The sequence below is a fragment of the Dendropsophus ebraccatus genome, chromosome 3, assembly GCF_027789765.1.
Source record: "Dendropsophus ebraccatus isolate aDenEbr1 chromosome 3, aDenEbr1.pat, whole genome shotgun sequence".
NCBI classification, from domain to species: Eukaryota; Metazoa; Chordata; class Amphibia; order Anura; family Hylidae; genus Dendropsophus; species Dendropsophus ebraccatus.
This window is the reverse complement of record NC_091456.1, coordinates 123147550-123275094: the sequence shown is the minus strand read 5'-3', so window position 1 is coordinate 123275094 and position 127545 is coordinate 123147550. Positions and strand designations below refer to the sequence as shown.

General features: G+C 41.4%; 1 protein-coding gene across 2 annotated transcripts; it reads left to right on the top strand.

Annotated features, from left to right (window-relative positions):
* Positions 1-17450: 17450 nt before the first annotated feature.
* MEGF10 (multiple EGF like domains 10) lies at positions 17451-114346 on the top strand. 2 transcript variants are annotated; one of them, XM_069962624.1, is made up of 25 exons: positions 17451-17665; positions 52940-53070; positions 54691-54792; positions 56041-56141; positions 62817-62909; positions 76970-77216; positions 78679-78799; positions 79977-80113; positions 80320-80532; positions 84811-84985; positions 87482-87602; positions 88384-88547; positions 89023-89125; positions 92195-92341; positions 92442-92576; positions 92720-92848; positions 96493-96621; positions 98227-98355; positions 98452-98580; positions 99000-99236; positions 100502-100629; positions 101562-101685; positions 102170-102376; positions 103013-103041; positions 109715-109803. In XM_069962624.1, exons 2-25 carry the CDS (start codon positions 52958-52960, stop codon positions 109724-109726), a joined length of 3225 nt encoding a protein of 1074 aa, XP_069818725.1. In that variant the 5' UTR covers positions 17451-17665; positions 52940-52957; the 3' UTR covers positions 109727-109803. The 2 variants fall into 2 exon arrangements, with proteins under 2 accessions (XP_069818725.1, XP_069818724.1); XM_069962623.1 differs by lacking the exon at positions 103013-103041 and having other exon boundaries at positions 109715-114346.
* Positions 114347-127545: the final 13199 nt, after the last annotated feature.

The window sequence follows — 127545 nt, the reverse complement described above, 5'->3', positions numbered from 1 at the left end:
TGATGAGACGGGCCCCGTAGCAGTAGTTACTCCGCCACTGGTCACCATATCTGCCTAGGTCCCTAGGTCTTACATTATAAAATAGTCAGATTTGTGATCGAGGAGTTAGAATCCATGGGAAAATGACAAATCGATCATGTTATTAACCCCTTAAGGACAGAGCAAATTTAAATTTTTGCGTTTTCGTTTTTATCTCCTTGTACTTAAAAGGCCATAGCACTTGTATTTTTTTACCTACAGACCCACATGAGCGCTTATTTTTTGCGCCACTAATTGTACTTTGCAATGACAGGCTTATTTTTTGCATAAAATACGCTGCGAAACCAGAAAAAAATATATGTGTGGTGAAATTGAAAATAAAACACAATTTTTTTTTATTTGGGGGAGTTTTGTGTTTACGCCGTTCGCCCTAGGGTAAAACTGACTTGTTATTCATGTTCCTCAAGTTAGTATGATTACAATGATATGTAACTTGTGTAACTTTTATTTTATTCGATGGCTTTTAAAAAATAAAAAAAAAATTTAAAAATAAATGTTCCTTAAATTCGCTCTATTCCCATCCTTATAACGCTTTTATCCTTTAGTCTATGGGGCTGTGTGAGGTACATTGATTGTGTATAGGTGACATTTTGATCACTTTTTATTACAATTTTTCTGGATTTGATGTGACAAAAATGCACAATTATGCACTTTGGTGGGTTTTTGCACTTACGCCGTTTACCGTGCGAGATTACGCAGCGATACCAAATATGTTTATTTATTTATAAAATGGGGAAAGCTAAAGCTACCTTGTTAGGCAGATAGGCACCTTGTAAGGCACCTTTCATGGTCGCGGGAAAGCAAGGAAACAAACCATGTGGTTGTGTAATAGAGATGGCTGAACATTAAATCTACCTAGATAAATACCTCTTGCTTCAGGCAGATTAGACTTTCAGGAAACCAGGAAAGCTAGGTAATTTGCACATCAGCTAACACTATATAAGTAGTGTATAGTGCCACAAGACTTGCCACAATTCATCATGTATATTCTATTGGCCTGAACCAAAACAAAGGTTAACATTCAGCCACCTGGGAAAGCAGGGTTACACTTCTTAGGACTGCATCGGATGCGACAATAAGTGTAAACTAACAGTTGCACCAATACTACACTGCTCAAAAAATAAAGGGAACACTCAAATAACCCATCCTAGATCTGAAGGAATGAAATATTCTTATTGAACCCTTTGTTCTGTACAAAGTTAATTGTGCTGACAACAAAATCACACAAAAATCATCAATGGAAATCACATTTAATAACCAATGGAGGCCTGGACTGGTCACACACAAAATTAAAGTGGAAAAACACACTACAGGTTGATCCAACTTTGATGTAATGTCATTAAAACAAGTCAAAATGAGGCTCATTATTGTGTGTGGCCTCAACGTGCCTGTATGACCTCTCTACAACGCCTGGGCATGCTCCTGATGAGGTTGCGGACGGTCTCCTGAGGAATCTCCTCCCAGACCTGGACTTAAAGGGGTACTCCGGTGGGGGTCATATTTTTCCTGACACCGGGGCGGGTCCCGCATTGCGGCGCTTTGGTCCCCGATTCCCGGGCACTTCCTGGTGTCTGACGTGGGCCCGAGACGATACGTCTAAGGTCTGCTCAGCCAGTCAGTGACAGAGGCGGGATCTGAGCGGACTTGAAACGGATCCCGCCTCCTTCACTGACTGGCTGAGCGGACCTAAGACGTCATGTCTCGGGCCCGCGTCAGACACCAGGAAGCGTCGGCGAACCGAGCGCCACGATGCGGGACCCAACGCTGGAATCGGGGAGGTGAGTGGACGTCATTTCCCTCAGCCACCTACTCCCCGGTGTCAGGAAAAAAATGCTACCCCTTTAAGCATCCACCAACTCCTGGATAGTCTGTGACCACAAAGTCCTGTTTTTTATTGGATTATTTTACTACTCATGTATATTCCTTTATGTCATTTATAAACCCCTATTCACACTATATGCGTGTTTGCACATAACCTCATTACTCAACCTCATTACCTATTTGCACATACACACCTCATTACTATCACAAATTGCCTGCCTGCTTGTGCATCTTTACCTTACACGATCACTCCATCATTATATCTCTTTTGCTGGTATTTTCTTATTCATTATGTCATTAATTATTTAGTGCATTCACGGTATTTCATTATTTTTTGTCATGTGTTCTGTTAGAATGTGCCTTATAGCTACCTATGTGTCCACCCCTAAACACACCTCCTGTATACCGTGCCATTGGCCCTCCTGATCTCCCCTTTTTCCCTCTTCCTTTACTAGTATCTATTTAAATGCATTTGTTATTCAAACCTTTATCTTGCTTGAAAGTAGACTGTCGCAAGTGTATCAGGTAATTTAACTTATCTATGGTTATTGAACAAGATAAAACTAACTTGATAACAAGATAAAACTAACTCTGCTTCTTGGTCTTATCAGTTGACACGCGCTACCCTGGAAAACACGCAAAATTTAAATTTTTGTACATTGGATCCATTCAGGAGCAGCGGTGAGCTGTGGCAGCCAAATCCCCGGACCCCCTCTGCTTCATTGTACCTACACCAGTGTTATGCCTGTACAATGCACAGCCCTGGAGTATTCTGGGGACCCCGACCTCTTTTTCTGTATGGGAGGTTATTGCTCTAGAAAGTGCTCCTTTTGCTTTGTTTTTCTATCCCGTGGATAGGGGACAAGTTAGTTTTATCTTGGAATACCCCTTTAAGGTCCCCATACACCTTCAATAACTGACGGACAAACCATTGTTCAGCTGTCAGTTATCTCTCCTGCACGCTGCTCATCCTCCTCATACCCAGGAATGTCTGGCATGGCTGACCATTCCTGTATTCTCTAGTCTATAGGGAAGGGTAAGCTGCAGCCCTGAATAATGTGTTGACAGTCGTTCTGGAGAGCCCCACACACCTTATATCAATGAAAGTCAGTAAAACAGCTGAAACTACAGACACCTATTGTAATTGCTGGGCACCTACTGTAATCGCACTGCACTGCACTGCAAAGTTTAAACGCAGTGGGCAAGACCTGCAAGAATAACTGGCATAGTGGGGTAAAACCTGCAGTGCATGTCACCTTGCACTGTGAGTTTTGGTTGGTTGCAGTTGCGAGTTTAACACATGTGGTATCTTTTTAGCCTGAATCTGGATTTTATGCGCCGGTCTTATCTAAAATTCTGCTCTCCCAGAGGTACACACCTGTCAGTAAATTCAGCACAGAAATCTGTGCCAGCTCAGTGCCTGTGTGCAGTTGTAAGTTGTAGTAAATCAATCAAACTGAGAGGCCACATCTCCTTTCCATCCAATTGGCTAGTGGGGGCACAGACCAGGGAAAAGTGACAAAATGTTCCTAGCCTTTGACATTTAGCTTTTATTGTGGACATAATAAAAAGATATGTATAAAAGCAGACTTTTCCATGCTTATCTCTGTAAGAAGCTTGTTCAGACAATACAGACTACCTTGAAAGATGATGCATGCTCTCTGCTAGCTGAGAATAAAAGTCATGTTTTTTTTTTGTTTGTTTGTTTTTTTTTTGGCTCATACTGGCTTAAAAGTGAAATATACTCTATAGTGTTAAAATGTTCAGGTTCAGCAATGTTATCCAAACTTGAACACTTAGCACTTGATTCCCCGTGGCTGCAATACTTGGATGGCACCCTAGGATTATCTGGAAAACATGGATACAGCCTGTGAGTGTTATCTATGTTTTCCAGAACACCCTAGGGTGGCATCCAACTTCTGCAGCTGTGGGGAATCAAACTGACCCAATTAATCCCTTAAAGCCGCCTGGGTCAGGGAAATGCCAATTACCAGTTTGGATTATTGTTGCAAACTATTGTCACACTATTTCTATTGTTCCAAACCCCTTCTTTTACCTTCACATCTTTTAAAAAGAATATTGTTACATTGGGAAGCCTGGCTGTAGAATCTTAATTTTTTGGTAATTTGTAAAACAAAAATAAACAAACATTTAATATAATGTGAGGTTCTAATGCCCCCCTTCCATTTTTCAGGTTTTGTTGACCCTTTGAACACCAGGGGGAGCAGTTTGACTGAAAATGACAAAACATATTAAGTTCATTGTGACCATGAATGGATCCTACAACATCTACTGTCATTTTACTTCTTCAGTCCAACAGTGCATCACATAAGCGCAAAGGTAAAGTTGTAGACTGTAAGCTATTATGAGAATTTTGGAAAGAAGGCCTGCCAAATCTAATAAAAAAATAGTATTAGGATGGATTTTTGCGTAAAATGGTTTATTATATTCCAATATTCATGTACATAAAGAAAGCTCTATAAAATTTTGCACCTTGCACACCTGTGTCCTTTGCAATTCTGATGTCATTGAATGACATAAAAAACATTTTTATTAGTAATAATACCAATTAAGGGTGCGTTCACATGTGCAGGATCCGCATCAAATCTGCTGCAGATCCAGTACGTGTGAATGCACCCTAAAAGAACATATTATGCAGCACTTTACAGGGGAAGCAGTACAAGCTTACAATAGTCGTTAGTTACAGTCATTACTAAGATCATTTACTCTATCTGATCCCAGCAGAAAAAGGAACGATGAGTACATACACAGAAGATTAGCGAATATTTAGCGAACGATTAACAGTCAGCATAAAAGATGCATTCAACGACACACCAATGATTTTTTGATTGTTGCCTAAATACAAATGGAACAATTTTTGTTTCAATTCAAATGATATAATGATTTTCCACACAATAATTGTCCAGTGTAATAGGGCCCTCACTATATTTGTAAAAGTTTGAACATCATAATTTTATAGGATCTACCGACTTTGTGATTTTCCTTTTAATTGTCAGTTCCTAGACTTGTCTGTTTTACTACACAACAATGAATTCAACCAAGAATACAATAAAGACTGGCCTTGATACTGGCCTAATGTGTTCTGGGTGTTGATATTCAAGAACATGTATAAGATGGGCTTATGCCAAATTAAGGCCTAATAGCAACTACATAATAATGCCAAAATCTATTTCTCTTTCTTGCTTACTGTTTAATGAGTGTTGGCGTCATTTTTCATACAGTGTGTCTGTACGGCATTACATCAGGCCTATAAGCTGTGATAGTACATCCTGGTGCTCTGATAAATGACTGTTGTCATGAAGATGATAAGTGGTGCACATAGTAAGGTAACTCCATTCCTCCCCCTAAATAATAGATGAGGTGGCAATACCTAGTGTGCGTACTTATTACTACCCCATCATTTCCTCAGGTGACTAATTGCTCCTACTTAGAGCATACATCAGTAATAATTTGCCATATGACGCACATACCAGTCATATACACTGGTTTGCGTAATAGCCCACAAATAAAGGAATATACTTAGAAAGAAATTCTATCACATTTGGGCCATTGAACTTGAGAAGAGAGTTCTTTTGGGCCATTGAACTTGATGGATCTGGGGAAGGCATGCACTGGTATAAATTGTCATACTGTTCTGCTGGTATGCTATATTACTAGTATAATTTTAGTTGTGAATATAGCCTTACAGGGATAGCTGAACACTGCACAGAATTGTGACCAAAAACTGGGAAAGGTATGAAATGAATAAGTATGCAGTCATATCTGGATGTGTCGCTGGTATGTTTGATGCATTAATAATCCCATTGATAGAGGGGAACTACCTTCAATATTGCCCCTGCTTGTACAGAACTGGAAGTATAAAACCCTGCACACTCTGGCACCATAACAACCCTGTTATAACCTGCTCATACCTGTGTGCAGCCAATTTGCCTAAACGTGCAATGTAGAAGTAACACCTTACCACAATCCCTGTTTGCAAAATTACGACCTTAAATTTCCTAACCATGCATACAAACATGGCACTGGTCAGATAGCTCTTCCTCCACAACTTCACACAATAGGGGGGATTTATTAACACCCAAAAAGTGTTATTTTTTTGGCTGCAAATGGCCAGATGCGAATAAATTTATTCAAAAATGGCTGTTTTGCATATACATTTTTGTATATACATTTTCTGCCTGTTGCCCTTGGGGGGGGGGCGGAGGTATTGAAACAGGGGCCACAGACTCTGGATCTGCAAACCATTGGCGCGGCAGGGACATTTGTAAGGCCGGCGCAAAATTTTTTCATCTTAATAACAGAAGATTAGATTAGATTACAGGAACGGGTAGACTTCAAACACACAGTTTTGGGACAATAAACTACAGATGTATAAACACATGCTGGTGGTTTAGTGTCCTAATGTGACAGGTTCCCTTCAGTATATTCAGTCTGCTCTGTATTTGATGATTTTCTAAACCAACCCTCACTGCTCCCTGTTTTCTTCCATATTATACTGTCATCACATTCATATGGTATTAGACTAAGAAACATTGAAATAGCACCAGTACGCAAACATTTAATGCTTGCTGCATATACTCTTGGTATCTAAACAACAAGTAAGTAACTATATCATGGGACCACCTAGGAGTCTGGTCAGGAATAGCTCTAAAAGTGAACATCACAGCTGTCAGCCGAAGGTTTGTTCAGTGGTTATCACTCCTGGCTCCAGTCTGGTCAGTCTGTTGTTGGTTGTAAAACATTGTGGTTCTGATCTTTAAGCCCCATTGTGGAACCCCTTTAAGAGGACCACACAACATTACATTGGCAAAATGGCTTTATAGTGGGACAAGTTTTGTAAAGTAAAAAAATTGGAAATAAAAAACTGAAAATTGTCACGGGCAAATGTATTTACTCGTTTTGCTTTAAAACCCCTAATTGGTGCAACCACTTTCCTTCAGAAATCACATGCCTAGTGAAATGAAGTCCCCCTCTGTACAATCTAAGCGTCATATGGTCTATCAGTATATACAAATCTTTTCTGAAAGGCCCCAGAGGCTTCAACACCATTAAGCAAGAGGCATCACTAACCAAAAACACGATGAAGATCTTCAAACAAATCAGGGACAAATCATGTTGTTGAGAAGAACAAGTAGGGGTTGGGTTATAAAAAAAATATTCAAATCCCTGATAATCCACTGGAGCACCACCAAATCCATTATCATCAAATGGAAGGAACATGGTACCACAACAAACCTGCCAAGAGAGGGTTGCCCAATGAATTCTGAGACCAGGCAAGGACGCCATTAATTAATTAGAGAGCCAGCACAGACACAAAATGTAGCCCTAAAGGAGCCGGAGAGTTCTGAAGCAGAGACTGGAGTATCCGTTCATACGGCCCCAATATACTGTACACTCCATAGAGCTAAGCTTTATGGAAGAGTGGTCAGATTAGATGAGACCAACATTGAACTTTTTAAGCCACCAAGAAAAAAGGATATGTCTGGCTCAAAACCAACATATCTCATCACTCCAAGAACACCATCCCCACAGTAAAACAGGGCAGCATCATTTTGGTCAAGAGGAAGATGATGCTAAATACAGGGATATTCGGTCTGTCGGGGATTTGAGACTGGGATGGATATTAACCTACCAACAGGAGGTAACGTAACTGTATGTCCTCAATCAGCAGAGCGTCTACAACACTGATCAATACTATGCCTATGGCATAGCAATAATCAGTGTATGCAATCAGATGATTGCATGTAAAAATCCCCCAGGGGGACTTAGAATGTGAAGAAAAAAAAAGTTGAAATGTTTTTAAAAAATACCCCAAAGCCCCTCCCTCAATAAAAATTTAAATCACCCCCTATCACATTTTATAAATAAAACATATACAAATAATTAAATAAATAAACATATTATATACTGTAGCCTGCATAATTGTCAGATCTATTAAAAATATAACAATCGTCATCACGAACGGCGAATGGCATAAACGAAAAAAGGGGAAAAAGTACCAGGAGTGTCATTTTTTTTTTTGTTACATTATATATAAAAAAAATTATAAAAAGTTAATAAAAATTAAACAAAACTTACGATCTACACAAATATGGTATTAAAAAAACTACAGATCGTGGCGCAATTACACCCCCCACAGCCCCGTAGGTGACAAACTAAAACTGTTATAAGAGTCACAATAGGGCCATTTTATTAATCATTGATTGCAAAAAAAAAAGGATTTCATAAAAAAAATATATATAACATTAGAGAATCTGTGTAAACCTGCATGTGGTTGTGTTCGGAGTAATGCTCTCATGTCACTTTTACTGTATAGTGCATTGCGTAGACACAGGAACCCCCCAAAAGTTACCATATTGCATTCTTTTTTTTACGATTTCCCCAATTTATATTTTCATAAATAATATTTTGGGGTTTTGTCATACATGTTATAGTAGAATTAAAGGCGCCATTTCAAAGTACAACTATTCCTGAAAAAAACAAGCCCTTGTATGGCCCTGTAGATAGAAAAATAAAAAGTGCTAGAGGAAAAAACAATGACGCTAAATTGAAAATTGGTGCGTTCCACTGGGTCATTTTGGGCTTGGTTCTCAAAGGGTTAAAACAACACTGGAGTAGAAACATGTACATGCATTGGAATGGCTTATCAAAAACCCAGATCTTAATCCAATTGAGAATCTGTGGTCAGATTTAAAGATTGATGTTCAAAAGCAGAAACCATCTAACTTGAAGGAGCTGGAACAGTTTTGCCTTGAGGCAGGGCTGGCTCCATGTTGTTGTGGACACTTGGGTGATTATGCCTGGTAGTTATCACCCCTCCCCCAGTAGGTAGTATCCTGTAGAGGTAATCCCTGCTAGCCCCCAATAGGTATGACCCCCCACCCCCACCCCCCATGTGGTTGGCAACTACCAATAAGTAATCCTCATTCTAGCCTTCCAATAGGTAGCATCCCCAGTAGGTAGTCAGTAGATGACCCCCTGTGTAGTCCCCCTTTAGTAGCTGTCCCCCCTGTTTAATCCCCATTTAGTAGGTGGTCCCCTGTGTAGTCCCCCTTTAATCCATGGCCATTAATGTGGTCCACCCCTTTAGTCAATGGTCCCAGTTTGGTTCCCCATTTACCATATGACCCCCATTCAGTATATGGCCCCCAATGTAGTCCCCATGTATCAGATGGCCCCCAATAAAGTCCCCCTTTAGTAGATGGTTCCCAGTCAGTTGATGGCCTTCATCGAGCCCCCCCCCCTCAGTGGATAGCCCCCAGTGTAGTCCCTATATCAGTATATGCCCCTAGTATATTCACCTTTTAGAAGATCGCCCCCAGTGTAGATAAACAGAATAGTGAAAAACAAAGCTCAACACGCTTTTTTGTGCGCTCATGGACGCTGCAGCTGCATATCACTTGGGGGCGTATGTATTGTCCAGTGTCCCAAGTAAGCCCTTTAAGGAAAAGGCTGCAAAAACAATCATCGAGCCATGCAATAGGCCCTGTAAGCAAGTGCTGATCTATCAGATCAATGCCCATCTACATGCAGCTCTGCTGACTTCTAGGATATGCCCCTTGTCATGCTCCCTTTTGAAGAAACTGATTGCAAAATGTAGGCTTGTTGGTACATTGACCACGTGCCAAAATTCCTGGCACACTCTTCAGCAGTTGTCCTTTTAAACCATGGCTTTGTTCCATGCAGGGCCAGACTGCCCATCTAGCAATTCAGGCAAATGCTAGATGGGCCGGTGTGCTAAGTGGGCCAGTACATGAACAGATTAACTGTTGGCTTTTTTCCCCAGCACAGCACCCTCATTAGACTTTGCAACATAGTAAGTCATTGGTTAAAGGAAGCTGTATAGTTCAGACAGCACCGTGCAGGAGAGGAGCCAGCCGTCAGATTCCTGTCCTGTATCTATCCAGCCCCATACCCTTCATCTACAAGTTCCCACCAGGCTCCACCTTCTTATGGTTGCTGCAGGTCTGACCTTTGAGGAAAAGCAGACTCTTTATCAGCACTGGTCCAGGCAGGGATGATTCAGAAGAGTTTAAAACCTAAAACTTAGTTAAAAACCCAAGGGCTTAATGCAAAGGGAGGAGGGATGTAGGAACAACAAAGGGGTGAGGCTGGAATACAGGTAGAGCTTAGTGGTGGACAGGAATCTTAGGTGCAGGGGTCCTGCCAGCTCATGACTGCCAATTAAAAGGTTCATCAGTCAATGACAACAAAAACAGGTAAGAATAGCAATGTGTTTGGCGGAGTGTTAGATGTATTGTCAGTAGTAAATGTCGTAGAACTCCTTAAGGCCATGTTCACACAACGTTGTGTATTAATCACGGCCGCTGTTGCCGATTTGCAACAATGGCCGTGAGTAATACGAAAGTTATGTGCACTGCAGTCTAAAGGAATCCCGACCCATAGTATACACTCAGGCCGGGATCCCTAGTGGCTGCAAGAAAAACTGACCTTTCAGTTTTGTGCAGCCGCTATTCAGGTCTCACAATTGAGAGTGCGGCTCTCTATTGTGTTCAATGGTGAATTGGGATGCGGCGCATCCGTGTGCACAAATTCAGCACAAATGAAGATCATCTTCACTGACACCAGCCGGGTGACAGAACAGCTGGTGTTCACGTAGTGTGAACCTGGCCTAAAACTGTGAGCCCTTCCTGGCAACCTTCCCTGCCCAGGCCCACCTCAGCCCCCTAACGCAGACCCTCCCGGCACCCTTTCTAGGCCAGCCCCCTAACATGGACCCTCCTGTCTCCTTTCCCAGCCCAAGCCTGCCCCAGCCCTCTAACGCAGCCCCTGACGGTGCTCTTCCCTGCCCAGACCCACTCCAGACCCCTAACGTGGACCCTCCTGGCGCCCTTTCCAGCCCAGGCCCACCAAAGCCCCCTAACACATATTATCCTGTCGCCAGGCTGAAAAGCCCTGGCTTGCCTCAGCCAGGGCCAGGGCCCAAGCCCCCTAACACAGACGTACTCGTTGCTGTTCCCATCCCAGGCCCGCCCCAGACCCCTAACGTGGACCCACTCGTCATCGTTCCCATCCCAGGCCCATCCCAGACCTCCCAGCCACCTTACCATCCCAGGCCTCCTAGTGGTTTTACACTGATGCTATTTCCTTACACATTATGGGCACACATAGGTATTATGGGGGAGATTTATAGCAGCCTTAAAGTAGGAATGTTGTTGCCCATAGCAACCAATCACAGCTCTGCTTTAATGATCATTTGAAAGCTGAGCTGTAATTGGTTGCTATGGCAAAAGAATATGTTCCCACTGTAAGACTTCTTAATAACCCTCCCACTATACTTTCTAATATTCAGTCCAGTGGCGGACATATCACTTGTTCAGCCTGTTGAGCTGCACAGGGGCCCATAGGGCTCGGACTCGGGCTAGGGGGGCTAGGGGGCCTCGGGCCCTATGACCCCACCACATAGGTGATATGTATTGTTCTGCCACTCTCAGCTCGCCAGCACCCAGATGCCAGCAGCTGTGGCCTGCCCCACATACAATCCTCTATTGGATACGTGAGTCATATCCGGCCGCAGGGGCGCCACGCTCCTATATGTCCACCTCTGCTTGCAGAATGAACTACATTTTCAATGTGCCAAGGACCTGCTGCTATCATGTTGGCATCAGATACTACTGGACTTCTTTAGAGGTCTTGTAGACTTCAAGAGTGTTTGGTACCTACACCATATTAGGCTGATATTTGTCTGATCAGTATATAATGCAATCACTGTTATACTTATGATGTATAAATGTGGTACCTTTTTGTAGCCCCATAGAGATGAATGGGAAAATCTATACAGTACATGTATATACAGGACCCCCTACTCCATCTATACAGTACATGTATACAGGACCCCCTACTCCAACTATACAGTACATGTATACAGGACTCCCTACTCCATCTATACAGTACATGTATCCAGGACCCCCTACTCCATCTATACAGTACATGTATACGGGACTCCCTACTTCATCTATACAGTACATGCATACGGGACTCCCTACTCCATCTATACAGTGCATGTATACAGGACCCCCTACTCCATCTATACAGTACATGTATAAAGGACCCCCTACTCCATCTATACAGTACATGTATATACAGGACCCCCTACTCCATCTATACAGTACATGTATACAGGACCCCCTACTCCAACTATACAGTACATGTATACAGGACCCCCTACTCCATCTATACAGTACATGTATACAGGACCCCTACTCCATCTATACAGTACATGTATATACAGGGCACTACAGGTATAGCAAACTGTGACTGGGTAACACTGCCACACCAGACCTGACCAATACCACCATACTGTGACTGGATAACACTGCCATACCAGACCTGACCAATACCGCCGTACTGTGCTGGATAACACTTTCATACCAGACCTGACCAATACCACCATACTGTGACTGGATGACACTGCCACACCAGACCTGACCATTAACACTATACTGTGACTGGATAACACTGCCATACCAGACCTGACCAATATCGCCACACTGTGACTGGATAACACCGCCATACCAGACCTGATCAATACTGCCATATACTGTGACTGGATAACACTGCCATACCAGACCTGACCAATACCGCCATACTGTGACTGGATAACACTGCCATACCAGACCTGACCAATACCGCTATACTGTGACTGGATAACACTGCCATACCAGACCTGACCAATACCACCAAACTGTGACTGGATAACACAGCTATAACACACCTGACCAATACCGCCATACTGTGATGGGATAACACTGCCAGACCTGACCAATACCGCCATACTGTGACTGGATAACACCATCATATCAGACCTGACCAATACCGCCATACTATGACTGGATAACACCGCTATAACACACCTGACCAATACTGCCATACTGTGATGGGATAACACTGCCATACCAGACCTGACCAATACCGCCATACTGTGACTGGATAACACTGCCATACCACACCTGACCAATACCACTATGCTGTGACTGGATAACACCACTATACCAGACCTGACCAATATCACCACACTGTGACTGGAGAACACCGCCACACCAGACCTGACCAATACCGACACACTGTGACTGAATAACACTGCCATACCAGACATGACCAATACCGACACACTGTGACTGAATAACACTGCCATACCAGACCTGACCAATACCGCCATACTGTGACTGGATAACACCGCCATACCAGACATGACCAATACCGACACACTGTGACTGAATAACACCGCTATACAAGACATGACCAAAGATTTTCTGGCAAGTCTGAATGGGAGGGTACTGGCCCTCTGCAAGGTCCTACCCTATGCACCAGACCATGGGTGCCTAATGGTAAATACGACCCTGCAGGTATACAGGACACTACAGGTATAAATGACCCCAAAACTATACACTACAAATGCACGGGACCTCCACCAACTATATACTACAGGTATACAGGACCCCAAACTTTACACTACAGGTATACAGGACCCCAAAACTATACACTACAGGACCTCCACCAACTATATACTTCAGGTATACAGGACCTCCACCAACTATATACTACAGGAATACAGGACCCCAAACTATACACTACATGTATACAGGACCCCAAAACTATACACTACAGGTATACAGGAACTCCACCAACTATATACTACAGGTATATAGGACCCCAAACTATACACTATAGGTATACAGGACCTCAAAACTATACACTACAGGTATACAGGACCTACACCAACTCTATACTACAGGTATACAGCACCTTCACCAACTCTTTACTACAGGTATACAGGACCCCAAAGCTATATACTACAGGTATACAGGAACTCCACCAACTATATACTACAGGTATACAGGACCCCAAACTACACTACAGGTATACAGGACCCCAAAGCTATATACTACAGGTATAGAGGAACTCCACCAACTATATACTACAGGTATATAGGACCCCAAACTATACACTACAGGTATACAGGACCTCCACCAACTCTATACTACAGTTATACAGGACCCTCAAACTATGCACTACAGGTATACAGGACCCCTGAACTATATACTATAGGTATACAAGACCTCCACCAATTATACACTACAGGTATCCAGGACCCTTAAACTATAAACTACAGGTATACAAGACCTCCACCAACTATACATTACAGGTATACAGCACCAACTATATACTACAGGTATACAGGACCCCCGAACTATACAGTACAGGTATACAGGACCTTCACCAACTGTACACTGCAGGTATACAGGACCTCCCTCAACTATACACTACAGGTATACAGCCCCCCCCAACTACACACTACAGGTATTCAGGACCCCCCCAACTATACACTATAGGTATACAGCCCCCCCAACTATGCACTACAGATATGCGAGACCCCTAAAAACTATACATTGTGGGTATACAGAACCCCTCCAACTATGCACTACAGGTATACACTAATTCCACTGATTAACTTAGATGAAACAATACCTTTAGCTTTGCCTCCTGGGCACCTTGGAACAAATCTAATTAACACACTGACACTTTATACCCGGGCAGCGCCGAGTACATTTTCTAGTCTATATCATAAAAATGAAAGTCTGTCTGTCTGTCCCAAATAGACTTCCAAACGCCTGAACAGTTTGACCCCAAATTTGGCACACAGATACATTGGGTGTCCGGGAAGGTTATTGCGAAGGTCCAGTCCCCGCCAGATGTACAGGAGGGGAGGGGGAGGGGAAAGAGCGCCCCATAGAGATGAATGGGAAAATCTCCAAACTACAAACACAGGTGATATAATTAGCTGCATGTCTCCAGCAGTAAACTGCAGTTGGAGCCTTAGCAACCAATAGGATTACTACTTTCTTTTTTACAGGGAGCAATGGTTGCTAGGGCCAGCTGCCTCACAACATCCACAGTAATAACTGGTAGACCCCCTACTCCATCTATACAGTACATGTATACAGGACCCCCTACTCCATCTATACAGTACATGTATACAGGACCCCCTACTCCATCTATACAGTACATGTATATACAGGGCCCCCTACTCCATCTATATAGTACATGTATATACAGGGCACTACAGGTATACCAAACTGTGACTGGGTAACACTGCCACACCAGACCTGACCAATACCGCCATACTGTGCTGGATAACACTGTCATACCAGACCTAACCAATACCGCCATACTGTGACTGGATAACACTGCCATACCAGACCTGACCAATACCGCCAAACTGTGACTGGGTAACACCGTCACACCAGACCTGACCAATACCGCCATACTGTGACTGGATAACACCATCATATAAGACCTGACAAATACCACCATACTGTGACTGGATAACACCGCTATAACACACCTGACCAATACCGCCATACTGTGATGGGATAACACCGCTATACCAGACCTGACCAATACCACCATACCGTGACTGGATAACACCGCCACACCAGACCTGACCAATAGTACCATACTGTGACTGGGTAACACTGTCATAACACACCTGACCAATACCACCATACTATGACTGGAAAAAACTGCTATACCCGACCTGACCAATACCGCCCTACTGTAACTGGATAACACTGTCATACCACACCTGACCAATACCGCCATACTGTGACTGGATAACACTGCCATACCAGACCTGACCAATACCGCCATACTGTGACTGGATAACACCACTATACCAGACCTGACCAATACCGCCACACTGTGACTGGAGAACACCGCCAGACCTGACCAATACCGCCATACTGTGACTGGATAACACCGCCATACCAGATCTGATCAATACCACCATACTGTGACTGGATAACACTGCCATACCAGACCTGACCAATACCGCCATACTGTGACTGGATAACACCACTATACCAGACCTGACCAATACCGCCATACTGTGATTGGATAACACTGCTATACCAGACCTGACCAATACCGCCATACCCCCCTCGAAAAGACACCAGATTTTCTGGCAAGTCTGAACGGAGGGTACTGCCCCTCTGCAAGGTGCTACCCTACGCACCAGACCATGGGTGCCTAATGGTAAATACGACCCTGCAGGTATACAGGACCCCAGAACTATACACTACAGGTGCACAGGACCTCCACCAACTATATACTACAGGTATACAGGACCCGAAACTTTAAACTACAGGTATACAGGACCCCAAAACTATACACTACAGGTATACAGGATCTCCACCAACTATATACTTCAGGTATAAAGGACCTCCACCAACTATATTCTACAGGTATACAGGACCCCAAACTATACACTACAGGTATACAGGACCTCAAAACTATACACTACAGGTATACAGGAACTCCACCAACTATATACTACAGGTATATAGGACCCCAAACTATACACTTCAGGTATACAGGACCTACACCAACTCTATACTACAGGTATACAGCACCTTCACCAACTCTATACTACAGGTATACAGGACCCCAAAGCTATATACTACAGGTATACAGGACCTCCACCAACTCTATACTACAGTTATACAGGACCCTCAAACTATGCACTACAGGTATACAGGACCCCCGAACTATATACTACAGGTATACAAGACCTCCACCAATTATACACTACAGGTATCCAGGACCCTCAAACTATAAACTTCAGGTATACAAGACCTCCACCAACTATACATTACAGGTATACAGCACCAATTATATACTACAGGTATACAGGATCCCCGAACTGTACAGTACAGGTATACAGGACCTTCACCAACTGTACACTGCAGGTATACAGGACCTCCCTCAACTATACACTACAGGTATACGCCCCCCCCAACTACACATTACAGGTATACAGGACCCCCCCAACTATACACTATAGGTATACAGCCCCCCCAACTATGCACTACAAATATGCAAGACTCCTAAAAACTATACATTGTGGGTATATAGAACCCCTCCAACTATGCACTACAGGTATACACTAATTCCACTGATGAACTCAGATGATACAATACCTTTAGCTTGGCCTCCTGGGCACCTTAAAACAAATCTAATTAACACACTGAGACTTTATACCTGGGCAGCTCTGGGTACATTTTCTAGTATATATATATATATATATATATATATATATATATATATATATATAGTGATAAACTATTTTAAACATAAGTAGGATTGTTACAGATCATGTATTTTACTCTGTAATATATATACATATATATATATATATATATATATATATATATATATATATATATTACACAGAGTAAAATATTCAAAATGTAGGTAAATGAAAATGTTAAAGAGTTCTGTAGCCTATGGCAAGTTATCCTTAGTAATTGCCCATAAACAAGTTAGCCTAGTTCCATGAGTTGCATGACTTCAGCCTTTCTGCTCTCTATGAAACTATAATGAAGCAAAGAAACTCCTTTGGTACTTTTCTCAGCAGATACAACAATAGGTCCATAAGAGGCAGCCAGTGAATGATGCCGGGCCTCCCCACCCCCTTCTCAACCTCACAGCCTCTCTGAATGGGACTGTGAAGAACAGTGACAACAGGCAGTGAGCTCTGAGCAATGCACTGAGGTCTGGAGACTGCTTCTCAGCACACAGATCATCACATCTCAGGACCCACAGGAGATTTCTCTCTGCAGAACTCACTTCTTGGGGGCTTCAAATTTCAACTTCTTCTATGTATTTTGTTCTTATGGCGGAAAGTTCATGAAAATTCTGAATATTACAGCAGGATCTCAATGATCCAGAGGTTTGAGGACTATCATCAAAGTCAGTAACTAAGGTAAGAAACACTGTAACCATACACTGCATGCTGGGATAAGCTTTCTATGCGCTTACTTTCCTGGTTTCCTAGCTTATCTCATGAATATGTATTTGTTCCTTATTCTCTGCCCTAACTTTTCACACACTATTAGGGATGAGAAAATGTATTCTCTCAAGTTGGGTTTCCTCCTTCCTAGTCTGGTCCGCTTAAAGGATGCATGGATGGCACTTTAATTACCTAATTTATTTGCCCTCTGTATTCTATATAAAGGCATTAAATATATATATTGTTTTCAGTGCAAAAATATTTATCAGATTGTGGATGTTGCCTATGTGTTTTTGTTCCCTATATGCAAAAACAAGAGTGATGTTATGTGGGGCAGCTTTGGTTCCTGCTGACGTATATTTTCTGCTAAAGTGATGCATTGATTGTTGTAAAAGTGATAGATGAAACTGTGGTCAGCACTTGGCTATAAATCTTATAACAGATCCATACAGTGGACAGAGGAGTTTAATTTAAACATCTCTGTCTCACATAGTATTTAGTGAGTCTGCAATACAATAACCCTATTTTTCATGGAGACAATTTTCCAAACTTATTTTTGCAAATATGGTAATTTTATAATTTCTTGTCATTGTATGATTGATTGGTACATAGCAAAATGAATTTTCCTAAACACTAACCCCCAATACATGGTTTGCTTAGATAATATCTTCCTGAAGCCTGTCCTAAAATGACAGACAATCCCGTTAAGAAAAAGTGCACCACACATGCATACAAATACAGTTAGTTGTGTTCTGTACTGCAGCTTTTCGGAGGATGAGCAGGTTCTTGCTTATCTTTTATATAAGCCTTAATATGCTTTTAGTGTATGATTCTGTTAGACAGTCCATTGACACTGAAGACCTGGGATCTAGTAACTCACCATTGTTTGTTTATGTTTACACCTGCTCGACGACAGCTGGAGATTCCGTCAAAGGAGCCACAGCCCACTGCCTATCCAGTAAGCTGTGGAAACACTTTTTTTTTTGGCAATAACATGTGTCTTGACCAAGGCATGGAAAGTGAATTAGAGACACCCGTTGTGTGGAAGCAGGTGTAAAAGACATTAGGCCTCTAGTTTTCTAATCTGAATAATGGCAGATTATTCAAAGGTACTATTAAAAAACATATTTTAGTACCAAAGGGGGTGAGGGTCATTTAATGGACATTACTACTACAAATATCTCTCTCTCTCTATATCTATCTATCTATCTATCTATCTATATAGAGAGAGAGAACCGGGGTACCACTGTGTGTGTATATATATATATATATATATATATATATATATATATATATACACACACACAGTGGTACCTTGGTTCTCAAACTGTTTGGAACTCAAACTGTGTTTTCAAGGAAAGTTTTATCAAACACTTTTTCGGCCTCCAGTCTTGAAGTACTTGGTATCTGAAGGTTTTTGCGAGTGTGGATGGTGGGTTGTACCTGGGGAGTTTAGCACTGGTGAGGCTTCACATACATTACAGTACTGTATAAGACTGCTGGAGTGCATATACAGTACAGTAGTAGTACAGTCAGTGCACCACCATCTCCCATACTTTACAGTACTGTATAAGACTGCTGGAGTGCATATACAGTACAGTAGTAGTACAGTCAGTGCACCACCATCTCCCATCCTGCACTGTATAAGACTGCTGGAGTGCATATACAGTACAGTAGTAGTACAGTCAGTACACTACCATCTCCCATCCTGTACTGTATAAGACTGCTGGAGTGCATATACAGTACAGTAGTAGTACAGTCAGTACACTACCATCTCCCATCCTGTACTGTATAAGACTGCTGGAGTGCATATACAGTACAGTAGTAGTACAGTCAGTGCACCACCATCTCCCATCCTGTAATGTATAAGACTGCTGGAGTGCATATACAATACAGTAGTAGTACAGTCAGTGCACCATCTCCTATCCTGTAATGTATAAGACTGCTGGAGTGCATATACAGTACAGTAGTAGTACAGTCAGTACACCACCATCTCCCATCCTGTACTGTATAAGATTGCTATTGTGCATATACAGTACAGTAGTAGTACAGTCAGTGCACCACCATCTCCCATCCTGTAATGTATAAGACTGCTGGAGTGCATATACAGTACAGTAGTAGTACAGTCAGTACACCACCATCTCCCATCCTGTAATGTATAAGACTGCTGGAGGGCATATACAATACAGTAGTAGTACAGTCAGTGCACCAACATCTCCCATCCATTAAAGTGCTGGGGTGGGGGGCACTATACAGTAAAGGAAGAGTGAGGAGTTAGTGACTACTGTACTATAATTGCTGGTTTTGCTGGTTAGTGCTGTTCTGTCCTGTACTGTAGGGATTATACTGGGCACTTATCAATGTAATGTAAGGGTACTGTAGGTGATTATTGGTGGGTGCTGGAACCAATTTAACACATTTACATTATTTCCTATGGGAGGACACTGCTCAGTTCTCAAACTGCCTTCCGGAACCAATTAAGTTCGAGAACCAAGGTACCACTGTACTATTTTTGTTTGTGACTCAAAGACCTTACTTTTGTGTCTAGCGAAGTAAATCTGGTTTGTACACACTTGACTTTGCTGCATTTGATTACCGGTGGCTAAAGAAATTCTATGTAACTCTAGGGAGTCCTGGAAAACATGGATACAGCCTATGGCCGTATCTATGTTTTCCAGACAGCCTGCATCCAACCTCTTCAGCCACTGGTAATGAAATGCTGCATGCTTGGACAAACCCAAGTATGCTCGAGGTTCACTCCTCTTTAGTAGTCACTAATAGACTAAGTTTGCCCCATTAAAGTCAATAGGCCTACTTTGGGTACACTGCTGTATACGTCAATATACCTTTTGTACTGATATACCATCTTGTACAACAGACATACCACACTTTACCAATGCAAACAAAGCCTTAATGCAAGCCAACATTTTTACTATTAGTTTGTGATATATGCTGACATGTTGGAGGGGATTGGACAATGAAGGATTGTGCTAAAAAGGTTGCCTTTGTAGATTCTGTCTCTGTAAAGAAAATGTGCCTTTTTTGTTACTGTTAAAGACATTTCTCTTAAAAGAAGGGAAAAAAATGTATACCCCACTTTTTTGTTATTTTTCTAGTGTATTGGTGTGTGTGTGTGTTTTTGTTGTATTCAGTTTTTTCTAGTGTTTTTCCTATAGGCTTTAGGATGTAAAAAACACATTGCTAGAGGAAACACATGTTATGAATTTAAAAAAAAAGGAAAAATGGATGCTATACAGAGGAAATACAAGTCACATACGGACACTTCCATTTTTTAATCCCTCTTCATAGACTTCAGTGGACATTTTAATCCAAAATAAAGAGATAGAGTAGTACACACTGCAGTTTTAGGCTTTGTTCACACAATGTAAGTTCAGTAGTAATCACGGCCGTTGTTGCTGATTTTCAACAACAGCCGTGATTACCACTGAACCTACATTGTGCTGCAGGCTAAGGGAATCCCGGCCGGAGTGTATACACATAGTATACACTTCGGCCGGGATCGCTAGGGGCGTCGAAAAAAACTGACGTCAGTTTTCTGCGGCTGCAGAAAACCTGTCAGTGCACACGCTGAATTGTGTGCAGCAGGGAATTGGGATACGGGTGCACACAAATTCATCAGAAGTGAACATCATCCGGCCGGTACTGCAGTACCGACTGGGATGATCTTCTTTGACCCCAGCCGTTCTGTGACCCGGCTGAAGTCTTACGCCATGTGAACATGGCCTTAAAATGCATGGTTATTTTTAACACCCAGGTAAATAGCAGTTTTTTGTAGCCTTTGCTTCAACCATAGTAACAACTTAATCATAAAGAAAGGTAAAAAATAAAGATATTCACTGAAACTGTATGTGTCCACTCCTGTGTTTCACTCTAATAACTTTTTATTTTGTTTTTACTTGGCATGCTGGTACAGTGCTTGTCTTGTACCAAATGAATTGGCCCCGAATATGAGTAATATTTAAGCATGAAGATATTGTATCCACATAGGTTTTAGGTTATGCATGTACCGTGCAAATGTTCAATCTAGATTTAAAAAGCTGATCATAGACATGATTATTAACATCTCATTCCGACCAATGGTGGTCATACTGCCATGGGTTCATTCCGACAAGGGGTTGTCCAATTGGGCCAGCCCCTTTACTCAATTGTTTGAAACACAGCTGTCATGTGAAATCCTCTTTAAGGCTATGTTCACACGTCGTATGAGACCGGCCGCTCTGTGACCCCGGGCGGGTCACTGAACGGCCGGTCTCTGCACGGATCATCCCAGCCGGTACTTATGTGATCTTATCGGACGCGGAGTTCTGATGCGGGCGCATCAGCACGCGCCTGCATCAGAGCTTCCCATAGCCCACAGTGAAGCAAGCGGCCGGAGCCATTTGCTTCACTGTGGGAACTGACAGGTCTTTTTGCGGCCGGAATTCACTGAATTCCGGCCGCAGAAAACTGGCATGTCAGTTTTTTCCGGCGCCACATGGGATCCCGGCTGGAGCGCATACGATGTGTGTACGCTCCGGCCGGGATCCCATTGAAAATAAGACTATGTTCCACCCCTCAAAACTACGGCCGTAGTTCTGCGGCAAGAACTACGGTCGTTGTTTTACGTAGTGTGAACATAGCCTAAAGGTGTTATCCAGGATTAGAAAAACATAGCTGTTTTTTCCAGAAACAGCAGCACACCTGTCTTCAGGTTGCATGTGATATTACAACTCAGCTTCATTCACTTCAATGGAATGGAGTTGCAAAACTCCACACAAACTGAGAAAAGTGTAGTATGGTTTCTGTATGAAAACCGCTATGTTTTTCTAATCTTGGATAACCCTTTAGAAGACTACCAATACTTTTAAAGTCAACCACAGTGAGTTTATGTTCATCTAGTGCAGTATTTCTCAACTCCAGTCCTCAAGACCCACCAACAGGTCATGTTTTGAGGATTTTCTTAGTATTGCACAGGTGATATAATTATACTCAGTGCATCCGGTATTATCACAGGTGTTCTCTGTATGGGATATCCTTAAAATATGACCTGTTGGTGGGTCTTAAGGACTGGGGTTGAGAAACACTGTTCTAGTGTAACAGATAACATCAGGGAAAGGGTTGCACAGCCACTCAGATATTATACAGAGGGAGAGAGAAACCCTGAAGGAAAGCTCACACAGGCACACAGGCAAATTTGTCCAATTTCTTAAATTTAGATGTAAGATGCAAAATTATGCCACTACTGTACATCAGTATGTTGTTGATTTAATTTTCCATGGGGATCTATTCATTGATGCCTTCTGTCTTAACTGCTGCACGTAATTTGCAGTTGTCAGGGAGGGGTGCTTTGTGGCTAAAGTTGCTAACGCTGATGCCTGGGAACTGTCCTAGAATGATTTCTAATCTACTTTGCTTTTTGACATGTTTATTTAGGGTTAGAAGTATGGGTCCTATTTCACGGGCCGATGGGGGCCCGATCAACGATGTAAACGAACGCCGATCTGCTAGATCACCGCTCGTTTACTGGGCCTATTCCATGGCCCGATGATCGATGAGCGAGGGCTGCAGGGACATCGTTACCAATGTCCTTGCAGCCCTTGCACCATACATTACCTGGCAGAACTTCTCCTCCGCTCTGTCTTCCTCCCCGGGTCCCGCAGCGCATCAGCAGCTCCGGAGCGGCCTGACTGAGCTGTCAGACTGCTCAGCCAATCACTGGCCGCGGTGGTCCTGGCCTGTGATAGGCTGAGCGGTCTGACAGCTCAGTCAGGCCGCTCTGGAGCTGCTGATGCTGCTCGCGCGACCCGGGGAGAAAGACGGAGCGGAGGAGAAGTCCTGCTAGGTAATGTATGCTGCTTCTCAAATTGTCTGTCGCCTGCCGCGCACCGCTATTCCACTGTATCGATGCGCGGTGGGGGACTAATGATTTTAGGTCTGGCCCTAAATAAACGATCAGCCGATGACACGATCATCAGCTGATCGTTTTCTCTATTCCACCTAGCGATAATCGGAGGAATCGGGCCGATTTGGCTGATTATCCCTCCTGTGGAATAGGCCCCTAAGTCTTATTCTATGGAGAGATTTCTGTTTTATGCTGCTTGGGTTGTATTTGGTCTCTGATGCTGCTATAATAATCATCCAACTCAAAGAGCGGTTTTTTTGCTCTCCTTTGAGTCAACACAGTATGGTTTCAAGAGCCCTCATTACAGGTTCCCCAGAACACGTGAACGGGAGGGTGCAGCTGTGGTGGGAGAGAAGATGGGTAAGAGGTTGAAAGAATGTTTAAACTAGGGAGTAGGGGGAAGGCAACTACAATATAGATGGTGAAGATAGAGTAGATGAAGAGCTGGGGTGTAGCGGTGGCAGGCGTTACAACAAATACTACAAGGAGGAAGGATGATCAGCTGACCACACCTGCACATATATCCCCTCCTGCTGGTGCACGGAGGTGTGAGCAATCACCACAAGGATAGTTCCAGCACCCAGTCGTCCAAATCCAATTCCTTTATTGTAGCATAGCAAAAAACAACAAACAGTAAAATCCTGACAATCGCTGTCAGGATTTTATTGTTTGTTGTTTTTTTTGCTATGCTACAATAAAGGAATTGGATTTGGAAGTCTGGGTGCTAGAACTATCCTTGCTGCTTACAACAAATACTAATCGTAAGAGGAAATGTATGTATACAAATGCTAGAAGCCTCACTAAGAAAGCTGAAGAATTAGAACCATTATAAGAGCCCTTGCACACTGAGTTAAAGAGGGTGAATATACGAGTGGAGTCCGCACACCAGATTCCACTTGAAATTTTGCCTGTCCTATTTCTTCAATGGGATTTCTCTTGTGCCTCTCCTCTCAACAAATGAACATGTTCATTCTCTGAGGCTCAAGAAAAATCTTATTGAAGAAATAGGACAGGCAGAATTTGGAGTGGAATCCGCCACGCAGACTCTGCTTGTAAATTCAGCCTCTTTTACTCAGTGTGCAAGGGCCCTAATGGTGAAAGAGGAGCATGACATAGTGGGGATAAACGAGAAATGGCTGATTAATAGGAATAATAATAAAATACTGATAGGAATGAGTTATAAGACTCCAAGTATAGTGGAAGAAGCAAAAATTAAGACAAATAGTTGGGGCAGCGAGGAGGGCACTTCTGGACCTAATTTTAACGAATAGGCCAGACATAATATCAATGATAGAGGTGTGTGTGTGTGACCACAGCATAATACGTTTTCATTTACTTTAATAAAATGCATAGTAGGGGGGCTACAAAAAAATTAAACTTCAGTAAGGTTGATTTTCAAAAACTATGAATGGACTTTGGTGATACAGACTGGGACAATGCCTTGAGCAGTAAAAGTACATAAGAGAAATGGGACATTTTTAAGAACATCCTAGGTAGATCTTGTGAACAACACATACCATATGGGAATGAACGTAGTAGAAATGGGAGAAAAACAATGTGGTTAACTACAGCTGTTATGGATGCAATAAATGATTAAAAAAACAAGCATTCAGACTACTAAAACACAAAGGTAGTCTGGAAGTATTGAACAATTACAGGTGGAAGAGTAAATTGTACAAAAAAACAAGTAAAACATAAAATTGCAACAGAAAGAATGATTCCACAGAAAGTAAAAAAAAATCCTATATAAATAACCAGAGACTTGTTGGTTTCCTCTAAAATAATCTCAGTGAAATGGTGGAGGGGGATAAGGAAAAGGGGGATGAGGAAAAGGCCAATCTACTATATACATTCTTCTCTACTGTATTCACAGAGGAGAATCCTATAAGAGATAACATGACTATGGTGTAAATGCACAGTGATGTGTTTTTACAGTGTAATTTAACAAGGGAATGGAAATGCAGTGAGAATTGGTGGAGAAACCAAGTTACCATCACTACAAATGTAGCAATGGTGACTACTTGGCTTTATAAAATTGTTGGTGTGATAGTTATTGATTACCTGCAGACTATTTCCTTTAAAATGTCTGTGATTTATAGGTGCTGAGATCAGCTGGTATTCATTTTCTTTGTTATTTTCTCCAAAATAGATATTGTTTTTAGCAAGTAGAAAAAGTCAATAATAATGTGCAGTTATGGCATTATGTATAAATGAAAATGAACATTTTGGCCTATAAAAGATTATGGATGTTAATTTCAATCAATATGCCTTTAGCATTAGCCAGATTTCCCTGTGGATTTCTGTCTTGTTTAATTTAAACACTGCTGCTAAGTATCTTGAACATATTCTATTAGGCAAACAGACAAACCAGAGAAACCTCAGATACGTACTATACATGTATAAAGATGTAGGGGGACATTTATTAAGGAGTCTAATGGGTGCAACTATTCTAATGGAGATTGGTGTGTTTTTTGTTCCAATGTCTTGTGACTGATTCATTAAAATGTAACACTGCCATAGTAAATGTATCTAATTAAAAAGGCGCAAATAGGAAAAAATTGCGCAGTTTTATTCACCTGGTACTGACCAAACGTAACCCTGCACCTGTTTATGCAACTTTTTAAAAAGTCGCAAATGATAAATTGGGCGCTAATCCCAGATTATGCAAACTTTTGGGTGAATACTTAAAACAGGCAGATAAAAAAAAAGTGGCATCTAAAAAGTATACACCTGTCGAAATATTCATCAAAAATTAGGCGCAAAACCCTTGATAAATGCCCCCCGTAGTCTTTATGTATCTCACATAAAGTAATTGATTGTGTCCCATGTCAGGTGTCCGCATTCCCGCCGCGGATCGGCGGGAATGCGGCGGATCGGCATGCGGCGGGAATGCGGCGGATCCGCGGGCTTACTGTGATATCCTAATGTATTGAATGAATACATTTATGCAATACTTTGGGGAGCAGGGACACTTGCTCCCAAAAGTATTCCATAGATGTATTCATTCAATAAAGCACTGTACACTACATTACATTACATTACATAGAAATCCATAGAAACAATAAAGTCCCATAGACTTCTATATAGAGAGCGCCCCCTGCTGGACACTCCATAGGAATTACACCTTTCGTCGTGACGTCACTGGATCTGAGAGAATTCTAACACTTCCTGATCTACTAAATTAAGGGAAATAGCCCTATATGTGCATTTCCCATAATTAATGTACATTAGAAATTTGTATAACTTTTCATAAGTAACAACATATCAAAAATTAATTTTGGCCGGACATTAAGCAGAGAGCGGTGGCAGCAGAGGCGCGTGAGCCATCAAATACACTGAGGCAGACGGGATCCCCCTGCTGCGGAATTCCGCATGTTTTGCTCAGTGTGAACATAACCTATAAGCTGAAATTATAGAATGGGGGAAAAAAAAGTACATTGCTACAGAAACTTCTGTGTGTTTTAGCACATGCAACTTGCTACTCTGCACTTTTACAGAAAGTGTTACACACTTTGGAAATCCCACATATACCAGTTAGTCCGAAGGAGCCCTGATGTTCCTCTTGCTACTATTTCTGGTTCAATGCATTTATTACAATTATAATTAGGTGATTTTTTTGTGCAGTCCCTGAGCTGTAGGCTTTGGTTCTTTCATATTGGTAGGATGAATCCGCTGCTTCTACATATTCCCGTTCTGTGGGGATTGTACATGATTTCCAGTGTCTAGTAAGCATTATTTTAGCATGGATAAATAGGAGGCTTTCTAAAGGTTGGAAAAAAAGTTGAATAAAGTGGGTTTGTAAGAACACGAGAACCATTTGCGGTGACAGGGATAATTTGATTGGGAGCACTGTATTAGTAATCTGGGAGCAGTATGGTTGTGCAGCCCTACATTGCCATAACATATGATACAATGTGCCCCCTCTCGCCACAATTTCTCCAACGCTTGTTGCTGACTCCACCATAAATGCGCGTTTGTTTTACTGAGGTGTAATACCATTGTAATATAATTTTGATTGCAGATTAAACGTGGCATTGCTTTTAAAGACAACATGGATGGTGGAAAAAGATAATTGCCACTCTTTATTACTAAATTGTCTACTCAATTCTTGCTTCCACATGCTTAAAGGATACAATTTGGTAAAAAAAAGTTAGGTTATTTAACTGCTTATATGGTACGTAATCTCCTCTTATTAGAATGCAGGATGTGGAAAACCAACCTCGCTGATAGTACACCCAATCGATTCAATGTTTGTAAAAAATGTCTAGCCTGCAGGAATTAGTAAAATTTATTTTTTGTCTATTTAAATTCTTTCTGAAGGTTTTGGAAAGATCGGAGTAGGCTGTCCCCGTAAAGCTGCGTAGTTGAGGTTAGACCTTTATCCATCTTGAAGAGATGAAGGCATAGCAATCTCCAAGAAAGACAGGGGCAATGGTGAGCTATGCAATTATGCCTGTGGATTGGATTGTATATGGTACGGCTTCCATGCTTGGTAAGACGCTAAGACTAATGGTCCTTTTAGACGGAATGATTATCGTTCGAATTTTCACGATAACGATCGCATTTGAGCGATAATCGTTCCGTGTAAACACAGCAAACGATCAAGCGACGAGCGAGAAATCGTTCATTTTGATCTTTTAACATGTTCTCAAATTGATCGTTCGCAAAAAATTCGCAGATCGTTCAGTGTAAACAGTCTTTCAACGATTTCACCTATGTGTGAGATAGGCTTAAGCGATTGCAAAACGATTTTTCCGTACGCTGTATCGTTCCGTCTAAACGCTGATCGTTATAAAAAACACATTGTTCATTTAAAATTGTTAATCGTGCGATCAGGCGAATTATCGCTCCGTCTAAAAGGACCATTAGGCGTTCGGGCAGGGAATTGGGGCATTTTCCCAAAATGCATTAACATAATAAGGTTAAGGTTCCATGGGGCAACCTCTGAGTTCTCAATTTTCACCCAGGGGGGTGTTTCTACCATTTCTTGATGACGAAAACCAAAGAGGCTAATGCTGCGTTTACACGTAACGATTATCGTGCGAATTTGCGCGATAACGGTCGAATTGGAACGATAATCGTACGTGTAAACGCAGCGAACGATCGAACGACGCACGATAAATCGTACATCGTGATCTTTCATCAGGTCAGCAAATCGTCGTTCATCGTACACAAAAAATTCGCAAATCGTTCCGTGTGAACAGTCGTTCGCCGATTTAACTAATGTGTGAGATAGGCTTAAACGATCGCAAAACGATCGCAGTGCGTATTTTCGTACGATATATCGTACCGTCTAAACGCTGATCGTTATAAAAAAAAATCGTATATCCGACATCGCTAATCGTACGATCGGGCCAATAATCGTTACGTGTAAATGCAGCATAATAGCTCTTGATTTCTGGTATTTCCATACCTCCTACCCACCTTTATTTATATGGCAGTTTTTTTTCCCTACTATTTCACACTTCTGAGGCTCCTGGTGGAGAGGAGGAATTCTTATGGAGTTGCCTAAACTTTAAAAAGATTTTTAATCAAGTTGATATTTTTACTAGAAATCACTTTCAGATAATGCAAACTATTTACACATGGAAAATTGTAGAAGAGACACATAGTTTACTTAGCATGTAATTGTAAAAGAATGTAATTTTTCAAAATAAATGGAAATTCATAATTGGAAAGTCTATCACACTTCCTTTATCCGGATCACTTTACCAGTGCATTAGTCTTGATTTCTGAGGAGAATCTGTGCACGCTGCTTTGTACATTTAAAGCTATGGGAGCATGACATATAGAAGCAGCCATGCATGGAGACGATTTGAGGGAGCTTAAAGTTGCTTTGTCAGAGGTCACTTTGAACAAGATACCTGTTAAATCAGCTTTTCTACTAAATATAAAGACTGCTAAATACTACAATGTCCCACTGTTGCTGATGAGAAAAATGATGTATGTAAAGACTAATTTCTCGTCATGTAGGGAAGACACGCACTATATAAAAACTAAGGATGAATTATGATTCTAGAATGTCAGGGTCTAAAGAGACTTGTACCAGTAGTATAGCTTCATCAATATAAACAAACATAATGGGATGTAAAGAAAAGGTTGAGACCACCCTTCTGGCATCTGTTTAATGCTGTGTGGTCTCACTGATACTGGATGTGTGTTTAGCGCCAAACTACCCACTGGCCGCATTGTGCATATACACATGAGGTTAGCTATGGCTGTCAGTAGATTTTCACCTCCAGGTTTCCTATACTTGTATCAGTTATACAATATGCTTAAATATGCTTACAAAGCACATAAGAACCATTACAACATACAACTTACTGATAAAATATTTCCAGATGTGTTCTCTAGTTTAAAATCTGTTTGAATGTGAATAAGTATGTATAAACTTTTTGGTCTAGGGGCTATTGTTGTTCTTTGTTGGACAAGGGCAGCTATAACATAAAAAATAGGGTATTTCCATCTTAATGGACCTTAATGGAATATTGACCACCTTGTTACTTTCGATGTGCCGAATCCTGTTGTATGCCATAAATTAAATACTCCTTTAACCCCTTCCCGCATATGGACATGCCGGCACATCCTGCTGCAAGTAGGGGACTTAAGAGAGCGGTCACTGTTTAGTGTCTGCTATTTCTACAGGGCTACTAGCCAACTGCACCCGACTTACCTCTGACTGCATCCCCAGTGTTTGGCATTGGGTTGGGCCTGCCTGGCCCGCTATTACCAAAACCGGGACCACTCTTAGCACAGATCCCACATCATGGAATGGAATAAAGGGTTAAAACTTGGAGGATGCTTAGACTCCGCTCCTGAGTTTGAGTCTGGTTATTACAGGAGCATTCAGGGTGACATGATTTACTGTATTATGCCTGTTGCAGGGTATAAAGTGTGTAATGCATCATACAGAGCACCAAAAAGATAATATTAGTCATGGGTTCTAATCTCAGCACAGTAACAGTTTTGCTGAACTGCTATTTTGAGTTGCTTAAAATATAACCCATAAAGCCCCACAGTTCCTCACATATTAGTGCAAGCCATGCAGCACCCCCATAGTAGTGCCTGCTGCACAGTGTTCCGCACAACAGCACCTGTGTTTAATACAAGGAAGAGAGTGGGACCCACATCTATCAGACATCTTATGGTATATTCTGGGGTTTGATCACAAACGCCCACATGGGAATACCCCTTGAAGGTTTCAAGTTAACGCCAAAGATATGTGCATGGTGCCTGTACAGGTGCACAAGGAGAACCCACACCTTCAAAGCAGTCTCTATACAGCCCTATGCATGTAGTTAAGAATACCCCTGTAATAGGCCAAACAATATACAAAGTCAATGAGAAAAACAACCAGATAAAATCATACATATAATAAGGCACTATAATTCCCACAGAGTTATGTGGTTGGCACCCAACTTGCACCTAAAATCCTTATTACAGACATCTGTGATTTCTATTATAGGAACATCCATGAGTTTTAATCAGTTTTTAAAGACAGTGTATATGTATGTTTCTAGCTATGGCAGTACAATACGATCATGCAATGAAAATGGTGTACGCGCATTGATTCCTTCAAAGTACTCAATGCTACCAAGTCTCCATCAGCCAACAAAAGATGTGTAGTACCATTTAAGTGACAGTCATACAATAGGAACATCATTAATGGCCGACTGACTTTAGTGCATATACAGCCTGTGGTTGAACTAGGCTTGAATTTTCTCGAAGGTTTTCTATGGTGCTGTAGTTTATAGGTCAGTGCATATTGTCATTTTGTGGCATGTGAATTTTCCCTGCTGTGTTATATGGTATGGGTTACTGTGCTATTTGGTCAACATACATATGTTGACAGGGGACATATTGGAGACAGAGGGCAGGCTTATCATATTCCTATGTTCTTAGCTGATATCTACTATAGCTTATGGATATCTCTGGTTTTTAACCCCTTTAGGACCAGTCCAGAAAGTCTTAGGGACCAGAGCCCGTTTTTTTTATATCTGACCTCACTTTATGTGGTTATAGCTCTGTGATGTTTTAACTTATCCATGTGATTCTGAGATTGCTTCTTATGACATATGGTACTTTAGGTTAGTGGTAAATATTGGCCAATATCCATACAATCTTCTTGAGAAATATGTACATTAATTATTGCTTGTACACCAGTCTTAAATAAAGCCCTTTCCTCTTTTCCTAGTCCGGCTTTACAAAGAGGCGCACGCCTCTTAGTAAAGCCAGCCGGCCCTGCACCTAGCACAGGCATTACAGAACAAATCTACACCTGCTGTGCGATTGCTTGCTTTATCTATTGGGTTAACTGCAGCAATCCATGCTCTGCTTGGGTCTTAGCAGTTGCCCGTCTGGGACCTGCCATGGATTAAAGCAGCGCCTGTTTTATCAAAGGACGTTACTATGCATCCATTAGAGGTAATACCCCGCAAAAATGTATGCACAGTTACATCCTTGGTCGGGAACAGGTTAATGTTAAGGTGCTCACACACCTTAGGCCAAAGTCAGACGATCACACTGAAGGGTTTGAACAACAGTTTAAAGTGAATGGTGGCCTTCCAACCCTCCCCTGACAGATGATGTTGGTAGAGAGAAGGGTTCCCAACCCTATTGTTCTGGGAGTGATAAGCTGACCCCAGAGATGTTTGGTTGTGGCTATCCCCTCCCTATAGAGGACACATGAACATTCAGCAGTGCCAAACATTTATGCATATGGGGAGATCGACAGAAATAGCTGTCAGCCAACAGTTACTGAAACTGTATGGACACCTTTTTTTTTATTTCAAAATATTTTTTATTTTCAAAAATATACATTTAACAAATCTTTATACATGTTTAGTAAGTTGCAGTACATTGAATCCAATAAATATACATTATAAACATATTACAAATCCAAAGAGAGCTATCACCCCTCTTCCGTCCATACTATCAATAGCATATTCCCCTCAGGGTATACGGACTGTTATCTGCAACCCCTAATACCATGCAACTAAGTCTGATTCTTTATTAACCCCTATAAAAGCCCAGCCAACCCAACCCTACCCATCCCACCCAACCCAACCCATCCCACCCTTGCCGTGAAGGAAGAGGAGAGAAAACGGAAATGAGAGGTGAGGAGGAGGAGAAGAAATAAGCCAAAATTAGCCAAAGAAAAAAAAAAAAGTATGGACACCTTAAGATTGAAGAGTTTTGCCACCAAAAAACAAGCCTATGCGCTTCAATAGCCTAAGGATGCAGCACTCCACAGGGACTGGTGCCACCACTACACAGGGACCCTGCTGATCAACTGTTGATAGCCTATTATGTGGATAGGTTATTAATTATTTTAACCTGGACAATCCCTTTAAGACTGTTACCATTGTGTGTGAAACCATTAGTTTTAAACAAATATTATACTTTTCTTTTTATCTTTTTTTTTTTTATAATTTAAATTTTTGTATTTATTTATTTTTGAGGTTAAATAATTTTTTGTTATCTGCAGCCTTGTCTACTTTCCCACCATTTTTCATGCTCCTAATTCCCATGCATTCCAGCAGGTTCTGGTATTCACTTACATAAATTACATCAAGTACCAGGCATAAGCATTGATGCATTACAGATGGAACTAAAAACTATAGTGATAGGACAAAGTGTTATATTCAGTGAAATGTGTCAGCAGAGTAACAATTTTAGCAGGACTGGAGTAAGATGAGGCACCCTTCAGTTCTCTGCAAGAAAAGGCTTCCTTTTCTTCATGATTTCTTATAAACAGCTTGTTACTGAGCTGTGCCAAACTGTGTGGAAGGAGACAGTTCCCTCTCTATTCATGTCATGATGCAAATGACTGCTGGGAGATCTCCCCCGGAGAGGAATGTTCATTAGGCCGCTGAGGACAATTATGGCTACAGTGGATTCTAATTATCCATACAATTATATTCTGCCCCCTACTCCTCTCCTAAAATTGTTCAAAATATTTGTTATTGGACAATCAATATTCAGTGTTTCTATGCTATGTCATTCGAATAGTGATGAGTTCTAAGGGCTATATAATATAATATAATAGTTATAAAGTAGTTTCTCTTAAAGCAAATGAGCTATCATTTAGATTTCTCACACTTTGCCCTTAAGGACCCTAAAAACTAGGTGGACAACCCCTGTGGAAGTGCAGCCATATTGGATGTTCCTCCCAAGAGAGCATTTGAGAGTTTTATATTCTCTTTGACCAAAAAAGGGGTAAAGGGGAAAAGTCTCCAATGAGGAACAGTTAGTTCATAGTTCATAAATGGCTATATTAGTTGTGTAGGAGTGTTATACAGCAGCCTTGTGAGTTATATCCTAGTGGGGCATGAATGCACCTTTGGGACTTCTAAACTATGTAGCCTTTGACATGTACGCTAGGTAAACTGTTAAAATATAGGATTAAGGATCAATAAACCTGTGGATATGAGGGGTTCTAGACCAGCAGACTTGTAGAACTGTAAAAGTTTTTAGGTGTTGTCTTTTTTCTACGAGATTTTGATAAATCAGCTGGTCAACTCAGGGGCCCTAAATGGAGTAAAATTGTAGGAGTATAATATTGCATTTTTCCCTAGATAAGATGTAGTAGAGCTTAGTTTGTTAATTTCACCAGTTTAGAAGAATATCATACATTATCAGTGGTTTTTCATAAGTCTGTACTGTATGTAAACTCTAGCTATACCAACTCACATGCTGCTCACAAAAAAGTGAAAGCATTTGGCTGAGCAGGCTGTCATTCTTGTCTGAAGAATGAGAGCCCGCTCAGCTTATCACTGGCCGCGCCACAGTCCTTCCTCAGTCAGTAACTGGCTGCGTGGGCTCTGCCCCCTGCCCTTTCTCCCCTGCTGCTGTTACAGACATCTAAGAGTGTCTAGAGACAGAGGGGAGGGGGCACAGCTAGGGACTTCAGCTTATAGGATCCCATAAGCTGAAGTCCGAAGGGCTGAGCTCCCAGAGGGGGTTAATGGTATGTAGTATGTATGAAGTATGTACAAGGCCGGACACGAGAATAATAAGGTTTATAGTTTGGTGTGTTTTTTTTTTTCTTTATTTGATGCTGGTGATGGTACTCCCTCTCGGCCCGGCGGATGCAGGAGCCTGGGGGGCGAGGGGGTTACCCGAGTGTGTGGGGGCGGGTTCTCTCTCCTGCGGTCCCCTGCACGATGGAGGAGACTGGCTGGGATACGAAGGTGTAAGGTAGTTAAAAGAGAGGTAATGAATTGATGGCGTCCATGGACACCCACCCTCCGGAAGGAGAAATGTTATGTTGACCTTTTTTGAATTGTTATGGGGTGAAATGCCTAAGAAGATATTTGGTTTAAGATGTGGAAAAATTGCGGCGGTATCCAGACATAGAAGGAGTGGTTTTTAATGTTTGTATGGTTAATTCGGTAATAAAGGAAATAAAAAAAAAAAAAACTGAAGTCCGAAAATTACATGGGCATTGAGGTCTCAATGACCCGCGGTTGTAAAAGGGATAACAGCAGCACATGTGCAGTAGAAATCAGCTTTCAGTTTCTGCTATGGACATACATGTTCAGTTTTTTAGAGGTGTATGGTAAAACATGCACTCACCTAGTGTTCTTGTGTAAGTTTTTTTTTAGTATAAATTGTTTATTTATCCATTTTTATAAACAAAATCTGGACAAAGTTAGGTAATCATACAAAAATTACCAGGTACAATAGAAACATGAAAAGTAGTAGAGTTATAGTATAGAGTTATAGTATAGCCAATATATCAATATATATCAGTATATTACGTTATCTTAGTGAAGTAGTGAAGTGGTATCTCCCAATGAAAAATCACTGTCAGCAAACCTTGAATGCCACCTCAATAAGGCCTCAGCAAAATACAGTCCCAGAAAATATGTGGCAAACTACCCTCCGCTGAGAGAGATCTGCAGCAAACTGAAGGAGTTGTGGGATACATCCGATGTGGGAGATCAGGAGTATGATACCAATGGAAGGGTATCTTATATTGATTCTCCTTATAAGATACACATGAAGATGATTTGGCAGCTTGTGACCAAATCACTCACCATAGGGTAAGAGGCAAGGATCTGTGAAGGCATCTTTCCCATTTTGCCATATAGGAATGACTCACAAGAAAGTCCTCCGTAGGGGTGTTAATGATTGAGTATATGGAGGAAATGAGACCCTTAGTGGAAGAGGTTACCTTACACAGGAGTTAAAATGCAATAGGTTTTGGGAAGGGCTTGTTGGCCGTAATTTCAGTAGCTAAATAGGAAACACATTCATAATAACTAGAGATGAGCGAACCCCGAGCATGCTCGAGTCGATCCGAACCCGAACTTTCAGCATTTGATTAGCGGAGGCTGCTGAACTTGGATAAAGCTCTAAGGCTATGTGGAAAACATGGATATAGTCATTGGCTGTATCCATGTTTTCCAGACAACCTTAGAGCTTTATCCAAGTTCAGTAGCCCCAGCTAATCAAATACCGAACGTTCGGGTTCGGATCGACTCGAACCCGAACCTAGTTCGCTCATCTCTAATAATAACCAGCAGAACGAAGTGGTAGGTTAAAACGTTCTCGGAGGGTCTGGAAAGACAATACCTGTCTCTTAAACGGGCAGACAATGTCTGCGAAGTGAAACGTACTGGAAAAATAGCAGTACGACGTAACTGTCTTGCAGTAGGTCAGTATAAAGAAATGAAGTGAGAAGAGAGGGCTGGGATTTTAAGGAAAAACATTGGTCACTTACCAGCCCTTGCTGCCCAATTATCGGGCAGTTTATGGGCTCAGTAAGAGAGTGACGATGTAGGAGACCACAGGAAGCTAGCAGAACTTCAGGGACTGTGGAGAGGTAAGTAGGAGTTTATTTATTTATTTTTTTACACAGTCACCAGCTGTTAGACACGCATCGCTATTACATGTAATGCTGCTCACCCGATGCTCGATGATTTTAGGTCTGGACCTAAAGAAACGATCAGCCGATGTTGGTTTCATCACCTGATTGTTGTCTCTATTACACCGAGCAACAATAATCTGATTTGGCCAATTATCGCTCCGTGTAATAGGTCCCTTAGGGCTGCATCCAACTTCAGCCACCAGTAATCAAATAGGATGAACCTGAACGTTTTTGAGGTTTGCTCATCTCTAGTCTACACATTGTACATATTGATCTTGAGATCACTGAATTACCAAGAACAAAAATTAAACAATGGTTGCTCCATTACAGCTATATGTGATAATAACTACTAGAAGTTTATGACTGGGGTATACAATCGCAACTTCTATTACCTTATTCAAGAATCAAGTAATGGGTCCTGGTACACAATAGCCCTTTGCTACTGGTCTAATCCATAGCACATGTAGCTTACTTATGAAAACCCTTTCAGAAAACAGAAAGTTGTTGTATGGGTAGATAGCAGTTGCTGCAGTCCAGAAGAGGCAGCTGTTGTGCAGCTTGTTAGGAAATAAAGGGAAATCTGATCGTTTAATCTTTTCTGTTTTTCTCAGACATAGTTTGCAAATGGCAACTGTTTTAGTCTGCAGTGTTATACATGTTAAGCAGATATTCAGACTTTCAAGCAAACACTTCACTGTGTGACTAATACAGCCCTTCTATTGACAGGGAACAAATGTGGCACAGTTTTATATGAGCAGGGCAATGCCAAATGTAAACGGTTCATCCCAAAATTGAATACAGTATGGAGGAGAAGCCTTTTTAACTGCAGTATGGGTGGGGCATAACTAGGGAAGGGGGTGATGGGTGGTGGGTGGTAGTGATGGGGGAAGGGGGGGTCAACAAGTCAGTTTATCTTTGCCAGAGTATTTAGATACAGGCATGGGGCAGCAAAGTAAATCTTTATCAGCACAAGCAAAAGCTATGTGTAGTTTAGCACCAGTGTGAGGCTCGACCGTTCACTTGCCAGATGGTGAGGTGTGACTCCACTACAGTGGTGGTTGGTTGGGGAATAGTTCAGCCAGGTGTTATGTTGTCGTGACGCCAGTGTCGGTTGGGCACACAGGTATGATGGCACACCTGCTTTTAGTTTAGATATACCCTGGATATACCCTTTCTCCTGTGGTCAGTAACCGGCCAAGATGTAAGTGGTTCCTGTGGGCGCTTATCACCGTTGTCCAGAGTGGAGTTGTGACCCACCCGGAATATTGGCACTGCCACCCACCGAAAGGGGAGATGACCCAAGGAAAGTGCCGTTACTGTGTAGGTGCTGAGATCAGAATCACTGTGTCCGGTTACAATAAATAAATTCTTCTTTACTGCAGGAATACTTGATACAGTGGTGTACAATATTTTGAACTTGACTGACAAGACTTGTTCTGAAAGCTTGAGAGGTAGAATAGCCGTGCTTGCTTGGTTGCGTGCTGAGAAGTAGAGTAAGCTCAGAGAAGCAGAGAGGAGGAGTTGAGAGAGTCCCAACCCAATGTAGTACTGTACTCTGCCTGAACTTTAGAGTTAGAATAATTAGAATACTTGAGAGTAGATAAAATACTTGTGCCTGTGTTTTAACTCTTTGGTCTGTGCACCACCTACTGCCCACCAGTGTCGGACGACCCATCCTAGAGGGTGACAACAGCCCCAGAGCTTGTTAGCTTGGTTGAGCAGAGTGGCCAAGGTTCCCTGGTTACACCCACGCTGCGAGATAGAGTACGTAGGCTTCTAGCAACTTTGCCTTATCCGGATCAGTTCCTCTTTCTTCAGGATACTGTCCTGCACCTTTAGACTTGTTCTTGGCGTGGGCTGGGATGATCCCTGACTTGTCCTCTCTGAGAGTGTCTAGCACTGCATCTTGTGTAGAAGTGCTGCTGTCAAGAAGAGAGTGTCCTTGCTTCCCATGTGCGTCTGTTCTGCTTAACAGCTAAACTAAGACTCACTGGAATTGTCCTCTAACAGGGGACCTGGCATAAGCCAGGGCCCAACTTGGCTGCTGTAGGGACCGCTCTTGCTTGCATTCTTTCCGTTCAACAACGTGACTAAGACTCACTAACACTTCCTCTCCCCATGAGACTACCTTGTACAGGGTATGTAATACCTGCTGTGAGTGGGTGAAAAGAGAGTGTAAGAAAAGAGAGGAGAAAAGAGATAGGTAGAGAAGAGGAAAGAGCTCTCATTGCTGCACAAATCACAAACAGCAATAACCCCTACAGCTGTGCAACACCTAAGTATATAATATACATACTAGCGAAATCTAGTGGCAAAACTTAGGTACGACTACATCACTACTTACACTTGGAGTACAGGCTTTTGCGAAGGGTGTATCACCACATGTGCAGTTTTGTAAATACATTTTTAGGGTACAAACCCACTTGACGTATTTGCTGCGTGAATCAGTCTTACAAATAAGCAGGCAAAACGCAGGTTGGCTTTATACGATTGTTCTGCGTTAAAATACGCAATTGCGTATTTTTGAAGCGTGAAGCTTGTTGTTAGCAAAGCATCAGTTGTTAACAACCTGTGCGAAAAACGCATTTAGCTTCACGCTTCAAAAATACGCAATTGCGTATTTTAACAACTGATGCTTTGCTAACAACAAGCTTCACGCTTCAAAAATACGCAATTGCGTATTTTAACGCAGAACAATCGTATAAAGCCAACCTGCGTTTTGCCTGCTTATTTTTAAGACTAATTCACGCAGCAAATACGTCAAGTGGGTTTGTACCCTAAATTACAAATGAATGTACAAAATTACCATGAATTGTTGAATTATCGACATAAAAACAAGAGTTTCCATTAGTTATCCATGCACCAAAAGGATGCTGATAGGTTAGCAGACCTCCCATTGAATTTTAGCTTGTGTGTTTATGTATGCTTAATGTAGGAATATTGGATTATAGGTTCCAGTAAGAACCGGTTCATTTTCCTTAAAGGGTTGTGCAATATGTTGGCATTATATTGAAGGGGTTTGTTTGGGACTGTAATATTGATGACTAATTCTTAGCACAGGAAATTAAAATCAGATCAGTAGAGCGACAACTCCTGAGACCGCTGCAGATCAGCTGACTAGAAGAGCTTTAGTGGTCCAGTGGTCTCTTTTTTTGTCCAGATATAATGAGAATTATCTACAGATTAATGAAACCACTAATCATAGTATCCATATATGAGCCAATAAGAAGGCGGTGGTGATCTACTAATGGACTGATGAATCGCTGCTATATTATCAACTTGTACTGGAATTCATTACTTTGTATGATAAATGCCAAATGGATATCTTCCAGCATTTTGACGTGTGTTGCATCATAAGTTTGCCATTTGTCATTCTGTTATTTTCTGCACCATAACTAAACGTATCATGAATTTGCAATTGTTATCTGCAATCTTACAGGTAGACTATCATCTTGGATCAATATCCTGGACACAAGTGGACACTGTAGAACTAATTGTTCATCAACATACCAATAATTAAGGGAACAAAAATGTATGATAATGTAGTGCTACTTAAAGCATATAGTCACAACATAACATGGTGTTCACATCTTTGTCACAGCTTTCCATCAGAGGTTCCATTGAGGTTTTTGTCACTTTTGATGGCAAGAATACAGCAGTATGCAGTGTTATTATTTACTGACAGAATACATGCGATACATTATGGCTTCTGTTATACATAGAAGCAGTTTCGAACTGGCCCACCAGAGCAGTGGACGATCCTCCGGTGGGCCCCCCAGCTTTAGAACCTGTACTAACACTGACTGACATGTCGTTTCTCACTGGTCCTTCATTGGTGGGCCCCCAAGATAATTTCCTCTGGTGAGCCCCAGATACCCCAATCTGACACTGCATAGAAGTCACAATGCAAATGTGAACAGAGCCTTGGACATTAATAGCTGGCTACTAAGTCTAGTATACAGTCTACTTGGAAATTACTAGAACTGTCAATAGGGATTAAGAATAATGTACAAGCATGAAGAGTTTTTTTTTCTATCTCATAAAGTAATGGCATATTGCTAGACTATGTCTTAAATTGATGATTTCTAGCGGTCCAACCTCTGGGGCCCCAACTCATTGTGAGAATGAAGGGAGTGTAGTTCTGGTGTAGCTCTGCCTCTGCTTCTGACTTTCTCCCTGCACTCATCTATATTCATTTGAATGGAGATACTGTATGTTGCAGTTACCTGCACAGCTGGGGGGGGTAGAGAACTGTTGAGCAGGAGAATACAAGCGAGAGGGATGCAGGACTTCCCAAGTACCACCCTGTTGTTTACACACTTAACGTCAGATCTAAACATACTGCTGGGGTGGCTGTATTAGCATTCCTGATCACCTCAGTTTTGAGGTGCCAGCCCTAGAGGTGGAACCTGCATCTATCTGACATTTATAGAAAATAGTGGATATGCCATCAATTTCCAGATTTACCTCTTTCAGCATAATTTAATGTGGCTAGTGAACCGTCATTCTGTAAGTAAGAGAAGTTTCCCCTGATGATACATGCTGTAATATGCACAATATCCACAAAGCTGCTATTTCTCTAATAATGTCTGGAATAGAAAATCATTGTGTGGACCCCTTTGTGATATGTTCTGTTATGGATGAAGACGCAGCTGAACCAGAGAAAAGACACTTTTGATTTGAAGAGGCTTTGGGTGTATTAGCTGTGATCTATCATTCTTCAAAGGCACCTGCAATCTTTGAATTGTCTAGCTTTGTATTGGTTTAGAGAATTCCTTTATATAATTCAAGCCAAGTGTGAGTCAGACGTTTAAGGGATTGTTCAGTCACATTCCAGTTAGCAGGATCAAACAGACATGAGGGGAGATCAATGGAGACAAATCAAACATCAGCTATATTTTATGTAATATATTAGTCTCTAATTACTGTGATATTGTGAAGGATATTTATTCATGTCATGTTTTATGGGATTAATGTGAACATTAATTATGTAAAGCAAATCATTTACATTAACATGTCAAAATTTATAAGCAGAGGAAATTTAGCTTATGTGGTGTCTATGGAGCTTCATGATGACTTCCTGAATAAAGATTTTATAAAATTTACTCAAATCATTGAAACTAACTACATCTTACATTTTACTTAAAGGGGTACTCTGGCCCGGGGGTATTTTTCAGTTATGGCCGGGGATGGGGTGGTTATGGACGGCGGAGGTCACTTACCTACCCCATTCCAGCGCCGGGTACCAGATTGCGCCCCGCGGGCGCTTTCTTGTGTGAGCTGCCGCATGAGACGCGATGTGTAACGATACCCGGCGCTGGAACGGGGTAGGTAAGTGACCTCCGCCATCCATAACCACCCCATCCCCCACCATAACTGAAAAATACCCCAGGACCGGAGTACCCCTTTAAAATAATCTTCTCATGTAAGGGCAAGCCCTCCTGCTGCCAAGCCAAAAGCCTGCACTAGAGCTTCCCCTAATCATTATGTACTTCACAGGATTAATAGACATTTCTATGGTAAGCAAACTATTACAACACACCTCTGTATAATACTGCTATTGTCTTATGTAGCAGAGGGGTCTATGCCTCTCCTTTTATCAGGACACAGGTGCAACTGCAATCTATGCACTCCCTAATGCTACTTCCCCATATTCATGTACAAAAAAAAATAAAAAATCTCCTGGCAATGCCTTGGACTATTTTCAACCTGTTAAGCTGTAAAACACAATTTTTTATAATACTCTGTAATGTAATGCAGTTTCACATGCTAAAAGTATTATACATGAAAAAAAAGGTTATGCTCAAAGTATTATACATGCAAGAAGTTATTAAAAGTTATAACATATAGAGAAGCCTCCTAACACAGCTGAGTACGGGCCATCCACATTTGGAAGACTGGTCTATGTAATTGTTGTTTGGCTTATGTACTTTTAGGAACTAATTTTTTATGTAGAAAAATAGAGAAGGGCACTCAACATTCACCATTCAATGTGATCTTTATTTCTTTGTGTGCATACTTAAATCGTTCCGATATACTGGGCAACAATGAAGACGCCAAGCACCTGAGAAACAAGGTGCCTTGTTTCTCAGGTGCTTGGCGTCTCCATTGTTGCCCAGGATGTCCGAAGGCTTTAAAGTATGTACACAAAGAAATAAAGGAGATCACATTGAATGGTTAGTGCCCTTCTTTATTTTTCTACATGAAATTGAATGCTGTGAGCACCAACCAGTGATCAAGGCAAGCTATTGGTCCATACTCATTAGCGATACCAACCCCAGCAACCTAAGTGAGGTAGTCCCGGTATCTATTCCTCTACACAAGTGTGACTTGTAGGAACTAAGCTTTTCCATCAGTGATGTGTTGGTGATCAATACACCAGAGTAGCTTGTTCATTGAAAAAGAGACAGTGGGCTGGTTTCCAGACTCAGTGATGAGGAGCCTGACAAAGCGCTGCAGAGTGGAACACTCAGTGTTCTTTTGGTGTATTCATAATTGAGAGGTGCCATTTTGATATTGTCACACAGTGCCTGGAGAATGTCACCATGGTGTAGATGGAAGTCTGACTGTGGGAACCTTCACTTAAGAGTAGTGGGTCCAATGTTCACCAGTCAAGCAATTAGCGCCCATAAGTAGTGCCAAGCTTTTTGAGCCCATAAGTGTGAATCCAAGCATTATACATTGTTGGCCTATCCACAGTAGGTGAACCATTAGAATAGGCAAGAGGATGTGGCAATATTGCCTGACATAGAAGTGATTGTGTAGTCAACACAGAAGCAGTCTACACACAAGTTATGCTCAACTGGTCAGTTTTGCTCTATCTCTCTGGAGGCAAAACGTTTGGTCACAATATCTACAGGTCACAGGTAGTTATCAATTCTCACTTAGAAGCACAATTCCTAAAGGGGTACTCCCGTGAGGAAAGTGCCACTGCTTCAAAAAAACTTTGAAAAGAGACATGTAAAAAGTTTCAATCGGTCCGGTCTTAGAATTCATACCCACACCAATCGTGAGAACAAGCCGTGAGAAGTCAGCGCTCAGCGTGGTCCTGTGTCACATGATGACACAGGCTCATAATATAGGTCAATGGAGCCGGAATCTTTCACTGATGCAGTGCATGTCGGGAGATGTAGTTTTACAGCAGGGTGCCATGATGTAAAACTGGCATCGTAAGTAAAAGTTTGAATCTGGGGCTAGGAGCACTGTGGACAAGTGGTAAATGTGTCAGACGATCAGTGTGGATAATTTTTTTTACTAGATAGCCGGAGGTCCCCTTTAACTACAAGTCAAGTTAACAGGGATGATATTTTAGGTTATTGTCATGATCACGCCTGAAAAGGCATCAGTGCCACACTCTGTTGCAAAGATTCGACCTGTGCACCAAAGACTGCGCTTTTGGTATAAGGTCCGTGCCTGGTTTTCTTATGTTCTTTGCTTAGGTCTTTTGTTATCCGGTCCATGTTTTCTTAGTTCTCCTCTTTTTCCTTGTTGTGGTCTGTTCTCTAATTGTGTCTGCTGTGTTGTGATTGACAGGTCTCCTCACCTCTGGCTTTCTGTGATTTCTTGTGTGTTTCTCCTACTCAGCCTATCCGCTTGGAGTCCGGGACTTCTGTTCCCTTATAAGCTTCTCCCTCCCTTCAGTCTGGGCTCTTGATAGCTTTGTTCAGCAAGTCTGTACTGCCTTTGCCATTCTGCCTGTTTTCTTGGTTCCTTATCCCCCTTGCCTGATTCTCTCCAGTGTTTGTCTTTTGGTTTTGTGTTCCTTGCGCTGTTCCCAGTTCTTCTTGTTGTATCTCTGTCTTTGGCTCCACTGTTAAACCAAAAACCAAAAAAAACCTAAAAAGTCAAAATACATAAATCACATACCAAAACTATGTTCAAAAATTTCAATCCTTTATTTATATATAAATCCCAAACCTATCCCATAAAAACTACATATACACATGAGACACTTAAAAACAGGGTGCAGGGGACCATACAAATATCCATCACATTACATTACACAACAAAAAGGGGAAAAATATATTGGATTACATAAATAATGGGATTCCAAATGGCTTAATTCCTATGCTTTAAAGTGCAATGTGCAAACCATATGAAACCTAACTGGTACTGAGTATAGAAACAGTATACATCCTATGGCTGATATTGCCACCAAAAAGTTATTTAAACCTCAGACCACTGCCAAACACATGGAATCCCATATCCCCTTATGATACGACCCCTGCACCTCACCCTCCTTTGGCTCCACTGTTACCTTGTTGTATTTCTGGCTTTTGCTCCACCGTTATCTTGTTGTATCTCTGGCTTTGGCTCCACCATTACCTTGTTGCGTCTCTGTCTTTCGTCCTCCGTTCGTTTGGTCTGCCTTATTGGTCCTGTCCTTCTGTGTGACTTTGCTTTGTCATTGTACCTTGTTCGTCTGTACTGTGTCTTTGTGTCTGTGTTTGCACTTATTTGAGCGCAGATACCGCCGCCCAGTTGCTCGCCGCCATCTTAGGGCGGATTGTGGAAAGTAGGTGGGGAAAGCGTGGGGGGTGTTAGCTATAGGGCCCACTTGTCCTGTGTGTCTTTGTTCCAAGGGGCCCTAATAGTTATGACATGTTCTAGTTGCAACCTTCTGGTCTCTGGTCACGGCTCTGCTGATGGAGGGAGACTGAACAGCAGGGAGACTAAACATGGGAGATAACTTCCACAACTTGTATCTCTACTTTTGTACCTGGTGGCTTTTTGGCCCACTAGCTTTGCTTCACCTCTGGCCCTGCTGCAGTGTCTTCCTAAAGGCCCTAAAATAGGACGGCCAGCTTGTCACATGTCAGCACCATTTCCTTTCCTTTATAAATGGCCCACCTCCAACCTGTTTAAGAAGATGTAGTAATCTGCAAAGAAGCATATGTGTATATAACCAACTAAGCCATCTATATGACTTTACATACTACAACTACATACATCAATACATGAATATACATTATGTATGTAAGTAAATTTCAGACATACATTGTCAATAGATAATTCTACTGGACTGTGGCCATTTTCAGTCATTAGATCACTAGATATCTATTAGATCACTCAGTTGCATGTCAAAGTTAGAAAGCACATGAATAAGTAGCTCTTTCTTATGTCAAGTCTTTATTGTCCATAGAAAGCTTGTGTATATCTTGTCAGGTTTTCTCCACCTGCGTAGAGTATGTAAACAAATAGCTGTGTCACCTGTGTTTGATGTCAGCTATCTTTTCATAACTACAAAGCCCAGGTGTCTCAAACCTTAGATCCTAAATTCAAAACATTAAACTTAAAAAACACAAACAAAAAATACCAAAAACATTGCATGAGACAAACATGCACAACACAGCAATCCTTTAATCTACCTACTGCAAGGCTGTTCAGTATGATTTCCAAGTTCAGTGAGGGTGACTTCGGATACCTTATAAGTAAGGGCCATATTAGGCAGTGCTGATCTACTGAAACCTATTAGATGACTCTTTGATGTACTGTACAGCAAGGGCTGCACGGACGTTTTTAGTGATGCCTGGGCAGCCCTTGCTTTAAAGGGGTATATAGAAAATAATAAAGGTTATGTCTAATTCTCCACACTTTCCTGGGGCCTCCTGCCATACCTCTGGGTCCCCTGTTGACTGCAGCTGCCATTGACAAAGTCAGCAGGGGACCCAGAAACAAGGCAGGAGGACACCACCCTTTAGTCAGTGAGCAACCACGCATCATCTGTTAGATGGAGCAATATTATATGGCTCCATATTATATGTAACAACCGTCGGGAGGTCAATGATTTGTAAACTTGTTGAAAGTCAACAAGCAGCCAAAACAGTTAAAGCTCCGTGCTACACTACTGACATGGCTGTGTCGCTAGGAATTTCCTTCTAAAGCTACTAGTCACAGCTCTCTGCCTGTCCGCACGCTCTGAGGGGAGATTGATTGTAAAAACAGCCTGTTAGAAGCCGTTTTTCCTGTCAATCACGGCCTCAGAGGGCACGAACAGGCAAAGAGCTGTGACTAGTCACAGCCCAGCTGACTAGTTCCCGACTCCCCCGCCTCAGCCCCACAAACTGCATAGAACACATGGTAAAACAGCTGTTTACCCCATCTATCGGCCACTATTAAATCCAGGTAACAAAAACAATATTCTAAAAGATTCTCCTTTCCAATACCACCCTATGTCCCTATGTCTAATATACATGTATAACCGATCTTGCACCCTTTCCCTGTTTTTTCTTATATTTACCTGCTCTGCACATCTAAATTCATCTTCTTTATGTCCACTCTGACACCACACTGGCTCCCTCGTCCCCCCTCCCTTTGTAGAAACATGACGTGATCTCTTCTCTGGTGGCTGGGTTAGCTGTCTATTGACTTTAAGACATCATCTGCTTCATCTCCAAGTACCTGTTCACCAGTGAAAGTGTTGCTTCCATTGACTTGTGTGGCCCTGAGCCTAGGCTTCTGTAATATGAAACCTTATAGTTCTCTCTCTGCTTGCTGTCAGTGAGTGCAGATATATGTACCTGTGTAACTGTATCACAGCTCTGTATACTGTAAGTGTTATGGATGTTCTTAGTGTCTGGATGGAACTAGAATGTTTTCATTCACAGTCAGCAAGCAGAGACCTAAACTTACACTACACCCCCCGGTAAACAGATGCCTGTTATGCAGCACATAGCTACACCGTGCGCATGTCAGCTCTGCTACATCATCAGCTAGTATGGAATATATATTGGGTAATGTGATGCAAAATCAGTGAAAAAACAGTTCCGTGTTTACTGTGCAATAGTAATGACAGCAGTGGGCAGGAAAGAAAGCTAAGGGGGTGAGTACACAAACTGAGCAGCACCCCTGTCTCAGGGTCAGAGGGCTGTATAGTTCTCATTCTGTACATCTGCTACTTAACCCTTTATAGGTGTCTGTTGTAACAGCTTTAGGCTTCAGACAGTTGTTGCTCAGCACTGTCCGGTTTACACAGTATAAACAGGAGAGCTTGTTTGTACAGGGTAGCAGCTCTGCTGGGAAAGAGTGCAAGCTGCTTTTGGCATTAGAGTGTGGGTGTGAAGTTTTAGCTGTAGTAAAAACCATTTCTTCTGCCAAAACCAGGCGGCTCAGGGACACAGTCAGGGCAAGCTGTTGGATAGAATGTCATGATTTAACTCTATATCCTATAGATCTTAAAGACTTTTTAGGAAGCCTTAGTATCAATAAACCTGTTACTATATGGGCATTTGTCCCGCCAGTCAAAGCTTCATTATCTCCAACAGAGACTCCATTGTTAGTACTTTTTGAGAGTCCTTTTCAGTGTGACATACATTGAAGTCAATCATTGCTAAGTGTTAACAACAGTTGTTGCATTTCAAGTGGATGGGGACTCAGTATAACAGCTAAGAAATGGACATAAACTGATATGTGCCCTCTCTGGGTCCTAAACACACGCCTGTTAAAGTTGTAGTAGTCCCTGTGTCCCAGTAGTGTGGTGGTGGTGCAATGCAGAGGAACCACACAGTCCAGGATAGACTTAAAGGGATCCTGTCCTCTCGGACAGCGGGCCAGAACCCACCCTACCCTGGGATACAGCAGCGGACACTTCTCCTGGCAGCCCCGCTCTGGAGTCTGGTCCCGCCGCATTGAAATGAGCAGAGATGAGTCCAATGTTTATAGGAAATCACTGCTGAGGTAAGATGAGACATGTACACTGATCGTGTGACCCGGAAGCCCTGCAGAGACAGGAGACTCTTCAACATATTAGAGACAGTGTGAGTAAAATATTGAAGTGACCACTTTATGGCTTTGAGGGATATAGTCTGGCCTAAGCTATTTTCCACCCCCGGTATATAGTTTAGAGAAACATACTGTACATTTCAAGTTATACATAAAATTATCTATGCACTGTCCTGTCTTTTCCAACAAGAGGTAGCAGCTGTGTGTATGATAAAAAAAAAAAGATCTTGCCACTTTTTAACAAATTAGAGAAAGTGTGAGAAAATCAGTGAAGTGATAACATAATGGCCTGGAGGAATATAGTCTGGCCTAAGCTATTTTACACTACAGGTATAGAGTTTATCCCCCGGTGTATATTCTGGCCTGGAGGGGTATAGTTTGGCCTAGGCTTTTTTACACTCCTGGGTATAGTGTGGCCTAAAGACCCTATTAAACGGAACCATTATCTAAATCAACAGTAGATGCAATATAAAGCAAGTTTGTAATTTTTATTCTTTTTTTATTTTTTTTTATTTTTTAGTTATCATGGAAAACACAGCACTTCCTGTGTTCTGACTCCCCCCCCCCCCCCAAAGAGTCAAAACATAGGAAGTTCTGTGTTTCCCAGGTCATCTGAGCATTCACAGAGTAGTTCACAGGTAGCCATGTGATTGATGGACACATTGTGGCATGACTCTCTCTGTAGTGGCAAGACTTCATGTGTTTAGTCTCTTTTTTCAACCAGCACAAGACTAAAAATCTGCTTTCAGGAGACTGGACCTGAATATCAGACAAGTATAGCTTTGTTTTACAGCATGATAACAAAATAAATAAATGTAAATTGCAAAATTGCAAGCTTCCTTTATATTTGTCTACTGTCGACTAGCTTTTAAAGTTATAACGACAGTGACACTTTAAGGCCTCAAAGGGTTTACCTCTAGATTGTGCAAGAGCCATCAAGACTGGTGAGTCTGAGAGATTATTTCAAGGTAGTCATTGTGTGTGTATTGTGTGCAGGGCCGCTTTAACCAGAGGGCACATGGTGCACGTGCATCGGGCCCACTGGTTAAAGGGGCCCACCCTGAGCAGGGCCGGCCTTTGCTCTTTGCGACCAGTGCGGTCGCACAGGGCTCTGGCCACCAGCCTGCCAGGGGGGGCGCCATCGGGATGGGTAAGTTACCCATCCATGGCGCCCCCTGCCACAGACATGCCGCGTGCAGGCACGTCTGTAGGCACCTCTGCCAGGCCCCCAGCGGTGACTTTGCTTCCCTGGCGCGCTGCTGAGGACCTGGGAGGAGAGAGAGGAGAGAGGCCGCCACCGCCGCCACACTGCAGCAGGGAGAAGAAGCTGCAGACTGAAGATCTGGCCCGAAGAAGAAGCTGCTGGGAGCTAGGTGACAGGTGAGAATGTGTGTTTTTCTTTTTAAACCCCTTCACATGTGGCCACAGAGTGGCGGGGGGGCTGTCTGGGGTTCTATATGGGGATGCACAGGGGGGACAATTCTATATGGGTGGATTGCACAGGGGGGGCTATTCTATATGGGGGGATGCATGGCGGGGGGGGGGCTATTCTGTATGGGGGGGATGCATGGGGGGGGGCTATTCTATATGGGAGGATGCACAGAGGGGCTATTCTATATGGGGGGATGCACAGGGGGGGCTATTCTATATGGGGGATGTACATGGGGGGCCTACTCTATATGGTTATATGGTGGGGATGTACAGGGGGGACTATTCTATATGGGGGATGCAGTGGGGGGACTATTCTATATGTGGGATGCATGGGGGGCTATTCTATATTGGGGGGATGCACAGGGGGGATATTCTATATTGGGGATGCACAGGGGGGCTATTCTATATGGGGGGGATGCACAAGGGGGCTATTCTATGTGGGGGATGCATGGAAGGGCTTTTCTTTATGGGGGGATGCACGGTGGGGCTATTCTATATGGGGGGATGCACAGGGGGGCTATTCTATATGGAGGGATGCACAGAGGGGCTATTCTATATAGGGGGATGCACAGGGGGTGCTATTCTATATGGGGGATGCAGGGGGGCTATTCCATATGGAAGGATGCACGGGGGGGCTATTCTATATGGGGATGCACAGGGGGGGCTATTCTATATGGGGGGATGCACAGGATGACTATTCTATATGGGGGGATGCACAGGGGGCTATTCTATATGGGGGTGCATGGGGCTATTCTATATGGGAGAAAGCACAGGGGGGCTATTCTATATGGGAGAATGTACAGGGGGGGTTATTCTATATGGAGAGGGATGTACAGGGGGGCTACTCTATATTGGCGATGCAGGGGGAGCTATTCTATATGGGGGGGGTGCAGGGGGGAGCTATTCTATATGGGGGGATGCAGGGGGAGCTATTCTATATGGAGGGGGATGTACAGGGGGGGCTATTCTATATAGAGGGGGGTGCACGGGGGTATATACAGTATAACTGGGAAAGCATACTGGGGGGCACACAGGATATTTATACTACTAGGGGGTGCACAGGGGGACTATATACTACTTGGGGGAGCACAGGGGATATATATACTACTAGGGGTTGCACAGGGGGTATATATACTACTGGGGGATGCACGTTGGGGTGTATATATAACTGGGGGAGCACAGAGGGGGTATATACTACTGGGGACAGCACCTAGTGGTCTATAGTACTGGGGGCAGCACCCAGGGGTCTGTATACTACTGGGGGCAGCACACAGCTTTCTATACTACTGGGGGCAGCACACAGCTTTCTATACTACTGGGGGCAGCACACAGGGGGTCTATACTACTGAGGGCAGCACACAGAGGGTCTATACTAACATTGGGGCTGCACAGAGGTGCCTATATTATATAGGGACCTTACTATTATATTGGGGCACAGAGCATACCTAATTATTAGGTGGGATTTAACTGACTGCAATGGCAATGCATTGAAGTCAATGGAAAGACGGATGTCCAATGCTCACAATGTATTGAATAACGGACGTTTTTACCACGGACATCAAAATAATGAACATGATCATTATTTTCAGACGTCTTTTGCAAACAGTGGACGTTTTTTATTACTTGTTTACACACAGTTTTTCTTTTGTCACCGTTCTTTCTCCGTTTTTACTATTAAATTCAATGGACTTTTCAATTAAGCCGCACCCAAAGGCCATTTAGTAAACCCAAACTAGAATAATGTATAAACACCAGTCATTGCACTAAGGGGAGGCCAGGCTGCTAAATGGCGTCCGTTATTTTAGACTCAAAATGACAGACGTCATTTTAAAACAGAGCTGAAAAAACGTTGTGTGAACATAGCCTGTATCAGCAATACATTATGCAGGGCCCCAGCTGGCAGGGTTACATTAGTTGATGATATACAGGATGGATTTTTCACCAGCTCTGCTCTTAATTATACAACTAGGGTTTAAAAGAAGTTGCAAGACCCCTGTTCTGCTCATGCCCAACACATTATATACCTCTCCTTTCATGACTTGCTCCAAATATGCGATTAATAAGGGGGTGTTACCGCCACCGCTTTATTTCCCACACTATGTCATATGTAACACTGTGCAAACAAAGGCATATTAAATGATAGTACACAGATGTTTTGTTATATTTTGCTGCTGCTGTGAACAAACTGGAAACAAATTCTGATATGTTTTTAATTTGAGTTGTTTGTAGTATAATAGCAGTGTGCAGAAAAGTGATCTATAATTTCACCCAGCGGTAAACATAATAACAGACAACACAGTCATGAAACGACTTCAGCTTCATCTGATGTAGACTTTGTACGCACAACAATTGTTTGAGATGTTGATGTATGAAGTTGATCACATTAAAGGGAAACTATCAGCAGATTAGATAAATCTAACCCGCTGATAGCCCCCTATTGTGCATGGGGCAAGGGGGAGGAAGGTCTCTTACCTTCCTCCTCCGTGCAGTTCTTTTGCTGTTAGCAATGTAATTCTTGGTCCGGAGCACAGTCAGGTGCACTGCCCTGCCCCCATCATGCAAGCCGTCCCGCTCCTTCTAATGAAAATTTATAAGGTGGGTGGGCTGGCTCACGCGATGGAGGCGGGGCAGTGCTCCTAACGGTGCTCTAGACCAAGGATTACACTGCTAACAGCATGTGAACTGAGGTAAGAGACATACCTTCCTCCTCGCCACCCCTGAGCACACAAAAGGGGGCTATCAGCAGGTTAGATTAATCTTGCACATGACAGTTTTTTAAATGTGGTCCCCACAAGACCATACCATTGTGCCACCATACGCAGTTCTGTACCACACTTTTTCTAGAAGCAATGCCTATACAGCTAATCATATGGTGCTTTATTTTTCCACCAATTGTTCCTCCAGATTAAGAGTTGCACGCCTCTAAGTGAAACTGGCCTGACCTCCTGGGCAGGTGTAGATTTCTGCAATGATTTACACCTGCGAGCAGGTGTAAATCAGGTGCAAGAGGTGGCCACACCTCCTCCCTGCTTTGCCATGCACCCATCGGGAGAGTGGGGGATACAGCTGGCGCACCCCAGAGGGTAGGGGCGAATCTGCTTCTTCTCCCTGGCGTACGCCAGTGGGAAAGTCTTCATTAATGTCACACTTAGTTTTTAGACCTTATTGCAAACAGATGGTAATATCCTCTAGGACATGATCTACTGTATATTCTTGCGGGTACCCATCATTTCATTGTAATGCTGTGTTGTTTATACTCCATCTTTCTTGCTTAGTTACAATTGCTACATACAATCATATGTAATGTCTCTTTCAACAGGTCATTTCATGCAAGAAGATGTTTCCAGTATCTCACTGCTATGGGCTCTTTGCACTAGTTTTGTACCAATGGCTTGGAAGGTCTTTGTCTCTTAATCTCGAAGATCCAAACGTGTGTAGCCACTGGGAAAGGTAAGTCTGTAACTAATGGAATAACTGATATCAGACAGAAACTAGAATGTGTGGATGTACCACCAGCATTACACTGAACCCTTTGGGGTCTGTAGTATTCAGTCTTGGTGTCTGTCATTTTGGAAGGAAAAAAAGCTCACAGTGGGGTTTTCCAGCTCAGATGTGCTCCTACACCAAATTTCCTTGGGAATAAATAACATATTTTAGGGTTCCTCCATGATAATATATTTAGCAATTACTAGTCGATCCATTATTACTTATTGTCATTATTCTTTTTTTTATACATATTTACGTTTGTAAATAGCCTGAATCATCATTCACTATAGCACAGTAATATAGTAATGATATCCTGTAAAAATATATTTTTCTCTGTATTTTATATAAATAAAGCAGGAAGATGCATTTGCAGTGCATATGAGCTACATTGCCAGTGGACAATAAGTAAATTTCACCAGTTCAAGGAAATAGGCATCTGGCTATTTCAGATGTAAATTGTAGCAACCAGCGGTCTCCACTGCAGACGTGAATTATTATATTTGATCTATCTACATTCACATTGTGTGCTGCCCTTTCCAATGATTGTTTATGTTACTCTCTTAATATATATAGACTGGGAATAACATATGATGTTTTTGCAAAGCTGATTTCATATTTACAACTAGTTCTTTGCTTTTTACTTTTTCTAACTCACAGTTTGATAAATCTGCACCCACAGTATATTGGGAGGCGGCAAAGAAAAGCAATTTACTAAGAAAATGCTACCTATATAGTCCTGAAGCTTCCTAAAAAATAGGCCTCCAGGACTAATGGCAATGACTTGTAAACTATGAAACAGTGTTCAAAGGTGAACATATGCCTTGAGTCGGAGAAGGATTTATATGGTTTCTCACTTTCCATCTGTTTCACCATTTCCCATGAACTGAGTTGTGTGAAATGCTAGTAAACAATAACATATGAGAGGGGAAGGATCACTTAGGATATTCAATTTCTCATTTTTACAGCCAACTCTGTAGTCTCATGATTCAACACATCAACTACTTTTTATACCAGCATTGGATGTAAACAGGTATAAAACATATGCATAAAGCTATCAATTTCTAAAAAAAAATTATAGAAATTGTGCAGTGGTAATACTGTATGCCCAAACTCTTCTGGTGTTGAATGGGAATTTCAAAATTTTGGAACTTTCTGACACATTTATATGCTTATATTTATATATAACTTAATTTCATTCTGATCACTTCTATACAAATTTGGTTGTTTTACAAAGTGCCATGTGATCCTGTGATTCCCATCTGAAGGCCTTCATGTTTATTATCTATGATCATAGACAGTTCTGTATGACTTTCCAATTTAGAGATAACTTTATGTAAAAATTAAATCATCTGCACAGATGAAGACTTATCATAGATCTCCCAATTTCTAGTTTTAACTAAACCAGAGTTTAGGAGATGGTTTTATAGAGACAGCCCAGCTCAATGTCATTATTTATCTGAAATTTCCATTAGCAGTATATGAGAAAGGAGTGCGGCTATGGGCATAAGAGTAATTCCAAACATTGTTTTCTTGTTGGAATTGATATGCATATAAATATAATTGTTACTATACATCTTTTTACAGCTACTCTGTAACAGTTCAGGAATCGTATGCCCATCCATTTGACCAGGTCTATTACACCAGCTGCACAGATATATTAAATTGGTTTAAATGCACAAGACACAGGTAAGCCAGTCATTTCTGAAATGTCCATTCATAAAAGAATCAGGCCTACCCAGTACAGCCTGTGTATTATCACTTTCAGTTGTTATCCATGTATTGTCCATGTAACCTTTGAATTGCGTTACTCAGTACCTTTCCTTGGCACTTGGTAATTGCTTTACCATAACATTTGTCCACTGTTGCTGTTCAAGAATCTTGCAGAAAGTGAAATGGAGGGATGTGATCGACAGTGGTTGGATTAAAGGTGGTATGGGGAGTTTGTTCTTTAATCCTATAATGATATAAAGGGGTATTCCACTGAAACATAACTTTTCATATGCTGCTGCCCATGGTGACTAACAATTAATTCCAAACTTGTTATTATCTATTCAGTCTCCTTCGCCCAGTTCTGAGCTGCTGCTTTCTGTTGACACAAAAATCTGTGTGTGAGCCTTTATCTCTGTCTCCCCCTCCTTCCCCCTCCCCTCCTAACTAGTCCTTGACTAGCTTTATATGCAACATTGTAGCTTTGTTGTAATGCTGGTAGGTTCGACTGTCTAAACTCTAAGGTGTCTAGATGAGGAGCCGTTTTAATATTTTACTTTTATGTTACCACTTCTCTATGGATATCCCTGCGTGGAACATAATTTGTTTTTGGCTAATTTATATACAGTACCTCAGGAAATATACAGACTGTAACAAGTTCACAAAAAGACTTTCTGTATAAAACAAAATCTAGAACTTCATATTGGGTATCTTTCTGCAGATTCGGGAAATGGGGTAAAATATATATTCGTATAGTGTTGACAAGGTATCTTTAATAGGGAGTCATAGACCTGTTCCAGATTAGTTATTAGTAATAAATAAATCAATAAATAAGTTGGACAAAATAATAAGGCTGAGTTCACACTGCATTTATACAGTCCATTTGATGTATACATTTTATGGGGGGAAAAACGGATGTATGAATTTTGTGTATGTTAAAAGTAACCATTTAAAAACAGATATGTTAAACGGACTGCAAAAACGCAGTGTGAACCAAGCCCAACTCAGTAACATGTCCTCTGGTGTAAATATGTTAGATGGATATAATTCAATATAGGGCGTTCCTCAGTGACTTATACTGCTACATCCAGAGAGGCACTATATCTGTCCTAGTGAGCTGAAAGTATAGTCGTCCACTAACAATCCAATATAACCTTGATGCATATGCACTTTATTAAAAATCCTGGGATACTTTTGGATTTCTAATGACTTTTCTGTTTTCTGTAGAATTAGTTACCGCACTGCATATAGACGTGGAGAAAAAACTATGTACCGGCGCAAATCTCAGTGTTGTCCTGGGTTTTATGAAAGCAAGGACATGTGTGTGCGTAAGTATTTTTCCAGAAATCTTAACAACTTTTCCTGGTTTATGTGTGGCGGTCAGTGTTAGCAGAGGTATAGTGGTGCAGCTGGTCTCACGACTGCCTTTACTAGTCTCACCATGTGGCATATAGTCTATGAGCATTTGGATAGCAGTGCCTACTATTTATGGCTCAGAAAGTTTGGTGCCATGATAAAGTGATGACATTGTGGGTTGTGAGGTTTTATCGATGGCATCTGTTGATTGAGGTGGTCATTTCTGACCATGAAGCATTTTTCAGATCACTCAGACATTAAATTCACCACTTCCCCTACTGTGGGCTCTTAACAAAAACTTTATTTATTTCTCATAAACCAATGGAAGCTTCTTCTAAGTCTAGTGGAAGATGTCCAACTATGCATAAATATTGTGTTGATAGAAGACGGCACTCTGTAGTAGCGATGGTGCACGTGGTAGGAGTTATCCCAAAAATAGGTAGAAGAGTCAATCCCGGCACACATCAGGTAGAATTCTGCTTACTTTATTGGCATAACAAGTGCAGTATGTACAGGAGTTCCTCCTGTACATACTGCACTTGTTATGCCAATAAAGTAAGCAGAATTCTACCTGATGTGTGCCGGGATTGACTCTTCCAACTATGCATAAAGGCATGGCCACATTTCTGTTCAGTGGTAATTATGAGCACTGACTACATGTATTCTATTCATAATGGGGGAAGGGTAATAAATGTTGCTAACATTAAAAATATTGAATATTTTTTGAAGATATGAGATAAATTACACTAAGATGAAACGGTTGTCTTGTCCTATATACCTTCTTCTTTATCCCAGAGATCAGCTGTTTTCACCAGAGGATGCTTAATCTAGTAATACATTTGTAATCATGTAATGCAGGTCTACAATGTTTTATATCAGTATGATCTGAAAGGGTATATGGTGGCAATCCCTTTATCAGTAAAAGGATTTTAACTTTACGCCAGTATATAATATAAACCATTCAAAAAAGGATCAGTATGTTTTTACATCCCTTGAATGATAAAAATTACATTTATCTCATCACTTTATCTAAACTTCATGTGTCATCTTTTATGGCACTGTCTTTTGAAAGTTATACACATCATTTTCTAAGGATTTACTGCAGCAGAATGCCTGGCTGACAGGAGTGATTGACATCTGTGTAGGAGAATACATCCATTATAACGTATAGTGCACAGGAATGGAGAAGTCTCTATTTGCTTTAGATTTGATGTTCATGCTCCTGTATGGTGACGCTAAGGCAGTGACTGACATGAGCAGATGATTAGAGAACACTGTCCCAAGAGTTCTTGATAGAAATCTAACTAAACTTGTCAGCATACAGTATGGGTCACAAAGTAAATAAAAATATAGTATGACTTTTAACAACTTTTAGATCATGAGTAGGGAACCTTGGCTCTCCAGCTGTTGCAAAACTACAACTCCCATCATGCCTAGGCAGCCAAAGGTTTAGCTTTGGCTGTCTAGGCATGATGGGAGTTGTAGTATTGCAAAAGCTGGAAAGCCAAGGTTCCTTATCCCTGTTTTAAAAAAACATGTAGTAATGCATTAGCCTAGCATGGTAGAACTTACAGAACTTATGTAACACTTTTTATTGCCTTACCATATGTGTACTATAGTGAAAATGTTGTGAGGAAAAGGAAAAATAAGCATAAAATAATGAAGTAGATTATAATAAGATATGTAATCACCAGGATCACCAAAATAAGTCAAAATATTTAAATGAAGATTGAAGAGTACAATAGAATGATGACCTATGGGGATATGTGCACGCACAGTACTTTTTTTCTATGAAAACAGCAGCCCTTTTTTTCAGCCCAGGCAGCATTGCATGGCCGTTGTCCACACTCTGTTCACACAATGTATGGCCATTCTGACGACTGTACATTGTATTAACCTTTATGTTTAATTGGATTTCAGGTGCACCCAAATGTGCCTGCTAACCAAATAAAATAAAATAATGTTCCTGCGGCCAATATGGAAGTATCTGAGGCAGGAACATGTCAAACAGCGGCCGTTGTTTGACACGGCAAACAACAACCATTGTTAATACATACCCTAAAGGCTATGTTAACATTATGTAAAAACAATGGCCGTATTTCATAACAACAGTCATTGTTGTGCAAACAATGGCCGTTATTTTTGAAACAACAACCATTATTTGCACAACAACGACCGTTGTTATGAAATATGCCCATTACATAGTGTAAACATAGCCGGGTAAGGGTGCATTGACACCACTTTTCTGCCGTTTCATTGGGCTCTGTGTTGGTTTCGAGTCAACAAGCTGTGAAAACGAGAAGCTAAAGCAGAAACCGGAGTCTAATTGGGATTCAGTTTGGTCCATTTTCCCAACATGCTTTCTGTGCAGGACTCGAGAATGTACAGAAAGTGTATATGTTTGGAAAATGAATCAGAGTCACAGTTAGAATCCATTTGGTCCATTAAAGTCAATAAGCATGTCAGGCTCTAGCTCAGCTTCCCTTCTAGACGGAAGGGCAGACATGGGGTGTGAATGTACTCTTAGGCACAAATGCATCCATGTAAGGGCACATAAATAAGAGCCATATGATTGCTTTTAAAATCACTGCAACGAGCACACCTGGGATCAAGGTGCATGTATAATGGAGGCTCTCGACTCCAGCCATAGCACAGTCTATTCGTATATCACCACACTCAAACACAATGTGCTTTCAAACAGACATCTTTTACTGAATGTAAGTTTTTTTTGCAGTAGATTGAATCCACAAGCTTTTCACAGAAACATAATTTACAAAAATGTATATCACCCAAAGTGCTATAGAGCCGGATTCCTTAGGATGGTGATTCAGTCCTGCTCCTTTTGGAGTCTGTGATCATCGATTAGCATGGTCGAGGATAGGCAAGGCATGCAATCACGCAGCTGAATGAACGCTTAAAGAGCGATGCTCCCTTCCTCATGCATACCGCAGTGCAAACTCCCACCACCATATATAGTATCTCAAATCTCGCGACACTTGTTTACTAAAAACAAAGCAGATAGTTACACTTCATTATATAAATAGCAATCATTGCAATTCTTAGTAACATTTACTATCTGCTTAGTGTAGTTTGTACATTATTCCTTTCATGTTAAGCAGATAGTAAATGTTACTAAAGACCCTATGACACGGAACGATTATTGGCGATGTAATAGAAGACAACGATCAGCCGACAAGAACGATTGGCTGATCGTTGCAGTCGTTTGTCTTTCAACATTGTTGAAAGACAAACGACTCATACAGCAAAGATCTGCTGCTGTTGTTCCGCGGAATAGGTGCAGTGGCAGCAGACCGCTGCTATATATTAAGCGACAAGCACTCGCTGCTGCCATGTGTAATAGTGGCAGCAGCGAGCTGGGAACAAGGAGCAAACGAGCACTGACAGCGCTTGTTTGCTCCTCATAGTCAACCCGTGTAATAGGGGCTTTAGAATTGCAATGATTGCTATTTATATAATGAAGTGTAACTATCTGCTTTGTTTTTAGTAAACAAGTGTCGCGAGATTTGAGATACTATGTATGGTGGTGGGAGTTTGCACTGCGGTATGCATGAGGAAGGGAGCATTGCTCTTGAAATGTTCATTCAGCTGCGTGTTTGCACGCCTTGCCTGTCCTCGGCCATGCTAATGGATGATCACAGACTCCGAAAGGAGCAGGACTGAATTACCATCCTAAGGAATCCGCCTCTATAGCACTTTGGGTGATATACATTTTTGTAAATTATGTTTCTGTGAAAAGCTTGTGGATTCATTCTACTGCAAAAAAAGTTACATTCAATAAAATACGTCTGTTTGGAAGCACATTATTGTGTTTGAGCGTGGTGATATACAAATAGACTGAGCCATAGCATTACATGCCGTTTTCTGACGCTTGTCCAGGACACTATATAGAGCTCCTAACTTAAATTACTACAGCAATACAGTATTATGCGTATCTTGTATGTAAGTGTGCCCAGTATAATATATATGGTCCATCATACAAGGATTATCACCCATAACCTTTTGCTCTAGTAAGTATCTGAATATGCTAGGAGGGAAGCTGGAGCTCCATGTATTTTTCTTTGCTTTCTTTGTAAGGAAATCTGGATAATGGTGTACGGAGAACTGGCAGGGAGGGTGAACTATAACCTATAACACACCCTCTACATTACAAGCCCTAGGGATTTTATTTGACTTTTAGCTTTTGGGACAATACATATTTTTGTTGAAAACAGTGGCTAGCCAGCCTCTCTGCTTTCATGGTGAAACATATTTCATACTTTGTGTCCCTTTTTAATGAACTGGATTCATCTTGGTCTGTGTAACAATAGATGCTCCTTCATTTGCTCTGCACAAATGTAATACTACATAAACACAACTATAGTGTATACTGCCAGCTGCTGTGCCCAAGCTTTCCCTTCAGTTGGTAACTCTGGGTGGCAGCAAGCCAGTTAAGTGAGCCAAACTCAAATAATAAGCTAACTCCTAGTGTGAGAGGGGACTCAGGATTAACCCTTTAGTGCTAGAGAGAGGCTACAAACGCCAACTCCATCTATTATAAGGATCAGAAATTTCAGCTCTAATTTCTGAGAGAATTCCAAGTAAATGTTTCCCCAATTTGAGTTTGGCATTGTTAGTATGATTGTATAAGCAGCTGTTCAAACATAACGCTTCATGCTGTATTAGGCCACTAATCACTTAAAGGGGTAGTGCAGCGCTCAGAAATTATTCACAGAATAACACACATTACAAAGTTATACAACTTTGTAATGTATGTTATGTCTGTGAATCGCCCCGTTCCCCGTGTCCCAACACCCCCACCCGTGTACCCGGAAGTGTGGTGCATTATACATTACCTGATCCGTGTCGAGGGCCGTCCACCATCTTGTGCCAAATGTCATCTTCGGACGGACGGCCGAGTCGCTGCCGCCCGCCTCCCCTCCGCCGCGTCACAACCGTGCTCAGCCGCGATTGGCTGAGCACAGTTATGCTCAGCCAATCGCGGCTGAGCATCGGATGACGCTGCAGAGGGCGGCCGGCATTCGGGACAGTCGGAGCTGTTCTCCGTCCACCCGAAGAAGACACTGCACTCGCTGAAGATCGGAGACGGGTGTCGGCACATGACAGGTGAGTATAGCGCACCACACTTCCGGGCACACAGGTGGGGGTGGTGGGAAGCGGGGAAGGGGGCCATTCACAGACATAACATACATTACAAAGTTGTATAACTTTGTAATGTGTGTTAGTCTGTGAATAATTTTTTACCGCCACACTACCCCTTTAACTGAAGACCAAGGAAGTCACAAAGTTTCCATGTATATTATTTGTGGAAAAGTAGAAGGAAGTATAGCATATTTATCATAATCTATACCTGCTAACTGCTGGCCATTCCTGCCATGTTGTCTTCTTCCACTTAGTAATAAGTCAGTGCTGGCAGCACTCATTGTTTGTGCCGCAGTAATAGGGCCATGCCTGTTTTTTGTGGTGTCTGGGTTGAGGTAGTGCAAAGGTTCACTAGGTTTTGGTACTGGATACATTGATGGATTGTGTTTTTCTTTGTATTTTTCAGTCAGTATTCTCATATGCAGTTATGTTTTTGGTATGACCTGCGAGTTATACTGTGTTAGTGTTCTGTGCCATGTTTGGTCTGTCGTATGTGGGTTTTAGCATCTGGTATTAGAAATTTCTTTGGTGTATTGAAGAGTTCTGCTACTTTAATTTTCAGTGGTTTCCTGTTATTTCTTGTCTTTCTGTGTTTGTTTTTTGCGCATTGTCACAGTTACTACTCCCATTGGCCACTGACAACTAATAATGAGTTGGCATTTTTGCTTCTGACATATTTTTATATTCACTTACAAAATTTCAAATGTCATAAATACCACATATATAACATATTTTAACTTACCACACAATCAATTTCAAGTGTGTGAACATAGCCTTTCTTTGCTTTCAACCAACTCTTGATTTTGGTTGCAAAATACTGTGTGTGTGAACATAGTCTTGAAGTTCCTGAGCCACAGTGCACAGTGTCTTACAGTCCTGTTATCTGCCATGTGCCATTTATTATACCCTTCTACTACTATTACTAGTCATAAGTCCTTCATTTCTCAAAAAGGACCCTGAATACATCATCCAGCTCTGTATTGCATCATTTAGTTTAGAACTAGGGATAAGCACATTTACAGTAGGAACAAAGCAAAGCGCTTCATTTCTATCTGTATTACACTCAATGGGCTGTGGGGCTTTGAAGTCTGCTCCGCTCCATGCTGCTCTTTCCCAGGTGCTGGATAAAAGATGAATCCAGTCCCGGGAAACTGGGAGACTTTCCCAGTATGGGATCCATATTTTCCCAGCACTTAAGAGGAGTAGCACGGAGCAGAGCACACTTCAAAGAACCACAGACTAATTGGCAGAATGCCGGTAGGAACGAAGCGAAGCGCTTTGTTCCTACTGTAAATTCGCTTATCCCTATTTAGAACCTACATGGTTTTTGCTCTATTTCAGATATATAACAAAGTTGTAGAGATAAAGAAATAATACCCAGTTGGTACAAAATTATAAAAAGATGATTAAATGTAATTGTCCTGATTTGATGAAAGAACATTTGGTGCTGTTTGGTTTACTCATGTCTTTCTTTTGATGTGTGACAGCTCACTGTGCAGATAAATGTGTTCACGGTCGCTGCATAGCTCCCAACACCTGTCAGTGTGAGCCGGGATGGGGAGGACCCAACTGCTCCAGTGGTGAGTACACAGCTGTTGCTGCCTGTCTTCTGCTCACTGTCTGAGAATACTGTTTACAGTAGTAATGATATACACCATATTCAGGAATGTTACATATACTAGCAATACAGCCAAGTAAAGTAGGACTTTTACTACATTTATTCCTTTTAGGCTTATAATCTGTAGACAACAGTCATGCTATAGTTCCACTTGACATGCAGTTCATGCAATTATTTGTTACTTCTTTAACTATATTCAGAGAGATTCTATAATTTAGGTCATTATGTTGTGAGTCTTTTTTTTATTGTTTATATATTTGGGTTACATTCACATGTTCTGTAAGTTTTTCTGTAGCTGCAGATTCGCAATTACGGACAAATTTAGGGCCCATTGATTTCTATTGGGCAATCAGACTATTAGTAGTCTTACAAATCTGTAATCTGTGCCGCAAAAACTGACAAGCCCTAATGTGGACCGTAATTGCGTCACAAACACAACAATAAAAGTCCATAGGACCCATTTTCCTTGCAGATGGAATTTACCTCCGTAACAGCAGCCAAAAAATACGAATCTGCAATTCTAGCTAGTGTCATCATTTTGACTATTGCTTCTCTGTTCTCGAACCGAATTGGTTCTGGAAGGCTGTTCCAGAACCGAGCAGTTAGAGAACTGAGCAGTGTGTTCCCATAGGAAACAATGTAAATGTCTTTAATTGTTTTTTACACTCCATGGGATAGCTGCAAAGCACCTGGCCCACAAAGTGTAAAGCCTAGCAGTAAGTGGCTTTTTTTCCAAACATATTTTTATTTTAGTTGTAGGCATTTGAAAAGGATTACAGTCATAAAATACAATCAATCAAGTCTTTAACATACCAACATTTTCTCCCACAATAAACAACCCAATTCCTCTCCAACTCACCCCCACCCCCTTTCCCTTCCTGTGAAGTGAGGCCACAATCCACCCCAGAGACCGATCCGAACACTAGTCCGGAAGACGGAGAGCACCAAGAGAACCTCCTATATCTGCATGGAGGTACCATGAAGTGTTACAGAATGGTTTTACCACTGATTGTACTTCCTCTAGTTCCAAAAAAGAAATAATAAATTTCCTCCACTTCTTAAAGAACGATTTGGTTGTGGCTGTGCATTTTGCACCACTAGTTACTGTAAAGGAGCAAGGATTCCCCTAATGAGGGGAATCCCCAATACTTTACAGTGTGTTCCCTGCAGCGAAGGCAGAGAGAGAGGCAGGGGCGGAGGAAGTTTAAACTTGACATGCCCCTGCCTCTCTCTTTGCCTCTGCTGCGGGAACCACCTGCTTACAGCGGGGATTCCCTGAGGGTTGAGAAGGGTTGGCAGCAGCCTGGAAAGGGTCCAGGGGCTGAAGGAGCTGTTTCCCGCAGTGTGGAGAAGCAAGGGTGGTGCAGCAAATTCAAATATTTAAATAGCCACCTGCTCCTGCCTCTGTATCCGCTTCCTCTAAGGGGAACATCAGTTTAGAGTGTGGATTCCCCTCATAGTGTAACCTTGGTGTTCCCGAACACCTCAATAACTGTCAGCTAACAAAACTTCAGGGGGAAATTTTGTTCGAATACTGAAGTGTTCGAACATCAAAGCATTCGAGAACCAAGGTATTACTGTAGTTTACACCTTTACATATCCGCAAAAAATACGGACAAATACACAAATTAAAAATGAGGTTAAACAAATCTGCAAGTATACACATAATGCTTGTGTGATACTCCTTTCGCTCATGTGTTTCCTTGTAATATGCTCCCCTTAGAATAGGTAGGGATAGCTTAAAGCAACTCTGTACCCACAAGTTACCCTCCCCAAACTGCTTGTACCTTCAGATAGCTGCTTTTAATCCAAGATCTGTCCTGGGGTCCGTTCAGCAGGTGATGCAGTAATTGTCCTAAAAAACAACTTTTAAACTTGCAGCCCTGTGTCAAATTGTCGTGGCCTAGAGTGTCTGTGCATTAGGCTTGCACCGCCTCTCTTTCCCTCCTCATCATTAGGAATGCTCCAGGCAGGTTTTGTACTATTCATCACCTGTGTGAACACGACACATGGGCTGGATCACCTGTGCAGTGTTCAGGCAAGTGAGGAATAGAAGAAATTCTGCCAGGGCCATACTTAATGATGAAGCGGGTGGGGAGAAGGGACGGAGAGGAGGTGCAAGGTTAGGGCATAGACACTCAAGGCCACGCCAATTTGACATAGGGTTTAAAGCTGTTTTTTAGGACAATAACTGCATCACCTTCCGGACAGACCCCAGGACAGATCTTGGATTAAAAGCAGCTGAAAGTACAAGCGGTTTGGGGAGGTCAGACTGTGGGTACAGAGTCGCTTTAAAATGTACCTCTCAGTCACGTGCACAGAGCTGGGAGAGAAAGTGTTCGGTGTCCACTTCTTTTGGCTCTTACCAATCAAAATTTTAGACTTTTTAAAGTAATATTGCCCATATAAGTTGTTGCAAACTTGATAGTACGGAGCAATGCTCTGGCCAGACGTTCTGTAGCAAAACATACATACACTATACATTATTTAGCCTTTTATTGTGTTTTTGAAACATAAAACTTTAAATATGCCAGCAAATATGCATTAACAGTACAAATGTTACAAAATAGAGAAAAAAGACATTAAAACCATTTATCAAGTGTTTTAAAATGCTGAAAAAAACTGTGTAAAGGGTGGTGTGCCTTGATCCTGTTGGGTCCTGTGTAATGACACAACCTATTTGGGGCGTATATTTTATTATTTATGTATTTGTACGCACAAAAATTACTATGTCATTTGAGTTTTACCTATGTACTTATCTTGGTGTGTGCCTCTGAGCTATTGACATTATTGTATTTTATTTAATATTAAGTTGTTATGACATCAGTCATAAATTATTGCAGGATTTTGTGGTTGGTATTTTTAATTATATCGAGACGTATGAATTATATACTGCTCTTATAAGTTATTGGTTGTTATACTGCTCTAATAAGTTATCAGATTCCAGATTCCTTTCATTCCTTACACTCTTTGGGAAATGAAGGGTGGAATCTGATTGGTTGCTAGGAGCAAATGAGCCAGTTTCACTTTACACCATGTTTGATAAATTTCCCCCAAAGATCTGTGTTTCTGAAAATTACAGATCCCTCTCGTATGCTGCGTTTATACAGACAGATTTATCTGACAGATCTTTGAAGCCAAAGGCAGGAACAGACTATAAACAGAGAATGGGTCATAAAGGAAAGCCTGAGATTTCTCCTGTTTTCAAATCCATTCATGGCTTTGGCTTCCAAAATCTGTCAGATAAATCTGTCTGTGTAAACACACCATTAGTTCTGTAGAAATGATAGTGGAGACTGGAGTGAACATCAGTATAGCATACATGAGTAGTTCAGAGTGTCTCATTGGGCCACAACACCTCTAAAGGCATTTTACAGCAAGTGAACAATATAGGGGCAGGCAGAAGGCCAAGCAATGATGGAAATGGTTTTTCCTACAAAAACCAAGGAGACTCAACTTCTATACGATTCTAGAAAACATGTAATCTGTTTTGGTTGATACCACTGAATCCTGACTGACTCACTTCACTTAATACTGCCTCTTTTTTTAGTAAAAACGCCATGGTGTTTTTTTGGGGTTTTTTTTTTTGCAAAACCCCCTGCGGATAGATGTTAGCTGGGAGTCCTGGTCTTCTTCTGATCAGCAGCTGAGCAGGGACACTGCTTCAACCGCTGATTGGCTGAGCTGACACTGGAGCCACTGATTCTGCGGCTCCATCTTTGAAGAGGTAGAGCCTGGCACGCTGACATACAAGTGTGCCAAGCCTGGCATGCTGACATACTAGTGTACCAGGCACTGCCTTTTCAAAAATGGAGCTGCAGAATCAGCGGCTGTGGCCGGAACACTGCATCCACTCAAGCAAGAAGACAGGAATGTCAATTGGAGGCTGATCGGAGGTTCACTGTGTGAGAGTTGAGTTACTGAGGTTTTGTTGCTTTTAATTGTTTAGGGCCCTTTGAAAACAGTTTATAAAAGATAGATAACTCCTTTAAATGGTGTAAGTCACCATTTAGTAGAAGATACTTTATTTTTGACTGCAATAATATCACCACTCTTCTTATTCAGCTTGTCAGATTGTCGAATGCATATGATTCTTCTGGTACTATACTGTAGATGCATTATGCATTGTTTGCTGTATGCATGTAGCCAGCTTGCTAAATCCTTTGCTTTACAGACAATATAGGTAATCTGTAGTAATCTCTTAGTAATATATTCAGTCCTAATATAAAGTAACAGTCATGCCATGGGGATTCTGTGGCACCTCCATAATGTGTCTGCATTCCAGACTGTCCTGCATTGACATCTTGTCATTCAGGAGAGGATTATAAAGAAATGAGCACACAGCCCATAGGGTGCTGAATCAGACTTTAAGACATTGGTTTGGAAAGATTCCAGTGGTTGCACAGACATACAAATTCAGATCCTGTTTCATTGACTGGTTTTTCTAAATCTCTCAATGTTATGCAGCAGTAACATGACTAGCAACTAAACAAAGGAGGCTCCTAATTTGGGTTCATGGTGCTAATGCTCCACTTCTGTGGACTCGTCTGGAATGTCTCATCGAAGAAAGTGTAATATTACATTGATAAAGCACAGAGCATTCAGTGTAATGTCACCAGAAGTTATTGTCCCGTAACATCCATGTCAATTTATGAAGGTGTCATTGTCTGTATAGTCTGAGTATACTATATGTTACACTAGTAAAACCTTGTAGTAGTAGTAGTAGTAATAATAATAATAATAATAATAATAATAATAATAATAACAATAATATGTAATGTTTTCTAAGATACCATATTGCACATTACTACTTTCATCGCCTCAAATTTTCCTATTACAAGAATTACAATATAATTCTATATAATTTTTATAGCTTGTGGTAACACTGGACATTTCAGTTCTGATTTGTCCTCGGCATTGGATACTAGTTTGTCCATGAAGCTGCTCTATATCATAGATAAGAACCATATAGTTAATGGGTACCTATTATCCGTTTAATGCTGCCTGAACCACAAGTCATTGGGACAGATCCCCACATTCCCTGCCCCACCAGCCTCAATTGATAGATCACTCCCTTGTTGGGTATAGGAAGATGTCTATTAGTCAAGGCCAGTGGGATGGGGAGAAGCCACTGAGAACCTCCCTGATCACTCATGGTTCAGGCCGCAAAACATTTGTAGAACCTCGCAGACTGTATGGGGCTTGTACCAATACATTAAATAGCACCTTATGTATCTTAAATATACTAAATAGAGGAAACAAAAGATAGAGGTTAAAATAGCTTAAAAATATGGACATGTTAACACCCAGTTGTGACCCTATTGAGCTGCCCTGTCTAAGGGTCAATGGCTCAAAAGCAATATTGATGCTATCCCAATAATGATCAGATAACTAGTTTTCAGACATATGGCATATTAATACTGGAAAACCCTAATTATGCAATGTGTTACAGGGTTACCTTACCCAAGGCTACCATGGTTATCAAATCAAGGGCCCGACATGGAAAAAGTCATGTTTATTTTGTGCAAATAAATATCAGGTACAAATGAGCAATACAGAGTAGCAGAGCTGGTTGAGTATTGTGATAAGTCTCCAGGTTAAGACAATACAGCTAAACTTGCCTTGCAATGTGATCACATAGTCAGACATGGTGATCTTGTCCTAATTTGTGACAAATGATAACCCGACTACTTGCTGGCTTTGACAAACTCGACTCTATGTGGTTTATTTGTTTTTGAGCTACCATTTTCAGCATGGTTGTAGTATAAAATGCTAAAAGCTGTATTCAGCAGCAAAATGTGACAAAACAGCACCTTTGTGACTGAATGATGGGTGAATAATACGGCTTTCATCATAATATGCTAACACTGGAATACACACATTGACATGCATGTGCAGCAAATTAGTCTAATAAAGATTTATTGAGCAAACACAATACAGCAGTCGATGTAATGTGACCAGATAGCAGACGTGCTGAACTCATCCCTTGGAGCTACGCTATCAAGCCATCCATCAGACATGATCAGGATCACTTAGAAAATACTATTCATGAACTTTCAAGGCTCTAACATTGATTTGTCTATTTTGCTTGTTTGGTCACAAAGCAGTAAAGAGCAGAGAAATTAACAAGACCTGCTACATTGTGTCCTGCTATACAAAGCGGCTGTTCTTTTTAATTTTCTAATTTCCCTTTGGATTTGTAAACTAAGCAGCAGCTTAAAGGGGTCCTCCCAGGGTAACATAATGGCAGCGTGCCCCACTATTGCACAATCCGCCAGATTCATAATAAGAACTATTACTATGTAGCTAAAATTGAAAAATTACATTGAAAGACTGAAAAATGTACAGTGTTTTTCTTATCAAATGTCCCAAATAAAAAAATTAATTCTATAGAAAAATATTATTTTTATCGTATATTTTGCTAAATTCATTAAAACCATAGTAAATATCACAGTGAATCTGTGAAAGACTAGCCAACGACCAAATATGTGAATATAGCTGTATGTGGGTAATTGTATTGGATAGATTGATACAGAAGAGATATAATCTACAAGGTTGGAGGTTTGTTAATCAGTGACAATACATCTTGTAGGATTCTATTCACCTACCTTCATGGGATGGTAGTAGTGCTAAACTACATCAATAGTCTGATGGATAAGCATATGTAGTCATAACCCAGAACATTCATGTACATTTTGTATTGCTGCCCTATCACATTTTTCACATATATCATTCAGACAGGTCCTGATGAAGAGGGCACTAATAAGTCCATTGAAACGTGTTGTCCATTTTACCAATAAAAGAGTTGTTGTTCACTTTCTGTTTGACTCAGCTTTTCCTGGATCCTGAAGGGTACGAGCACCTTTGGAACCGATCCATTTGTCTACTTCCATCCTGTTGATATAAGTTTGCATCGGTAAGGGCCAAGTGCTCAACAGTGCATGCTCTGTCCCTTCTTCTCTGCTATAAACTGCTAATATGAACGTTTTACGTTATAATGGGAGCCAATGTAACTTCTAGTATACGGAATTGCTGGAATTTCCATAGGCTCCCTTTATAATTCTGTAGATCGCTCGTATTAGCAGTTACAGCAGAAAGGAAGGGGCAGAGTATGCACTGCTGAATGCGTCTGCCCATTTGTTACACTAGCTCCCACTAGCCAGAATCCTACTCCACACTGATTAGGAGCAAATACCCTGAAACAGTCTGTCAATGGATACCTTGCTGGGGTATTTCCCTAAGTCCTGTCATTTTATACTGTGGCTTGTGAGAAGATGGTTTCCTTGACTAGAGACCCCCTTGGCTTGGTTGTTCCTTCTGGTAGAAGGTCTGGCTAGCTCAAAAACATTGAGAAACACATGATGGTGTCTTCAGTATTTTTACATGTCACTTTGACATGTTAGAAGTTTTTTTTTGTAAATGATCCTTACACTTTAAGGGAATGTGTCATCAAAAAATGACCTAGAGTTTAGGTTTTTATGTTAAAGGGAACCAATCAGATTGTGCTGATTTGGTTCCTAGTTTCACAGTATAGATCTACTGTGCAGCTCCCCGAGGCTACCCACCGCAGCTGCAGCAGTAGCTTTATACCAGGGAAAAAGGAGCTTTATTCCAGTACATGAGGAGGCAACTAGTCATCTGGGTGGGGAGACGCTTATGACTAGTCATGGCTCTCTGCCTGTCAGCGTACTCTGTGGGGATGATAGATATGCTGCAGACATGGCTGGTAGCCTTGGGGAAAATGCACAGTGGATCATTAAAAATATGTCTGTACTTTGCTCCATTCAGCTTTCCCTCAACCCTGATCAGTCTTACTGTCCCTGTAAATGGTATTTTATGCTAAATGTTTATTTTTCCTTTTTAATTAATTTGTTTAAAAAAAAAGAGATTCTATTTCCATATATTTTTCTCATTATGGGGTCTGCAGAATGATAGGGAAGGGAGTTATTTTACCACAATAAGCACTTTCCAAATGCTTTGTAGATAACACAGGATCCACCATTTACAATAGCTTATGGTCACAGTTCTTGTCCCCTGCCTCCTTGTATCTACCTCTACACTGTTCTATGACTTGCAGTATTCAGGTTATGATCAGTGTTGAAACATATGAATACTTAAGAGCAATTAAATATATTGTAAATATAAAAACTATCGTGATATATTGATTCCAGTGGTCCCTTAAGTTACGACCATCCACAAAGAATCGCCTCATGCTGTTATTAGATCTCAGTCTTTCCTCACCTGTCCTTGGCTAGAATGAATATGTCTCCTAGCTGAGGGAAGAACAGACTTCCTAAGATTTTACCTTGCCTTCGAGAAACATTGTATCATGTTGTAGTACTATACAGTGTTATTATTGGGCCACACCTATCCAGGACTCAAGTTGTAACTTTTCCTCCAGGCTTTGATGTGTTGAAATCACATTTCAAACCTGCTCCAAAAAACCACACACATAGCATTGATTGCAACACAGGGCATGAATGGTGGCTTTATATTATTTATTATACTACTGATTTCTCCCATTGCTGTAGTTAACATCTTTAGTGGTCTGGGGTACAAAAGAGAAAAATGATAAAATGGTGGTGTCCTGGGACCACTAATACCATCCAGGATCTAGGATTGTGTACTGAAGGGATTGAGTCCCTGGGATCTGGTTAACACCTTGGGCCTCCTCACCCCTCTTGCCCCTGTGCAGCTAGACAGACTGACAGGCCATTTTTTTCCCTTGGATTATAGGTCAAGATTTGTACCATATAAAGTATTTAGATAATTTTTTTAAATTCACAAATAACCTTTAATAATGAATGTGTTGTCCCCTATTCCCAACCCTTTCTGTTCAACCACTCCTTAGTTACTGATTTCCACAACTGACAACAGCAAACAATACATAGATGTCATAGAGGGGTTCCTTTTTTGTAAGCATCTCTGTCACAGAAAAAGGAGCATTGAGTATCAACAACCATTTATTTCAATGGTCACCACCTAATACTATAGTTTATTGCATAAGAACTGTATGGCTGGTTGCAACTATTGGGGGTTCAGATCCTGCAGTCATGTGCTGCTTTCATTTTCAGCACAAGTTATGGTGAGACAAACAACTCTCCTTAATACGAAATATTTTTGTTTTTACGCCTGTTTAGTCATGCGTTAGTTTATTTGTCTTCACAGACCATGCTCCTAGCTTTACCCTGATGGTGTTCATATTTCTTCCAAATCTACTGTACACCGCCAGCCTCTTTAGTAATACAATCCTGATTCTAAATTTATGTTTTATTCTTTATGATAAAGGAGGAGGATTGAATTCATTAGTACAATAGAAGTGTATTACAATACATGCACAAGTCATACTTCAATTTTACCTCAGGAAATGGGTTTGGAGAGTATGCTAAAGAAAACTCCAAATCTTCAAAGAAAGAAAACAAAACGGACTATTTCTATTGTGCGTGCTCTTCATGGCTCAGAAAACATTAACAAAATGACAAAATGGCCTAGATTCTTCAATAGAAATCCCTCCTTAGAAAACAGGACACTGCATGAGGGCATACTTGCCATAGGGGCAGAAAACTCACGGTGCAGTAAATGAATCTGGGAGAAACAAAAGGATTGAAATAAAATCCACATTTTGATATTGTTGTCTTGAGTTTCAAAGCCGTCATTGCTTGTAAGTGGGACACAAGAGACTGGACTGATATCTATGCTCTTGCTGTGGATATTACAGCATTCTGCTACATGGTCAGTACTGGGTCTAGAGCCTGGATTTACTGGGGTCATTGAACATTATATTTTAGGTTTACTGTACTTCTGCCATCTCCACTTTAACTCCACCCCAATCCTTTGGGAAAAAGAGATGTTAAAGCCATCCTCGAATGAGAAATAATTCCTTACATCTTGTATAACACTTTAAGGCATCATTTAGAAGGATGTGTTCGATTATTTCACAAACCCTAATTGTTTTTCCATACAAAATATATCTTGAATTGACCTATTGAGACTTATTCTCAAATACACAGAATAAATATGTACAAGTATATACATTGTGTGCAGTCATCATATGTGTCTCACAAAGAAAAAAAATCTCATTCCACATAGATATAATATAAAACATTGCCCCTTTTCTGCAACATGGCAATGATTGTCTTGTACTTAGAAATGGAATCATAGATGGGAGGGATTTGGACAAATATAGCTGGAAATTTGGACAGACTGGCCACAGAGGAAGACACAGAAACGGAAACGTGTAAATTACATTTATATTTCTTAAGAGATCCTAAACGTAGACTACTTTCCAAGGTCTGCTCTACTGCCAAAGAAAACACAGCAGTGCAAAGGAGTAAGACCATATGAAATAAGACTCGGCAGAGCAGGGTGGTAGTCCAGCAACAGGAGGTACCTTTAGGGAATACAGTGTCGCCAAGAGGATAAATGACCTTACCATAATGGAGCTCTTAGCTAGAAAATTAGGGTAACCCAGACAGACACAATTGGTTATAAGGTTGACCCTAAAGTTATAGAGCAGACCTTGTGGTCCCAAATCAGCTAGAATTCCATATGATGACTTGTAACCCAAATACATCTTTATAGCAGATAAACAGCTGTGCTTCTTAGGTTACCCACCAGCCGGTATAGACCACTCATGCCACATATTTGTGATAATTAGGTTTTATGCATTAGGTTTTAACAAATGGCTTTACAACAAACCATTAGTAATAGCTGTAATAATAAGGATAAAACAAATGTGTGTCATAAGATTACATGTACCAAAAGGTAACATTTGGCAAAACCAAAAATAGTCTTAGCCTTTTTACTATATATCATTGAACAAATAGAGTAACAAATCAGTAGTGACCAGAGAGTAACAGAAGGTGTAATTTAAAAAAAAAAAAACCTTATACTGTATCTATGCATTTTTTTTTATATAAAACAGGTTTGCAACGAAGTTTAAAAAAAAAAAAGTGTATGATACTGACTTTTATTATGAGAGCTACCAGCTCCTGAAACCAGACACCTGATCTTGTTAGGAGAGGTCATCTAATCATTTTAAGAGCAGCGGCCACTACATCATTCAAATTAATTTCCAAAGAGTGTAATATTTATCATTCCACATTTGAAGCCACATGAGTGGGAGGTTATAAACCGCTTAAAGACCATTACACCAATATTTTATTAAACGGATATTCCAGTAACAAAAACATACCCCCCCTATCCATAAGATAGGATGTAGGTGACTGAGTGAACGGATCCAATCTCTTGGACCCTGTGTGATTGCAGGAACTTGGACCTGACTCTCCAAAACTAAATGGAATGGTGGGTCAGCACGCATACCTAGCTGCTTCATTCATCTTCTATGGAGCCACAGAGATAGCCAAACATTCTATTTAGCTATCTCTGGTAGCTCCATAGAGAAAGAAACATAGAAGATTCTCGACAGAAAAGAGACCACTTGGTCCATCTAGTCGGCCCTTTTAGTATTTCCTTTCTTATTAGATATATGTTTATTCAAGACATGTTTAAATTCAATTATTGCATATTCACCTACCACATCTGCTGGATGTTTGTTCCAAGCATTTACTACTCTTTCAGTAAAGTAATATTTTCTTTTGTTGTTTCTAATATTTTTACCAATTAACTAAGAATGGAGCGGCTGGGTGGGGAATGTTGAAATCCCATTCTCATAGGGGTCCCAGATGTGCAAGACTCTGGTTCCTATTTCCATTAATACTCCTTTTAAACTCTGTACAATGTTAAACAAAAGTAAAAGGTAATTCTTATTATTTGTTCATAAGTATTAGCTGGTCAGTTATGATGTCCCTATAATAAAGATATCATCCATCCTTGAAGACATTCCAGAATACATATGAAAGCCCTTTGCAGATCACTGTAGTAAGGAAATGATTAAGAAATTTGAGAGGTATGCATGCCAATAAATACCACACCCGCAGGGATACTTAGTAGAGAGCTCTACGATAACTGAGTCATCTCTGCCCACTGATGTTTTGTTTGGAACAGCTGAAATTGCTATCCTGCCCAGCGGTCATTTGCAGTCCTCAGACTGGGCCAAGCACAGATATTTCCTGTATCTGTCTCTGCAAATTGTACTCAAGTTGAGATCCCATGATCAGAATTCACAAGGAAATGTAAAGTCCATAGACAAAAAAAAATGTTTATTTCCTAAAAAATAAAATAAAATAAAAAAAATTTAACAGGCAGGTTTTCAGTGCTAATAGAGAATCTATGTGAGGTACTGCATTGATTTATAATAACTGAGTTCAAAATGAGTTTTTGCAACCTAATCCTTGCAGTCTGTCTACTCTTTAGTGATGGATACATAATCATATTGCTTTTCACAATTGTATTAAGTAATTACACATAGCTGCCATCAGGATGTGTGTAAAAATGAACCTGTAACCTCTCCTGAGACCTATGTTTTAGTAAGTACTTGTACTGTATGAAATAACAATCCTGAAACATCTTTTCTAATATCTCTGTGAGTCATCCAATTGTTTTTTGTTTGTTTGTTTTTTACTAGACATTAGAGATGAGCGGACTTTTCGGATTTCTTATTTGTGAGAACCAGAACGATCGGTGTCGGATTCCCGCTGTCTGCTCGCTCCGTGCAGCGGGTGGATACCTCCTAAGGAACACCTGGAAAACTGGGATACAGCCAATGCCAATGGCTGCATCCCAGTTTTCCAGGCGTTCCTTAGGAGGTATCCACCCGCTGCACGGAGCGAGCAGACAGCGGGAATCCGACGCCGATCGTTCAGGTTCTCACGAACCAGAAATCCGAAAAGTCCGCTCATCTCTACTAGACATGTATGACTGAATAGCCAATTGGGTATTGTCAGGTACGGTGTGTCCCTACACTGAGATTATCCAATCAAAGCTTAGAGTGCTAGACAGTGCAGAGGCAGGCTTCCAGCTCGTACACCCAGTTGGCTATTTAGTCATACATTTTTATAAACAATAACAGAGGAATTGCAGAACACATAGCCATAGGAAAAAAATGTTCCATAATTCTTATTTTATGAGGATAATTAGTATTTACTAATGCAGACTGGCAAGGACAGGCCACATGTCCAATTTAGGGTTAAGAAAGTCATCTGGAGGTTTTGCTGAACTGGTCTGTGATGCTCTTTGGCCAGGATCTGAGTCAAAGTAGAGAACTTCATTGTTACTGTTTAATAAAACAGGATTGGAAAGAATTGACTGTGTGGAACTCTATTGGAATATCAGTCACATTTCACGGCAAGACTAGCACAGAATGCAGCACTATTCTTAATTTGAAAATGTAGAAACAACAATTCAGAAGAAAGAGGGCAAACAATAGAACCCCTATTATCTTTAATAATCAGTTGTGTTATAGTAAACAGAAGCCATAATGCTAGTGTTAACATTCTGCCCAGCACGACTAGTCCATATCAACAGCAAAACACTGCTAACCACAATAAAACTGCTTGATTTGGCAATATGTTTTAAGTGTGCAAATGTTCCATTACAACATAGTTGAAAACAGCTCAAAATGTTATTCCAAAGTAGCTTACCAGCTCATAGCTTTTCTTCTACAACTCATGCTTTCATCGCCATATCCTGGAACAATTAGGAGCTCAAGTTGAATTTGGCATTCCAGGACATTAAAGTAATCTTTTCCTTGGTTGGGTGGTGTGTGCAATGTTGCCTTAGCAAAAACCAGCTCCATAAAATTACATGTGCGCCTAGACTTTCCTGATCTCATGTTTTGTGCCATCCTCTCATTTACACTGTTGAAAGATGTAGGACATCTGATGTTTCATTATTTTTCTCATTCTTCATCAAATAGGTCATTAGCAACTTGAATTCACTTTTTTTCCACTGTAGGATTTTACGCTGTAACTCAAAACTTCTTTGTTTCTATAATGTTTTATATATAATTGTTTAGCTTTTGTGCCCAATTCAACCCATATCCTAAACATGGTTTATAATTAATGAATAGATCTCGGTTATATGTCTATAAATTAATAATAAAGTAACATAATTTTTTGGCAGCTTGTGATGCTGATCATTGGGGACCACATTGTAGCAGCCGATGCCAGTGCAAAAATGGAGCGCTTTGTAATCCCATTACTGGAGCATGTCACTGTGCTGCTGGTTTTAAGGGTTGGCGTTGTGAAGAACGATGTGATCAAGGTACATACGGAAATGACTGCCACCAAAAATGTCAGTGCCAGAATGGAGCAACTTGTGATCATGTAACTGGAGAATGCAGATGTCCCCCTGGTTATACTGGAGCCTTGTAAGTATTTGTAAAAGAATAACAGTGGAATAATACAATAAATGGTTGAACTATAATAACTCTAGTCCCTCTAAATGGCTGACACGTAATCTTAGTTGCATGCAGTACTACTGACATTATTGGTCAGTGATGGGAACCACAACGCAAAGAGTATAGCACATGACTGCCTAGGCCAAATGATTGCTGCAGAAGTGATGTGTCAGTCGATTGTAAACAGACCAGCCAGGCTTCTTGGTTGGATCACTATGGGAGTAAGAGTTACTTGACATTTTAGCCCCAAAATTTTTAAAGGGTAGATATCCCCTTTAGGGTACAAACCCACTTGCCAGATCTGCAGCGAGTTTCTCACTTGCGGATCCAGCAAGTGGGTTTGTAACCTTAGTATATGTTTCTCGCTGTAAAATCTGCTGCAAATCTGATTACTGTTAGAGGGGAACTCTGGTTAAGAAATATTTACCCCTGTTCAATCCCCACCCATAATCTGAGCTTGTTTGTATTAGGCTTCTAATACATGAATTGGTCCGTTTGTCTGCTGTACATCCTGACTCCCTACCTGAAGCTGCTGAAAATCCTCACTTCCAGGTCCACTCTGTCTCAACCCCTCTGTCCTCCCCCTGCCCTAAGACAGAGGTCACATGATCTCTGCCTCTTCTGTTGGCAGGCAAGCTGTAACACCGTATATTTAACCCCGTCCACCACAGATATCACACAGTAATCACCTGGCCAAGGGTGGGGAAACAACAGCCTCTCCTGAGTAGCATTGGGCAAAGGAGCTACTGTCGTTTCATCTCTCTCTTTCTATAATCTATGTATGTAGACAGAATGATATAGATAGATAGATAGATAGATAGATAGATAGATAGATAGATAGATACTGTGTTTACTGTGCAAATGATTACATGATGTAAAAATTGGGATCATTTGTAAAAGTTTGAATCTGGAGCTAGAAGCCATGTACACAAGTGCGACAGGTGTCAAATAATCAGTGGGGGATCGGTGAGTGCGCCTATATGCTTTTTGTGCATTTTTTTATGGGATCACTAAAGTTCCCCATTAACATCTATGGCACTTCATATTCGCAGTGTTTTTTTTAATCTATTTTACTGCGAGAATGGTGTTCCATCACATTGTAAAACCTAAGATCTTGTTCTGTTGTTTAAAAAACAATAAAGAAGCCATGCTTACCTGTTTGCAATCCTCCAGGGCCCTCCTGCTGCATCTCCGAGTACCCTGCTAAGTGACAGTCTGCTCAGCCAATCAGTGCGCTATAGCGGGACAGCTACACCTGATTAACTGAGTGGGTTGTCACTGAGCGGGAAAGCTGCTGCAGGACATCAGGGGAGCACAGACAGGTAACAAGGAATTATTTTTTTGTTTTTTAATGTAACAGCAGAATTACTTTAATACATAATAGTCTTATGATATGGCATTTATTCAGTGTGTTATTTTTTCACCTTTTTAGCTGTGAAGATCTCTGTCCACCTGGTAAACATGGCCCTCAATGTGAGGAAAGATGTCCATGTCAAAATGGAGGTGTTTGTCACCACGTCACTGGAGAATGCAGTTGCCCTGCGGGGTGGATGGTACGCTACACAAACTCATTATTCTAGTTAGATTTGGCTTGCTTTAACTATGCAACCCAATCAATGAAAAATAATTAACTAATTCAGTCAATAACCCTTCTGTATCATGCTGAATGACCTTTAGTAAAAATAGTAATTAATTAAGGGACACAATGCAATAGAATGCTGTCTTAATCCCTACTATGCCCGGAGGAGTGTGAGTCCATTATAATACGATGCTGGTCAGATAATTACATTTAAAAGCTAAGTCTAAGGTGATTTATTTATTTGCTCAAGAACTATCCAGCACCATTACATACAGAAGTCTATTAGTAGTACTTGTTACTTGTGTAAGCAGTACTAAATATCTTAATACTACTCAAAACATCATGATAGTAATACCAGGGATGTACAATAATTTGGTTTAATTATTTAATGTAATGTTTATACATATCACTATAGAGATGTCTATACATAATCTATGGAGTCATAAGCTATGGAGAAGAAACAGCGATGCTAGGCAGCCTGTAATCCCTAATGCCTTGACTTGAAAGGGGTTTTCTCAGAATCAACACCCTGTTCTGAATTTGGATTGGTGTATAGAATGCAATTTTCATTTATATTTTCCATGATTGACTATGTATTAAGTATGTATCCAAGCCTAGAGTAGATATACGATAAGAATTAAAAGAAGTCCGTAGAAACTAGTAACTAGTAACCAGTAGTTAAAATTCTATAATATACTGTAGGATAAAACAAGAGAATATTCATTCCTGAAATAATTGAAAATCTTCAAACCTGAAAAACATACTTAGAAACACTAAGCAGATGTTGCCCAGGCTGGACTCTAATCCATGGCCCCAGTATACCTCTATATACCCATGCAAGTCAATGCCTCTGAATTAAAATTCAAGTTAGAATGCAAATAATTTTCAAACTATATCTACAGGATACACACAAATCTTGTTAAGCATTTTGTATCCATACAAATTAAGCATATTTTATCTACTTTCCATTGTCAGATAAGGTTATGCTGTAATACATGACATTTCATGGTTTGATGTGTAAGATTCTATATTCTTTTGCTTTAGGGTAATTGCCTACAATTGATGGGGTCAGGTGCTTATTTTAATTATCTGCAGTCACAGTTTGCTGATCATCTTTTGTCGCGGCATGATAACCTTCTGTTTTAATTTAGGGCACAGTCTGTGGCCAGCCTTGCCCTGAGGGTCGCTATGGCAGAAACTGTACTCAGGAGTGCCAGTGTCATAATGGAGGTACATGTGACTCTGCTACAGGTCAATGTCACTGCAGCCCAGGATACAATGGAGAACGGTGAGTTAGTTACATTTAGGATATAATGAGTCTACAATTCTAGTCTATAACATTGCAAAATTGAGAATGAGGACTTTTTTTTATTCAGTGAATTATATTAATTTTAGTGTTTGTTATAAAGTACCTTCTTTGACTAAACTATCAATCCTTTGCAGGTTGCTAATCCTAGTGAATCATTTTATAGCTATATTTTTACATGTGTTTAGATGCCAGGAAGAATGTCCTGTTGGGTTGTATGGAATGAACTGCGCTGAGACCTGCCAGTGTCTTAATGGCGGAAAATGTTACCACATCAGCGGTGCTTGCCTCTGTGAGCCAGGTTATACCGGGAAACACTGCGAAAAGACACTGTGCTCAGAGGGCCTCTATGGGATAAAGTGTGATAAAAAGTGCCCATGTCATGGAAAGAACACACAAAGGTAACAGAAATTTACATTCTTAGTGGGAGATTTATCAAACATGGTGTAAAGTAAAACTGGCTCACTTGCCCCCAGCAACCAGTCAGATTCCACCTTTCATTTCTCACAGACTCTCTGGAAAATGAAAGGTGGAATCTGATTGGTTGCTAGGGGCAACTGAGCCAGTTTCACTTTACACCATGTTTGATAAATCTCCCCCTTAGTGTACACAAACTCTGGGTCCGCTTTATTTATCATTTTTCACAACCAAAAATGATCAGGAAACCTATACCAGATCTGAGCTGGCATAGGTTTCCTGGCGCACACACTAGTGGCAGTGCGCATCTGTTTCAAGATATGGAAATAAAAAAGGTTTAGGTTCAGCCATGTACCAAACATGGCTTAAGGGGTTATTTAGGCATATACATTTTTTATATGAAACTGGGTCTGCAATAAGAAAAAATCATAGCCTACCTGCAGCTCTTGCAGCTCTTGGTGTGTCATCAAGACCCCCACTTGTTGCTTTGCTTCCTACTTCCAATATGGATTCATGGGGAACTACCCGCAAGCCAATCACTGGCTGCTGCAGTGTTTCATGTCAGTCAGGATTGGCTGAGCCCATCTTGAAAGTAGGAGGCAAAACCACAAGCTGAGGACTGGCGGAATTAGATAAGTATGACTTTTTGTAAGTTTTTAAAATATATATATATTTTTTAAAAATAGTTGGATTAATGATCATACGTGGTATATTGAGGCACCCCAAAATGTGAGAGGACTGGCCAGCAAATCAGTTTGTGTAATTGGGAGTATATCATTCTGGGAAGAATTACAGTAAATGTGAAATGTTTCTCTTCCTATAATTAAGTGGATTCACATAAGTTTATTTAGTATACAGAGTATTCAGCATTTCCTGGATTTTATTGGTCTGTAGAAGAAGAAAACACCATAAAATCAACATTGCTATTAGAAAAAAGCAATCTCATTTATTGACTTTAGGTGATTAATCAGCGTTAAGAGGATAGTTAATGCTTTGCTGGCTAATCTTGGCTATGAGTGATTTTGACTACTCATTTCAGACACATACCCCCAAGCAGACCTGATTCCTACACAATCTGAAAAGAAGGGGGCGCCTGGTCATTAGTCATGCTAAACCAAATTTATTGCAAGACAAACTCATTGTGTTATTCTTGTTGTTATTCTTCTTCTCTGTATCTCTAGATGACATAGAATTCCAGGGAATTGGGTTAAAAAAAAAAAATTCTTTCACAATTTTTTGGTTATGATAAGAACATTGTCCCATTAAACAATTTTAAAACTATTGAGTACACAGTATAGATTCTCTCTAGTTTATTGACATTATATACAGTGTTTCTTCTCTATCAAATGACATTTACATAAAGAATGAATCATTGTCTCCAATTTTACACTCTGATAAATCTAGGCCCATGTCTTCTGACCCAACAGCTGTAGGTAACTAAACAAATATGACACCTGGTTATTACAGTTAGAAACTTGAACTATGGGGATAACATTATTCATGTCTACACATGCAGCCATGGACTTCTCATACTATGATTTTATTTATACAGTTATAACTAGAACTATCATTGGAAATATCTTAAAAAATATTTATTTTTCACACAGCCACCAAAACAAAAAATACCAAGGGTATTACATACAAAATCATCTTCCTATTTTCCTACATTGGCTTTTTATATATTTATAGTTGAGCAGGCCCCCCTCTATTTTGAGACATCTCATAACTATGATGCACCATGTTCTTTATGCTCTATTTCATTACTAAATAAGGTGAAATAAAAGTGTACCCCGTACTGAACCTTGGGGCACATCGCTAGGGAACATTCCGAGAATCACTGACCACTCTTATGCTACTATCATGGCTTCTGTTATCCAAAAAGCAAAGCTTGTTGGTCTCATTTTGTTATTGGTAAAAATATTATTTCAGGTCTATACATGTTTTCCATTATTTACCTCCATTAGTAATTTCACCTAATCATTATAATGTAATGATGATGTTTGGCGATCCATGCTCAGTGGTTAGGTTGCCATCACCCAGCGTGTTCAGTGCTTCAAGAGTACCTGTCATTTAGAAAACCTTTGACACGCCACTGGGACATGTCAAACATTTTGATCAGTTGGGTTCTCACCAATTACAAAAATGAGCAATGTAAAGTGCACTTCACCGTTGTCAATTATCTCCATCCACGAGGACCATAGACTTAATAATGCTGCTGGTAAGGGATGGCTGCGAGCTGGGAAGTGAAATGCTTTACTGCATGCTTCTCCCTGCTCTCCCGTTTTCCTGATCAAAGCTTTTGACATGTCCCTAGAACATTTCAAACATTTTTGTAAATGACAACTTAATTCTATGGACAGCACAGTTAGAACAGTTCACTGGTCAGTGCTGTTGTCTTCCAGCTCTGGGGCCCTGATTTCCAACCTAGCAAGGGTAGCATCTACATAGAATTGGTATATTCCCTCTAGGTTTGTGTGGGTTTTACTCTGGGCACTCAGGTTTTCTCCCACACTACAAAAAAGGTTAGAATGATCCAATGGGTCATGTGATGTCTGTACAGCATATATGTGGTAGTAGATAACTGATTTAGATGAATCTTAATTAGAAGTGGACTCTCTGGCCATCGAATGGTTGCCTCTCAGTAGGCACTTGTGTCCTTCCAAGAATTTGTGAACATTCACCACAATCTGCCATTTTGAAGGAATACCTGTCTTCTCTGTCAGGTTGTAGCACACTGATCACTTTATCCAGTGCCTAAATTACCCCCCCCCCCCACACACACACACACACACACAGTTTCCTCCCACCAATATATCCGAGCCCTCTCTGTCAGATTATCATGTCATTGGCCAAACCTAGTGCTTAATTACTTGTAACAGCAATAGACTGTTACAACATTAGGATAAAACATTAGGATAAAATAAGAATCCACAGTGTAAGCAAAATTGTACAAAAGGAAAACAACAGTTTTTCTCATTTTGAGGACCAAAGAACATTAAAAAAGCAGATTTAGATACAGACGCTTCTGCTTAGTTCTGTAGAAATCGCACAAGAGAAGTTACACAATGTAAAAAATCTGTTTGCTCATGTCTGTATTGTGCAAGATCCGTAACATTATTTTTACGGATTGTAACATTGTATTTATATAGGAGTAGTTGTGCAGTAACTGGCTACTCCCCATGCAGTAATTCATATAGTTCAGTTTTCATTGCTTTACCTCCCATTCAGCCTGTTAATTCCACAGACGCCCAGAGGAGGCTGACAGTCTAAGGATCCTCATAAAACAATCTTAACATTGACAAGACATTTGATTTGGTTCTTAGACCTGTCCTTGTAGTCAGTGGGAGGACTGTACTAGAGAAAGCGGCACAAGTGTCCTATTGTACTATTACACAGCTGACTATGTCAGTTTGTTATGTAGCAGCAGCTGCCTTTAACTAGATGTTCAATGGAGCTGCTGATTCAGGTAGAGACAGATGGTCTTCTACCAGGTACTGGATGTATAACTGTAGCCTGAAAAAGTAAAGGTCAGCGCAGCAACTTATTTCCTTGCCAACAGAATATGAAAAAAAAAACTAGATACTTTATCATTATTAAACAATTTCCAGAACATGTGTAACCATAGTTTACACTCCGGCCAGGATCGCTAGCGGCGCCGCAAAAAAACTGTCAGTTTTCTGCAGACGCTATTCATTGAATAATGGACGCAAAGAACCTGTCAGATTACACAATGGAGCGTGCAGCTCCGGCCGCACGCTATATTGTGTGCAGCGGGGAATTCAGCAGCAGTGAAGATCTTCAGTAACACCAGCCGTTCTGTGACACGGCCGGGTCACAGAACGACCGTTGTTATACGCTGTGTGGCCTTACAGCGTGTAAATGGCCAATCGTAGAAGTTATGGTAGGACAATATGAAAATGTCATAAAATTTCCTGTTTTGTTTTTTATTGTGCAGTTTGGAAATAAACCTAAAAAATGAACATTAAATAAAATAAAAAATAATAAAATTTAACATTGTAATCATTCTAATTAGTATTTTATAAAAAAAAAAATAATAGTTTTCTAAGATTCTATAGCTATTGTGTCTGTAATTTTAACACTTTATAAGTTAAAGGTAAAAGATTCCTCGTCATCAGAAAGGTTTCAGCTCAACACTTTTGTCTAAAACAATGTGGGGGAAAAGTGGGATAAATTGTGACCTTGGTATCATATTCGGCCTCAGAATCATTTGTTGACTTGTCTCTTTCATCCTGTCCTCTCAGCTGTCATCCTATGTCTGGAGAATGTTCCTGTAAGCCTGGCTGGTCTGGACTCTACTGCAATGAGACTTGTTCTCCCGGCTTCTATGGAGAATCCTGTCAGCAGATCTGCAGCTGCCAAAATGGGGCAGACTGTGATAGCGTGACTGGGAAATGCATCTGTGCTCCGGGTTTTACGGTAAATAAAGATTTAAGCTGCTCTATTTCCTGCTCTTGTATGTTTTAAGAGAGTGAGGTCGGACTTCTATAAGATGTAAAGATGAGATGCATAAGACATTGTAAAAGACGCTTTAAAATGGAGAAACAAATTACAGCTTCCAAAGAGATTGGTGCTTTACCAACAGATTATTTTGTTAACGCTTTTGGTACAATTATTCAGAAAATCAGAGATAATCATTGGTAGACTCCTAATTCTTTTATAGGGAACCCCCACCATTGTGGTGACACCACATACCATAGCGCCCATGAATTGTATAGACTGTTCAGTTGCACTATTAGGAATAAAGGAATTTTTCACACCATTAAAATCACTATCCATGTTAACAAAATTGTCTTGGTTCAGTCTACACTGGGTACAACTGTGTGCACTGCAGTAGAATTTTACATTTAGGCTATGTTCAGAAAATGACGACCGTTTTTATTGGATGGTCATCATTTTACATCATATAACGTCCATTATTTTAAAACAACACCTGTTATTTGATGATAAACAGCTGTTATTTGCTGTTAAATGATGTCCGTCCCCCAAAAATGGCTGTCAATTTGAGGGTGTGTGAACAAAGCCAAAAATGTAAATATTTGGAGGGAATTTCAGCCAATGAAACTTAATTTTAATATTGGGAGTGAATATCAGGCAACTGTGTGTGATTATATAGGGATTATACCCCTCCATTAATTAAAAAAAAAATTACATCCCCTGACTGTTTAATCACACTCATCCCCTTATATTCATGCCCACTACTTAAATTAAAGGCAACCTGTCACTAGGTTTATGCTGCCTCAAATGAAGGCAGCATAAACTAGTGACAGAAATGCTGAACAGATCAGGGGATTAATTAAATCATTCTGTTTATCCGTTCTCCTAATATGTAGGAGAATAAGATTCTTGCCACAGAATTCCCTCCACCCTCCAGCTGCAATTGACAGCTGACAGCCGATACACAGGATGGATAAACAGAATTGGCATCATCAGCTAGTGGTCAAAGTATGCTGAAGCCCATGAATATCCAAGACTACTGAGCTTGTGCACATAATGGAGAGAACTAGTTATTGTCCATGTTATTTAAAAGGATATCTCCAAATCAGCTGCAAAGAGCAATGTAAGTGATACATCATTCTGTTTGGTTTCTCTGTCACTGTTTTATGCTTCCCTTAAAGGGGTTGTCCGGCGCTAAAAAATTATTCACAGAATAACACACATTACAAAGTTATACAACTTTGTAATGTATGTTATGTTTGTGAATGGCCCCCTTCCCCGTGTCCCACCACCCCCACCCGTGTACCCGGAAGTGAGTATAGCGCACCACACTTCCGGGTACACGGGTGGGGGTGGTGGGACACGGGGAAGGGGGCCATTCACAGACATAACATACATTACAAAGTTGTATAACTTTGTAATGTGTGTTATTCTGTGAATATTTTTTTAGCGCCGGAGAACCCCTTTAAATAGGGCAGCATAAACCTACTGACAGAGTCTCTTTAAGTTTACGGCCCTCTGACAATTATTTGAATTGTTACATAAACTATAAACGCACATGTCTCAGGAATTAGAGGACGCGACGCCAGTAAAAGGGTGTGTTATCAAGGTACCCTAGGCTTTTTGGCATAGTAACATCTCATTTTTGGGTGGGGTTAGCTGATTATAAAATACTGATCATAAAATGCAATTTACTCACTTTGTGCCCCGTTATGTAGAACGATCACCCTTCCTGGCTCCATGCACAATCCACACTCTGCATAGATGGCTTATTGCTTCTGAGATTACATGATATTATGTTGTAAATGAACATTTGTGATGTGGATGGCACTAAATTATGTAAATGAATGGTGTTGCCCATTGCATGGTGTCTAAGGGCTCACAATAGAAAATCCTGCCCCTACCAGCTTAACTTAAAGGTAACAATACATCAAGGTCGCTGTTTGTAGCAGGTGAGACTATGAGGCATATTTATCATTGTATTTGCACTATACCTTTGGCTAATTTGGTGTTTGTGTGCACATCGTAAAATTTGTAACATTTATCAGGGTGTTTGCACTATTTTTGAGCAGTTTATGTCAGCTGCGCCACTTTTCTTTCTTTTCACACAAAGGGGGTTTCATGTTAGCTACTTTATTAGCAGATTTATCATATGTGATTTTTTTTGTTTTTGCACAAAGAATTGTGCAGCAGCACCCCAGTCAGACCCAGTCAGTATTAGCCAATGCTCAATGCCTGTGCGTCTATAGATACATTTTATGCATGAACCAGAGATTTTTGCGCAGCATGTGGAAATTTCCAAATAATAAATGTCCTGCTTGTCTTTACATCACTGTACAAAAAGCAGATTGTATGAGGAAGTTGAGCAAATTAGCCTTTAAGTGTTTTATGTCTGGTTTGTGCTAATAGACTTTTAACAACTCCTTGCGTGTCATGAAATGGTGTTGTTAATAATGTCATAAAATGTTTCTGTTCTAGGGCGCGGATTGCTCAATAGCTTGTCCAGCTGGCACATACGGGAGTAACTGCTCTTCTGGTTGTATGTGTAAGAACAACGCTGTGTGCTCCTCAGTAGATGGTTCGTGCACATGTAAAGCAGGTAGGATTGATTAAGATTTTGTAAAATAATAAAAGGACACTGAATTCCAAAATGTTGATTCATCAGACCTAAAGATTTGTTACTTGACATCTTAAATGCTGGTGTCAATGAAATCACATTAGATGCCAACCTTAGAATTACACCTGCAAAAACCATCAGTTAGATAGATTTTGTTCTATGTATGCCAATCTGTACGGTTATGTTCCCACAATGGGAAAATTACGGCCATCTTTCTGGGTGGTCTTCATTTTAAAGCCAAAAAACGGTGTCTATTGCTAATGACAGCCGCAAATAATGTTCATGATCACTATTTGCGGCCATCATTATAAAGACAGCTGTCTATTGGTTTTGAGAACTTAATCTAAATATGTCAAATGAGGGTCAATTTTGACCATTTAACTATACAAAGTGTCTCCCAAGTGTCTCTCCTTCCAAGCACATTACTTACAATCTCTTTCCTGTTTGTTTCTCCATGGACTTTTCCTGACATCTTCATAAATATACACACTTGGCAGAGCATTGTATGTTTATTTCAACAGGGACATGAGAATAAGCCACTAACAGACAAGCCTGATAGCTACTGATCTCCTATAGGAACATAGAATTTGGCATGTTTGCAGAAGATGGGACCTCCATTGATTTAATCAGTACAGATAACCACCAGTAGCAATATGGAGGGTCTCAGCATATTAAATACATTTCTTCAGAGTATACTTAGATATACTGATTTTGTGATGATAGGTTATATTTTTATAGACTAAGATTTTTATTTTCTTCCCAGGTTGGTATGGTGTGGATTGCTCTATTAACTGCCCCAGAGGATCCTGGGGTTTAGGATGTAATTTTACTTGCCAGTGTCAAAATGGAGGAGCCTGCAATGCATTGATTGGAACATGTACCTGCCCTCCTGGCTGGAGAGGCGTGAACTGTGAACTTCCATGCCAGGTAAAATGCACAGGTTCTTTTTTATTTATTTTATGCTCACCATATCTAAATGCTTTACATTTAAATAGATGGAAATTTGCATTATGCATAATAAATCCTGCAAATGGCCTCAATGCAGCAAAGCACTTAAGCCAATAATCAATAAACATCTATATTTCTACTCATCACAATAATTAAGTCTCTATTGATGTGTCCCTAATAGATTGAGTTATGGAAAGTGTCTGGAGATCTTAACTGCCAAAGCATTGCTAGACTATATATTATATTTTGGGGAAATCAGCAAAATTAGAAAAAGGCAAGGAAATAAGTACATGGTGATATTTTAGGGACTGCATTGCATTAACATTGATCATCTCCTAGGGTTAGTATAAAACACATTGATATTACACTGCTACTACCAGAACACATTTTAAATATCACAGAAAAGTCCAGCATCCTTTTATACAGTTGTTGATATTGTTGTATTTATTTGAAGGATGGCACCTATGGGATGAATTGCACTGAACGCTGCGACTGCAGTCATGCTGATGGTTGCCATCCAGCCACTGGGTACTGTCGTTGCTTAGCTGGGTGGGCAGGTAAGTTACATGCTTGTATACACATGAATTGTTGCTCAAATTAGCTTAGTATATTAAAGGGAGACTATCATGAGAAAATGTGGCTTACCTCACCCAACTTCCTGTAAAGAGTCACCAACAGTGATATGCTTTCAGAGAAATTATTCTTCCTTACTCCATGTGACTACTGTAAAGACAATCTTTAATCTGCTGATGCAAAATGGCTGCCACCATAATCGTGTAAAGGAAACAGTTCCCAGTACCACATAATCAGTGGAAACTTGCGACAAGAGAAAGTACTGATTGTGTATTAAATAGTTCATATCATTCTTATATTGTTCTTAATTGGAAAATCTTGCAGTCTCAACAGGTTGTGGTAATAATATGAAGATGCAACTATTCATGAGCATGGTATCATTTCAGTAAGACCCTAAGTTCAAAAACACATCTGTCATTTCACAGTTTGGGCACCCATCAGTGCAACGGCGGCTGTTGCTACATTGTTCTACTCTAGGTGGACTTTGGATGTGCCTTTAATTGAAAACCTCATTTGCATATTTGCTTTAAACTTCTCCAAAATGGCAGAACCTAGTAAAAAAAGAAGACCGGCTGCAGGTTTGCACGAACCTGCTGATAGTTTCCCTTTAAGATATAAATCCAGTTGTGTTCATAATCTATGACAAATTTCAACAAGTTCTTGTTATAGATAGTAACCTTTTACGTGCTATTTACCATCCTTATTGATCATATTTTACAATTGTTCTATAAAAAGGAACCACTTCAAACCTTGGTAAATATACCTTCTATTAATGAGCTTAGGAACTGCTTGTAGATCCCTTGTGTTTGTTGTTGTCACATCCAAAAACCCACACTACTGTCCGGCCAGGAAAGGAGAAATAAATGACAGTAAAATACAGTGTAGGATGGGAATATTTCCTTTCTTGGGCAGAGGGTTCACATTACGGTCTGTTAGATACCAGCTTTATTAGAGCTGCGGCTGGAGAGGGAATGTTGATTACACAAGACAGTTACAATAGTGCAGCAAGCATAAAGACATGAGCACTTCTCAACAACTGGCTGAAGTTTTATCATGAGCCTTCAGTAATTGCCTAGCAACTTCTACAGACCATCAAAGACCTCTTTGTCCAGAGCGCTGGCTAAAAAAAAAAAAAAACAACAACAAAAAAAACCCAATTCCTTCACAAATCTCCTTATCGACATCAAAACAGACCAAAATCTGTCAGAAAACCAGTTTTACTTTAGAAGCTGCACTTCCAGGGCGACAAGCACTTTTTGTAGATAACATCCAAAGCATCCAGGCTCCTTCACACTGTACAAGCCATTTTGTATGCATGATACAAGAGGCTTCACACACTTTGTAAGTTTGCCAAGTTTCCATAACGTGTAGAAGGTGAATATTTGTCAACTTTCCTTTCATACAAAAGCACAAATCATCTATTCACTTGTCAGGCAGCTTTGATTGTTAAAGCGGAGCAGACACAATTGGATTTGAGACGCTTGCTAGCATGTAATCTGCCCACGGAGCATTGACAGAAGAATATGTTACTCCTCCTAGAAAACCCCATTTTACTTGCTCTTCCTTAGGACTAAAATGTAGCATCTACTAAAGCAGGTCTAAGCCATAATTACGCGTTCTTGTTATAGATTTGTTCCTGGCCAGAGATTAGCGGATCGGGCAAGGATTTGCTCTGTGTAGTTTTATAACACAAGGAAAAAAAATGTAACAAAACAGGGGGCCATGAATGAGCTTCTCAGTGCTGCCTTTTGTAGCGGCCAAATGACGTGATTTCCTTTGTGGCCCTTATCATTTGTTATAGGATTTATAGTAATCTGCTCAGAGATCATTAGAAATTAACCCCCTGACTATGCCCAGAGATAAGAATCAATATTTTGTGAAAGCGGACTGCAGGTAATTATAGTTGGAGAGAATTTCATTAGACACAATATAATCTATATATAATTGTTTCATACTTTGGTTTGTCTTTGATAATTAAAAGGGTTGGTCCACTGATAGAATTTATCACCTATCGACACAATAGGTGATCACAGGGACCCCTAAGGATCTTAAGAAAAAAGTCCCCAAGTATCCCTTGGGAATTAAGCAGTAGTATGCTTGCATAGCCGCCACTTTATTTACAGCTATGAGACTGGCAACGATTGTTCTAGACTATGTCCGTCAGTCCTATAGTCCATAATAGTGAATAGAGCAGGAACCATGCGAGCACACTACTGCTCCATTCACGAGGGCTGGAGTACCCTTTAAGTGTATGACAAAGTGGTTTTAAATCCCTAGCACTAAATTAAATATGCAGTAGATTTTTAATTGCATTTTTCTAAATCATGTCACATGATCAGGGGCATAGTATTAATCTATGGGCCCAGATTGCAAAATCAACCCCAAGATCCCCACAAGCATTACTTGCCATCCATTGTAGAGATGTCTTGGATTCTACTGAATCTGATGATAGATAAAATCACCAATGTTTTGGTTGAATCCAACTATCATGACAATGTGACTTTCAAACCTAATATATCCACTTGGCTTTAGTATTAGATTGCTATGTTCTACAGTACAACTTTAGGCTATGTTCACACTACATAAGTTACGTAATAATCATGGCCGTTGTTGCCGATTTGCAACAACGGCCGTGATTGCTACGAAACTTACGTCATGCTGCAGTCTATGAAATCCCGGCTGGAATCCCTAGCGGCACCGCAAAAAAACTGACATGTCAGTTTTTTGCGGCCGCCATTTACTGAAAACCTGTCAGTGCACACAATAGAATCTGCGGCTCCGGCCGCACGCTCCATTGTGTACAGCGGGGAATTTGGATGTGGGCGCATCAGTCTGCACCCGCATCCGAATTCAGAAGCAGGGAAGATCTTCTCGGTCCAGCCGGTGTTTTATGCCATGTGAACATGGCCTTACTCTTTGATCCAGGATGTTAAAAATAAGTTTGAAAGCTAGTGCACTTGATTTGACAAAAGTTGCACATATAATTTTCATTAGAATTACTTAGCACCAGGAAATACATATCCTTATATTTGCTTGTATCTTCTTGTTATCAGGCATGCACTGTGACAGCGTCTGTCCTGGAGGACACTGGGGACCAAATTGCTCAAAGTCTTGTAACTGCTTGAATGGGGCCTCCTGCTCACCAGATGAAGGGATCTGTGAATGTGCACCAGGGTACAGAGGGACCACGTGTCAAAGAAGTAAGTAAACCCAGCCCAATATGTATTCTTATGATGTGTATGGTGCTGTAAGATGTACTTAATCACTTACATACATAATTCATTCTTTACATGTCTCCAGTTTGCTCTCCAGGATTTTTTGGGCATCGTTGTAGTCAAGCTTGTCCACAATGCATCCACAGCAATGGCCCCTGCCACCATGTGACAGGCATGTGTGACTGCTTAGCTGGATTCATGGGCTCACTATGCAATGAAGGTAAAGTCTTTTTACTTTTTCTGGTTGTGTTTTCTTTTTTTCTTCTTGTGCTGTATGGAAAATGGTAGAGACTGTGGCCAGCAGAATAGATAATGTCTCTGTCAGACATTTTAATTAAACTTGTGCACTGTGTTCCCCATTAGTTTGTCCCAGTGGCCGCTATGGAAAGAATTGTGCTGGCATTTGCACATGTACCAACAATGGGACTTGTAACCCCATCGATGGATCTTGCCAATGTTACCCAGGGTGGATTGGCAGTGATTGCTCCCAGCGTAAGTCTATTCTGGTTCTTTGTTTAAAGGAGCATCTTTATTTTATGCGTTGCTACGATTCATTTATAACTTGTAAATGCCATTTTCCAAGAGATTTTACATCATCAGTACACAATGTTTGTCCTATGCTGCTTTGGTTACAGGTTAAAACATCATTAACCCATAGGCGCACTAGGACGTTATAGTACGTCCTGGCAGGAGGTTACTTTCCGCACCAGGACGTACTATAACTTCCCGGCTCCCGGTGCTCACTGTTTACACAAACAGTGACCGGGAGCCGAAACTAAACTGTCAGCTGATAGCTGACAGTTTAGAGTAGCTGCCGCTGGACCCCCTGAAGGGGTCCAGCACAGCCAATCACCGGCATCAGTGGATCGGTAATGATCCACTGATACCGGTGAAGCAAGCCGCAAACCCCCGGTACCGGTCTCTGCTGAGTTCCGGGATCCGGGGGAAGCTGCTGCCGTGCCATCCCCGCCCGACCACCCCCTCCAGCTGCTGTGGCCCCCGTTCCGTTGTGTCCCGCGATTCTTGTCGTCCCCAAACACCCGACCCCCCGTGTCCCCGGTCCTCGTCATCCTCTTCCTGCCCTCTGTGTCCTCCGTTCCTCTTCCCCCTCGCTGTGTCCCCCGATCCTTGTCCCCAACCTGCTGTGTCCTCTGTTCCCCCCTCCCCCGCATCCTCTGATGCCGCTGCAGCCCCCCCCCCCCCCGGTGCCGGACCATACCCTCGCTGATCGCCGCCACCCGAGATGTCTGTGCCGGAGATGTCTCTCCTTCCCCCTCCTCCGCGCCGAACTGGATCCCGGAACTCACTCTGAGCCAGTGCTGCGAGGAGGAGGGGGAAGGAGCGACCTCGGCTGTGACCCCCCTCCTGCTGCAGCAGCATGTACCAGCATCTGTGTAATGACGCTGGTACATGCTGCTATATACTGTGATTGGCAGCTCTGTGATCAGAGCTGCCAATCACAGTATCTGATCGTGGCAGAGCATGGATGCAGGCTCTGATCCCTCACTTTGTGAGATCAGAGCCTGCATCCATATACTGTGAAACATACACACACACACACGCACATAATAAAAAGTACCCCCTTCCCTGTGATCTCCCAGTAATAAGGGAGATCTTAGTGTCCGTCAGCGCCCGTTAGTGAGCATTTTTGTCAGTGTCAGTCAGCGTCCGTTAGTAAGCTTCAGTGTCAGTCAGCGTCCGTTAGTAAGTGTCAGAGCCAGCGTCCGTTAGTAAGCATCAGTGTCCGTTAGTAAGAGTCAGTGTCAGTCAGCGTCCGTTAGTAAGGGTCAGTCAGCGTCAGTGAATGTCAGTGTCCGTTAGTAAGTGTCATTCACTGTCCGTCATTAGCGGGTGTCAGTAAGCGTCAATCAGCGTCCATTAGCAGGTGTCAGTAAGCATCAGTCAGCATCCAGTAGCAGGTGTCAGTAAGCGTCAGTCAGCGTCCATTAGCAGGTGTCTGTAAGTGTCAGTCACCTTCCATAAGTAAGTGTCAGCCAGCATCAGTCAGCATCCGTTAGTAGGGTCAGTAAGGGTCCGTTACTGAGCATCAATCAGTGTCCGTTATTAAGAATCAGTCACCTTCCGTTAGTCAGTAATCATCCATAAGTAAGCGTCAGTCAGCATCCATTAGTAAGTGTGAGTAAGCGTCAGTCAGTGTCCGTTAGTGTCAGTAAACTTCTGCACACACACACACACGTGTGCTTCTTCTCTTCTGAGCCCTGTTGTACGCCCATATAATACTTTAGGTTCACAAATGGGGTATTTCTGTGCTCAGGAGAAATTGCTTTACAAATATTGGGGGGCTTTTTCTCCTCCAAGCTTTTTGAAATTTGAAAAATTTGGGGTTTCACCAATGTATAAATGTGAAAAATTTTATTTTTCATTTTGACAGCTCACTTTTGCAAAAAACTGTGAAAAACCTGTAGGGTCCAAATGCCCACTGTACCCCTTGTTATATTCCTTAAGGGGTCTAGTTTTCAGAATGGGGTCACTTGTGGAGGGGTTTCCACTGTCTCAGCACTAGGGCGGCCTTGTAACTGTAACATGGTCTCCTACATTTATTCCAGCCAAATCCACACTCCAAAATTTAAAGGGTGCTCCTTCTCTTCTGAGCCGTGTTGTGCGCCCGCACAACACTTTACGTCCACAAATGGGTTATTTGTAAAAACTGCAGATTCAGAGGAATAAATGTGTTATTGCATTTCACTTTCTATAGCTGTGCGGTATGAAAAAAATAAGACTGAATTGGAATATCTGCCAAGAAAATGGAAATTTTTACTTTTCACACTTACTTTGCAGTTATTCCTGTGAAATGCCTAAAGGGTTAAAAACTGTTTTAAATGTCAATTTGAATACTTGAAAGGGTGAAGATTTCAAAATGGGGTGAATTATGGGAGTTTCTACTATCCAGACCTCTAGAATATTCTCCAAACCTGAACTGGTCCCTAAAAAATTCAGAGTTAAAATTTTCACAAAATTTCAGAAAATTGCTACTAAACAATTACTGCCTCTAAAATACTAAAAACATTAAAGCACGCCCACCAAATGCTGCCAACATAAAGTAGACATGTTATAGATATGAATTAATCAATAATTTATGTGGTATAACTATCTTCCTTACTGACAGAGACTTTCAAATTTAGAGAAATGCAATTTTTTTCAATTTTTCACATTATTTTGGAGTTTTTTACAAAAAAAGTTAAAAAGTATCGGCCCAAATGTACCACTAACATGAAGTGGAACATGTCACGAAAAAACTATCTTGGAACCACAAGGATCGGTAAAAGCATTCCAGAGTTATCAATATATAAAGTGACACATGTCATATTTGAAAAATTTGGCCGTGTCATAAACACCAAAACTGGCTGTGTCCCCTAAGGGTTAACTTAATGTTATTCAAGAAAACTATAGTAGTAGTTGAGGCAGCCTTTAGATTCAGTAATGAATTATGGGCAATTAGCATCGAGGGTATATCTAGGATACCAAAGACTTAGCCAATTCTTTACCTTTCACACATGTGAAGCTTCTCTTGAGGACATAGAAGCAGTAGAAGATGCTAACATGCTTACCAATAAGAATTTCTACCATGAGGAAGGAAGACGACATGAGCCGAGTTATGACACACTGTTATAATAGGAACTGAAAGTGCAGACAATGGACACTGTGTAAAATGATCCAATTCATGGAGAAAAGAAGAGCTCTTTTAGTCTCTAATAATATAAGTCATGAGAGATCATGACCTGAAATGTAACACAGACATTCCAAGTATCTGGGGGCTCAAGAGATTACAGAAAAACAAAATGCATTACACAAAAATACATTTCATTTGATATTAATAATCATGTATTAGCTTTTTTTGAAGTAATGTTGACAACCAGAACAGCACCTACTCTCATATATTAGAGAATAACATAAATGCCTCTTCCCTAATACATTTTTTCTATCAGAGTCACTCTCTTAATAAACAAGATTGTTCTCATACAACATCTGATAAATATAGGAAAATATAATAAATTATAGCTTTCTCAGTGACGAGCACAGAGTTCCACATAGTTATGGACCCAGAGTTAATGAAAAGAAAGAGAACTTAGAACTAAAAATTGGACTAGACTTATGAAAACTCTTTGTAATTTCAGCATGTCCCCCGGGCCACTGGGGCCCCAACTGTATTCACACCTGTAACTGCCACAATGGAGCCTTCTGCAGTGCGTATGATGGAGAGTGCAAATGTTCACCGGGGTGGACCGGACTGTACTGCACACAAAGTAAGATCTATGAACGTACAAATGTATTTCAACTTCATATTTGCACATGATATTAATTTATTAGAAATGAATATTCCTAACACACAGATATTAGAAAGCATCAGATATTTATAATTTGTATATATATATATATATATATATACATATCACAATGTTTGACGAAACATGGATAAACCAAGACTAAAAAGACTTACAGGTCAAGGTATAATCTGGCCCCGAGGAATGTCTAATTTGATCATTTTGAAGTCTTGTGGTCTCAATGTGTTTTCCAGCACGTAACGCGCTTTCAGGAAGCAGATTATGTTATAGTTGTAAGCCTGTCATACTTAAAATTCATACATAATAAGGATTTCAACATTCCATTCAAACAATGCAAACTACAGTATAAGGCCAAGTTTAAACAGTGTTTTTTACGCCCTGCATTCTGCATTCTGCATTTCATTCACTAAAAAAAACATGCAATGTATGCCCGATTGGTTTTTCAATTTTCACCCAGGATAGTTGACATGTCACTTATTTTAAGCATAATCATTATGACAGCACCACGGCCATTGATTGGCTGAGTTGTTGTCACTCTCAAGATACAAGAGTGACAGCCTGCTCAGCCAATCATTGGCCACAGCACTGTCCTTTCTCAGTCAGTCCGTGATTGCCTGAGTGGGCTGTCACTCTCTGCTTAGCCCATCACTGACTAAGAATAGACAGTGTTGTGGCCAGTGATTGCCTGAGCGCGTTGACACTCTCGAGACACAAGAGTGGTATCCTGCTCAGATAATCACTGGCTGTGCTGCTGTCCATTCTCAGTCAGTGATTGGCTGAGAGGGCTGTCACTTTTCGCTCAGCCAATCACTGACCAACTGACAACAGACAGCCCCACGGCCAGTGATTGGCTGAGCATGCAGTTGCAGACACAGAAGAGGACGCCAGGGGATCACGGACAGGTATGTATTGATTTGTTAAAGTGTCACTGTCGTTTAAATTTTTTTTGCAGAAATCAATAGTACAGGCGATTTTAAGAAACTTTGTAATTGGGTTAATTAGCTGAAAAATGCATTTTTATCATAAAAAAGCAGTTTGAAGCTCTCCCTTGTCTTCATGGCTCTCTTATGGTTGAGGAAGATGAGGCACCAAAAACAGGACAACAAAGAGTTAATTTACAGCTTCATCTCCTCTGAAACATTGGCCTCTGTGACCTCTGAATACTGGCTTTCACACAGGTCCCGCTGTGTAATCCTTTGTTTTCTGCTCTCTGCTGCCGACTAATCTCACTTTTCCCTCCTCCCCCTCCCCTCTCCATAGGTTACACAGGGCACGTCTGATGTAAAAGAGTGGAGATTTCCTGATAATGACCAGTAAATTAAAAAAAGGGGAGGGGGGGGGCTGGGGAAAGTCTTTTTGAATGCAGATAATGGCATATTTGCCTAATAAACCCAATAACAAAGTTTCTTAAAATCGTCTGGACTATTGATTTCTGCAAAAAAAAAAGTGACAGTGACTTTTTAAGTTAATTTTTCAATTCTTTGATCATCTCTAATATTTATGCAGAAGTTCTTAACCCTTATTTGTGCTTCAAAAGAGCTTACAATATTATGATCATGCCTACAGGATGCCCACTAGGTTACTTTGGAAAGGAGTGTTCTAGAGTGTGCCAATGCCAGAATGGAGCAGACTGTGACCACATAACTGGGCAATGTACTTGTCGCACAGGATTCATGGGGAAATACTGTGAACAGAGTAAGAACCTATATCTGTATTTCATAGTACTTTTGGTTGACCATTACTCTTACTAAAAATCAATTTATACTATAATCTATTGATGTTTCCTGTCAGAATGCCCAGGAGGTTCATACGGATACGGGTGCCGACAGGTTTGTGAATGTGTTAATAATTCAACATGTGACCACATTACTGGAACCTGTTACTGCAGCCCAGGTTGGAAAGGTACAAGGTGTGACCAAGGTGAGATTTAGTTATGTGGAAGGACTTTGGAGATGCCATATTAACTGTTTATTGTTAGATATGTCACAATAGAAGCTGAACTTTTCTTAGCATAATTATGTTTTCTATTATGTTGAATAATAAGAAGCACTATAATACCACACAACACTATAACTTCATTAGTTCTAGTTGAGAAATATTTAGAGATGGAAAAATAGTAATATTTTACTGGATTAAATGAGTTATTAATGGCAGAACTACAATGGACATAATATATGTGGACAAAGTAATTATCTTTTCAGTGCAGTGAGTCATCTAGATAATAAAATTCCCACTTATTGTCTTCTATATGATACGTTAATTCATTGTTTCAACTAATGTCCTCCCTTACACTCTTTGCACACCCTCATATTTTCTTTCTTTTTGTTATTCCCTTCTAGCTGTAATGATAATTGTAGGAAACCTGAACAGCCTTACCCGCACAAGTGCTGCAATCCCTGCTGATACTTACCAGATTGGTGCCATTGCTGGCATCATTATCCTTGTCCTTGTTGTCCTTTTTCTGCTAGCCCTCTTTATCATCTATAGACATAAACAGAAGGGCAAAGAGACAGCGATGCCATCTGTAACCTACACCCCCACTGTCCGAGTCCTCAGCACAGACTATACCATTGCAGGTAATGGATTACGCCACATACATTAATTTACTATAAATACAAACTTTACTTGTTTCCCTAATTCATTTTAGTATTAAATTATTTGTGAGAGTTGTTGGTTTTTTTTTTTTTTCAGATTAAGCTAATACTAGTCATGTGCAATGCAGCATGGCCATAATATGATGGCAGTAGCACTTTATGGAGCCATACTATATCTTTGCCTTTATTCAAAACACCTTAGTAACCCTGTATCATATGGAGGCACTAACAGCAGCAGGCATATGTGTGCTTATATAGACTCTGTGTGCTTCTATAGAGGCTCCATGAATTTTATTCATCCACTTAATTTAATTCCCTTTTTAAACAATATTTGTAAATATGATTAATTCATTTTTTGGACGCATTTTTCATTTATTCATATTTTCCTTCCCTGTCTTGCGCCAGCTCTTTTCAAAAAAGTGGGCATGAGACAAGAAACTCCCGGCATGCAAAGCGGTGGGAAGGGCTCCCATGAGCTTTTGCCCGCCGCTCTGTCAATACACTGTGGTCTTGCGCTATACAGCACCAGATTGTTGTGTATGTTTAACTGTCTTAACTGACCTTGTTAGTCTATTCATGAAGATACAGACTTCCTTTGCAGTCTGTATCTTACCTAATCCTTTGTAGTGGTGTAGTAAGGCCAGGCACCACAATCTTGATGACGTCACTTGCGTTCCATGGGTGCGTTCTAGCATCGAAAAGCAAGTGACGTCATCAAGATGGCACCCGGCCTTACTCTACCGGTAGAGAGGAGTAGGTAAAGTAGAAGATACAGACTGCAAAGGTAGTCTGTATCTTCATAAAAAGTCTTCATGAAGATACAGACTGCCTTTGCACTTTACCTGATCCTTTGTAGTGGAGTAGTATGGCCGGGCGCCATCTTGATGACGTCACTTGCGTTCCGGGGCTGGAATGTACTCCTGGAACTCCAGTGACGTCATCAAGATGGTGGCGCCCAGCCATACTACACTGCTACAAAGAATTAGGTAAAGTATAAGATACAGACTGCAAAGGAATTCTGTTTTTCATGAATATACTTTTATAAAAGGGACAGTTACATTTTGATGATAGGTTCTCTTTAAAGAAAGCACTGGATCTATGAATCAATGCAAACTTATAAGAACATAGCCATCAAATTTACTGGACGGTACACCAGGTGCCACTGTGTTCACTTGTTTAGGCATTCAATAGAAATCAGAATGATGTGTAGTAATGTTGTTATGTAGAATAATATTCCTTTGCCACAGATACTCTCCCACACAACAATGGAGGGAATCCTAACAGCCAATACTTCTCTAACCCAAGTTACCACACACTGAGTCAGTGCACGACAGGACCTCATCTTAACAATGTGGACAGAATGTTTGTTTCTAAGGTAAGATATCACATGTGATATTATACATAACCATCACTTCAGCCCCACCCATCAAAAGCCGCTGCTCCATCCCCAGGCCACCCCCGCCTCCTCACAGAAAGACTGACAGCCAGCTCATCTTTGGCTACATTCAAATCCTGTGCAGCCAAAGATGAAGTGGAGGTGGCCTGATGACTGAGCCATGGTCCGAGAGCGGGGCATCAGCAGTATCACAGACATGCCTCTGTGACACTGTTTCTGGGAAATAAGACTTTTTTTTTCCAAAAATGAAGATAATGGTACTAATAAAATGCTACAGGAACCCATAACTGTATGTATATACGTGCTGTCAGTTTCCCTTTAATATGTTATTCTCTCAATAGCTGAGGCATAGCTTAAAAGGGTTTTCCAGGCAAAATGGACTGATGAGATATCCACATTATAGCTCATCAGTAACTGATCGGCAGGGTATCCATATGACCACATGACTGCGCTATCATGTATGTTAAAAATATTGTAACCTGAGGCCATTGTAAGTTAAGGGGCCACTGCATGTGATTATTTGATATTACTTTGTATCGAATCTAAATCTATAACTTTGACTGTCACATAGTAATGGGGTAGAGGAAACTATCCTCAAAGGAGTTTTTTTTTTTTTTTACCAATAAATCAATATTACCATTCTATTATTTAACATTTCTCTCTGGTCTGTTAATTGAGTTAATTGAGTTCTTCACAAGTACATTAGGCCAAAGCAATAACACTAAGTAGATTTCAACAAAAAAAACCAACACGATATTGATGTTATTGATGTCATCGTCATCTATGAATTATGTTACAGCCCCTGACAGCCCCTGGCCCCATGCTTTAGCATCAGTGGACACAATAATAGTAGAATAGTGTTTTGTAATAGTATTGAACTATATTATATTTTGCATTTTCTTTTTATCTAGTCAAAAAGCAGCCAGCTCTTTGTAAACCTCAAGAGTTTAGATCCTGGAAAGAGATCACACACTATTGATTACACAGGAACTCTGCCAGCAGACTGGAAGCAAGGAGGGTATCTGACTGAACATGGTATTCATTTTGACTTCATATAAGCTCTATGCACAAAGAATTTTCATATATTACAAATGGGCTACAGGTCAGCAGTATACAAAATGGAAAATCTTTGCAGCCACAGCAATCGTCAGAAAACCAGGTGCTGTTTTTGCACATGGTTATTGCATTTAGACTATATTTGGTTATTGCATTTAGACTTTTATTCAGGTTTTATTTCTAAGCCCTAAGCTCCTCAACATATAGGTTATATTTTTGTGGCTCTCATTTAAATCTCATTTACTACTAATAACCATGAAAACCCTACACTGTATGCAATGAAGTAATGTGTCCTTAGAATGAAGCAGTGAGTTGAAATAACTATTTAGTCTAAAAAAATAGAAATATTTGATATTTCCAGGGCTTTGTACATCCATTAAAAGCATAAGATACTATTACAGCATAACCACACTAGTTATCAAGAACGCTTGTCTAAACCATTGTGGTTTATGTTTTTTCCTAGGTCTCTTGAAGAGTTCTGCGTATAGCATTAGCAGCTGTTCACTGAGCAGTACTGAAAATCCGTATGCAACAATCAAGGATCCACCAGTTCTTCTACCAAAACACACAGAGTGTGGATATGTGGAGATGAAGTCCCCAGCCCGCAGAGACTCTGCCTATGCAGAGATAAGTAATACCAGTCTGGCTACCAAGAATGTATATGAAGTCGGTAAGTGTTCCTTCAATTCCTACATTTGTTTCCCTTCACATGGAAGGAGAAATGACATTTCATTTCTAAAACTAGAAAATTATGAATATAATATTTTATATATAAAATTATTACCAATTCCCCTTTTTGACCAAATTCTTGACTTATAGCTGGTAGCAAATTTAGAGATAGAATGTCCCTACGGTTAAATAGGTCATGTTCCCATTTATTGTTGGAATCCAAAGAATAGGTTTTAGGAAAAATGGCTTTTTATCTGGAAATCACTGCAGGGCATTCAACAACAAGTAATGTACCTTTTATCCTATCCCAGCAAATTATACACACTACTAGGATATAGGCCAGTGGCCAATGGTGTTTGTCCCATGTACACTCAGATGAATGGGCCTTTTGTCTGTGTCTTCGATATAGGACACCTGCTTCGTTACCTGCTTCTTGAATTCTACAGATTTATACAGCTCTGTATTCATGGAACTGCACAGACTTTGTGTTATTCACAGAATCATTAACATCTGATTACAATTCTTCTAGTCTTCATCTTTCCGTGCATAATGCTGTGCCATACAATACATAAGTGTTTAGAGATAGAAGGCCAACAATTATTTTAGATAGTCACATTGTTGTTGCTTTTTATTGCAGCACATTATTTTTCAAGGCCACCTAAAATGGTAAGGCACCTTTGGATGACACTTCTTAGTGTGCATGTATCATTATCTGGAATGTTTTTGGGGGGATCATGCTTGTTGTTGTTTTCTTCTGTGAGCTATATTTAATATCACAAAAAAACACATTATTAGCACAAGGGAATGGTCAGACAGGTGTCTGCTTACTAGATGTGATATTTTAGCATTTTAATTTAGGCGTATGTTTTGCTTCCTTCCATGTACAAAATAATATATGTAGCATTCAGGCAGTTAAGGACAAAGTATTGGCTAGATCAGGACTTCTCAAACTTTTTGTTTTGTTCTTGTGCCTTACCCGCCGATCCATGTTGATGCTGGGGCCTCACCAAGACACACCTTCTTTTATTTAGTGCCAGATACCTCCATGTAGTGCACATAATATCTTGCCAAATCAGCACAAATACATGCTGCTCCACCTGTATAATCCAACACCACACTGTACAAATACACACTGCTCCACCGGTATAACTGAATACCACGCCAAACCCCACATTGAAACAATAAATACTACCCCCTGTAGTAACCCAACAAAACAGTGCAGAAAAACATTCTGCTCCACCTGCAAAAAAACAACATCACATTGCACCATTACATAATGCTCTACCTGAAACCCAACATCATACTGCACAATTAAATACTGGGTCACCTGTATAACCCCAAACCTCACTGCACCAATATACACTACTCCACCTATATAACCCCACACAACACTGCATAAATACATACTTCTTCACCTGTAAAACAACACTACAGTACAGCACTTTTGTCTCCATAACCCACTCCTCTACTCACCTGGCAGTTTACATAAATACACAGAAACAGCATTGATTCCTTTCTTAACCTATTCTTTCTGTGGCAGCTCCCTTTCCCCTCTTATCACGTGTGTGTGTGTGTGTGTGTGTGTGTGTGTATGTGTGTGTGTGTGTGTGTGTGTAGTGTTCCTGGCACTGTCAGGGTGCTATGTGTCTCTCGCGCTCTGCACAAAAATGAAATTATATTATAAATTGCCATGACATGACAAGTATAGGACAGGAAGGTAGAGGGCAAGTTGAACAAAAGTTTAGGTTCAGAAGCATCCACATTACTTCTGCATGTACCACCCATAATTCTGCCCCATAAAGTAGTTGCCCCACACACAGTGGCTACCCAATTAATTCCTCCCACTTGGTAATCCTATAATAGTGCCCAATATAGTAGTTAAGTCCCCTAACATTTCCTTGTATAGTAATTAATTCCCCCAATAGTGCACCACAAACAGTTAATTTCCCAAATAGTGGCCCACAAATGGTTGATTCCTCCAAGAGTGCCACACAAATAGTTAATTCCCCTAATAGGGCCACATAGATCTGCAATCACCGCCCCCCCTCTTCTGGAAATCCAATATTGTTGATAGTTCTCAATTGCTAGCTATGATTGATCAATGGATTATAATCATGCCTGCTACTTGTGTCAGGGAATGTGTCATCAGAAAATGACTTGTTCTTTAAATAATGTTTTTATGTTAAAGCTACTCTGTACCCACAATCTGACGCCCCCCCCCCCCTCCCAAACTGCTTGTACCTATAGCTGATTTTATTCCAACATCTGTCCTGGGGTTCGTTCGGCAGGTGATGCAGTTATTTTCCTAAAAAACAACTTTTAAACTTGCAGCGCTGTGTCAAATTGGCGTGGCCTAGAGTACCCGCACCCTAGGATTGCGACGCCCATTATTAGGAATGCCCCCTTCACCATTTTTCCTATTCATCACCTGTCTGATTACTGCACTTGTGTCTTAACGATCCAGCTCATTTGCAGGGTTCAGACAGGTGATGAACAGGAGAAAATGTTCCAGGGGCATTCCTAATGGTGAAGAAGGCTGGAGGAGGGACGGAGGAGTGTCGCAAACCTAGGGCATAGGTACTCTAGGCCACACCAATTTGACACAGGGCTGCAAGTTTAAAAGTTGTTTTTTAGGACAATAACTGCATCACCTGCCGAACAGATCCTAGGACAGATCTTGGGTTAAAAGCAGCTATCCAAAAGTACAAGAGGTTTGGGGAGTCAGATTGTGGGTACAGAGTCGCTTTAAACAAATTTTTGAATAATTTTTGGTAAAATTTTTTAAAAAATTTCAACTTTTTTATGTATATTATAAAATAATCCTGATAACTTGCAGTTTTCATTCTCACCACTAGGGCCAGTGGCAAAGCTACCATAAAGGCAGGGTAGGCAGTTGCTATGGGGCCCGTGCAGGAGTGGGGCTCAGGGATGCACAGGGAAGATAAGTGTCTCCTGTGTCCTTCTGTTTAACCCCTTATGTACTGCAGTGTGTAAGTGACCCAGTGTTCACTTACATGCTGCAACATAAAAAAGGGTTAATAAGGAGATTTTTGCTTGACTTCTCTGATAATCCCTGGCCTCTGTTGCAATCAAGTAGGAAAATGTGCCAGAGGTCAGGAGTTATCAGTGCATGAGCAGTGAAGCAGACATCTTTGTCTTCCTTTTTAACTCTTTTTTTGTGTTGCAGCATGTAAGAGAATACTAGGTCACTTACACACTGCAGTATATAAATGGTTAAGCAGAAGGTAGTCTGCTCCTGCATTTATGTGTTTAAAGGGGTATTCCTCCCCAAATTATTTTTGCATTAATACGTTGCCCACCCGTAGCTTTACATCTTTCCAATATCAATTCATTATGGATGCTGCACAGTTTTGCTGTTATCTAGATGCACTCACCCCCACCGAATGCATAGAATCCTCACATCTCAGTCCAACCCGACACGATCCCTGCTTCTGGCCCCGACCCTCCCAGACAGCATCACGTGTCCCTAGTCTCTTCAATGGGCCGGGCTAGTGCTTGTAACCCAGCACACTGAAGTGAGGGAGGACAGTGAGACGTTGACAGCTGCTGCTGCTGTTCACTGTCTCCCTCTCTGAAAGCAGCCCCCCCCCCGCAGCTCATCTGGTGGCCGGCTGGCACCCGTCACCCGGTGGCCTCCGACCGGATGGTGGTCGCCTGCGGCAGCCCCCTCATCTGACCTGATAAGCAGCGGTGCCCGTCTGCGGCATAACCCCCCCCCCACCCCCGCATCTGACCCGATAATCTGCGTTGCCTGCCCACGGCATCCCCCCACCCCCCGCATCTGACCTGATGAGCTGCGGTGCCCGCCCGCTGCATCCCCCCACCCCCCATCTGACCCGATGAGCTGCAGTGCCCGCTCGCGGCATCCCCCACCCCCCGCATATGACCCGATGAGTTGCTGTGTCCGCCCGCGGCATCCCCCCACCTCCCGCATCTGACCCAATGAGCTGCAGTGGCCGCCTGCGGCATCTCCCACCCCCCGCATCTGACCCGATGAGCTGCGGTGCCCGCCCGCGGCATATCCCCCCACCCCCCCATCTGACCCGATGAGCTGCAGTGGCCGCCCGCGGCATAAGCCCCCCCCCCACCCCCCCGCATCTAACCCGGTGAGTTGCGGTGCCCGCCCGCGGCATAACCCTCCCCCCCCGCATCTGACCCGATGAGTTGCGGTGCCCGCCTGCGGCATAGCCCCCCACCCCCCGCACCTGATCCGATTAGCTGCAGTGGCCGCCCGCAGCATCCCCCAACCCCCCCGCATCTGACCCGATGAGTTGCGGTGCCCGCCCGCGGCATCCCCCCACCCCCGCATCGGACCCAATGAGTTGCGGTGCCTGCCCACGGCATCCCCCCAGCCCCCGTATCTGACCCGATAAGTTGCGGTGCCTGCCCGTGGCATAACCCCCCACCCACCATCTGACCCGATGAGCTGCAGTGGCCGCCCGCGGCATAACCCCCCCACCCCCCGCATCTAACCCGGTGAGTTGCGGTGCCCACCCGTGGCATAACCCCCCACCCCCCGTATCTGACCCGATGAGTTGTGGTGCCCACCTGCGGCATAGCCCCCCACCCCCCACACCTGACCCGATGAGCTGCAGTGGCCGCCCGCGGCATCCCCCCACCCCCCACATCTGACCCGATGAGTTGCGGTGCCCGCCCCGGCATCCCCCCACCCCCCGCATCTGACCCATTGAGTTGCGGTGCCTGCCCACGGCATCCCCCCAGCCCCCATATCTGACCCGATAAGTTGTGGTGCCTGCCCGTGGCATAACCCCCCATCTGACCCGATGAGCTGCAGTGGCCACCCGCGGCATCCCCCCACCCCCCACATCTGACCCCATGAGCTGCAGTGGCTGCCCGCGGCATCCCTCCACCCCCTACATCTGACCCAATGAGCTGCAGTGCCCACCCGTGGCATCCCCCCACCCCCTGCATCTGACCTGATGAGCTGCAGTTGCCGGCTGTGGCATCCCCCCACCCCCCGCATCTGACCCGATAAACTGCGGTGCCCACCTGTGGCATCACCCCCCCCCGCATCTGACCCGAAGAGGTGCGGTGGCCGCCCGCTGTATTCCCCCACCATCTCACCTGATGAGCTGCGGTGGCCGCCCGCGGCAACCCCCCCTTGACCCCCCCCCCCCCGCATCGGACCTGAGCAGCGGCGCGCCCCCTCACCGTGACTCACCTGCGGCATTCCCCCACCGCACCCAGAACTCAACAGCGGCCAGCACTACCCCCCACCGACTTACCACAGCATATCACTCATTCAGCTCTGCTATGCCCCTCACTCAACTCTGCTATGCCCCTCACTCAACTCTGCTATGCGGCTCACTCAACCCTGCTATGCCGCTCACTCAACCCTGCTATGCCGCTCACTCAACTTTGCTATGCCGCTCACTGAACTCTGCTATGCCGCTCACTCAACTCTGCTATATCTTGTGCATATCAGCTCTGCTACATCATGTACCAGTCAGACATAAGCATTGCATGATGGGAGATGTAGTTTTCTGGCCGGCGCCATGTTGGATATAGTTTGGCTTTTTAAAAAAACGTGTAACTTGGGAACGAAAGCAGCTAGAAAGACGGGAGATGGCTCAAAATTCTTAGGGTGACTTGGTGAGTAAGGTCAGCTAGGTTTGGGAGCATTTTATTTTTTATCTCTCTGTTCTGCCTGTCACTTTTGTAGCTGCCTCTGCCTCTGGTCAAAAGAGATTTTAGGTTTTGGCCACATCGCCGAATATATATATATATATATATATATATATATATATATATATATGCAGTTGTGCGTGTTGTGTTGTGCATAGGGGAGGGGGGGGCCTGTACAGTTGCACAATGTCAGCCACGATCATGGTCTTTCAACATGTTGAAATGCTATGATCAGTGTAGCGATGGGCTGCTGCTCCTTCCTTTGGCCCCTCCCACTTCTCCCCGCATGCTGTCTGTGTGTGTACTAGCACAGGCAGTGAGTGGGGAACGCGCCTCCCTCTTATATTGTGCTATGTAATACAGCCTTTAGTTGTAACATTTAATAATTTGCAGTGCTCGCATGAGTGCCCAGACCCTCTAAACTACTGATGATCCACATGAAGCATCACATTTACAAGCATATCCAGATGACATGGAGTATACATCAGGTCTCTGTTGGCAACAATAGACCTCCATATTATCTGTACATACCACTGTAGGTTATAGTTATAGCCAAGTGGCTTCTTTGTTTTCACAAACAACATAAGTGGCTGTAGGACTGACAAGTTTCTCATATGTCTAGCACCCAAAATTTACATACATGCCCAACTAGATCACTTACTTATATAAGGCTGTTCTGGCATGCCCAGGTTGATGCAACCACAATGTACATTGTGTTGCTTTGCCTTCCATCTGGACAAGGGGATAAACTCTTGCCAGGCACCTGTTCTCACCTAAGAAAAGAAGACACCCATCTCATACTTCGTCCAACATCAGCTGTCAGGGGGAAAGTCAGGAGGCCAACTTACACATTATCTGGTTGGTTGGACAGTCCCACTAAAATCCTCAGGATTGGCAAACATTATTCTAATATGTATTTAGTTTAGTCTGGTTTAGAAATCTTATGTTGAAAATAAATTTACTATGGAATTTTGAGCCAGCAGAGTAAGGACCCTCAATTATTCATGTTCATTATTTGAAAACCATGTTAATTTCAGATTGACCCATGTGAAGTGAAAGTGAACATTCCTACCCCATATACATTTGCTCTCTGATATCTCAGCTGCAGTAGTGTAAACTTATTGCCAGAGAACCCTTTCAATAGAAAAGTAGTATTCAAAGTGAACAACTCCAATAAGTAATGCTATCCCCAATGACCCTAACGCACAATAGTATCTGCAACTGCAAAGAACTTAGGAGCTACATGTAGGGCTGTATCCATGTTTTCCAGGACTCCCTAGAGCTAAATCCAACTTCTTCAGCCACTTCACATCAGGGTTCGAACCCGAACATGCTCGAGATTCACTTATCTCTACTAACAAACCTAAAATATATACTTGCATAAAACAATAATATTTTATATGCATGTGCACATATATTATATTTCAGTGGCAAGGAGTTTCTAACCCCCGACCATGACAGACTTGAAAATAACTGTGTTTACAATGGTATAACAATTAGCTTTTGTCAGTATTTTCACTATGGAAATAAAACTAGTTTTCATAAATAAGCAATGGGAAAAAACTCTAGTTCTCATAAATAAATGTGGACAAATCTGGAATAATTCCTACATGGTTTAGTCAGGCAGGTAAATTAATAACAGGACTAATTTATGTTTTGTTTTTTTCCGTAGAACCCACTGTGAGTCTCGTCCAAGGAGGATTCAACAGCAGCTGTAAAGCTAGCCAAGATCTCTATGACCTTCCAAAGAACAGCCACATTCCATGTCACTATGACCTTCTTCCTGTCCGGGACAGCACTTCTTCTACAAAGAATGAGGAAACCAATGAATGATTGTAGCAATCAATCAAGCGGCAGCATACTAAGGCTGACTCCTGCTGAACTCTATGCTTCAGTTCACTAGACTGATATCAAGTGAGACTACTGTCCTCTGCATCAAATGACTGCACCAGAAAAGCTGGAAACAATGTTTGCCAAGCAAAGGACATCCTTAAAAACCAGATGGATGAAGTAGCGATGCTGACTTGACGATGTACAAGGGCTGTTCATGAAGCTCCCCAATATGCTGTATAATAGTAGAGAATGTTTCCCGTCTTTGTAATACATACCACTAACAATTCTTAAGGCACAAACTGGAGGGCTCTCATTCCAAGGATCTTTGCTGATCAGTCCTAATTGACACACGTTTTAAGAGATTGTTCTTTGATTTGCACTGACCTGGCTGTGTCGTAAAAGTCAGTGAGTGTCTGTAGTACTGTGTATTAGTTATGTTAGAGATGTTGTATGGGTACAACGTGAATATGAATGAGAACCACTACATGACATGTTCTCTAGGGTTGGTGTATGGCTGTGTTTGTTTTGTACATATATATAAACCCTGCCCTAAGGAGATGTCTACAACTTTTTATTAATGTATGGTAATTCCAATGGGGGCTTTATTTATACTTATTTTAGTGATCCATTTACAAATCAGACTTGATGCTTTAGTTTAAATGCTAAAATGGGTAGTGAGTTTCAGGATATATTGAAAAAATATGCAATTTATTAGGATGTCATTCAGATACAGTAGTCTTCGCTTCAACTGTCTTCTGCTCTCAACTGGGAAAATGGCGACTAAAAAGTGGCTGATTTAAAGCTTCTTGATTATGTTCAATGATCAAGTATTCTACGTCTAAACTACAGTTCCAGACAAGGTGTGATTACATGTATCTAGCAATACACCAATATGCAGGATGTAGGGAACAGGGAACATGAACCACTGTTCCAGGCAGAGCCGAGTTGAATGGATGTCACTGTGCGATGCCCCTTTATCAACCTACATATTCATTGACCTTAGCAAATGAACATATATGTTCATTTAAAGAGGGTAAAAAGAGTAATGTAAAACTACATACTACGTACATTTTCTTTCAGGAAGTATTTTTGTGGTCGAGGAGTCAAAACCCACATAATTGATGCTTCCATTCTTGGTAATTGCTGGGTAAACTTTAGTGGCACTATATAAGAGGAGGACAGATAAATGGACAAGGCAAAATCTAGATTTCCAATGTCATGGACGTGGGGCTTTTACATTGGAATCAAGGTAATGGGTCCTAATAAGAAATCCAGTTACCTGTAACACATTCTGATTTGCCAATCGCCTTCCGAAATCAGGAAACTATCTTAGATGCCAAATACACATATTCAGATGACTTTTTATTGCATTATGCAACATGCATATCAGCGACTCTTCTCAGTTATTTTTCCTGTGAATATGTAGTAAACTTGCAGAGTGTTGTACAAGACCAGTGTTATTAATTTTAATTCTTTTTTTTAAGATATGTGTTGTATTATACCTAATATTTTACATTGCCACGTTTAGTTTATTTTTAGGAAACTGAATTTTCGTGCATACTTAAGATTACTTCTACTTTATTTTCTTCTTTTATAGTGAAATTAGATTTTATGCTTAAGCTGGTCTTTTGCATAGCTCTTTATTGTTATTATTCTTTAAACCTTCTAGGTGTCATGGTGCCCTGTGCAAAGCGCAACAGTGCTGTTCCTCTACCCACCCCCTTACCTACCTGACAGTTTTCACCCCTTCCTCCGTCCACACTAATAGCAACACTGACCCCCCTCATCTCTCCTTCCAGTGGCAGCTCTTCTTTCTCCTCCCTCCGCCATTTCTCCCCTCACACCACTTTTCCTATTCACAGCCCAGGGCAGGATAGGGTTGTCTCCCTGGTAATATATTGCCCTAAATGAGGGAGTTTCTTCTACTCATTAGCAGTTCCCCTGTGCTTGCCATGTTTCTCATGTTCAGCTGCACTGATCCCTAGGTGAAGGACCTGGGAAATCATAGTCATGTGACCAAGAATATGACATTATTGCAAGAAAAGAAAAATTACTACTGTGGTTAACAAGAAAGTATAGGAAAACCTTAACTTTTATTATTAGATTACCATAAAAGCTTCTGAATAAAATCCTAATTATAGTTTGTAGGTACAATTAAATGTAAAGCAAGGTAAGCAAAATAACTAGGCCCCACTTTACCCCCGCTGGTCCATCTTTTTAATAAGACTGCCTGGTGTGAGCGTTCCCTTCAATCCAAAAAGGGCTCACCCTAGATAACCTAGTCCAGTTATTTAATCATGATGTACAGGATTGGGAGCCAATGGCGTCTCACTCCGTCAGTGAGTTGCATTTAACTATTTTTAGTTAAAATGTTTAGTGTAGCAGCAGGAGATAGCATGGATGGGTAAGTAAATCAATCACTCACCTATCCCAATGGCGAACCCAATGCCCCCCTCCCCCCCGACAGTCTAATAGCCGGCACCCTGGTCATACATAGCTAAGGCCATCCATGGAGGTCATATAATTACCTATACATTACATTTTAATGCATCCCTTTAGGATAAAGGTCTTGGTGCTACAGACCCTGGATTTTTTTTCCCTGTGACTTGGAAAGCTTGACTAAAAGTGGGAGAAACCAAGTGTTACCACTGACTTTATATGTGCTTAGAGGACATGTATAAAAGTAGTTTATAAAGAAAAGTTGAGGACACTCCCAAATTTGTAAGGCATCTCCAGCAGTCTATTGTGCCTATACTTATATAAGGTGCTACTGTTTAAGTGTAATATTTGGTAATTTCATTGTGCTATTACTGTTTTTATGTTATCTATAATAAGAGTGACCGTAATAGTTGTTAGTCAAAAGCTCATTCTGCTGACAGCGGTAACTCCAGGCTCCCCCATACATACACTCTTGGCTGGATGAGCATATGTTCTCAGTTTGGAGAATGACTAAACCACTGTCAGACACATCTGGCTTATATTAGAGTTTTGATCTAACACTAGCTATGCCAGAGTGTGAGGGTAGCTTTACCTTGGTGTTATAATCCAAACTTTGATAAGTTAAAGCAAAATAATAATTAAAAAAAAAACTTTCCATGCTACATTAGTTGTGCCAACCTGTCTCAGGTATGCACATCTACTCTTTTATTTAAAGTTCATCGACTAACATTGCAGGCAGATATTTTTGACCCTATTTGTTATTCAATGAGACAAATTGGTAAAGGGGTTGTACAGAATTAGATCTACTTCTACACCCTGCTTTTTTATGCCTGTCTATGTGCTGTGCTCCATTAAAGGGAATTGGCCTGAGCTACAATACCATGCATTGCTTTTAGGCAGGTGTGATATTTCTTAAAAGAAAGCAGCCATGTTTTCCTAGTCTCAGAAAAACCCCTCTAATAATTTACATCTCCTCAAACTCTATACAGAGTGGAGCTATCCTTTAAATTATTTTTCACTTTTACTCTTATAGTTTATGTCAGCTCTGCTTTTCAAACAAATAATTTGTTTTGCTTGCACTGTAAATTGAAGATTGTATATTTTGTATGAAATGCATTTGTTTATATGTTTTGCATTTAAAGAGGTTGTGTGGCAGGAAAAATGTTTTTAAATGGGTAGACTGGCTTGAAAAAAAATCCCAAGTCCTGTGTTGCTGTCATTACAAAACTAACTTGTTTGCGGTTTTTTTATGTTCCCTTTCTGACACATAGAAAATGCCTGCTCAGCCAACGTGTCAAGATGGGACTTGAAAGTGGAGATTGCAGGGATTCATGAGCATCTGTATGGTAGCAGCAATAGTTTAATGGCTAATTCTTATTTTTATTTCATGTCCCCATTTAAAAAAAAATATTTCTTTTCCACCAGACCCCTTTAAAAATATGATATAGTGCTTAGAGGCAGAAAAACTAAATCTGTGGCTTGGTATCTGTTTTGTAACAATGTAACAAACTCTTTTTGGGTCCTCCTGTTGCAAGATAAAAATGTATTTTGGGTGATATTTTTTGGCGTGCCTCAAAATATACATCATGCTGACAAGTTCGAACTTGTCTAGAATAACGGAGTGTGGATATATGGGGTCTCAGAACAAAAGTCCACTAGGGGCTTGCTGCGCCTGGTGAAATAAATAGGTTACTTACCACTGTACTAGGGATTGGCCTGCTATGCAGCACTGGGAAAGATGTACTGTGCACCTGTGTCAAACTGCGAGCCTTAAACAGTGCACATCCTTGTTTTATAGATGAAGTAACCTTCAAAATAAGGATGCAGTAAAGCCATACCTGTGATCTCATTGTAAAGAAATGTGGAAATAATATGTTGTATAAGTGTGCTTTATTGTGTTAGCTCATTGTGTGTATATACAACAGTTATGGTGTTACAAGATAGAGGACACTGTTTATACTTCAGCCGGTTTGAGGAAGCGTGGTACCCTGTTCTTTTAATGCTCTTGTTAAGCAAAAAAAATCAAGTCTTTGTTAAGATATTTTTGTATTTCTTCTGCAATAAAATCTATATTGTTAAAACAAAACATAATACATCATAATAGATTTCCTTTATTTATATAATGTCACTAAGATTTAACAAACTGCATAAATCTATACGACACACAAATATAAATACTATATATGATTAATATTATTAGACACAAATGCCTTTTTCTTTCACACAACGAAAAAAGAGCAGACTTGCGGCACTCACTATCTTTGTATAAACACTTTATTCCATCAAAAGACCTGGGGTGTGGATTGAGCTGGGGCCCTAGATTTATCCACACCCCACGTCTTTTGGTGGAATAAAGTGTTTATACAAAGATGGTGAGTGCCGCAAGTCTGCTCTTTTTTCGTTGTGTGAATGGATCGCTATGAACTTTCACTAATTGCAGAGCACAACTTGAATGACATGAGCCTCAGCGTTATGCATCAGCAGTAGTTTCATGGAACCATTCTTGAAAGCACTTGTGTACTGGGAGTGCCAAGATAGTTACCTTCCTTGTATGAATGGATCTTTCTTCTCTCTTTCTTTAGAGGTGTACTCCAGCAAAGAAAACAAAAACTATCTGGTTATAGAAACTTATAAAAATTTGTCAGTACTTATCAGCTGCTGTATAACCTGCAGGAAGTGATGTTTTCTTTCCAGTCTGACACAGCGCTCTCTGCTACCACCTCTGCCCTGACAGAAACTGTCCAGAGCAGTATCAAATCCGCAAAGGTAGGGTACTGGAAAGACACGTAGACAAGTGCAGCCCTAGACTGGCACCCGCCCCAACTGTCCCTACCTACTTGCCTTAGACAGTACTAAGGATTTACTGCGGACAACTGGTCGACAAACCTTACACTGAAATAATTGCAACACAGAACAAAACAAGACAAACACCATAAGGAATGGTCAGAAAACAAGGTCAGCAACAGACGGGCAGCGAAGGTACAAAATCAGAATCCAGGTAGCAAAGTCAGGGTACTAAAGTCTAGAAGGTCAGAATAATAACAACAAACAGTCAGGATGGCCAGCACGTTCCAGCAACCGTACCCGCTTGTAACCAGGGACGCTGTCGGTGTCTCCTGTAGCTGGGCAGAGCCGGGAGCCGGGCGTATGGCTCGTTTCCTGATAGAACACCCCCTCCTCCTCTGGATCCTCACGAGGACCGCCAGGCTTGGTAGGAAACTTTAAATGAAATTTCCTAAGCAAATCAGGGGCATGGAGATCTCGTGCTGACACCCAAGTACGCTCCTCTGGACCGTAACACTTCCAGTGGACTAAATACTGGGCTGAGTTGCGCTTCTTTCTAAAGTCCAAGACGCATTCAATCTCAAACTCAATCTCCCCTTGGACCACCACTGGAGAGGGAGGAGAATGAGTACTCACGGGAGGAATGTATTTTTTCAGTAGCCTTTTGTGGAACAATGGATGTACTCTAAGTGAGTGTGGCAATTGCAATCTGTAAGAGACAGGATTAGGGATGAGCAAACTTTTGAAAAGTTCGGTTCGGATTGATCCGGCGAACTTTTGTAAAGTTCGGATTCGTACGAACCGAACCTAAAACGAACCTTGCTATAATGGCTGAATAATTGCAGCTACAATAGTGGGAGTCTGATAGGGTATAGTTTCATATAGTTGCAGTTGCTATTACAATTAAAAAAGTGGAAAAAATCAAAGTGCAAAAATAGTGAAAAAAAATTAGCCAAGGTGTAAGTGATTACACAGGACTAGAGATGAGTGAATAGCAATTGCCGGCAATAATTCCGCACCCTGTAATAGTTAATATTTAATTAATAAAACAAAGTTTCGTTCTAAAATGCTTTTGCAATTAAATATACTGTTAGTAAAAAATGTGTGTATATATATATATATATATATATATGTAAATATATATACAGTATGTATATATATATATATTTATTTACAGTATATTTAATTGAAAAAGCATGTATTTGTTTTCGTTGTACAAATTAAAATTGCTTTATTAGAACGAAAATGTGCTTTATTAATTAAATGTTAACAATTACAGGCAGATGTATTAGTGCCGGCAATTACTATTGCCGATAATACAGTTCAATGTAATACTGACTTTACTTTAATTAAAACAGCAAATGTTTCTTCTAATTATGCAATTTTTATAACAATAGCAACATTAGAAGAAACATTTAGATTTATATGTCCGCCCCGCTGTTTGGCTGAGCAGACATATATAGAGCTGGAGCCGACACACTGAGCTCAGTGTGTCGGGGGCCAGCGAAGAAAGAAGATAGAAGAGAGAAGACCTCGAAGGGGGAGTAGAAAGCTCTCCTCCCCTCCCCTGCACTGCACCCATCCCAGCAAGGAAAGGGGGAGGTCACTTAACCCCTTTCTTGCTGGTATGGGTGCAGTCTGACATCAGTCTGGCCCCCAAGGGGTTAAGTGGGGACCCTTACCTAACCCCCTGGGGGCAAGATTTTTCAGTATGGCACCCAAAGGGTTAAGGGGGATGCAATGCATCCTCCTTTAACCCCTTGGGTGCCACACTGTAAGCAGCGATCTGTAAAGATGCTGCATACTGTAAGGTGCACAACACCGCTCACAATGATGGGTGTTGTGCTCCTGTTTGTGTGCTTTTTGTGTGTTTCATCCTTTTTGTTTTTCAGCTATCAGTATTCTGTGGATTACGGCGGATCTGGTGGACTACGTCGATGACCAGCAGTTGTTTGAAATTTTGTTTTTTAATAAGTGGTGTGTTTATTTGAATAAGAAATATTTTTCACTTGTGTCTTGTCTTTATTTCTTTACTATATAGGCTTAGAAGTGGAAGCCGTCTAAGTCAGGGCTTAGTGTTAGCCGGTATAAAATAGCTAACACCCATTATTACCCCAGTGCCCAATGCCACCAGGGGTACTGGGAAGAGCCAGGTGCCAGTGGTCCCGGAGCATCAAAATTGGCGCTCCTGGACTGGGCGAAAGCAGGCTGGTAATATTAAGGCTGGAGAGGGCCAAAACAAATGGCCCTTCCCACCCTGGTGTTACTAAGCTGCTGCTGTTGTTTGGTTTTTAACCCGGCTGATTATGAAAATAGGGGAACCCTACACGGTTTTTTTTAAATAAATAAATAATTTACGCGTAGGGTTCTCCCTATTTTCATAAACAGTCAGGTTAAAACCAAGGAACAGCAGCCTAGTAACACCAGGGTGGGAGGGGCCATTTGTTTTGGCCCTCCCCAGCCTTATATTACCAGCCTGCTGCCACCCAGTCCAGGAGCGCCAATTTTGACGCTTTGGGACCACTGGCACCTGGCTCTTCCCAGTACCCCTGGAGGCATTGGGTACTGGGGTAATAATGGGGGGGGGGGGGGTTAATGTTAGCCATTTTATACCGGCTAACACTAAGCCCTGACTTAGTAATGGATTCCATCTTTTAGACGGCTTCCACTACTAAGTCTATATATTAAAGAAATAAAGGCAAGACACAAATGAAAAATATTTCTTATTCAAACACCCCCACACCCCTTGTTGACCATTTTATAAAAAAAAAAAAAATCCAAACAACCGCTGTTCATCTACATAGTTCACCAAATCTGCCGTAATCCACAGATTACTGATATCTGAAAAACTAAAAGGGAGAAACACACAAAAAACACACAAACAGGAGCACAACACCCATCATTGTGAGCGGTGTTGTGCACCTTACAGTATGCAGCATATTTAAAGATCCCTGCTTGCAGTGTGGCACCCAAGGGGTTAAGGAAGGATGCATTGCATCCCCCTTAACCCTTTGGGTGCCATACTGAAAAATCTGGCCCCCAGGGGGTTAAGTAAGGATCCCCACTTAACCCCTTGGGGGCCAGACTGACATCAGACTGCACCTATAGTAGCAAAAAAGCGGTTAAGTGACTACCTTTCCTTGCTGGGATGGGTGCAGTGCAGGGGAGAGCTTTCTACTCACTCTTCCAGGTCTTCTCTCTTCTGTCTTCTTTCTTCTATCTTCTCTGCCATCGGTAGGTATTCTGACCATTTAGTCTGATTGTCAGACATATAACATCTTAAATATTGGATGACTGACTGGTTTGTGCGTTCTTTCTGACCATTAGTCACAGGATGGAATGCCGACGAATATGACAAGGAAGTCCCCAGAAAGCTCACAAAATGCCTTTCAAAACCTAGAAACAAACTGTACCCCGCGATCAGAGACTATATTGGTAGGAACCCTATTCAAACGGAGGATATGACGTACAATTTAGCCAATGTTTTGACATTAGGTAGTTTTTTCAGAGCCACTAAGTGACACATTTTACTGAAACGGTCGACCACCACCCCCAGTACAGTTTTCCCTTGTGACGAAGGGAGATCAGTAACAAAATCCATAGACAGATGGGACCACGGATGAGAAGGCAAGGGAATGGATTGCAACAGTCCTTCTGGTAAAGATCTCGGGGGTTTTGGCCCGAGCAAACGTTTCGCAAGCCCTAACATATTCAGACACATCTTTTTGCCACGAGGGCCACCAGTAAGAGCGGGACAGCAAGTATCCTGTAATCCCAGGATGACCTGCTAGATTGGATGCCTGAACCTCTCTAAGAACCTCTAACCTCAAACTTTAGAGGTACAAACCTGGGAGGAATACCTGGTGGAGCACTTCCCTGAGAGTTCAGGATGACATTGGCAAGATCCACAGTCATGCCAGCAAGAACTGTACCAGGGGTTAGAATGGTTTCAGATTTCTCCTCAGTGACTCTACCATCACCAAAACTTCAGGACAAGGCATCGGTTTTGACATTTTTACTCCCCGGTCGATATGTAACCACAAAATCAAAGCGGGTAAAGAAAAGTGCCCAGCGGGCTTGTCGGGGGTTTAGTCTTTTGGCCTTTTGGTCCAGATACAGCAGGTTTTTATGGTCCGTGAGGACAGTGATCTGTTGCTGGGCCCCCTCCCAGGAAATGTCTCCATTCTTCCAGGGCCCATTTAATGGCTTATAGTTCCCTAATTACGTTCAGAAGTGGAGAATTTCCTGGAGAAAAAGGCCACCAGGCACATGTTGGTATATGGTTCTCTACCTTGGGATAACATTGCTCCTACACCTGACTCGGAGGCATCAACCTCGATGACAAATGGAAGTTCTGAAACAGAGTGTTCCAACACAGGAGCTGAGGAGAAGCTACTCTTAAGCTGTTTAATAGCTACTTCTGCCTCCGGAGACCAGGGAATTGGGTTTTGACCTTTCTTAGTAAGATCGGTCAGCGGCTTGGCAATAAGAGAGAAATTCTTGATAAACTTTTTGTAAAAGTTAGAAAAACCCCAAAATCTCTTAAGTTCTTTCAGAGTGGTAGGTCTAGCCCACTCCTGGACCGCTGTGATTTTTGGGGGGTCCATTTGAACCGATTCGGGGGTGATGATGTACCGCAAGAACCCAATTTCCTGTACTTCAAACAAACATTTGGACATTTTGGCACAAAGAATATTTTTACGTAACCTAGACAAGACCTCACGTACGTGTTTCATATGAGATTCCCAATCAGATGAATAAATCAAAAAATCATTGAGGTATACCACTACATACTGACCAAACAAGTCTCGAAAAATGTCATTGACAAACCTCTGGAAGACGGCAGGAGAATTACTCAACCCAAAGGGCATAACCAGATATTCGAAATGACCCTCGGGAGTATTAAATGCCGTCTTTCATTCGTCCCCCTCTCTGATCCGGATCAGGTTGTAGGCATCTCGTAGATCAATTTTAGAGAACCAATGAGTGCCCACAACCTGATTCAGCAGATGTGTCCCTTTTTCAGGCTGCCCTGAATATAGGTGCGCATTGACTCTTGTTCTGGGGGGGGGGGGACAGGTTAAAGATGTGACCCTTAGGGTACCTGGCCCCAGACACGAGATTAATGGCGCAGTTGTATGGATGGTGCAGGGGCAGAGCATCAGCAACAGCTTCATTAAAAAACATCAACATAATCAGAAATGAATTCTGGAATCTGAGACGAGTCCTGAACAGAACATACCATAGGCACTACGCAAGAGAGGTGAGAACCACAAAAATCTCCCGACTTGACCAGTTCCGTGGTTCTCCAGTCAAAAACAGGATTGTGTTGACGCAGCCATGGTAATCCTGAAATGATATCTGCTGCTAGATGCTCCAAAACAAAAAAGGAAATCTGTTCTAGGTGGAGACAGCCCACCTGCATGGTGATCTTGGGGGTGCGATAGTTTACTGATCCTGTTTTTAAGAGATTGGAATCAGCTACTTAAAATGGATAACATAATGGCACCATTTTTAGGCCCAATGAATGGGCTTCCGATGCCCGAATAAAAGTTAGGGCTGCCCCCGAGTCCACCATGGCTGTACCATCAACTGAAGAACCATTGTAACACAACGTGACAGGTAACTGAAATTTTTCAAAATTCCTTGGACCATCACTCTGGAGTTTTCCAACCTCTTGGCTGGCTTAACCGGGCAGGATTTCAGGAAGTGGCCAGATCTCCCACAATACAGGCAAAGGGAATTCTCCAGCTGATATTTTCTCCTGGCAGTTGTATTTCCCAAGACCATGGGTTCTTCTTTCTCCTGTGACTCAGGAGCAGCAGGTGCAGGGGCCATAGCGGACCTTTTGGGGACCGGGACCCCCCTGACTGTCATGAAGTCGCGCCTGACTTTTCCGTCTTCCTTTCCCTCAGCCTTTGGTCTATGGTGACCATTAGCACTATTAGCGACACTCCGCACAGTATTCTTCAGTGGTGCGGCGCCCTTGCTGGATGGACAGAAGCTGAGATTCTGCCACTGAAACCCGGTTGGGATCATCTTAGATTTGACTACAAAAAATAGCTCTACTGAGCTCCACTCAGGAGCCTACGCATGGAGAGAGAGTGCACAATCCTGCGGGGGTCCCTGCAAAAGTGAAACAATAAGTGCCACTCTCTCAGCATCAGACAGAAAGGGATTATGCCTGAAATACAGAATACAGAACTCCCTCAAAGTCCGAAACCGGCTAGTGTCACCCTAATACATGTCGGGTAACAGTATCTTGGTTTTATGCTTTACCACCTGGACCGGGGTGTCAGCCGAGGATTGGGGCATTGCAGCCGGTGGGAAAGCAGCAGTGGTCAGAGCGTTGACCCGGCCTGCAAGACGTTCCACCAACCCAGCAACACCCTCCAGCTGGGTGGTCGAAGCTTCCAGGCGGTTGGCGACCGAGTTATCGGTGCTCATGCCTCCACCTGGAAAGACACGTAGACAAGTGCAGCCCTAGGCTGGCACCCGCCCCAGCTGTCTCTACCTACTTGCCTCAGACATTACTATGGATTTACTGCGGACAACTGGTCGACAAACCTTACACTGAAAGTGCAGCACAGAACAAAACAAGACAAACAAACACAATAAGGAATTGTCAGAAAACAAAGTAAGCAACAGACGGGCAGTGAAGGTACAAAATCAGAATCCAGGTAGCAAAGTCAGGGTACAAGTCCAGAAGGTCAGAAAAGGTCAGGAGAACGCTAGGTCAAGGCACAAGGCTCTATCACAGGCAATGAATGAACGCCAAAGGCTAAAACTTATAGTGAACAGGAATCCGATACTGACAGCTGATTGGTCATGTCAGCTGTCAATCCCAATCATGGCAATATACAACACCTAATGCCGATCGGCTGGGGGTGGTGAAGCCCCAGCCGCGGCTACACAAGAAGGTAAATAGACACAGCAGGCTGGTTGCCAGGGACGCCGTTCCCCGGAACAGCAGGCCGGCTGCTAGGGACGCTGTCAGCGCACTCCCAGCAACCAAACCCGCTTGTAACCCGGGACGCTGTCAGCATCTCCGAGCACGGGGCTCGTTTTCTGACAGAATACCTATTAATAATAAAGATATAGAGCTGTAGAGATTGGGGTCAGATTACAAGGATTGAGGTTTCTCTGTGAACACCCAATCTAAAATGGTCATATAAAGAATGATGACCTTCTTGCCAGCATTTACAATATATACACAGTATCTGGAAATAAATATTTTGTGAATTAAACTGCTAGTTTAGTGGTCATGAAACTGCAAAATAAAAGAGAAATAGGGTAAAAGAGAAGTCTATAATAAGTTAAACAATATTTCAAGGCTGTGAGGCCCATGAATCCATTAGAGACATAATTACAGATTATGCATGCAGTCACAATTAATCAAGGGATATTGGAAAATGTGGCAGCACTAAGAAATTACTAATCCTTCACAGAAGTTTGCAAAATGACCTTTTAGTTTTAAATACAATGTGAGCACACACTCTAAGGCTATGTTTACACTACGTATATTTCAGTCAGTATATGTATATTTCATTTAGTATTGCAACCAAAACCAGGAGTGGATTAAAAACACAGAAAGGCTCTGTTCACACAATGTTGTAATTGAGTGGATGGCTGCCATTTAATGGCAAATATTTGCTGTTATTTTAAAACAACGGCTGTTATATTGAAATAATGGTCGTTATTTACTGTTATATGGCGGCTATCCACTCAATTTCAACATTGTGTGAACAGATCCTTTCTGTGTTTTTAATCCACTCCTGGTTTTGGTTGCAATACTGACTGAAATATACGTAGTGTGAACCCAGCCTTATAAAGTCTTGTAAGTTAAAGGACAACTCCGGCGAAAAAATTTTTTGGCTTATTTAACACACATTACAAAGTTATATAACTTTGTAATGTGGTTAAATACCCGGTCTGGCCCCCTTCCCCCACTTTCCGACCCCCGACCCCCCACCCCGGAAGTTAAAGAATATATACATTACCTATTACGGTCGTCACGGTCCTCTTCTCTGGTGTCGGGTGATGTCAGAGCTGGGGGCGGTCCGGGTCTTCTTCCTTCTCGGCGTCTTCATTGAGAGTGAATGGGAGAGAAAAGGCTGCTGGTGCGCATGCGCACCAGCAGCCTTTTCATTGGCTGGAGCGCATCACATGGCTTCCAGCTTGCTCAGCCCTGATTGGCTGAGCTTGCTGGAAGCCATGTGATGCGCTCCAGCCAATGAAAAGGCTGCCGGTGCGCAAGCGCGCTGGCAGCCTTTTCTCTCTCATGGACCCGGAAGAAGGAGACATCGCTGGACGGCGGACGCAGGTGACGGTGAGGCGGACGGCGGGCGAATGGAGTGGCGATCGTCACCGGAGGGATGGTGAGTATGGTGTCTGTGTGTGTCTGTGTTTTTTTTTTTTTGGGGGGTCCCGCCGGAGTTGTCCTTTAAGGTGCGGCCTCCATGAATTTGGCAATGGTGAGAAGTCAGCAGGGATTCCCATACAGGCCCATTCTTCTCAATGGTCTGTGTTCGGTACTGCAGCTCGCTTATATTTAGGCAAATACCAGTTTAAAAACATTCTTTCTACTTTTTTGGTAGATAATCTCAAAGACCGATGACTAATATTCTTTACTGTTGAAACTTTTCCTTTTTTACCAAGTCAAACAGACACAATTTCTCTGATTGGTGTTAGAAAGACCTCCTATTCCATACATTCATTTACCAGCTTTTTTATTGATAGAGAATAAAATACAATTTTTTTTACGCTACATTTTTGACACTGTCTTGCAGCTTTTTTACATATGTTATGTATTGACCAGAACTATCCACAATCTGGAAGACGTGTTGCATATGGATACCTATATAATTCCACAGATTTTTGTACTGTTGACCTTGTTTTGTGTAATGCATTCGCTGTCTTATGAATATGTACACCTGCTGATTGTATATTATAAATTATCTCTCCTTTAGGAGGAAGTAATCTATTTCTCTAGTGCAGAAAAGAGGAACCTGCGGCCCTCCAGGTGTATGCACCACCACCACAACCCCTTTCCCAGGTTGTGTGTGGTATTATAAGTAGCTCCATCTAATTAATTGGAACTGAACTGTGAGAGAGGTGCTGTTCCTGAAAGAGAGTGGCAATGCATTGATAGGCCTGAATAATGATTGTAACTTATGACTGGCAAATATTTCCTTTCCTTGTTGACAGGAGGTTACTGACCTAAAAGCAGTGGTCGAGATAGGATATATGTACATTATCTACAGTATATATATATATAAATATATAAACATTAAATCTATATATCGCTCTATCTATCTATTTATCTATCTATCTATCTACTGTATCTACCAGCCAGACCACTGCTTTTACAGCAAAATGGTGGTTGGTAACCTACACAATGAGCTGTTAACAGGGGGAGTAAAAGGGGCATAAAGGAGAGAGGGAGGCAAGTTTGCTAAATGAATGTATAGGGAAACATATTTCCTTGACGAGTCCTACAAGTTTAATTTTATTGAGATGGTGTCACGGCCGCGGCGGCGGCCCGTGTTCCAGGCCACCGCCGCGACCTCCTCCTGCCCTATGCAGCCGCCGGGGTCCTTGTGCAGGGACCCGGCACTGCTGCTAGTTCGGCCCCTGGGGGCGCCTCACCTCTCCTGCGCTCCTGTCTCCGTCTGTGCCGGCCGGCGCGCGCGTCCCCGCCTCCTAGGGAGCGCGCGCGCCGGCTGTCTCAGATTTAAAGGGGCAGTGAGCTCCTAATTGGTCCACATGTCTATCACTTCCTATAAATTCCAGCCCTGCCCCACTACAGGTGTTGGAGCCTCTACATGCTTCCCATAGCGTTTGGCCCAGCCCCCTGTTGTTCCTGATTCCTATCCGCTACCTGGTCCCAAGTCCTTGTTCCTGATTCCTGCTCCCCTGTCACTCCTTTGCTCCTGTGTTCAGCCTGTCACCTGCGGTTACGTCTACAGACCTCTGCCAGCACTATCTCCTGCCTACTGCTCCTGCCACGCCTCGCCTGCCATCACTAGCAACCAAGCCAGGGGTAGCGACCTGGGGGTCGCCTGCCGCAGCAAGTCCATCCCGCCTTGCGGCGGGCTCTGGTGAAAACCAGCGGCCCCTTAGACTCTGCTCCCTGGTGAGGTTAGTGCCATCGCTGGTGACGGTCCAGTGGATCCACTACTCCAGGCGTTACAGATGGGAATATCCTTTTAAGAGTTGAAAGAAAAATAAAGCTTTTGATATCTCAATACAGTTCTCAAATTTAAGCTGTACAAAATGCTGGTCATTTAACATTACTTTTTATGAAGCCTTATTAGCTGTAATAACTTTTTAAAGTAATAGTATACTGTATATATTAGCTTTATGACAAGACTGTAACATGAGAGTAAATGGTAAATGAAAATCTTATTCATCTTTTCACATCTGTTGATAGATTCTTGCTAGCAAATGCTTGGTGGCTAGACATTTGTTCACTTTGGTATAGAATATCTAAAATACAATAATAAAAACGTAAGCATATATCCATCTAAAGTAGAAATTATTCTGCCCAAAGGTCAGGTCATGCAGTAACATGTTGGCACAGAAGGATTTAAATTTTCTAAACATAAGATTTATGGTATGCGTCTGTATGCCTCTTGTTGAACGCATCTATGAAATAAGGATTGACGATGATAATGTGGGGTTTACATACTATGTTTAGTTGGTAAAGTCATTACTTAAAAGGAGAATGTTTTTAAACTGCTGGTATATATTTTTTATTTGCAAGCTGGCAAAAATATGATAATTTTAATTATTTATATGGAACTGTTAAAGGAGTTTTCCCCTTAAAAGCATTTTTATATCGCATTAGAATATAATTATGGCTTCTGCGTTGCTTCTGTGCTTTTCCCGTCAGCTCACCCCCTCTGGATGCAAAAAATCTGGAGATTGTCTCACTGGGGTGGACGGGCCCGCCTTCAGTGCTTCAGGTTGGGCCAGTGCCTGGTAATAAACCGGTGCTATGTGCAGGAAACGGGCCACAGTTCAAAAAAAGGACCGCAACACCAGCATCCCCGCACAGGTGCCGGTTTATTGGTGTAAAAATCTTAAAACGATGTACCTGATAATACATTCACTTTAAGTGTTTTTAGCCACAAGAGGCATTATTAATGGCCTGTGGCTGTTGAAATGTGGTAATCTTTATGTCAAAAAAGTGTGGATTGAAAATCTGAGATCCAGCTATATAATGAATGAAGTATCATCCTAAAATTGATACAGAAATTGTGCTGCCTGTAGAATTGCCTTCTTCTGAATTATAGCCTTTTTAGAATTAAAGCATTATAGCGCAGAAATAAATACTGCTCCATATGCAGTAAATCAACATTGCACTACAGCAATAAATACCTATCTGCCAGTGACAAACCAAAACCACAGTGCAAAATAAAACCACACTAAAGCATTGCATCAATAAATACAGCTCCACCAATATAACTGAACATCAAACTGCAATTATACAAAATGGTCCACCTATAAACCAGCACCACAGTGCAACACTACTGTCTCCATAACCCACCCATCTACATTCTACACAGGCAGGCAGGCAGACACACACACTCACACACAGGCAGGCACATGTACAAATACCCACAGCAGCATTGGCTCTCTCCTTCACCTCCTTTTCTACCCGTGGCATCTACCTCTTTATGTTACACTGCCCCCTAGATTAAAAGAAAAGTCCCACCAAACTGAAGGCAGGCAGCCATGGAGTGGTAAGAAAATTATAAACAAGTAAACTAATCAGTCCTTGGACTTCCGTTACGCTTCTCCAGGGTCCTGTTCACTGTCTTCTGATGTCATCTGCAGCTGAAAACCGGGTACATCATGTACCCAGCTCTGCTAGCTCCAACGTCAGGGCCTGGTTGAGTAACTGCCCACTCATTTTTGCACTTTTGTTTTTTTCCTCCTTGTGTATATAAGGCTACAGCGTGTGCATTTTTCCACCTAGAGACCCAGATGATCACTTATTTTTGGTGCCAATAATTGTACTTTGCAATTGCAGATGACATTTTTGCCTAAAATTTGCAGTGAAACCAGAAAAAAAAAATATTTGTGTGGTGAAATTGAAAAAAAAAAATATTTTTTTTTATTTGGGGGGGGGGGGGGGGGTTACGCTATATAAGTTTTATTTTATTTGATGGCTTTTAAAAAAATGTAAACCTTTTAAAAAGTATATATGTTCCTTGAAATTGCTCTATTACCATGCTTATAACGCTTTTATCCTTTGGTCTATGGGACTGTGTGAGGTGTCATTTTTTTCTATCTCTACCTTCTTTGCGTATATGCAACTTTTTGATCTTTTTTTATTACAATTTTTCTAGATTTGATGCAACAAAAAATGCAGAAGTTATTTGTAGTAACAGATATGATTTAGCATAGCATGGTGGGGTTGGATTCCACATAAGACTGGCC

What these genes read in the sequence shown, in the direction of transcription:
- MEGF10 (XM_069962623.1), top strand. Translation starts at nt 52,958, where the DNA reads ATGTTTCCAGTATCTCACTGCTATGGGCTCTTTGCACTAGTTTTGTAC. An exon ending in TCTGTGCTCCGGGTTTTACG is followed by an intron (nt 84,986 to 87,481) that starts GTAAATAAAGAT and finishes TTTCTGTTCTAG; the next exon opens with GGCGCGGATTGCTCAATAGC. An exon ending in AGGGTATCTGACTGAACATG is followed by an intron (nt 101,686 to 102,169) that starts GTATTCATTTTG and finishes GTTTTTTCCTAG; the next exon opens with GTCTCTTGAAGAGTTCTGCG.